At 37.5% G+C, this 111,188-nt stretch overlaps 10 protein-coding genes across 13 annotated transcripts; 6 read left to right on the forward strand and 4 right to left on the reverse strand.

Annotated features, from left to right (window-relative positions):
* The first annotated feature begins 6,882 nt into the window (after positions 1–6,882).
* On the forward strand, positions 6,883–16,922 carry tlcd1 (TLC domain containing 1). Its single transcript, XM_042487396.1, has 4 exons — positions 6,883–7,444; positions 9,324–9,406; positions 13,888–13,970; positions 15,393–16,922. Exons 1-4 carry the CDS (start codon positions 7,239–7,241, stop codon positions 15,795–15,797), a joined length of 777 nt encoding a protein of 258 aa, XP_042343330.1. The 5' UTR covers positions 6,883–7,238; the 3' UTR covers positions 15,798–16,922.
* Positions 16,923–19,144: 2,222 nt separating this feature from the next.
* Positions 19,145–25,976, forward strand: rab34a (RAB34, member RAS oncogene family a). Of its 2 annotated transcripts, none has more exons than XM_042486630.1 (11): positions 19,145–19,598; positions 21,399–21,489; positions 21,575–21,666; positions 21,759–21,830; positions 22,776–22,877; positions 22,969–23,033; positions 23,189–23,240; positions 23,332–23,413; positions 24,313–24,403; positions 25,164–25,271; positions 25,360–25,976. In XM_042486630.1, the coding sequence occupies exons 2-11, from the start codon at positions 21,415–21,417 to the stop codon at positions 25,425–25,427; spliced, it is 807 nt and encodes a 268-aa protein (XP_042342564.1). In that variant the 5' UTR covers positions 19,145–19,598; positions 21,399–21,414; the 3' UTR covers positions 25,428–25,976. The 2 variants fall into 2 exon arrangements, with proteins under 2 accessions (XP_042342564.1, XP_042342565.1); XM_042486631.1 differs by having other exon boundaries at positions 21,762–21,830.
* A 1,649-nt stretch (positions 25,977–27,625) lies between these two features.
* zgc:174895 (uncharacterized protein LOC100126024 homolog) lies at positions 27,626–47,529 on the reverse strand. 2 transcript variants are annotated; one of them, XM_042486010.1, is made up of 9 exons: positions 47,386–47,529; positions 45,879–45,948; positions 45,684–45,741; positions 43,168–43,290; positions 30,079–30,185; positions 29,812–29,905; positions 29,378–29,524; positions 28,020–28,115; positions 27,626–27,935 (listed from the first exon to the last, which is right to left on the reverse strand). In XM_042486010.1, the coding sequence occupies exons 2-9, from the start codon at positions 45,897–45,899 to the stop codon at positions 27,796–27,798; spliced, it is 786 nt and encodes a 261-aa protein (XP_042341944.1). In that variant the 5' UTR covers positions 45,900–45,948; positions 47,386–47,529; the 3' UTR covers positions 27,626–27,795. The 2 variants fall into 2 exon arrangements, with proteins under 2 accessions (XP_042341944.1, XP_042341945.1); XM_042486011.1 differs by lacking the exons at positions 45,684–45,741; positions 45,879–45,948; positions 47,386–47,529 and having other exon boundaries at positions 30,079–30,243; positions 43,168–43,220.
* proca1 (protein interacting with cyclin A1) lies at positions 35,847–40,605 on the forward strand. 2 transcript variants are annotated; one of them, XM_042486007.1, is made up of 4 exons: positions 35,847–36,597; positions 36,688–36,820; positions 38,067–38,201; positions 38,927–40,605. In XM_042486007.1, the coding sequence occupies exons 1-4, from the start codon at positions 36,069–36,071 to the stop codon at positions 40,569–40,571; spliced, it is 2,442 nt and encodes an 813-aa protein (XP_042341941.1). In that variant the 5' UTR covers positions 35,847–36,068; the 3' UTR covers positions 40,572–40,605. The 2 variants fall into 2 exon arrangements, with proteins under 2 accessions (XP_042341941.1, XP_042341942.1); XM_042486008.1 differs by having other exon boundaries at positions 36,700–36,820.
* A 2,465-nt stretch (positions 47,530–49,994) lies between the features above and the next one.
* On the reverse strand, positions 49,995–54,194 carry LOC121943315 (dehydrogenase/reductase SDR family member 11-like). The gene is made up of 7 exons (XM_042486827.1): positions 53,950–54,194; positions 51,940–52,149; positions 51,573–51,667; positions 50,773–50,902; positions 50,472–50,564; positions 50,318–50,383; positions 49,995–50,187 (listed from the first exon to the last, which is right to left on the reverse strand). The coding sequence occupies exons 1-7, from the start codon at positions 54,079–54,081 to the stop codon at positions 50,146–50,148; spliced, it is 768 nt and encodes a 255-aa protein (XP_042342761.1). The 5' UTR covers positions 54,082–54,194; the 3' UTR covers positions 49,995–50,145.
* Positions 54,195–56,271: 2,077 nt separating this feature from the next.
* On the forward strand, positions 56,272–60,011 carry ca4b (carbonic anhydrase IV b). The gene is made up of 8 exons (XM_042487373.1): positions 56,272–56,332; positions 56,571–56,615; positions 56,706–56,870; positions 57,945–58,090; positions 58,208–58,300; positions 58,907–58,973; positions 59,252–59,415; positions 59,826–60,011. Exons 1-8 carry the CDS (start codon positions 56,272–56,274, stop codon positions 60,009–60,011), a joined length of 927 nt encoding a protein of 308 aa, XP_042343307.1.
* Positions 60,012–65,841: 5,830 nt separating this feature from the next.
* Positions 65,842–67,726, reverse strand: si:ch211-105f12.2 (RIMS-binding protein 2-like). The gene is made up of 5 exons (XM_042486515.1): positions 67,430–67,726; positions 66,604–66,760; positions 66,182–66,285; positions 66,006–66,077; positions 65,842–65,907 (listed from the first exon to the last, which is right to left on the reverse strand). The coding sequence occupies exons 1-5, from the start codon at positions 67,649–67,651 to the stop codon at positions 65,842–65,844; spliced, it is 621 nt and encodes a 206-aa protein (XP_042342449.1). The 5' UTR covers positions 67,652–67,726.
* A 5,468-nt stretch (positions 67,727–73,194) lies between these two features.
* ywhag2 (3-monooxygenase/tryptophan 5-monooxygenase activation protein, gamma polypeptide 2) lies at positions 73,195–80,102 on the forward strand. The gene is made up of 2 exons (XM_042486514.1): positions 73,195–73,442; positions 76,862–80,102. Exons 1-2 carry the CDS (start codon positions 73,356–73,358, stop codon positions 77,516–77,518), a joined length of 744 nt encoding a protein of 247 aa, XP_042342448.1. The 5' UTR covers positions 73,195–73,355; the 3' UTR covers positions 77,519–80,102.
* A 12,406-nt stretch (positions 80,103–92,508) lies between these two features.
* Positions 92,509–104,021, reverse strand: camkk1b (calcium/calmodulin-dependent protein kinase kinase 1, alpha b). The gene is made up of 18 exons (XM_042486764.1): positions 103,985–104,021; positions 102,899–103,061; positions 100,856–101,163; positions 100,713–100,760; positions 100,571–100,624; positions 100,433–100,484; positions 100,240–100,349; positions 99,291–99,327; positions 99,179–99,200; positions 98,988–99,076; positions 98,349–98,548; positions 98,117–98,170; positions 97,954–98,027; positions 96,696–96,783; positions 96,458–96,586; positions 95,080–95,183; positions 92,943–92,993; positions 92,509–92,608 (listed from the first exon to the last, which is right to left on the reverse strand). The coding sequence occupies exons 3-18, from the start codon at positions 101,093–101,095 to the stop codon at positions 92,527–92,529; spliced, it is 1,434 nt and encodes a 477-aa protein (XP_042342698.1). The 5' UTR covers positions 101,096–101,163; positions 102,899–103,061; positions 103,985–104,021; the 3' UTR covers positions 92,509–92,526.
* A 1,010-nt stretch (positions 104,022–105,031) lies between these two features.
* Positions 105,032–107,478, forward strand: LOC121942769 (vacuolar protein sorting-associated protein 37D-like). The gene is made up of 4 exons (XM_042486018.1): positions 105,032–105,133; positions 105,303–105,474; positions 105,579–105,652; positions 106,831–107,478. Exons 1-4 carry the CDS (start codon positions 105,032–105,034, stop codon positions 107,266–107,268), a joined length of 786 nt encoding a protein of 261 aa, XP_042341952.1. The 3' UTR covers positions 107,269–107,478.
* The last annotated feature ends 3,710 nt before the right edge of the window (positions 107,479–111,188 follow it).

Consider the following 111,188-nt stretch of genomic DNA (forward strand, 5'->3'; position numbering starts at 1 on the left):
GGGCACAGCAGGTCAAAAGTGTCAAGGTCCTCCCTGGATTTTATCAGCAAAATGTCACTCAAATTAACACACCAACCAAGAAGAGACACAATAACACCACAAAGAGATGCAAAGTATATTTAGACAGACACAAAATAACTACAAAATGGTGAAAACAGCCATAAGGAGATACAAAATGATTACAAAGCCACAGTAAAAAAGTATTGAGACTTACTTGTGACTTGCAAAACAATGACTTGGTCTCACATACAGTCAAACAAGAGACACTATGAGTCTAAAAGACTAGACTAAATAGCTCACTATCTGACAGTAATTATTCTAACAAGTTTATTTATGTAGCACTTCTAAAAATCAGCAATTAACGGGGGCTTTGCAAAAATGACATTAATGATGAAGTCCTAAATCATTTTATTAATTACATCTGTGCTTTTCCTACTGTGAAGTTCCCGTAGACACAGCAAACACCATCATGTCCCGTGTGACAAAAGCTGTTAAAGATGTGAGAGAGGTGAAAGCATTGTTGTGATGAAACAACCTCACCCACATCTTCCTGTCATGTTGAGAAACCTCGAAAGACAGATGATTCATACCTGGGGTTTAGCATCAGTTTCACTAGCACATACATTGCATTCCTGGTCACTGACTGTCGCGTCTGGAGACAGATCTTCAGATGACAGAAGACAGGAGCACGAGGCCAAATATGTCACTAAACTGGTCTGAGTAGTGCCACATGTACTGCATGGCTCCTTTAGGTGCTCCTTTGTTGAGATTTTATATCCCCGAGAAAGAGCAAACTATTGTTTGTTAAGCCACCTACTCATCTATCTTCCTTCCACCTGACTTCATTTAAAAACTGCAAATTGTAGAGAAAAGGTTCAATTACAAGAAGATTACTGTTTGTGATGATATATCATTATTTCAGATTGATGATAATAGTGGAGGTATGTACTTCAGCACCACACAGAGCAGGCTTTGTCAAAGCACAAAGCAGTTATTATCCCCATCAGAGAGGGGAAACAGTGCTCATGCAGCCCTCTTCCTGCTTATCTCAGACAAGGGAAGGCACTTTATAATCACCAGGCGTCTGGATGTAAGACTGCAGTATCTGAAGTCCACGCTCAAGACGCTAAACTAATCACATCTGTCTCACTGTTCCTCGCACCGCCTCACTGTCTCCATTTCAGTTTTCACTTCACTTAATGTGTTTCCTGCCGCAATTGCTAGACAACACTGTCCTGAATACATTTTTGACATGTCAGTACTAATAAAGTCTCGTAAAAAGTACTGTAAGAAGAGCAGTTTGTAACTGAGTCACTTTTTGGAAAGGGAATGATATTGTTTGGTCGTGATCTTTTTTTTATTATGACAACAAAATCTGAGGCAAAGACTTCAAAATATGAAAATTATAGAGAAAATAAACAAAAGAAGCCATACTACTCATTATTATATGTTGATGTTTTTTTTTTAAGCTGCTTCAGTTTCAGGGTTCTTGTGCATGGCTCGCTGTCACACTGCCCAATGACTTACACTTGAATAAACCTGAGTCATTAGTAATGTTACTAACACCTGTTGTTTTCTAAAACAAGTCAGAATGTTGCAAACCGGGTCAAGGGTATTAAACACCTATAAAAGTACTGCCCATACTGTATATATCTGATAGTACTGACACCATATTCATATCATACCTCCAGCTGTTAATTCTGTGAATAGGCTGTTTATGAGAGGATGGGCCCCTGGGCTCAGACATGCTCACATGCATAAAGCCCCAAGTCCTAAATTTGAGTTTCGAGTCCTAAACAAGTCATGATGCATGTAATGCATGCACATGCAACAAAATTTTAACAATAATTATATGTTAAATTTACAAAAATCAATCAAAACAATTTTTCAAAATGTGTTACAAGTTTGTAAAGAATTACTAAAGTGTTAAGCTAACATTACTTTATCGTAAGCTCATCATCATAAGTGTTAATACTGGTCTTGTCTTACCTCCCTTTGGGCAACTTTTTGTGCAAAAATGCTGAACAAAGCTGAAAGTTTTGACTTTTGACAACTGTGTAGATTTGTATGCAAACAAAAGTATCTTTGGTGTCATTTTTTCATACGGCACTCAGTAAGTTAATGTTAGCTCCTTCCAGTTATCTGCTGTGAATTCTTTATTGATGCTGTCAGATTGGTTCCAGCAAAGTAAATCATCTCGGGAATTAAGTGATGCTGGGAATGAATAGCATTAATGTTAGTTTAATCAGAAAATGAAGAGAAGTGAATTTATTTGCACCACACTTTTTAAATATTATACTTTAAAATCTTTAGGCTTGAGGGAAGGCATCATGTATTTTCATATCAAAAGGCTCAAATCCAAGTGAAGTCACGAGTGTTAAAGTCCAAGTCAAGTTGCAAGTCTTTTTGATTTTGTCAAGTTGAGTCTGAAGTCAACAAATTGTGTCTCGAATCCAAGTTATGTGACTCAAGTATTGACTTCTGGGGTTATGAGCACAGTATAGAAATAATCATTTAATTCAATCAATATCAATAAAATAAAATAAAAATATATAGAGAAATTATAATTAACCCCCAATTTCCTTCAATGACCCAGTGAAAAAGGGTCATTTTACTGCCCAAGTAAGAAACAGACTGATTCTCTGACAAAGACAAACCTATTTTTGTTTGGCCATTTACGATGCATTTGCTGGAAATCAATTAACCTGTAGGTTTTCTAACTTACTGACTTGCAGAGTTTCCACAGTAGCCGTTTTCTATGTGGCTCTCTGGGAAAAGAAAAATCACCCTGAGATCAATATACTTCCATGCTGACTGAGCCAGTGAAAAAAGATTTCTGACTCAAACATGTCACTTGATTTTGGGAGACTTTCTGCACCTATCTCTGGTGTTTGCTGAGGCCTGAGTGCAACAACAGCTGCCACTACAATATGAAAGCTTTTGCATTGACAGAAATCCTGGTCTGTTTCTTCATAAACCTGACACTGAGTAATTACAGGTTTTTGTGACGAAACTATGAGAGCAAAAGGCTCTCAGTTTCTCACACTACAACTAAATACCTACAGTGAGGCAGCCAGGAAACACAAGAAACAGTATTAAGTTACACTTCTCTCTAACAGCGAGGTGTTTTGTTACAGAGAGCCCTACCCAAGTAATAGAAGTAGATTATTTAAATGGTTCATGTTTCATGCTTCACGATTCACATTAGAAACATTAATAAACCAATTGATTAGTCCATTAGTTTCCAAAGATTAGTCTCTTTTCCTCTTTTCTCTCTCAGACGCATAAATACATGTGCAGCTTGTAACTTGATTGCTTTGTATTGACTTTCTGAAAGGAAATGCAGCCTTACTGGTCATAGAGAAATGCCCACCTCATGTAAACAATTACTACCCCAGAGAGGTGTGTCTTCCTGGAGGTTTCTGGAGAGAGATGGCCCTAGTCACTGAGCTGAAAACAGGATCAATGAGTATGACATTTTTGCTCTTCACACAGGGTTCTATTGCCATCTAGTGTTGTTTTATATACTGCAGCCTGTAGGGAGGTACTTGTAATGACTGTCTTATTGAATTAACAAGTTTGAACATTGATTGACAAGAAACAATGGGAGAGAGGGGGTTTGGTGACATGTAACCAGCAATGGAAGAAGTAAAAGTAGCAATACTACAGCGTAAAAACACTCTGTTAAAAGTGAAAGTCCTGCATCCAAGTCCTTGAGTAATAGTACTAGCCTCAAATTTACTAAAAGCATCAAAAGTAAAAGTATTCAAGCACACATCGGCTAAAGCACAGGCTCAGGGGCCTAATGTATAAGGGCGCCCTTTGGCCTTCACCTGCAAAATGACCCTCACATTAACATTTACCAGTAAGAGACGCACAACAACCACAAGGAAGCACAAAATCAGTACAAAGAGACATAGCATGAACAGTGACAAAATAACCACAAAGAGACAAAAAAAAGCACAAGGACCTGCAAAAGGACCAACAAGGGACAAAGAACCAGAAAGAGACACACCAACCATGAGGAGACACAAGATGGACACAAAAAAGACACAAAATGACCTCAAAGACACAGAAAGCAAGCACAAGTAGCCACAAAATGACAAAAAGGCACAAATTACCTCATAGGCACATAAAACAACCAAAAAAAGACACAAAGGGTCTTACAAGAGACATAAAACAACCCAAAAATACACAAAATTTGCCAAAAACCACCATCACCATTGCATGCAACAAAGTTCCCAGGCCACAATCACAGGATTCTTAAATCTCAGAGATAAAAAAAAAAAACCCACACATATATTTGTGATTGGATTAATTTTTAAAAAAGAACATACATTAAATTTTTGTGTGGCAAAAATGCCTAAAAGCACAAGTGCAGCTATCATAACTGAGACACAGCGAAAACGCAAGTATAACATAAACATAATAACATAAGATTAGCAGCATGACTGAATTAATTTGACTGTTTCAGTTGTATGGACCCATAACAGACACTGTCCTTTAAAGAAAAAAATATCTGCATTATAATATGATTAGGAAATGTGCAACAGATATGAGAGAGACATTTTGTTTCAGAGGAAAGAAGACAAACATGCACATATAATGACTAAGAAGGAACAGAAAAAAAGGGACAAACATCACTTTCTATATGAGCAGAACATTTTTTAGCAGGTAAAGAAAAGTAAACTCCATGGGTGTGGGTTTGTATTTAACAGAGACAGCTGTGGTGCAGGTGGTGAAGTGTGTGTGTTTGTGTGCGTGTGTGTGTGTGTGTGTGTGTGTGTGTGTGCGTGTGTGTGTGTGGAGGGTCTTAGCTGCTCCTGATGAGTTTTACTTACTCACTCCCTTCTCTCCCTCCGGGCTGCAGGGAGGCCAGCTGAGGGGAATGAGAGCCACACTGTTTATGGAAAGAGTTAAAGCAGAGGAGGGAGAGCATTAGCTACATCGGCTGCCTGTTTTACATACCAGATTTTCTGTTATGCTTCAAACAAAGCAAGGATGTGCATGTTTATATTTTCATTCATATCTTTTTTTTAAACTTGCTGTTGATATTGCCACGAAAAGAAAACTGAATCCTGTATTTATTCAAATATATGTAATGTATTAAAACCAAAGCTATGCTAGTCACTATGAACTTCCCAAAAAAATTGGGTTATTATAAAGGTCCAAGTGAACTTTGTTGACTGTAATGGGACAAAAAAATAACAATAATATAATGTAAACCTGATTTTTACCAGTTTGATATCATATTTAGCTAAAATCCTATCAGTAGTTTTTTTGTATGAACTGGAGGAAAGCAACTGATGTCTGGTCTAAGTTAGAATAAAGACATCTGCAGTAGTTCTGAGGAGATAAAAGCATGAATGGCTTTTTTCAGGATCACACTTAAACATGATTTAATCTCTACACAGCTGTACTACCCTGATGCTTGTTCGTCAAAGGATCAAAAAGTCAGATCAACCATATCTGAGGTGAAATGCAGTTGTGTATGATCGGCATAACATGGGAATGTATGCCATGTTTTTGAAATATGTGGCACAGATGCAGCATGTCAACTGAAAATTAAGAAGGACCTAGGATTGGTCCTTGGGGTACACAACAGCTCCCAACCTAAACAGTTACAAAGAAGGAGCAAAACAACCGAGAGCCCAATTCATGATGTCTGAGTGGAGGAGAATCAGTGGGTTTATGCATGTAGATGTTTGAGGTATTGGTACTTCACTTAAAGGCCGAGTGTGCCAGATTTAGGGGGATATATGGGCAGAAATTAAATATTATAAAGTGAGTATGTTTTCTTTAGTGAATAATGACCTAAAAATAAGAACCATAATATTTTCATTGCCTTAAAATGAGCCGTTTATATCTACATAGCGAATGGGGCCTCATCCATGCAGTTTGGACTTTACTCATTGCTTTTATCAGTTTAAATCAACTGGTTTGTGTATTTATTTGTTTTGGACTGAAAGAGAAGAAAACTCTGTTTAATAATTGGGCTCCCAATAAAAACCTCCTGAACAAAAAACTCTGAGGGAATCCTAACCTGAGGTTACAGCTTAGTGCAATATGTAATCATCCCCACTAGATGCCACTAAATCCCCCTAAAGCTTAGGCTACACACTGTTCCTTTAAGGATTACCTCGTTATGCTACTTTGTATTTCTTCTCTATTACATTTCAGAGTGGAAACATTTGCTCTTTACTCAACTACATTTATTTTACTACTGAAATTCCGTTGAGCTTCATAAATATAAAATAACATGAAATTATAACACTCTGAAAGAGGCAAATCTGCAAAATCAGAAGTTTTATTTTGATATGTTAGGACATTTAGAAATAACACATTTGTAGTTTTACTTTGGTGTAATCTGAAATGCAAGGCTTTAATTGTAATACAATATTTTAACTTTGTGACACTGCTATTTTTGCTTATTTACAATATTTGTATACTCCAATCCACCAATGGCACAGTGTAAACAGATTTTTCCTGCCCCAAATACCAAAACGTTTCGGCTTATAATATATTAGTTCTCCTATAGCTTTTTAGGCTAGTAATAAAATAATCACACCCTGCGTTTTAGATACTTGCCAATATAGCCAGTATTGTTGTTGTAATGGATAAATTAGATGCGTGCGGTAGAGGAAGGAGCGCCTTTACGCACAGGGCGGAGCTGGTAGCCATAAAAGTTAAGGTGACAATGCAGCTTTTGAACACATTTATGTCGGACTTTTTAGACACGCTTACCCCCAAAATCACGTTTGGCAGCCCTGCTCTGTGATTTTTTTACTTGTGTAACGTGATCGCAGTCTCGACCCCTCCTTGTTTTTCTGGTTAAAGAGCGCAGCAGTAGTATCAGCACCACCCACCCCGCTGCCTCTCCAACACTCCCCCTGTTCACTCTGTACACACAGAGAGAGAGAGGCAACAACATTACGAGGCGCTGCGTAAAGACAAACACCGTCTCACTGGAATGAGCTGTTACACGGGAATCCCCTCCAAATCCCCCTCATCTGGTTGAAACAGCGAGAAGGAAGAGCCCATAGAATCAGATCTGCGGACTTACAAAAACTTAAGTTCAAACAGGATCCTGAAGAACACTCCCATCTCATACCGTGCATAACTGTGCATCACCAAGCTGGGAATACGTTGACAATAGCGTGAAAAAGCCAACAGCGGGAAAGCGCGAAGGGAGGAGGCAACAGAAAATAAGAGGGTGATCAGGGGGCGAGGAGGAGAGGATGGAGGCCCTTTTTCCTGTGCTGAAGCGTCACCCCGGCCCCTCATTGCTGGTGTTCTCCCTGATTTTCAGACTGACCCACCGGTTGCTCCAAAGGCTGCCTGTGCCTAAAGTGGTAAAACAGGATGACTTTCGCTCCTGGAAGTGGAGGAACCTCTCTGTGTCAATGGTGCACTCTCTGCTGACTGGGACATGGGCCTTGACCTGGTAAGTTTCCATCCAAAACATCTGTCTGTTCACCCATCTATCCACCCATCCACACTGGGGACACCATTGTCTATTCACAGTCCACATGATGTGAGTGTGTGTGTGTGTGTGTGTGTGTGTGTGTGTGTCCAGCAGTGACAGTCTGTGGCAGCCAGGAGAAGAAGGGCATGTTCAGACAGGGTGAGGGCCGGGGGAGAGAATGGCATTTTTAAGTGGGGAGGGAAATACCACTGTAAAGTATGAGCCACATAATAATGCTATGAGCTTGCACTGATTAAATTGAATTTCTCTTGTGAAGAACTAAATCTTTTTAGGCTCACATGTTGGCTGCACCTGTAGACACATCAACTGGAAAAACCTGCTGGCTCAATGATTCCTGTGCATCATGAGAAACTATTTTTTGGGGTGGGAACAGGGTTTGTGACTCAGCTTTTAACATTGCTCAGTAAAATCTGACAAGTGGATCATCCTTAAAAATGAACTCGGAAACCGATTGCCTTGAAAAAGTAAAGGAAATATAACTATAAATCTTTCCGTTAAGTTTACTTTGAATTTAACTGTATTTACTAAATATTGTGAAGTTGTTGCAAAATGAAAAGCCTTGTTCTTTTTAAGTGTTAGCAACTTCAGTAAACCGAGTTAATCTAACTTAGCCTGATCATCATGTAGAGGATTTTGCCAATGATGAAGTTAGGAGTTCTGCAAGTTCTGTTTTCTTAACATGTTTATGGGAATATTACCAGTTTGTAACCAGCAGAATACATACATATATATATATATAGAGAGAGAGAACAGTAAACTTGGTTTCCTGAATTTGCTAAAATTTAGAAATATTGATTTAATTAAACTTTTTATGTTTAAGTTGCAACAAGTTCACAAAATCAAGGACATACTAAATTTTCCAAAGAAATTGGGTTCCTAGATTTTTGAAAGTAAAATCAACTTGTCAGGCTTTACAATTTGAGAAGTAGGATGTCAGATTTCACACCGCTATCTGCAATCTCGCTTATTTGTCAATACATTTGTGTGAATTAACAGTAAAAAAAAAAAAAAAGTGAAACAGTACACTAATTTACATGTCACACTATATGACTGACTAGAGGTTATTTATTAACCCTTTGAAACCTATGCAAATTAGTTTTATTTTAAAAACTTGGGGAGAAGATTAGCAACCAATTTTTTTTTACCTGAAAATAAGCCAAAAAAAGAAAGTGCAGATTTTTTAAAGTATTTTATTATTTTGTGTATGTAACATAATTTTATATATATCGTTATTAGAATTATAAAGATACTTTTTAGACATTTTTCTCAATTTTTTTGGGATAATTTTCTAATAATCCCCTCTTCTTAAAAATAATTTTTAGTTAATATCTTGTCACCTTTTAATAATTTCATGCAATTGCACATTTCTTTGTGTTTCAAAGGGTCAAACAAGTTGTGAAAGGTGTGTGAACGAAGCAAAAGACAACTGATGTTGATTCAGTTTTCAAAAGGTTAACAATTATTCTGTCATGGTGTGTTTATACAGGGAGTGGACATAGAGAGACCTTTGCTTTTTGAGGTGTGCCCCCTTTACCAACAGCAGTAAGAAGTGTCAAAGAATAATGTAACACCAGAGAAAAATAGTTGCACAATTGTGTAAATAATAGATATATAGATACAGATAGAAGCTAGATTGTAAAAAAATATTTAAAATTAAATTGAAACAATAATATTTCTCATACTATTTAAAGCAGGGGATATCTATTGTTCAGGGAGGTTAAAAAAGCCCTAATATCTGATATTAATGTCTCTGCTTAGTCAGGCTTTTCTCCAGGAGTGAGCCAATGTATGTCTGAGTGAGGTGATCCATCTATCCATAACATGTGCCTCTCTACAGTGCGCTGGTTTGGCCAGAGACGTTGAGCAACCTTCACTCTTACCACACCCCTCTGTCCTACCTGCTTGTCTGCATCTCAACAGGTCAGTAAATGCAAAAGGAAAAGAATGACTCATCAGGATGACAGTTTAAACAGCTGCAAAGTTAGGCTGTGGTATCTAGAGGAAGTTGTAGTATTAAAATAGTGTTTTGAGATCTTTTCTATAGAAATTTTAAGTCAATAGAGAACTTTCCTTGGTTGTTGTGTTTTACCCTTTGAGACCTGAACAAATTGGCTTCATTGATTTAAAAAACATGGGAAGAAGGCATTAAGCAAATAATCCAAAAATTTCATTCGTAAAATAAATAAATATATAGACCTGTGACAAGTGCTTAAAAAATAAGACTAATTTTGTGAAATAATTTTAAATTTGTCATTATAAATATCTTTTTAAAAATTATTTTCGGAGACTAATATTTTTTTTTTGCAATTGATGGAACGTTTCTTAAGTTGCTCATAGCCTTTTCTTCCATGTTTTTGAAAGAAATCACACCAATTTGCTTAGGGTACAAATGTTTAAATATGTTAAAGTTGTCTGAAAGCAACACAAGAAAAGTGATGTTGCTCGAGGTTTGAAATAGTAAATGCAGAGCTGCAACAAAGGATTATTGTCATTATGCATTAATCTACTGAGGATTTTGTTGATTAAACTGTAAACTGATGTGCCTGTAAGACGTCAGGAAATTATCCAGGGGTGTCCTCCCCATGGAAATTTTGAGCATCAAACTTAAGGTGGGCTATATGCCTGTAAAATAATATAAGCGTATGGGGTATTTTTGCGATAACTCTTCTTGATGATATGATAGATTACTGAAAAACAGCCACCAACAACAATCAACAATCAGCAACATAGAATTGCAACAAAATAGCTGTTAAGTTTTAAATGTCAACAGTTTGCCTTTACATTTTCAGTGAGGAGCCGGTAGCAGTTTTGCTTTTAGCTGTGCTTCTCGTTGTTGTGTGTAACGGTATGATATCATTATGTCAACAAATAGGACTTTTACAGTTATCATGATATGAATGATCTTATCAAATGAAAAAATATACCTGTGTTATGATGAACAATATGATGTGCCACACCCCTACATCAAACCCTTAATTTCTGCATTCTGCATTTTTTTGTGGCAATGCATACCATTTTTTGTTTATGCTTATATATATAATATATTTCAGTTTATGGTGAAAATGTCTTTGATTTCATCAAAATAAAAGTCCCCCTGCATGTCCCCTGTGTTTACAGCATTTTCTCTGCCATCTTTTAGATTGAGGATTAAATACATCTTTGGGGTATGGAACCGCTGCCTTTTCAATTGCTTCTTTTCAGAGAAACAACAGAAACGGTCCGCCCCCTCTCACCTGATTCTCAGAACAGACAAACGGGCGTCTCCTCTAAATCACCACGGACACCAAACATAATCCACAGATGACTCGGTGGTCTGGTTGAGCTGCACTGTGTGTGGTTAAGTCTTACATGTTACCATGAAGACACAAATCTGTGGAGATCTGCCCTGACAACCACGAACAGCTCTGAGCTCCACTGAGGCCACAGCAGATACTGGAGGTCATATTCTTAAACACAGGGGCGGGTTGTGTCTCATTAGAAACAGCACGTCAGTCATACAGAGGCACAGAAGCACTGCCTGCACAGCGTAATAACTGTGGTTATGCTGTGAAATGTTTAGTTGGTATCTTCTAAAAACACGGATGAAGAGAGACATTTGACACTGCTGTCAGATCAGTTCAGTTTAATGCCTCCTGATTAATGACAAGTAACACTGGGATTCTTGTATTGTAATGCCAGATATATTTAACATAACCTTATAAGAAGCTGATCTTCCGGTATATGCTTTAAACCTTTGATACCTGAGCAAATTGGCATGATGTCTTTCAAAAACATGGGAAGAGGGTGACAAGCAACTAAACAAGAAGTTTCCCAAAAAATTGCAAAGAATTAGGTGAAAAGTTACAAGAAAATTACCTGAAAATAAGCACACAAAAAAGTAATGTAAAAACTAAACTTAAAAAAAGAAAACAACCTCAAGAGAGCACCAATAATTTTTCCTGTAACATGATTTAAAATATCTAATTAAGAGAATTATGAATATAGTTTTCTGGACATTTTTTAAGCTAATTTTCCAATATTTCTTCATAACTCTTTTACTAATTTCTTGTAGTTTGTGGGACATTTCTTGCCATGTTGCTCATTATGTATTTTTTTCATGTTTTTGAAAGAAATCAAACCAATTTGCTCAGGTTTTAAAGGTTTAAATGCTAGTGAAAGGCATCTGAGTGCAGCACAAGAAAACTGATGTTTTCTTTATCACCATGCCAAAGGGGTAATAAGTGTCAGTTTTCTGCAGTAGTAAAATGAACACTTTGTTTGAAAAGTCTCAAGGTACTAAACTAATACTCGGTAACAAAAAGTAAATGTTTGCAAACTGCTGTTTTTTGAACAAAACAGGTTCTGCATGTTGGGGGCATGTTTAACATCCTCGTATAAAAGAGAGTTTTACTGCTGCTGGAAACATATTCCCCTGGGAGGAGAGCTGGCAGCAAATATGGAGACAGTCCTTTGGTTGGTGGCTGTGGCAGCTTGAATTTGGGCAGTGCAAACCCCCCCAGAGACGGATGTCACAGCGAGCTGGTGGCCTGTGACAGTGCCAGGTCTAACCTGTGTAACAGCAGCAACAGAAAGTTTGCTGATCTGGTGGGGGGGAAGGGCTGTTCAGTCCTTTGGAGCTGGAGTTTGTGCTGGCTTTGACTGAATTTGCGTTGATGTAGCCACTGACTGGGAGTCATCCTCCAGAACTGCTGCCTGCTCTCTTCCCGAAACGGTGGTCTGTAGCAGTGGGGAGAGAGGTGGAGGACATCTTTACCCCTTTTCCACCAAGTTAGCTGTGGTTCATGAACTGGTTCCATTATGGACTCTAGGAACCTCGGTACTATCTAGTGAACCATTGTAATCAAGGATATGTCCAAAACACAACGGTAAAGTAAAGTAAAGTAAAGTAAAGTAAAGTAAAGTAAAGTAAAGTAAAGTAAAGTAAAGTAAAGTAAACAACAGGAGCATAATGGCAGATCACATTGATGACCTGCAAACTTTTTCTCTGTCATAACAGATGTTTTGTTTAATCCTAAAATGAGCATAAACCAACTATGCATGATAAGAAGACATAGAAGACTATTATGTGCAAGACTATTTTATTTTTTTAGTTCCAGCTGGGAACCAACTTTTGGGTTCAAAACAACTTTTTTTTTGGTCAGAATGCTCTGAATAGTTCAAGAGTTACTGCAGGAACCAGAACGTAACTGGTTCCATGTTAGTTAAAAAAGCATACATGTGATTCATGGCTTTACAGCCAAACATGATCACAAAACCACAGCTGTGAGCCTTATGCTCCTGTTGCTAAACTATTAGCAACATCTTCTCCACATTACTTAAGTGCTATGCATATATTGGCATGTTTAATGTCTTCTATTGTCAGACTCTTGAAGACTCTTTTGGATAAGTTCGCTTTACTTTTTTTTTAGTTGCTCTGCCTTTGAGGCAGTTGTTGCCCATGCTTGAACAGCAACTTTCTCTGCAGGATACTCTTACAATAAACCAGGCTTTCACCTGAGGGACGTGCACGCATATCATATCTACATTTGCGGAAAGGCCAATAGGAACGCCCTCTCTCCAGCCAGGAGAGCCAGGAGGAGGTGCAGAAGTGTAATGTTCTCTCAGTCCACTTGAATTTCAATATGCTCAAAGTTTAATATGGGATTTTTGCCCAGTGACAGCAAAATTGAACTGCGTACCCCAGCTTTAAAGCTGAATTTCCTAACTGTTTTTGATGAATTTCTTATTACATCAATTTTTAAGGTGAAATGAGATTAAACACTAACTGTGGTTGGAAACCTGCCTGAACTGGTAGACAACACCAGCTCTATCTAACCTTATCACCTCAGCCATGCATTTACATTTACTTTATCTGCTTGGCTGGTGACATTGCCAATTCATGTGGTGAAACAACTGTACTTAACAAACCCTCCTACAGCTTTGTCATTTCTGCTTTCTTGTTCAAGCTGTTTGAAGAGACACAAAGATGTTTAAGATATTTTGGCAAGCAAAAGACAATCACACAAAGCTTTTCACAAGTATTAACAAAAACTGTTACACACCCAAAGACGCCCAGTCTACATGGGCACTACTTACAGAACATACAAAGGTAAGAAGAAGAAAACTAAAGGAAATAAAACACATATGACTGTAACCTAGGGGGAACCACACACGTCAGATATCAACCTACCAAATTAAACATACAACACTGCAATATGCTGAATAGATTTTAACAAAAACGGAGCTACAGTAAATTAAACGTGTAACTGTACACTTATCTACGTACGTTTATGTATTGTGCCAAATAGGCTGGGATGTCCGCAAATGTTTTTAGGAAAAACTCAACTCAAAGATCAAATAAACAGTAAAATATGAAATGCATATGCAAAAACCTCATCTACTTCCTGTGTCTTCCCTTTCAGGGTACTTTGTGCAGGATGCAGCTGATATTATCCTGACAGGACATGCAATAGGAGCGTGGGAATTCTTACTCCATCATACAATAGTAAGATGACGTGTGTGAAAGACTGTAGAAGACTGTTTTTGCAGCCTGAGCTGAGCTGAATGCAGCATGTTGTCACAGAGCAGAAGATTACTGAAACTCAGCAGATTAGTTAATGGCATCTTAACTGCATGGAGAGTGTTTTTTTTGTTCAGTCTTTATCTTGAATTATTTTATTTACTATAATTTATACCATTCTTTGTAAACAATTTGGCATCACTATAGCAACATATTGTCAGGCATGTTTCGTTTACTGTCCTGTCATTCTGTCAAACTCTTTGTTTTTCCCATGATTTCCATGTCAACTCAGCAAAAGGCTGAAAACATAAATTCCAACAGAATCAAAGACACCAATCAGTGACAACATTAAAACCATCAACAGGTGTAATGAAAAGCATTGATTATCTTGATGCAATTCAATGATCTGCTGGGAAACCTTTGAAACCTTTGCGTTTAAGTAGATGGCACTTGAAGCAGACCACCCACTGAAACACTGTTGCAATTCCCAATTCAATCGAGCATCTTCGGGACAAACCAATACCCTGCATAGCAACCCACAAGACCGCCATTGCATTGGTGCCAGACCCCACAGGACACACCCCTAGAGGTCCTGTGTCCATGCCTTGACAGGTCAGAGCCAAGTCTGATTCAAGGGGGCCCCACCATGAATCAAACTTGGCTCTTGAGTACCAGCATGTCCAGTGCATGCTCAATCGGATTGGGATCTAGGGAATTTGGAGGCCAGATCAATGCCTTGAGCTCTCTGTCTCATTCCCTGGGCCATTCCTGAGCGTTTTTTTTTTTTTTGTGTGTGTGTGGCATGGTGGCAGTGCTAATATTCTGAAGGATGTACTTGGTCTTTAATAATGTTTGGTTTGGTGGGTGGTATGCGTCACATGGAAACCACATAAATGCTAGTGCCAGACATTTTCTAGCAGAACATTGCATTGTAACGAGATGATCAATGTTTTTTTCCTCACCCATCAGTTTCAATGTTATGGCCGATCGGTATATATTTTATTGTTTAACAATTTGTTCCATTGAAGCTATGTTTGAGTTAAGTTAAATGCTTAAATGCTTGAATCATGAAGACTTATGAGGCATTTTATATGATTTTTTCCTCCAAAATTCAGCCTGAAACATATGGTATCTTTGAAAACTTTTGCTTCTTCACTAAAAACATAAAGTTAACTTCTTTGGGTTTGGACTTTTTTTTTTTAAAAGTACGGCATTAGAAGCTTGAGTTTTTAGTAACAGTGGGGTTTAAGGTGTTTTTTGAGGAGTATTGCTTACAGAATGTCTTACAGGGAAAAAGGACAAAGGAAAGGATAAAAGCAACACAAATAAAGACAATGAACAAAACAAACACCAGAGATTAGCTGTCAGTTGTAAAAACACCTCTACCTGTCTCTGTCTCCCCCTCAGGTGATCTCGTGTTTCCTGTATACCCTCTATACTGAGTTGTATGTCTCCGGTGCTGTTATCGCTCTCTTTGTGGAGGTCAACAGCGTCACCCTCCACCTGAGATTGTTGCTTAAGTTGGCAAATGCTCAGTCCTCCACTATGTACTACATCAACAAATTCGCCAACATCTTCACCTACATCACGTTTCGTCTGAGCACCCAGTTCTACCTCACCTGGTACATCATTCACAACTACTCCTGGCTGGACCACGGTTTATTCTTCCTCATCCCTATAATAGTGATGAATATCATGATGCTGATTTATTTCTACCGCCTTGTACGCTCTGACTTCTTCCACCAGAGTAAGAAATCTGTGGGACAGAATGGAACGCATTACAACAACTCTAAGAAGTTTCTCTCTGATTGACTGGGGGAGGTTTACAGAACTGTGTCATGTTTATATTCAGGGCAGGAGTTTACACATTTTTGTCAAACTGACACCATTCCTTATGATGGATGTTTTTTTTTTGTTGTGTCATTGCAAAAGAAAAAAAAAAGCCCAGAACAACTTTTGGTGGAAAAAGATGCAGCCTTTTTCTGCAATGTTTGGAAGTCAGAAAGGTGGCTTTTCACAGGGTAAATACACAGTGCAGCACCACTATAACTGAAGCCAATATTCTGAGTTAAAAACTCTTTTAACATCTCTCAAACCCATGACTTGTTACTGCTTTTACTTTTTATATAAAATAGATTTTCAGTATCACGTATTGTGTAAAGGAATAGCTGAATGTTTTGGGAAATAGGCTATGCTTAAATGTTTCTTGGCAGGAGTTAGATAAGAAAGTTCATACCAGTAAGGTTGTACCCAACTCAGAATGTCAGTCGAATCACAAATGGCTGTTCAGTATAAATATTCTACTACTCTTTTTTTTTTGTCTATATACAGTTTGAGAGATTGAAACAGAGTTCAGCAGGAAGTTCAGGGTGACAATGAGATTCACCTAATATAGTGAACAAGCCAATTTTGCCCTCTGAGCTGATGCGGGCTAACGACGCTAACAAGCGATCGATATTTTGCAACATTTTGAGACAATAAAAGATGTCAAACAAAAGTCAACAACTGTCATATTAAGGTGCTGTGAGTTGTAAATTCACTACTTCTAAGCAGAAAATAACGTTATTGCGGATAACCCTGGGTCTGTGTCTGCAGCTGCATATACCAGAGAACAGCGAAAAGTTAGGCGCTTACTCTGCAGCTAAATCTGGCTGATAAAGCTTACAAAAAAAGTACTGTTTGACATGAGGGAATATCAGTCGACTGAGGGTGCTACTGTCAGCAACCCGTAAACATAGCTTAGCATAAAGACTGGAAACAGAAGGAAACAACTAGCCTAGCTCTGCAATTAAGAAAAAAAAATCCATTTAACACTAATTATGTACAGACCACACAACCAAGATATAACATATTTATTTGTGAGCCTCAGAGGTGCTGACAGATATGGGGATGTTTTTTTGTCTTTGGAAAGCTCCCAGCTAGCTTTTTTTCCCCTTTTCCAGTAAGTTTCCTGTAATAATGTACCATATAATGGAGACAGTGTTGTGGATGATTGTCTGTGAGACCATTAAATACATCACAACATGTGGACGCAGAATTGTTTTTACTGTTTATTACCAATTTTAAATGTCTTTGTCATGTCCTATGGTCATGTCTAGCTTGAACTACACTACAATGCCCCCACGATTTCCTGTGGCACTACTCGGTTTCACCCCTAACCGTAACCTTTAGAAAACATGCACAAATACAGACGGCATAAACGCAAAGTACGGATAGAAGGCTTCATTCGTGTTCATATACCTATCTAAAGGGGAGCATAAATGAGTCTTAATTTCCAAAAGTGTCAAACTATTCCTTTAGTCCATCAGAAAAATTTAGCAGCAACAGACTCACTCTCTTTCTCTGTCTCTATGACGCCATTTGTGACTGATGAGATACTGGGCTATGACTAAACTGGTACAGGACCAATTTAATTGTAACACAGGACAATTTATGGTCCTCTTACAGTTCTTTTTTTTTTATATCTGTTGGCATTTGTTAGAGGTTGGGCTGAAGCTGGATCTTCCTGCCGTTTAATAGTCTGATAATTAAGCTCATGAAGAGGTGGACACTGTGAGAAACCCTTCATGATGAGCAGGTAGCAGCACAATCAGTACTGATTGATTTTCACCTGTAGTTAGACGTGATGTGGAGCAATAGAAGAGTATCCCCATGGTGTGTTAGGTTTGTGAAATAGTTCTTTTGCCCAATAGATGCTTTTTTTTTAGATAAGATAGATAGACAGATGTTGTCTTCTTTCCGCTCTTTCCTCAAACACAGACACGCCAGCTCTACCAACTGAGCTACTGGGCGCCCCGTCTGCTTTATGTTTTATGTGCTGACAGAGTCATTAAAAAATCTAATGATCAGTACATTTCATTTTTATTTCTTTGCTGCATTGCCTTTACCACAGTGCCTTTTTAAAATGAATAAAGCACAGACAGAGATACTGTACAGAAAAGTATAGATAAAGTGCAGACTGGTATGTATGCTTTTGAGTGGATTTTTTAGATAAACTTGCAGTAAACTAATTTGACTGTGGCCACGATGTATCTTGTAATAACTGTTTCTTTTTTTTTTTTAGAAATCCATTATTTTTGGACATTTGAGTGATACTGAAAATTAAAAAAGATGTTTTCAAAATAAAAGAAGTAGTGATGTATATTTTTGCAATTTACTGATGGGAGAAGATTTGATGTTTTACATTAATGCAGTCACACCTGAGATGTCTGGTAAAGCTACAATCAGATATTGTTATACCATTCAGTAAAGTACCAATACAACAACGAATAAATACTCCATTAAGTTAAGGTCCTGCATTCAAAATCCCACTTGAGTGAAACTGTCATTTAGCATGAATGGGGTCAGCATATTTTCACATCTAACTGGGTGAATTCATATTTATTTAAACCAAACAAGAGTTGTTGATTGTTGGGACAGTTGAAAGAAGGACAAAGATGGTTTTGTGAGTTTCATTTTGTGTCTTTCAAGTTTGGATGAAGTGCATTTTATAATGATAAAATCCTGTTTTTGTTTTTTTTTTTTTCTGTAGGGATCCTTTCCATAATGTTTTGACACTTTGACACATAATAACAGTCTGAGCCTGCTAGTGGAAAAAAACTTGCACTTTAAGTGGACTTTAATTAAAGGTGCACAATTGCCTGGTAATGTTATATCACAGGCTGTTCCGCTGCTGTCGACTGTATCTTTCCATAGTGGACTGGTGTCTTTCCATTAGTCAATTAAACACAAAAACATCAGAAAATAGGTTCCAGATAACTCTTTTAATGATAGTTATTATTAAAATTATTGATGATATTTAGTTTAGTAATTAGAAAGTACTAATTTTACGTTTTTAATGAAAGTTTTATACTCTTTACATATTTTCTTAATTTTACTGAAATATTTATATTTCATTATTTTAGGGTATGCCTGCCATTCATTTTGTCCATAACACAGAGCCACATTAGTCAGAAGAAGTTTAGAGCGCCCTCTGTTGTCCAAAAATCTAACTGACGGACAGGAAACAAAAAAAGTTACAGTATCTTCTCTTTTCAGACAAACACGTATGAAAACATAATTGCCACCGACTATAAACTCTAAGAAAGCATGTAGAAACTCCGTAGAATTTATTTTCAGATGGTTTTATCCATATTTTCCAAAGCATGACCTGATTCTCGAAGCATTACTTATGCCTTTAGTCTTTTGCTTTCAAAAAACGAGCAAAAAAGGAGGTAAAAAAATGTGTACAAGAATAAATTGCTATGCATGGATACATATAAAGAATCATGGTAAAAGGAGACGGTAAGATGTGCTCAATTTGATTCGCTTTGTTAGATCGACACCCCCCAATTTCCGATTATTCCTCATTTCGTCCAGCAGGGGACCGAGCGGAGAAAATCTGGGAGGAAAGAGAAAAGAAATCCAGGGATCTGAGTCAGCAGCTGCGGCGGCCACAGTCTGCGTCTCCCCTCAACTTCCGTGGATCGATTTCAGCTCCTATCAGTATAAAATCAGCTATTCAGTGCTTATCAATGAACATGAATGAGTCTACATTAGGCCTACAATAAAAAGCATCAACGGAAGTTAAAAAACAACAACACATCGGATCACTGAGGAGTCTGTGTCGCTGAGGTAACTTCTTTAGCTGCTCAAACACGCTGTTTTTTCTGTTTTCAGTTTAAAGTTGAATGTGGTCACGTGTAACTTTTATCCTTCTTAACGTGGTCAATTTTATGGAGATAATAAGAAACTGGTGTTTGGATGTGAAATGGAGTTTTAAAGTGGCCTGGTTTCAAATTTATGTTGGATCAAACCAAACTCCTCTTCCTCTGTAACGTTACGAGAAGCTTTGATGAACAAGAGGATTAAAACAGATCTGTTCAGTAAGTGGATCAACTCTGACTACAGTTGTCTGGTCTGACTCTGCATGTGGTCAGAGTGCCACACAATGGAAAACTATGATTTTCTCCCCTTACAGTGTATTGTTTGACTTGGAGCTCTGCCTGGCTCTCTGTATAGACTGTTACTGAGGAGGAAGATATTTTCAGTCTGGGGTACAGTCTATGTTCTGGGTCTGATATACAGATGGCAGAGGAGGAGAAATCCCAAATGTACGGAAACAGAGTCATTTCCTTTTTACTGTTTGGAAATTACATTTTAAATACAAAGTAGTAATACACCCCTCTCTCCTTTTTGGGTGCATTATTTCTACAGTCATAGATATGCCAGTTGCATTCAGTCAAGTTCAGTTGAGATCTTTATTGTCCCACAAGAGGGAAATATTTTGCAGTAAGGCAACAGAAAACCAAAACAAACACAGTGAAATCAGAAAACAATTAACTAATTATTTTTTTTCATTATCAGCTAATGTGTTGGCTGTTTTATTTTTAGTTATTTATTTTTGGTTAATTCTGTCTAAAATGTTGGGATTTTTTTTCAAAACCAACAATCACAAATCCCAAAGATGTTAAATTCAATATCAAAGAGGACTCAGACAACATTCATGTTAGAGCAGTCCAATCAGGTTTTTTTTTAATTAAAAATGTGACAAAAGATCAGTTATTAAAGTATTTTTTGTTTCAATTGCCTTTTTTGTTATTTTGAATGTCTTTGCAACTCTTTGTGGTTGTGTGTCTCTTTGTAGTTCTTTGCATCTGTTTTTAGAATTTGCAGCTTTTTATAATCTTTTGTGTCTTTTTGTGGTCTGTTTTCATCTCTTTAAGGTTTTTTAAAAAGAAATGTTGTGGTCTTTTTGCATATCTTTGTGGTCTTTTGTGTCTCTTTAGTTGCTTGTTGTGTCTTTCTGTGAACTTTTTGATTTTTTTTGTAGTCTTTTTGTCTGTTTTTGCAGGTCTTGCATATCTTTGCAGTCTTTTTTGTCATCTCTTGTGGTCTCTTTTTGCATCTCTTTGCGGTCTTGCATATCTTTGCAGTCTTTTTGCGTCTGTTGTTGTTTTTAGCATCTCTGTGGTCTTTTGTATCTTTTTGTGTCTCTTTGTAGTTATTTTGCATCTCTTTGTGTTCTTTTTGTGTCTTTGTGGTAATTTTGACTCTCTTCTTGCTTGGTACATCTTAATTTAAATAAAATTTTGCAGGTGAAGGCCAGTGGGCCCCGGACAGCTTGGGCCCCTGACTGTTTCCTGTTCTCAAAATATTTTTCTGCTTTTTTTCTGTATATCTAAGTTTATTATTGGTTGACTTTCGACTGTCAGTTGGACAAAAAGTTATTTGATAATCAATTTACAAGTCTATGTAAAATAAAAGATAAAATAATTAATTTAACGTGTTTTAAGTTTTATTTTCATGCAACAGGAGAAATGCATCAGGTCTGGTGACTGGACCTAAAACCCATTCACTGAGGTCTAAATATTATGAAGAAGCTAATTTAAAATGTCAGGTTATTTATGCTGCTGTCTTTCTCTCTCTGTCCAGCTCACCACAAAGCTTCATGTCCGTCCGAGTTTCAGCCATGAGTGTCCTTCCTCCTGTCCGAAGGGACCGTATCATCGCTCAGCTCCCTCAGGTAAAATCATAAACGGTTATTAAAGCCTTTAGTTGTTCACCATCACTCTAAAACAGCCTTACAACTCTGTCTTCTTCTTTTGTAGTATTTCAGAAAAGAGGCAGCTCTGCACACTAAGGAGGATTTCAACAACAAAGTGAGGACGGCCTGTCAGGAGCAGCGTACGGGCACAGTGGGGTGAGAGCAGGAACCAGCAGCCACATGACTCTGGATGTGGTGTTTTTTGGCACTTATTCACTTGTTGCTGTCTTTTTTTTTGTTCCTCTCAGCAGATTTAAAATCTCTAAGGTCATCATTGTTGTGGGTGACCTGGCTGTGGGGAAAACCTGTCTGATTAATAGGTAAGCTCAAACATGTCACTGGTGCTGTTTAAATAACTGAAACACGAAATAAATCAGAGGACAAAGGCATGGAAGCAAGAATCCTCAAGATCGGTTATTTAGAAAGTGCAGCTAAATGTTAAATCTACATTAAAACACACAGTGTAATAGACATTGGCACAAAGTAACTAAGTACACTACTTTTACTTAAGTAAAAGATATGAGTACTTCTTCCATCATTGGCAACAGACAATCATGGGATATACAATATGTGCAAAGCTTTTTCATTCATTTAGATGGAGCAGTTTCATGAGAAAAACAGCCTTTTTTACTCTCAGAACCATTCATCCAATAGTGGTGGCATAAAAAAAATGTTTCCGGTGCTCAAAGCATTAAAATTAAGTTTAAGGCATTTAAAAAGGCAACATATTTTCCAGAAATGGTGCTGTGTTTGTTTGGGTGAATAATCCACAGAGCATGCTTTTTAAAGTTTTCATTGTAACTCTACTTTGTACCAAAGAAAAGTCCCTAAAATTCGTTATATAAGCGGACATTTGGGTAAGCCAACCCTTTAAAAAATTGGTGGTTCCACACTGTATTTTATGGCAGAATCTATTTGCACCTAGGGTACAAATAGCATCATTAGTAAATTTTTTTTCTTGTAAATTTACAAGTCAAATCTCAGAGATTATCCAAGATTGGCTAGTACTAGCCTTAACCACGACCTTGTTGCCCTAATCCTAACTGCCTCCAGCCTTAATGTGTTAATATGACAAGTACTTGACAATGGCAGCACGCAATGGGATCCCAAAAAATGCAGCGTAAGGATTGGTGTAAATAGCCAAATTATTGCGGTGTGACTATTTTTACAATTTTTTTTGTTTGATAAAAAATATCTAAAACCAAATTGTTGAAAATATATACTCTCTTTTTTAGATAAATACAGGATTTTTTTTATGTTTTCAGATTTTGTAAAGATGCTTTTGATAAAAACTACAAGGCAACGATCGGTGTTGACTTTGAGATGGAGCGCTTTGAGGTGTTGGGGGTTCCTTTCAGCCTGCAGCTGTAAGTCTAATATCTTCATTATGATACATCAAACAAAGTAAACGGAGTCTCTCTGGTTGATGCTGATCACATGTCTGTCTCTGTGTTACAGCTGGGACACTGCAGGCCAAGAGAGGTTCAAGTGCATCGCTTCTACGTATTACAGAGGAGCCCAGGGTGAGAGATTTGTGTGTTACAGGGCAGCAGACTAATAAGAAATGTATTAAAGTCTGCCCTCTTTCCATGGACAGAATGTCAGGGTAGAAAAGAAGCTGTGTTCACATCGCTGGAAATTGTGGTTCTTAAACTTGACACATTTTCTTTTCCTCCAGTTGTGATTATTGCATTCGATGTAAATGATGTTGCCTCTTTGGGTCATGTGAGGTGAGTTTACTCAGTATGAGCAGATTGTTTGGACTTTGTGCAGTTTTTCATCTCAGCTGGATGACTTAAACTTGGCTTGCTCTGTCTGCAGGCAGTGGCTGGAAGACTCCCTGAAAGAGAACGACCCCACTGCAGTTCAGCTGTTCCTCGTTGGCACAAAGAAAGACCTGAGCGTATGTTTTTTACTGTTTTAAGTGGGCATGCCTGTGAACGTTTCTGTGTCTTTTACTGGAGTCAAATGTTAAGTGTTTGGACTGATGCCAGCAGCACAAAGCATTTGTGTCCTGGATCAAACCTCAGGAATGTAGTTTGTTTCCCCGTCTCTCACGACACCAGAGCTTTTCTGATAGAGGCTGAAATGACGGACATGCAGGCATTTTAAAACATCACTAGCTGTATTTAGGCAGTGGTGGGAAGAGTTATTTAGGAATTTTTCTTGAACTTTTTGAATTGTGTCTCCTCTTTTCCACTACTGTCATTTTCCCAGAGATAGTTTGAGCACACTGAAATCTGGTATTTTGTTTTTGTCTTTTTGTATTTGCTAATGCTGCGGCTCTCTAAAAAAAAAACCCAAACAAACAACAAATTACATTACTGGATTATTTCTTGAGAGCTTCTCTTGTCCCTGAGTCTTTCCCTCGCAGTGGAATAAAATATTTCAGGACTCCTATTGACTATGAAAAACAGTGAAATGTTATTGATGTATGAGGCTTGAACTGAACATGTATTTGTTCGAAAATATGTCACTATGTCATTGTCAATTTTCAGAAAAGGTCCCTCTTTCTCACAACTTAATAACAAGCATTTGCTGTTTTCTATTTCTATATTTTGTTCATCAGCCAAAACAATCAATTTGAAAGCCTCACCATGGAGTCTACATAGGACATTACAACATTACGTTATAATGTTATAAATTATAAAATGACTATAATGGCCCCATTGTTTTACTTATTCTACCATTTTTCTCACAAAGTAATTGACCAGATAAGCATTAAAATAATCATTAGTCACAGACCTTTTGTGTTTGAGTCCATTATATCTAATGTTGCCTGCTCTGGTTCCTCTCCGACAGTCTCCTGCTCAGTATTCTCAGATCGAACAAGACGCCCTCAAACTGGCACAAGAGATCAGAGCGGAGTATTGGGCCGTGTCATCACTGACAGGTGAGTGTTTTATAATTAAATAAAATGAGTGCCAGTAACCCCACCACTGACCTAGTGACTGTTTGAGAAATATTAGGTGGGGTCAGAAAAGTTGGAGGGTTTTACTTTGTTTTGTTTTGTTTTGTTTTGTTTTTGGAGGGAAAGGGGGTTAATTTTTTTCACTTTGGTATTCTCTTGCTGATCATATTAAATTTCAAAATGTGAGGAGATTTAAGAAGTAAAAGTACCACTTGTTTGTTTTTTCATAGACCATATTACAGGACTCACAGAGCACTTTCAGAGCTCATTTATGCTCGATCATAGATCCAGACATGCAGGGACCCTACAGTCTGTTCAGTTTGTCTATATTTGCAACACGTTATCATGTATATGTGCAATTTGGGCTGTATTAAAACTATTATGAAATCATTATTATTATTACATTTTAATCTTTAAAACAAAAATAGTAGCCCTGAGGGTCAAAACAAAACATGCCGTTTTGCTTGGTGAATTGTGGTTGTGTTTTATGAAATGAAGCATTTTGTGAAATGTTGTGTCTTTTGAAATGTTGTGTTTTCTGAAATATTTCTGTATATTATATTAGGGCCTCTGTAGAAAGGGGATGGCAGTTTTTTTTAGTTTTTCTTTACATTACGGTGAAGGTGAAGCTCAGTGAATATAAATATTATTAGAGAGAGTCAAACCTAACTTTCAGCGCTCCTCCACACTCCAATAACTTGGTTACAGTCCCACACTGATCTATTTTTTCTCCATGCTGTAGGGGAAAACGTCAGAGAGTTTTTCTTTCGTGTTGCATCGTTGGCATTTGAGACCAACGTTCTCGCCGAGTTGGAGAAAAGTGGGTCGAGGCAAATTGGGGGAGTTGTCAGTGAGTATCCACTCTAATCTCTCTTTGATCATAAAAAACTGTCACATTTGTAACATAGTTTTAATACCCAGCTGTTAATTTGTTTCAGGAATTAACAGCAACACAAACAATCTGTACGCAACGTCAAAGAAGAAACAGCCAAACTGCTGCCAGTAAGGACGGGAGTTTAAAATCAAAGGTACAGACTGAAAAAGACTGGAATTATTTCTGTGGTCAGAGCAGGAGGAGGGACGCTGGAGTTTTTACTTCCTGACATGTTTGAGTTCAGTTTTTCCTGGCCTAGAAAGAGTTTTCCTCTGTGGGATGGGGATTCTTGTGGTGTTGCTCAGTTTAACTTGTCTGGAGTTACTGAGTGACACAGCAATTAGGCTACACAAAAAAATGACTGTTCTGCTCCTGCAGAGATGCCAAAGAACGACTGTGGATGTTTAACATGGTGTGTGTGTGTGTGTGTGTGTGTGTGTCAATGCTTAAATATTCAGTCTCGCTGCTGTAGTTTGTAATTTTTAACTGTTAAGTTTTTAATTCACCGTAATACTCTGGTTTACCCTTAAGTCTGTTGCTTTGAATGACTGTTTTATGGTACTTCACCCGTTTTTATAACATTGTAGATCAGAGGTTCCCAACTTTTCTGTAAAAAGTAAAAATGTGCCGTAAATCAAAAGGAAAATGCAAAAATAGAGGCAAGACTAAAAATAAAGTCCCTCTCCAGACATGTTTTTAAGGTCCAGTGTGTAGGATTTAGGGGTATCTATTGGCATAAATAATATAAAATATTCATAACTGCATTTTCAGTAGTGTGTAGTAACCTGAAAACAAAAATTGTACTTGAGTTGCCTTTAATGAGCCGTTAATATCTACATACAGAGCAAGTTCTCTTCCACAGAGTCCAGCATGTTGTTTTTACAGTAGCAAAGAAAAGCCAAATCAAACAGTGGCTCACGGTAGGGCCATTCGTGTTTTTACTTTTTTGCGTCTGCCACTGTAGTTCTCCTACACGCTTGGCCGATAGGAGAAGTTTCAGTTCACACTGGACCGTTAAATTATACTTAAACTAATACTAATATTCTGTTTGATATGGTTTTCCCACATAACAGTTTAAAGGGTCTGGAAAGAGATCTACTTTTTATCTCTCATTGAGAAATTTGCTTTCAGTATGTTTTCCCTTTGCTTTCCGCTTTTTTTTTCTGTGACATTGCTTGCGTTAGATTGACCGTTAATGAGTGGTGTGCACCAAGATGGCTAGTGCTAGCATAAGAAGAAACAGAGAGATTCAGACAAACATGTTTGCGTCTCAGTCAGACCCAGACTCAGTTGAGGAGTCTGTTGGGGACCAAAATGAGCGACGAGCATAGTATCAGAATGGTAAGTGTATAAGCATCATTTATTTATGGTGTTTGTTAGCTTGTAGGCTAACTGGCAGTCGTGCACACCACGTTAGTGTTTGGTTAAACATGTTATAAAATTTGATATGACCCGCTTTTTGCTCATTAGTGTAAGGATGCTTCAGGGTCTGATTCACAAACTGTAAACTCTAGCACGTCTGCTGTCAGGACTTTCACTATGCTAATGCAAAATCTGCTGTCTGTATTGAAAGTCCACTCTGGGCTGGAGGTTTTAAGGTTTCTTTGCTGATGCTGTGTTGAGGTCTGTTCCCCAGTTGGTTTGCGTGTCCTGCATCCGACAGCAATTGGCTTTTATATTAGGGATGTACTAATATACAGCCTTACAACCAATTTTTCGCAGTATTGCACAAATTAAAAAAAAAAATCCTCTGTAGCCCAAAAAGTATTTTCCCCTTAGGTAACAATTGGTAAAAGAGACGTCTCTAAAACTGTTAACAGGACATCTCTAACTGCCAACAAGGTCAGGTGAATCTTTCAATACTGATTTTTTTTTGTTTTTAGCCATGTTGATGTAATATTTGTAAAAGTTTCCTCAAACTGAGAAAATCAATTTTAAAACCTGTGACGTTATCACAATATAAAGTCTATGAGACAAGCGGGAACTTTGAGCGGGGCCAGCGGGAAAAAGAAATTTATTTTGACGATTTTGAGTTGGAGTGATATTTTTTTCTGATTTTCTATCCTGACAGCCCCTCGGACTCCTCGGGGGCCTCTTGTGGTGGTCCTGTACTCAAGTTTGGGATATATATTTGTTTGTTTTTTTTAAATCTACAGTGTATGCTTTATAGGTACGTTTTGCTTTTTGTTTACAATCCATGACTGAATTGGGATAATCATTTTTATAACAAAAATAGAAATAGTGTGTACGAGTATTTTAAGTCTTTATTTTCTTTAAAATGTCTCATTGTGTTTTTACATGTAATAAAAATGAATTTTTAAAAAAAGCAGTGTGTTTTAAATATAGGGCATGTATTTAAAAAAAACAACAGTTATTTAAATCACAGTTTACCTTGTACTGATCCAAAACAGAGGTTTCACTCTATTTCTTTCTCTTTTTTTTAAACACACATTCTCTCATTTCTTCTTTAGTGAAGTTGGACGAAATTATGTTTTCTTGCTCAGTTGAAGCCTTTGAAAAGATCAAGATACTTCTGGTCAATTTGGCTCTGGAGCTCTTCTGGGATGCAGTGAGAAAATTTGTAATTTTCTTTGATCCACTTTCCTCCCTCAGTGTTCTCGATGGCCACTGCGGCTACACCTGCAGAAAAGGGATTGTGTTATTTAGTAAAAAATGTTGAGGATCTTTGAATTATGGCACGATGATGTATCTATCTTGACTTACCTACAACAGTGGCTCCCAACTTCTCCACAAGCTGGATCGCAGCCTTCATAGTGCCTCCCGTCTCTATCCATTGGTCCACTAACAGTACCCTCATCCCTGCAGGATGGAGAGATGTGTCAGCCACTGACATCCCAGGAAGCTTTTTTTAAAAAACATTTTTTGCTGAAGTGTTCACATGGTAAACAAAGTAAAATATTTATTTAAAATGGAAATCCATTTTTTTATTGAATAGGACATAGCAAATAACGACTGTAAATGGAAAAACGAAATGAATAGTTCGCAATACTGTATTTAGGGCCAAATACAAAGCAAACAACACAAATAATATATTATTCTAGAAAATGCTAGGGTTAATACATGCCAGAAGAATGAACTAGATACTTAAAATTAAATCTAATAAACATCAATCTTTCTGCCCCATCTTTTATTCTCCACTGTGGGACTAACTCCAACTGTAAAACCTAACAGAATAAATATAAAAAATAAATAAATCTTTAATAATAATTTCCAAAACTGTGCATGTCTTGGCAGTAGAAAATACAGGAGGGATACAAAAAGTCTGCCTGTGGACTAAGAAGATCTTGTGTTTTAAAATGAATAAAAGTAACTCCAAAGTGATGCTCATAATATCTGTGTCAAAATTATTGGATATTTTTTTTCAGCACACTCACACTAGAGGGTGCTGTGTCACAGGGAATAATGGACATGAAGTTGAAGAAACCTGCAGTTTAAAACATTTGGGTCATGTATTCATATTAATTTTAGACAATTAATTCATTAATCAGTTAGACCAAATCAGCTGCTATTTTCATACTTTTCTTTGCCAAATATGATAATAAACTAAATATCTTTGTGTTTTAGACTGTTAAACAGCATTTTGAACACATCACCCTGGACTGTGGGATATCACAATGGACAATGTTTACTATTTTTCTTTTTTTTAATTTAAATTTTTAAGTGATTTATAGACAATCAAGTAAATGATCTACAGAATAATTCACTATGAAAGCCAGAATCAATATATTGAATTTTCAATAGATATAAATAAAAAATATAAAAGATATAAATCTTACAGCCTGGTTTAACTTATCCATACATTTTTATATGTTTAAATTCTGTTTATTATTTCAATTTTAAATATAAATACACCTGTGCAATTAATATTTAGAAAAAACACAAATAAAATAAGTCTAAACTGATTAATTTCCTTATAAGCACTACCAAATGGTGGTAGATACACTTTAAGCTGTGGCTGTCACTACCCTGAGGCATCCAAACATTGCCAGCTGGGTAAACATTGGTCTCCTCAGGAGAAAAAACTGACATTGTGAGAGGGTAAAAACCAATGGAAGACGAACCTGGTCTTAGCGCATCCAGTCTTACTTCCATAGTCTTTTCTCTGCCTGTGTAGTCTTTGTAATTTTGGTTTTGGGTTGGGACACACAAGTGTCCCGCTTTGCGGACAGCCAGAAAACCTTTTCCAAGGGTGCTGGCAATAGACGCACCTGAAAAACATTTATCAGAAACATTCATCTGCACCGACAGAATGGCTTAGAAATTATCATGTTGTGTGGCTAAACTTCCAGCGTAAATAGTTTTCACACAGTGTTGTGCCCTCCATAAGGGTTACCGTGTCTAAATTTAGTACCTTAGGTCAGGGGTTAGGTTTCTAGACCAGCGTACTAACAGAGTAACAACCTCTTAAAATAAAATTACTGCTTGACACCAAGTGTGAATGCTCTTAGCCTACCAATTTATATCCTTCTTAAAATTAATTAGTGTGTTTTCTTACCGAGAATGAACCCCATTGCATCTATCCCGGCAACCAAATCAATGGTGTCGCTGTGGAATGGGCTGAGAAGGTCTTTGACACAGTCTGCAAGAGCCTGGATTAAATGCAAAGACAGTCAGTGCACATAATGCCAAGTGTGCACATGAAATGCATGTACAGCTTGTATTTTTCAGTTAAAAATTAGTTTAATGATGTGTTCAGTGAGACAGGCGACAGTAGAAAAAGCATCAAATAACTATAAATCATCCTTTTTTTCCCCACTCATACCTGTGAGTTGCAGTAGAGTCTGGACGGGTCCAGCCAGGCAAACTTTGGTCCTTTAGTGTTGGGTGCCATCAGACAAAGGTACCATCCTTTATGTCGGTCTGCAGGAGCTGCCAACACGTCCATTTAAAAAACAAAACTTCAAGTCTGTGCTGTACGAAGGAGAAACTGGGGGGAATGAAGTGGACTGTGAATAAGTGAGTGACCCATCTCAGGTTCCAGGGGGGTGATTGGTGGGAGGGAGGGGGCTGCAGTGAGTGATTCGATGACCAGTCTCAGCCTTGTTAACCATTGCAGAAGAAAAGTCATTTTTATCTTGACATTTTGACATTCTGTATGTCACAAAGGTCTGGGTTGAGATGACCCATTACAATGACAAACCTATGTGGGTGAAACCATTTCCCTCCTGAATTTACAGGAGAACTCAACTTGACCCTTTTTATCTTTTGTCATCACAGCGTCTGCAATACTTGCTGTTAGGATGCAGAGCAGAAAATGCAGATAGCACTTGATAAGAAAAAGGAAATGCTCCACCATTTTCTTTTGTTGCTAATTTCTTTTTGTTTAACATCATTTGAGGAAGCTGTTTGTGTCTGAAAGTTTAGACTGCCGAACACCTTCTTGTTTTATGGTAGTGTGGGGAAAGTTTGTATTGCATTATTTAGCTCGTTTAATACAGCTCTTGTACACTTTACATCTCTGTAACTTAGTGTCCAGTTTTTTTTTTACTTCCTTTAATGTCCTTTTCCTACACTGCAAATCAGTACTTCATAAAAATGCATCGGAGAGGATGACCTAATTTATTAATGTTTCTAAATTATTGCTTTTTATGCTCTGGTTTCAATGAATTAAAACACTTTGTGTGCTTTTTAAAATAGCATTGTTAAGTATTTGATTAGCAAAAGAGCAATGTTTTATTTCAATATTGATTATCAGGTTAATTAGAAGACATTTTTGTGATGTTAGCAACAAAAGATAAATTGCATAATTTTCGTTATTGCTGCAACACTGAATAATAAGATATGTATTCATTCTATTTGACCAGAAGCTATAAATTATATTTAAAAGTCCAGTGTGTAGGTTTTGGGGGCATCTAATGGCAGAAATTGTATGTTATATTTAACATATTAACATATATATGTATATCTTTTCTTTTTTTTTTTTTTTTTTTCATCTTTTAATGTTGAATGAGCCATTTATATCCACATACAGAGCAGGTTCTGGTCCACAGAATCCACCATGTTGCTCTACAGTAGCCTAGAATTGACAAACTAAACAGTCTCTCTATGGGGCCATTCACGTTTTTGCATTTTCACATCAGCCACCGTGGTTGTGCACGCTTGGCACACAGGGGAAGTTGCAGTTCTGCAACCTCACCACTAGATGTCACTAAATTCTAAACACTGGACCTTTAAAATACAGCCACCTTTCACATGGGGTCAGTGTTGCAAAAGAGACATTATTAGTCCAATATTACATCTAGACATGCCTAAAGCTTTGTATTCATTTATTTTCATTTGATTGGTTATAAACATGATTTTGAATTATTTTTTTCAAAAGTCTGTCACAGAAAATGACACACTACTTTTTGGGGATTATGGTTAAATACAATAGAATTTCAAATCTGTGATTGGTATTGGCAATACCCTCCCAAATATTTGGATTTCTGTCAGTAAACCCACAAGTGTTGAAGCTTAGATTAGCAAGAATGTCTCATGTTTTAAGATTTCTGTGCATATTTGCACCAAACACAAACACTTGGTCAATAACTGACATCAACCCTGGACTGAAGAAACTGATGACTGATCCTCTAAAATCGTTAATTTTCCCCTCATGCATGCCTCAGGTTGTTTTTCAGAACTGCCTCAGATGTCACCGGAGGATCGGTGTTTGAATAAGCTCAGCTTGTGATCATGTTCACAGCTGGAGCAACAAATTCCATTTTCTTACTGTATTCCCAGTACATTCCCCAGTTCTCAGACCGGAAAGGTTATTAAATAAACTAATCTGAAATTTCATCCCAGTTTTGTACAATAGATTTCAAGCTGAGCTAAAGACTGAATGTCCACCTTTCTGCCAGAAGGGACTGTACTTTCCCACAGTTGTGTCTCATTGTGAACCAAGTGACCTCACAGTTAAGGTAAGACTGGGGTTATCACATGCTCTTTTACACTTTTGCATAAATGTATGCTCACTTCAAAGATTTCCATCATGATCAGACAATATATTTACATATTAACATGTCTGACTGATAGTGCTGTGTGAGTTCATGCTGAATAATTTATCTTATAGAGAAATGCTTAACTTGCAGAAACAATTTTTGGGACAACATAAACAAACAACAACACTGAAACAAAGGTGCAACAAAACATTGCACTTGAACTCAGTGCAAAGATCCAGCGACCAACTAGCACACACATTCTTCACCTGCATGAGAGGAGTTATCTCTCCATACCAGCAGGCAGCAGTAGTCTATATTCATCATTCACAAAGACGGGACGGATTCAAGATGCTAGTTGGCCAAATAGCTCATTGATAACACAACCAGATATTGAAAGGACAAATATTTAGCATGCCCTAGCAAACAAAAACACAAACAATTACAAACTGTTACTGCTAAAAGGGAACAACAGCTAAAAAAAAAATGATCTACCTATTATAAAAAGTCTGTTTTTTTATCTCACTTTCTATTTTCTTCTCTCCTCGGCCGGCCATAGAATCAAAACAATGAATAAATAACAGCAACAACAGAGGGATTTTATATCATGCATTAATACAGAAATATATTAATTTCTAAGTCAGTCAGTACCATGAAAACCACCCCCCACCCCATTTCCAGTAGGTAGGGCTAACTTTACTACTACTGTACAATTGTTGGGATGTAATGTTATGTTGTCTTAGACCCCAGAAAGACTAGCTTGTTGCCTAGGCCTCAGCTAATGGGGATCCTTATAATAAACAATAACCAACTATGTAACACAAATCAGTGTCTTTAAATAGCTCTCTGTAGGCCAAATCGTTTATATTGATGAGTTAAAACATTCACTCTCAACTTTGCAAGAAACATTTTTGCATCTGTAAACTCTGCACGCATATGTGGACAGTGAGTGTCTTCGACTCAGACACTGACTCTTTTAACTCATCCCGGGGCGCTGTTCTGCAGCTGTCCAGTCTGACAGCAACATTTCCCAGCGCGAATCAATATAATACATGTTTCATCAAGTGTCAGCTTTCACACCCACTGTGCGCTATGAACTCAAAATCTTTCCACTGGGATTATCAGCCTCATTTTTTTTGGGCCCCAATCCCTCCTGCAGTCACTTTAATTCATGAGAAAGCTTTTTTCTTCCCCCTCCACCCTCAAGGTTTGGTCGAATGTTGCCTCTGGTGATTTTACATCATTTCTCTCCGCCTTCCAACAATCCGATTTCAGTGCCTTGAGTAGGCTGGATCTCTGCCTCTAGGGCTCCGTGTAAGACCAGCCATGTGACAAAACACTGGGCTGATGAAAAAAGCAGCCTGACAAGAGCTATTTCTTTTCTTTTTCTCAGTCACTTGTTCACAGATGCAGAGGAATTTGCTGTGCATCATTTTATTAACTGACATTGGGTTTGTGTGAGACTTTGTCAAAAAAGAAAGAAAAAAATCACAGAGACCAAATATCTCCGATATATAGTCAGACACAGATCTGCAAAACAATTCATGCATGAAACAGTTTCCCTGATGACAATGTGCAGCATCACTGAAGCTGCTGATACACTGATGACTAAACTAATGTGTGCTTTTATTATTGTTTCATGCACACTATGTCCACTACAAGTATGGGCAAGACAAGGGTGCTGCAGGTTGCATGCTCAAATGACAACAAAAGTCCACATATAAGGGACTGTATTTTATTTATAAGGGGGAAGGGGGTGATGCAAAACAGGGAAGGCATGTTAAATATTTTTAAGCACTGTGGGACTTGTTTTTCAATTTTGGATAAGGGTAGGGACAATCAACTTTAAATAGTTGTGTAATAGTTGTATTTTGTACTTAACACTACTGTACTCTACTTTAAATACCCCCTGAACCCCAAATGGGGTCCCCCTGGTGGGTTTGAAAGGCAAAACTATAAAACCTATTTCAGCCACCTAAAAAAAATCCATATAAGTAAGTGTATGCTATATTGAGTATTTTCACTGCATTACCTTAATGTCAGACAGTGATTTCCAACTGGAAAAAAGCAGTTTTATCACTCTCTTCAAAGCCAGACTCCAGTGAGAAAAACAGTAATTAAACATAGCTAAACACAGGAGATGCTGGTCTACTGCTGCCTTGATCAGTTAGTTTGTGTTATTGTGTGACTTTGGGATTTATAAGGGTGTGTCTGGAAACTCCAATGTCACAAAAACCACAAACTTACTGCTCAAAGCAGCTACAGATCAGCAGCTCCTGTGTTCAAGCTAAAATTACTGTTTTTCTTAATGGAGTCTGGTGGCTTTGAGGAGAGCATAGACAGGAAACTGAAGCTTTTAATGGCTTTTCTGAAAGGTAAAATAGTGAAAATACTCTCAATGTTAGCGACCACTTTAAATGGTGTTCTTATTGGTTGGACTTTTTTTTAGGTGTTTAAATATGGTTAGTTGTTGACTCCTCCACAGCAGTACAACTTAGTTTCTGTATCGGCACTCCTGCCTGCTTCTCCAAACTGGGGGTTGCCAACTGACATATACTGCCTGTAACACACTGACTATGAATAAGTACCCCCCATAAAACCCCACTTCAACAGATCCTAACCATCCCTTTAAAAAATGTGCATGTTTTGGGAGATGACTCTTAATCCTGTTCTATTTGCTTGATGCTTCAGCTCCAATAAGATCTACATTTGGTGTTGAATATATGTGTTATGGTTGGAAGAAGGGTGATGCATTTTGCCCCAGTCACTCAGGAAGGCTCAAGGAAAAATATTTGTAGTTTCCAGTAGGATAAAGACAAAAACAGCAACAGAGTCACACCCCAGCTGCCCCATCCTCAGATAAATAAAGAACAGTCCCTAAAAATTTCATTATTTTTTTATAATCAAAATTTCAGATCTTCATGTCCACAACAAAATGCACAAATCACCAAAACAAATCAAGTGCTATATTAAAATGGTGAACTCGAAAAGAACACTAGTTAAATACTCCATCCTGCTTCCTTTTACAGGCTTTCCACACAGTTTGCAAACTTGCACACATCAGACTTGAACCTGTCCAATTTTCGATCTGTAGCCTGTAGTCTATTTCAGGGTTTAGTTTTTACAGAAATGTAACCCTGAAATAATTTGTAGTGTTTAGAGTATAAAACAAAGTGTGACTCACTTCACATCTTCCCAAATCACACAGCTCACCTCATCTGAGCCCTCTGAGGCCCTTCAGTCAGTGCGGTTTGCGTGTGACAGCGCCAACCTTTCCTCACATTCCACAATGAAAGAGTTTTGTCCCTACATTGTGATTTAGGTCATCACCGATTCAGTGGCTGTTTTGTGGCATTTGAAAGATGTCCAATCTCCTGGGTTGGCACAATCCCCCCATGCCTGTTACCATGGGAAGCAGGGGCAAGCTAGAACCTCCTCCATGCGTGTTCCCAAAGTAAATCTCCACTTTCTGGGGGACGTATGAGCTGGGGGGTTGGGGAGGTAACTTGCGGTCATCTCTGTGTGCAGAGAAAGGTGCTGGAGGTCCATGCACACACCCACAAATTAACCCTGTCCTCTCCCTCTGCACGCTTTAAGTCAGTGAGGTAGCAAACTGCTGCGCTCTGTGGCTGTGTATTCTAAGAAAATACTCAACCCCGGCTGGAAATCTAATGCGGTTGATTCAGCAGACTCCTCCCCGCGATGCCATTTATCCTATTAATAATCACACCACTTGAGCTTCGCCTTAAAAGTGGGAGGGCTGCTCGAGCGCGCCAGAAAACCGCGAGGAGCTGTCTCCGTTACGCGTGGTGCTGAAAGTGCCACTCGCAGCATCATGTGGTCAGTCTTCTTTGTCTTTCTGTCTTATCTGGACAGAAACTTCGTCAAGGGAGACTTTTTAAGCCGCGCTTTAGACGCAGAGAAGGAGAGCAAAGAGATGTTCTCCATGCTCAATGGCACCTTTTGCGCTAAAATGTCAACCGTGAGGGAGAATTTCCTTTACCAAGTGTCAGACGGAGCCGAGGTGGTGCGCTCCGTCGTCAGCCCAGCCGGGAAGCTCGTGAATTGCTCTGTAACAGTGAGTCAGATGCAGGTGAAAGCGTTCATGCACGAGTGCAGGTTAGGACTGAAAGAGCAGAGAGGCGGTCGGCAGCTGGAGACGCGTTTTACTCGCATGGATGTAGCCAAAGTTATGTGCCAGGAGTTTAAAGACAGGTCGGAGCGCAGCGGCAGGATAGAAAGGGGAAACAGCGAAGATTCTGCGCTGCAGGACAAGGTTTTAAAAAGATCCAAGAGAGGCTTCACTTATCCTGGGACTCTTTGGTGTGGAGCTGGAAACATGGCTGATCATTATGACCAGCTGGGTGGGTAATATGACTTCACTATCTTTAAGGACATTCGGTTAAATATGTATGTTTTTATATGCAATAATAATTCTGAGCTCCTTGTTGCAGGAGACTTTGCAGAGACCGACAGCTGCTGCCGCACGCACGACCACTGCCCTCATGTCATCCACGCCTTCTCTTCCAACTATGGCCACACTAATTTCAAGTGGCACTCCATCTGTCATTGTGACTGTGATAATGAGTGAGTAAAACCCTCTACAAATGAGATCAATGTTTTTTTGCTTGAAAAATAGCCCAGTTAATTGGACCATTATTGAGCTTTTAAGCTGTATGTAGGACAATGTTTTGAAATAAGACATAAAAAGGGAGACAGCAAGAGGAACTATCACAAAATTATGATATATATATATATATCTATATATAAACATTGCGCGTCAGCCTTTTAAAGAATCAGCCTGGGGGGGTTGAAAGCACAATCAACATAAAGAACTGCATCAGAATGAACTATAGAAAACGGAACTTTTCAAAATAAACTCAGACCTTACGTTCAATAAGCAGCTCTTTATATGTTACTATCTGAAACTCAAAAACATAACATTTTGCATTGGCCATCAACCTTAGGAGTTTTAGAAGCATAATTAAAAATGCAACACAATTCATTAAAACAAAACATAACTTGTTCAAATAAATCCTGTGACGAACTGAGAAATGTGTCGCTATTGGTTTGATCGAAAAATATAATTTTGACAGCTTTAAAATGTACTAGAAAATGCTGAAATGTAATGACAGTTTGGCAGATACAGTGTAATCATAATCATAAATACACTTCACAAATTGCAATAGTTATTACTACTGGTTCTAGTATTGGTGTATTGCAGTGCATGTGGGTAGCTAAAATCAATGGCAAACTCTATATGATCTATTTCATTGTTTTTCACTTGTTAAATGTATTGTAATATGAGTGGTGTGTAGGTTATATCACTGGTGATTGTAAAAGCTTTTGCAAAATGTTAGAATGTCATAAAAAATGTAATAAAAAGCTCATAAAATGTCATATGTGTCATAAACAAGTCATAAAAAATCTTAAGTGTGTGTATTTTTCCTGTAGGGCCCTCAATCATATGACGACCGCTTAAAAGTGTGCACAGTCATTAAAACTTTGAGAATCCCTGATCTAAGATTTTTATATCAAAATGCTTTAAGACGGCCAGTTTAACTGTTAAGTTTCTGAAAATTTCTCTAGGGGGAAATTCCCCCCTGGAGAGTTGGGTCGCAGAGAGTGTAAACTGTGGAGGGATTACAGCCCTGCAACAGCTGCAGTGCAAATCGAAAGCAGGAATCTTAAATAGGGATGGAATCATAGCATTAAGACAAACAGAAAAATGCCCAAATCAGTTACTCTGCTACTGTAAGATCAAACCGTGTTTCCATCTCTTTCTGCATTTAACTGATTTCTAAACAAGTCTATATGTTTGCTCTCTCTGCAGGTTGAAAGATTGTCTGAGGAAAGTAAACGACACATCCTCCCGTGTTGTTGGTCAGGCGTTTTTTAACGTCATCGGTGTGCCTTGCTTTGATTTTGTCTATCAAGAACAGTGTGCAGAGCGGCACTGGTATGGCCTGTAAGTATCTGGTGTTTAACTCTGATCTGCAACATAATATATTACCAGTGGTAGAAGACATGTTCAGATCCAGAAGTACTAATGCCACATTGTAAAAATACTCTATCACAAGTTAGAGTACTGCAGTGAAATTTTACTGAAGTAAAAGTAGGTATCTTCAGGAAAAAGTACTCAAAGCATTAAAAGTATAAGTACCAAATGCAGAAAAAACATCCCCAAAACTATAAGAAAAAAAAACAACTCAAAATTATTTAAAATAAAAGGAAAAAAACACCCCTCCAAAATCTAAATTATTTATACACCCTTAAACAGTTTTTCAAGAAATGTTTTATCAAAAAAGTTGGCTATAAATTTTCTGTTAATTGATTGACTAATCAGCTAATCATTGCAGCTGTACTTGTATAAACTGTTTTGTAATTACATTTTTAACAAAACATCATGTTTTCTAAACTCCTCTTATGTTTTTTTAATGCAAATATCTTAATCTGTAAAGTAACTAAAGCATTCAGATAAATGTAGTGAAGTAAAAAGTACAATATTTCCCTCCGAAATGTAACGGAGCAAAACTATAAAGTGACATGAAAAGAAATACTCAAGTACTAGTACCTCAGATTTGTACTTAAGAACTGTTCTCAAGTAAATGTTAATCTTAGTTACATTCTACCACTTCGTACTACCTCATAAAGTCACCACACACTACCTCTCCTTTGTTTGCTCTCTCATAGGTGTAAACGATATGAGAAGTTTCCCATTGCTGTGATGAGAGAGGCGGTCCCGTACGACTATGGTGGTATTGACGTCATTGATGAGCTGACGCCGGGTCCTCCCAGGGTGAAAGATTTGCAGAAAAGCCAAAAAGGAGAGAAACCAGAGAGTACAACACAGTCTACAATGTCCAGCCCTGAAGAGCCATCGCTCAGAAACGTTGTCACTGCCGCTGAGGACTTCATCAAGGTCCTCGCCACCGTCTCCACCTCTCAGAGCTCCACCACCGACTCTGACAAAAGCGAGACGCAAAGCTCAGAGAAGAAGAAGAGGAAGAACAAAGCCAAGAAGAAAACAAACAAAAAGCGAAAAGGAAAGGGGAGGAAAAGAAAGCAGAAAATTGGAGAAGTAGCTGCAGTTTCGCCGTCTGGCAGCAAAGCAGAAGAAGTCGTCACTCTAAGTAACTTCATCAGTGATTCACACAAACGCGACCAGTCAGGTAGAGACACAAACAGAGTGGATGACAGTGAGTATAAGCTCGGAGGAAAAGAGGAGCCCTTTAATGAAGTCATGAAAGATGAACCAGCGATGGATAAGGAGACCGTTTCCGTCACATCACCTGTGACAGTCCAGAGGAAACCAGCGGATGAAATCACTCTTTCTACGAGCACAACTGTTAGAGCAAATGCCACGAGGCTCAGAAAAGGGAGAAAGAAAAGCAAGAAACTCCCTCTTCCTTCTTCTGCAGACCTTGTAATGCACACAACAGACAACTTAAGAGCCTTCTCTTTCCCCACCATCATTTCCATAGCCCAAACGGCACAGCCCGAGCGACAAAGCTTTGCTGCCAGTACCCCCATTGTAATCCCCAAAGTCAAAAGGAACAGGTCAAAGGAGAGAGGGGACAGAGAGGGGAGGAAAAAAAGGAGGAAACTCAGCTCAGCTTCTCCCATTGTGGCCGCTGCCCATGAAAATTCCTCCGCGGACAATCTGAAAGTAATCCCACCCACTGGGGCTCCCACAGTACCATCGTTGCCCACCACAGAGCAGCAGGTTTCACACAGGGTGGACGTTTACGGAGGGAGGACGACTGTCCAAGTTACGGCTCTGAACTCCTCCTTTAGTGTTTTGAAAAAGCAAAAGTCGAAAGGACTAAAAAATCGAAGGAGAAAAACAGTTTTCCCTTCTTCTTCAAGTCAAAGTCCTCCGATTCTTCAAACTCCAGAGACAAGCAATGCACTGGACAGTCCTGCAACCACTGCTGCACTCAGCAGGTCTACAGAAGAAACTCACAATGAATGGAGGCTTTCTACTACCATCACGTTGGCCCCTTCTGTCATCATAAAACGACACAGAAAGACAATCAAACAGCAGAGAAAACCAAGACAGAAAGCTGAGGCTGCTGCTTTAAGTGATGTAGTTTCTGTCTCGAAACAAACTGAACAAACACTAATGACTTTTACAACCACACCACCGAAAGCTGCCACCACTGAAGAGCCACAGAGATCTGAAAAGCCTGATGTGACCACTTCAGCATCTCCCGTTATGAGTCCAATTCAGTTATCTATTGAGAGAGCAAAGGCACAATTCACCCAGAAGAAGAGGAGGAAAGCAGCACGGTCAGGGATGAACCGTGTGCTGCAACAGGAGAGCCGAACAGCCTAAAAAACACTTATCTGGTTCCTGTTGCTCAGACAAACCTACGACATTGAAATATATACAATCATTTATAATCTTTTCTGGTTCAGCACTTAAATCACAGAAATCATTTCTGATTGTAATGTGAGATTCATTTTTTGTCATACTGTTTTCTGCATGTCTACAATAAAATTTTTTGAATTATCATATGAATGTATCTGACAGTGCCTCTGTTTATATCCAGTGATAAAATAAAAGTAACATATTGGTCATTTTGAGAGTGATGCTCATTTATTTTCTAACTGAGAGTTTAATTCTCTTTTTAAAGATCATTTTTGGCTTTTTTTTTTTTAACCTTTATTAGACAAGACAGGGGACAGGAGAGAAAGAGGGGATGACATGTAGCAAAGGGCCGAGGGTGGAATCGGCCCCAGGGCCACTGCAGCAACAATAGCCTTTATACATGGGGCAGGTGAGCTAGTGGGCACCCCCAAAAGTTCGATTTTCTTACTCGCAATAAATAGACAGCAACATGTTTGAGATTTTTGGATTGATGTGTTGTTTTTGTACAAAATGATCTTTAATCACAGTGACTTTTTTCATATTAATGAGTCATGCCGTGTTACCTTGAATTCATAAAGAAAATTTTGGTTTTTTTCGCATGCCTCCACAAAAATGCAAAACATACCGATTTACTGATTGGGGGCCAAGAGCAAAACTATACAAAATCTCTGTTTACAAACCCTCACACAACTTGTGCAGTATAGTCCAAGTCTCATTTGTCCAGTCATATGTTCAGTGCTTCCCAGACACATGCATTTTAATGAAAATGATCTATTATCTAAAATCTAACCTCTTCAAAACCAGGCTCCAACACAAAGAGTTTTTTGAAACTGCATGTGTTTCAGTAAGTACTGAGCATATAAGTGGATAAATGATTATACTGCACAGTTTTTTATAAACTAATGTTTTGATATAGTTTTGTTGTAGCTTATTGTGGTATCAATATTAATCCAAAAATCCTCTGTGAAGTCATGCGAGGAAGACAGAGTTTTCTTCACTTATTGGGGTAACAAGGCATGACTTACTGATATAAAAATGATCAATTTGTGGGTGAAGTGTTTTTTTAATCAGCAAGCTTTAGAGGTGCTGGTGAGAAGATTTTGCTACCTTTTTGACAGCTAAAGCCTTTTCCACCTGTTTACAGCCAATGGCTGCATATTTGCAGTTCAGACACAAAGTGGTTGCAAGTTTTTTTGTGTAACACCGACATTGTGTGAAATACAGTTATCTATGTTCTTGCAAACAATTCCTTTAAATTTTGTAGATACCAGAAATAAATCATAATCATTTTGTGTGCACATTCCCTCAGCTGGAAATATTCATCAAGAGGAGAAAATTGGAAAACTCAGAGGCTTAAAGCTAACATGCTTAACCTGATTTGAATTTTTTGTGAACGTTTCCGTCCATGCAGCAAGCACAGAAACCGTGCCAAGAAAGTCCTGCAGGTTTATGTACTGTGCTCTTTGTTTAGAGGGGACTTTGGCCTTATAGTGTCCCCCTTTGTGTGGTATAACGCAAGGTCACATTCTCCACACAGATTAGGTGCTCACTTTGCACTTTAACCTCTCAGCTCTGAGGGTTTGTAACACCCTGTGCAGAGGCTAAAATCCTTCCAGGTCAGCTGATCATCACATGCTTGCATAAGACGAATTTAGCTGGATGAGTTTGCATGAAGTGCGATGTGCAGATTAGATCTCCATCACATCCGACACATCAAATACACAGTTGAGGGAAGATTTTCAGATATACAATACAACATCCGATTATCTTGTGTGAATCTTGCAAACAGTGGGAGCAATGAAACAATGCAGACTTTCACGCGACGGCTCAAGTTCAGATTTTTTGGAAGACACCCAAGCATTCAAAGGAGCTTGGCATTGAGGCACAATCATAAGCTGAAATGGCGGCACGACTAACACAGTTGGATCTGTGATTAGACCATTTCTCACAGTGAGGGGGAGAAAAGGCTGTGGGAATTTTCCATTTCTTTCACAAGTTTAATATGTTTGAGTTCATGTTGTGATGTTTCAAGTTTTTAAGCACATCATCTGCATATAAATATAAACACTAGGCTGGGATTTTTTAAAACTAAAATGACCATGAGTGGCTTGAGTAGTAAGTGAAAGTAATCACCGTGCAGTAAAATGGTCCCTGTCAGTGTTTCACTGTTAAATATAATGGTTTTGGATTCAGATAATAATTTTACTGCAGCATTAATGCGTATGTTGCATTTTACTGCTGTCTATGTTTAAGGTTGTGGTCATTTTAACTCCTTTATAGGTCGCTGGTAGTTTAATCTGCAGCAATGCATCACAGACTGTGATAACCTCATATCTCTGAAAAGTCCAGTTTTTATGGTGGCAAAAACAGGCCTGTTTCCAGCTTTGTAGTGGTTCATTTTCAAGCTAATCCAACAGGGATTTTTAAGGTGGGTAACTTTTTCCAGGAGTTGATTTTGGATATTAACCCCCAAGCTGAAGGAAAACTCACTTAAAAATATATATCAAAAACAGTTATTTACTGTGTGTGCAGTACAGACTATTTGGAAAAAGTAGCTTACTGTGAATGGGGTGAAGATGAAACCAGAAAGACTCCATCGGTGGGGTTTTGATGTCCTGTGGTCCATATACAGCACGGGTGGCTTGGTGTCGTATTTGGAAGAGCAAGCAGTGATGGCGGACACCTGTGCACAGAACAGGAAATAAAACATGGTTATAAAATGAAATCATAATATTCCCCTCTGTCTACTTATAACCATTCCTGCTTCTCCTAAATGCAAATTTTGGCTTAGTCCTGAATAATATAACCACTGGAAATCTTATTTCCAAAGTCTACGCAATGTTTTGGGCAGGTAATAGAGCCTGATTCTTTAATACATCGTTTAATATTCTTTAACATTTGGCATCTCAGGAGAAGAGAGTCCTCTTAAAAGGAGGTAAGTACAAGACTGCAGCTTTTATACTGTTTTAAGCATGCAGGTTAGTTCTCCTAAACTGTAAAAACCCACAACCTCCCAGTTATAATTTATGGTTAACCACCTTAAACTAGAGAAACTCAGATTTCTACTTTGTGGTTCTGCTAACAAATTTGTGAAAATGTGGCATCCCTTTAGGACTACACTTACTTTTGTGTGTGTGTGTATATGTATATACGTATGTATTGACCCTGAGTTCCAATACCAATACCACTATACTATTTAGTATGCCAGAAAAAGATTTAGTGTGAAATGTGAAATGTAGTATGCCAAAAACACCAGGATGTCCTACTACATCCGGCCGCATTTTCTGTTTTTCTGACCCACAATCCTCTGCGCAGTGGATAATTCATCACATATGTCATGGTGTGTCGTGTGAATATATATATATTATATATACAAAGCCGAGAGAGCACAAACATTTGACAGCTCACTAACAGATGACAGTTGGCATCAAATGTAAGTACCAATAATGTTTTGCGACATGTGTACAACTAATACCTAACTATTGCTGCACGAAGCTAAACGGATAAATGAGTGAAAGGATGTCAACAAATATTTGAATGAATTTTACCTTAGAATGGCTTAGTATGTCCCACTTGTATGCATACTGCATGCAACAGTGTGTATTTTGTAAGGGCAGCTACAGTACGTACTAAAAAGTAAAAAGAAAAAGTATGCGATTCAGAATGCAGCAATAGTTTACTGCAAACTGAGATGTACAGCTGATGCCTCCTCCGCACTGCATTGGTCGGATGCCCATTCGGCAGAGGTCGTGTGAGGGTTTTGACCTCAGCCTGTTACTGTGGAGAGGGCTTTCAAACATAGGAGACATGTGTTCAGAGGCACGCTCTGGTCAGGCAGAAAAAAAAACAAAACAAAGCTATGTACAATCCATAGTATGAGCGATAATGAGTACACCGCATTCTCTGCTGCATCCTTTTAGGTGAAGAATCCAATAATTGATTATATTCATCAACACAGAGGAGGATTTATTGATTGAGAGAAACCAACACGCGCTGGTTAAATTGGCTGATGTGGCAGTGATGTATGAGGGAGAGAGGGATGTTGCGCTTCTGCTTCAAGTGATCCCGAAGGGTTGCTCATCAAATACAAACGATCCTGCTTCTTCAAACTGACTATGTTGGTTGTGTAGATACAGTAAATTAAGGGTGAGAGCAGTATTTCAAGTATGTATAGAATTTTTCAAAAAAAGGGCTACAAAGTGCTTTACAGTTGCAGAAAGAAAAATAAATATTTAAATCAAAGGTAATCTATGGTTTTTAAATAAGAAGGAACATCAGTGAAATGACTGATTTAAAAATGTTTCTGAACGGCTTCCTGACCTAAATCATTTAATGATGGCGTTCCTGCTGCTTATTGATTGAATGAGGTTCTGTACATTCAAAGTTACTCATCTCATAACAGAAAAATCTTCATTATGACCCAGATCTGGAGGTTGAAATGAACCTGTAGTTCTATTCATCATTGTAGACTGTTTTTGTGTGAGTTGCTGAGTGTTCGAGATATTGGCTGTAGAGATGTCTGCCTTCTCTCCAGTATAAACGAACCAGCTGGCACTCTACTTGTTTTGCTCAAAGTGCCGTTATGTCCACCACTCTGCAACTCACACCAAAACAATCTAGATGAAAAAAATAAGAAAGAAAGGTCAGAGGAAAAATACGCAATTTTGATTTTGGGGTGATCTGTCCCTAGGAGAATTTTCTTTTGTTAAAAATTCATTGTAATTACAAAATTTCTTCCAAACTATAAAAATTCTGTTCACTGGTGTGCTGCATGTCCATTCAAAGATCTTACTCAAATCTTACAATGGGATACGGCTACGTGCCTCTTTCTGTCTCTAAACAAGCCCAGTCATCATTATTTTATTCCTGGCAAGTGATAATGGCAGAGACTCGCCCCCCATTTCTCTGACCCACATTTTCTGTTTGGGCGCGAGGAGCCTCAGCCTGGTCACAAAACAGTGAGCCAAGTGCTTTGCCACTATTTGTGTACATATACAAATGTAGGCTCTGTGTAACTGGATGTTCATTAACATCAGAAAGATGGTGGGTGGTGGTGGTTGGCAGTCGTTGGCTAACCTTGGCTTTCCTGTGGACTGGAAGTTGAGCAGGAACCTCGCTGGCAGCTCTCTACAGGCTGAAACACACAGGAATGAAAATAGGTTTCTCAGCTATACAGAATGGGACTGCAGTCTGGACCTGCCAGAGGCTGCTTACATGGCTAAAAATTCATATATTTACATTATCTGATAACAAATTCTTGCACCTTCTCACCTCATCATCATCTCCTTTCATCTGTTGATATTGTGGAAGAAGAAGAAGCAGATTGCTCCTCTGTTGTTGACTGCAGAGAAAATAAGAGACATTTAAGTAACAAGCAAAACATTGTTCCAGGTTGATGCTTTTCTGCAGCCTCCTCAATATCGGAAAATGCATTAACTATGCCTCAGTTATCACTTTTTTCTCTTCGCATTGCTTTTCCTTATTTAAAAAGGAAAGAATGTTTTTGTGTCTGATTAATGTTCCTATCATTTTGTGATCATTTGTTTTGTGTTCATTTATATTTCTCCTTTTTTCCACAATGTTGTATATTTGCTTGATGTGTGTAAAGCAGTGGTTACTTGAATTATCACCAAATCATCTATTTCAGTATGACTTTAAGAAGCCATTAGCTTTTAACCTCATTAGAAAAGTTTTGACTGCCTTTAAAATCAGGTGATAGGTTACAGTTTTAGTTTTATTGAACAGATAGGGTAGGTCCTCCCTAGTTAAGGGGAAAAAACATGTATTTGTAAAAACTATTTAGGAAAATACATGTAAATACAAAGAAAAAAAACTGGGGGGGGTAAAGGAGACACACAAAATGTATGCATGAATTTAGCACATATTATCTGACATTAACCATAAAAAATGCTGAATTTTGCCTCCTTTATAATATGTAAGACTGTTTTTACTGTCTTACTTCAGATTACATATAACGTATGTGTTCTTCTTAAATAAATACATTCATATTAGCCAAAAGCGCCCACCATGACGTCACCATATGGAGGCGTGAAATAATACTGTGCTTGTGACCTCTAGTGGGAAAAACCTGAAGGTATCCAAGTTGTCTTGCAAATCCATACTGTATGTTTGTGAAAAGTAAATTGTTTCATTTAAGTTTTTAAAATATTGTTGGATAACTTATATTATTTCATTGCAAGGCATTGTTAAAAACAACAACATCATTTAGGTTAAACCTACCATTTACATACAATCCAGGACTTGTTGATGAAACTCATATGTTCATATGGAGGAACTAGTAGATTTAAAGTAAGAACATCTGCTTTTCATTACCATAATTAAGTTCTTAGTCCTAACAAATGACTTACTGAAAAAGAACTCGAAGTGAATCCTTCAGGTATTGTACTTCAATTACTTACTGTACACAAGGAGTAGTGTAGAACACTATGATATATACTTCTGGTGGTCTTGAAGATATGACATGTTGTCTTGTGACTGAGTTGTTTGTGTAGAGCTACTGTGTGAGACTTTGAGTTTGTGTTATGTGTTACATTGGTGTTGCAATGTGCTTAGTCAAACTGTAAGTATGAATGTCATGGATGTGTTGTCATGTAATCTAATAAATGAAATATTGTTCATGAAAATAAAGGAGACTCCAGGAATAGTAGCATCTGTCTAACACAGAAGCTAAAAGGGACCTTAATAAACAAACTACTAAAACTAATAAAGTAAATCCCTATACTTATATAAAACTCTGAAAGTGCTTGTAAATGTTTACCAGCTCCCCCTCCAGCTCTTGAGCAAAGGGATCCAGTTCCAGCTCTGTGACGCTTCAACATTTACATGTTATCTTCCACTTCAAAGCATTCACAACCATCTTGTGTGCCCACTCACAGGTCTGGGGATGAACCATCCAGAGCTTCAGTGAAAGAGTCAGAGCTGTAAATTCAAACAGTGACAACACGCCACATGCTGGCCATCATGCAAATAACTTGGATTTTGTTCAGTCATACTAAAAGTGAGTTGTATGACAATTTAAATCCAAAACCAGTGATGTTTTTAATCTCACAGGGTTGCAAAATGTCAAAATGTGTTTTAGGGTCTGACCTCAGTCTTTTTTTTTTGCATGTCCCAGGACTCTTCCTCAACATCTTCAGCAAGTCTCAACCTCTTCTGTGCATCCTGGAAAGCTCTGTGAAGCAGACACTAAAATGATGACAAATTTCAAATGAACAACAGATATTTGTGACACTGGTAAAACAGACAGAAGACTCCCATGCAAGACTTAACACACAAAAAAAATATAAAATATAAATATAAAGTCAAAAAGGTTTACCTCTGTCCAAGGGCAAGCATAGATTTGCGAAAACGCTAGGCCTGAAGATAAAGTCAAAAATACAGAACAGAAACAAATACCAAAGAAGTTTAACTAGGAACATTAGACACAAAGGAAGTATGAACAGGCAAAGAGAACGGGGAACACTGAATTTGCTGGGGAGAAAGGCAAATGCAGGACAGGTGAAACTAATCAGACTTGGGTTGGTAATCACACAAACAGGAAGCACACAAGGGCAGGAAATTGAGGTGAGCATACAAAACAAAACAGGAAGTCACAACATATTACCAGAAACTTCATCCACAGACCGAATGTGACAATATTCATATTAAAACCACATGGATCACTCTAACTTGGAGGATTACATCAATGTACATGAACTTAATGAATATTCATAAATAAAGAGATAAAGACAAATAAATAAGTGAATAAATAGATGAATAAATAAAATGATAATAGCATTGATAAAATAAATAAATAGATAGATAAAAAACATGATGAAGTAAATGAAAGGATAACAGCACAAAGTAAAATAATAATTATGTAAAAAAAAAATAAAATGATGTTGAGAGTGGGAAAACTGTAAAAGAGACTAAAATATATGAATAAATGGTCAATGGAAAAATACTGTTCAATTAAAAGCCAAACTAAAAAGGTGGGTGTTGAGTTTGCTTTTAAATATATCAACCTCTTCTGCTGCCCTTAAAGTAAAAGTCGCAGAACCACTGTATAAAAATACAAAAACTCCACTACAAGTAAATTTTATTCAAAGCATTCAAGCTTTTACTCAAGTAGTTGGCTGCAAAATACACTTAAAGTATCAAAAGTAAAATTACTTCTGCTAAATAACATCCCTTAAAGTGTTTGTAATTCATGTCATGGAGTGTTATTAGTGATGCATTAACATGTAAGAAGCATTTGAATTGAGCTAATTTGAACAACCTTTTATAGTGTTAAATCGTTTTCTTTGACCAAGTATCATAATTAGTAAATTCATCTAATGTTGAATTTATTAACCAAAGCTGCCAAATAGACAGAGGAGTAAAAAAAGTAGAATATTTCTGTCGAAAGTGGAGTAGAAGTATACACAATTATAAAATCTATATAGTCAAGTAAAGTAAAAATATCTTAAATATGTATTTAAGTACAGTGGCTCGGTATTTGAAAGAATTAGTTCAGATTTTTTTTGTTTGTGCAGCTTATAATTTGATTATGTAAAGTTTCTTTTTTGTGACAATTGTAAACATGCTGTTAAAAACATTGTCAGTCAAAATGGGTTGAACTGAATGATGAAATGCCTCCTGAAAGTGAGAGCGCTGCCCTTTACACACCTCCTGTTTACAGCAGCTTATCTACATGGAGATGGATTAGGTCTTGTTTTTCATTCAATACTCCTGCAGAAATAATCAGTGCAGTATATTCATAGTAACTCCCAACCCTAGCCCTTCTGCTGAAGGGAAGTTCCTTATCTACAGAAGAAATAATCTAATAACCAAAGACCATACCTGTGTGCAAGAAGTCATATATGAATGTACTAAATGTCTGATGATGTTAATTAATAAAGAAATGGATTTGATGAGCATGACAGCATCAGAGCTGTATATTGAACTCAACTCTTAAAAGGACATTTCACAACATTTTTTAATGATTCACAATTTAAAAATTTAATTTAATTTAAAAAAAATATTTTACTAATTTCCTCCAGAAATGTCACAATTACTAATAATTTTTAGATATTTTGCAAATATTTTTGGACAATTTATTAATTTTTGTTAGATACTCTACTTACGTTTCACTGGATATTTCACAGATTTATACCCTGAACAATTCACACATAGCAGTTTGAAAGATATAAAAAATATATCATTTTATATATATAAAATCTTGCATTTTTAAGGTTTCTATTGCATGTACGCTTTTCAGCTATGAAAAAAACATTTTGATAATTTGACACTTGTTTGTTGTTTTTTGTGCATCCTTGTGATCTACTTGTTTACTGCAGAACTACACATACAATTTTCTGTATATTAATAAAGTTAAAGGGCAAAACATTTCATGTTTAGATCAGACACTTTAATCTATACATGTGCAATCTTAAGTACTTATTTTAAAAAGCAAATTCATTTCATGATCAAATTAAGTCATTGTGATAATCAGATTTGGAATGTCAGTGCACTAAATTAGCGGTCACATGGTGCAGACTTATGACACCTGCTCCACAGGTCGCATCTGAATGTCACCAATCTGAAAGAAAAGACGTATAAAGGTTATCTCAAAGGTCAGCTAAGGTCATATCAGCAATGAAAGTTCAAATGTTGAAACAGGTGATAGGTCACAATAGAAAGCACCAATACATGCACAAGACATAACATACCTGCACATGAGGAGGGGCACTCAGGACGTATGTAACAGAATTTGCAACATCGATTGCATCCAAAGGCTATAAGACAAGTGAAAGGTTATTTATTCTTGTAATTACATCAATAATTCTCTATAATACTACTACAGTGGGTAATAATGTTTTTTACCTTAAATTTAGTGTATGTAGCAGCAGCTTTGTCTGCATTGTCTCTGTACAGCCGCGGAGCAAATTCTGTCTCCACCACACCAGGAGAAATGCACTGCAAAAAGATTGGATCATATCAGAAATTAGTAAACTTCATAAAATACTGTCTATTAAATACTGTGAGCTTATAATCATGGTGTTAATGGTGCTGTTATAGATTTTAGATTTTATTTGGTTTTTAGATGTTATTTTTTTTGATTAATGCAGAGTTACAGGCTAAATGTAAAAAGAAAAAAAAAAAATCATTTTTTAGTATCTCTTACTGTGGCCCTGATGTGGGTGTTTGCCTCACGCAGCTCCTGTCTCAGACCCTCCGTCAGCGCCGTCACAGCGAACTTGGTGGAGCTGTAGAAATGAACATCAGCACTGGGAACCACACGATGTCCACTCATGCTGCAACAAAATGTATGAGTTGTAGGAAGAAATGATCAGGTCAGCACCAATTTAAAGACACCACCTTCGCTTCAAGATATTGTGACTATTGTGACTGTTTTCAATAATCAATCAAGGAAATATTGGCAGATTAATCAACAATGAAAATTGCAGTTGGTCCATAAATGGGTGATCTGTTATTTTACTAATCACGGGGCGACTGTGGCTGAGGAAATAGAGCGGGTTCAATTCCCAGCTCTTCCGGTCTGCATGTCAAGGTAACCCCAAAATGCTGCGAAGGCTTTGCCATTGGTGAGTCAGTGCATATGAATGTTGAGGCTAAGTAGCAGGTGGCACCTTGTATGGTAGCCTCGGCCGCCAGTGTATTAAAGTGTCTGAAAGGGTGAATGTGACCTGTAGTGTTAAAGCGCTTTTAGTGGTTAGAGGACTAGAAAGGCGCTATACAAGTACAGGCTCATTTACAGTTGCCAGTTACAATTATAGAGAACTGAAACTGAAAAAAATCAAAAAAAATAAATGATAAACTATGTCATAATTCAATCCTCAGCTCTAAGTAGTGTGCTATAAATAAAATTTGAATGACATTTAAAAATTTCCATCAGTCAAACCAACAGAACCGTACTTAAAAATTCTGACCATCATTGAACATCATCAGTGAATACAAATGTACCTGTTTATGTTTATGATGTGCCCATCGTCGATATTTCTCTCTTTCATCGACTGATAGGCTTCACGGGTGCAGATGCACAATGCAAGAACGTTCACCTGAAGACACCAACAAGAAAAGTAAACACATCAATGCCTTCCAGGTGATGGTCTCAAGTCTGACAGTGCAAAACAATTAGCAACAGAAATTTTGTTTCTGCACAGAAAGGTAACTTAATCTTTAATTCACATGGACAAGGAAACTGCTTCTTAGCCACTTAAAACTATAAACAAGTCAGCCCGAAGATGTAGGAGACATTTTATTTAATTACTTCTTGTTGTGTGTATATATATATAGTTATCTTCTTATATATATACATTTGCATACTTACATCCAGCATGTTCTTCCAGCCACTGGTTTTGCCATTTAACAATGACTCTGGATGAGCCAAGCCAGCGTTGTTGATGCACACATCCACCCCTTTGTGCTGCGCTTTGATGGCGGCGAACATTGACAGAATCTCTTCGTCGTTGTTCAAATCACACTTAAAAGGCACCAAAACACCACTGTGGCCTGCACTTTTACACTCAGCTGCCAATTTCTGAAATCAGGAACGTATGAAGATGTCAGACAATTGGTTATATAGTCAACTAAGTTGTTCACACAATCCACCCCACCACTCATCAGAGGTTACATTTTTATTTTATTTTATTTTATTTAGAGTCCTCAATTTTAGAGATGAAAGGATTATTTCTTCTTTTTTTTCAATAAATTTAAAAGCAAATATTTTAACACAGCTAACTTTTTCTGACTTCAAACTTGAGTTAACTCTGGGCCATTTTTTAACAGGTTATCTCCCAGGAAATTGCTGAGGTGTTTAAGTGTCTGAGTTTTGACGCATCTCATCTGGTGAATAATTTATCTTAAAGAACAGAGACTAAGCCAAAGTCACACTCATTCATTTTATGGCAATTTCTTTGTGGAATAGCTCATCTGGCTCTTTTCTTTCAAAGCTCCAGTGTGTAAGATTTTGGAAGATTTAGTGGCATCTAGCAGTGAGCTGAATTTACCCGCAGAGGTCTCTTCCTCGCCAAAAAAAACCCACCCAAAGCTGGTGATGTTAACCCAGAAAAACGCTAAATAAAGCAATTGTATTTTATTAATAAAATAAAAAGCGGCTCATTCTAAGGTAATGAAAACAATACAATTGTTAATTTCAGGTGATTATATGCTAAGGAAAACATACCTATTACGCTATATCATATATAATTTCTGCTAATATTTTCCCCTAAATGTTACACACTGGGCCTTTCATAAAAGTTACTATTTTATTTCAGAAAATATTTATAATGTAAGTTGTACACTGGAGGGAGTCTTGTTTTAACTTGTTTATCTTGATGGACCTCTTTCACAGCAGACATTTGACTTGTCATAGCAGGAAAAGTGCATAATATTAACACTGGCTCAGTGTCCCAGTATATTATTCCAGTGAGCCAGCAAGCACAACTTCCCCTAAATGGAATGCAGCCATCATAAATAGGCCTGTCTTTTTCCTGCTATGACATTGCAAAATGTCTGCAGTGAAAAAGGTCTTTTAATGGATAATGTATTAACCTATACCATCCGCAGGAAGGTTTTTTTTTTTAAAAAAATAAAATAAAAATATCTCAAAGTCATTATGACAAGTTAGCAGCAACGTCTGAGACAGAAGACAGTTTAACTAGTTTTTTATAGGAGGTTGATTTGTACAAGTAAAGAAAAAAAGGGCAGCTGGTATGGTATCTCGTGATGTGATCACGAGTTTTAAAAACATTATTTACCCACTCACCCTCTCTAGCTTGCACAAAACTGACCCATCTGAAAATTATTTCTATAACCCAGTAACTTTTGGACTTCCGGTTAAAAATCATTAAGGACGCATCTGAATAATGTAAAATAAGTTGTGCAAACATTAAGTTGCAAACAATGTTTAATAATAATAATAATAATAATAATAATAATAATAATAATAATAAACACGAACTTTGGGTCCCCATAAGCTTCTGTTTACGGGATAACGTCAAATTATTTTTCAGTTGTTTTTTTTTAACTAACTAAAAACAAAGCTTGATTACGTCTTTATTTGCTAATAGGTTACTGTAGCAAAGACATTTATATCATTAAGAGCATTTTAATTCATCTACGCCAAACAGTTATTACTTCCATAATGAAGTTTAGCTAGACAAGGTACTGCCAACGTTAGTTCGATGCTATCTTACTTAGCGTTTAAGTTTAGCTTAACAAACTAAAGCCAGAGCCTCTGATAAAGTCACATTGGTTTGTATTTTTGTCTCAGGTGGACTGTTACTCTGATAATCTTTGTCAAAGCTCAAAAAATTCATAACTAAGTTTTGAAGCACACCTGTATTTTTTCGACGTCCCTCGCGCAGCCCACCACCTTCATACCGTACCGGACCAGCTCCTTCGCTATGGTTGCCCCGATCCCGACCGAAGCTCCGGTCACTAGAGCCACTCTGCCCCTCCAGCGGTCCATCACGACTTGTCCACCGGTAAGTTACCGGCGGTAACCTGCTTACAGTGACAGAGACAGAGACAGCAGAGGTAGAGAGCTCCTGAAATGAGGAGCTCCTGAACGCAGCACAATAACTGGTTCAGCTCCGCCTACGGTCATTACGTCACGGTGCTGCATTCAAGACCACTGCTGAAATGGGCGAACTCCACTCCACTCACTATGTAAACTATATAATGCAATTTTTGTCAATATAAAAATAAATAAATAAATAAGAGCTGTAAAAGAATAAATAAATAAAAGGGGAGCAAAATTATTTACTTAAATAAATAAATAGATTAATAAATGACTAAATAAAAAAACAAACAAACAAATGAATAAATAAACGGGGCAAAAAAATAAATGTACACGCACAAAAAAATACGGACATATTTTTTATTTATTTATCTAATGGTCATGTTAATTTATTTCCTGCTCTATATTTACTTATTGATGTATTTATTTATCTATTAAAACAAATAGACAAATGATACCTACTAATGTTAATATGAAGCTTTTTCCATTCTATTATAGATGTCCTATTCCTCTTATTTACCCTCAAAAGCTGCCTTGCATCTTTCTAGAACCTCCCACAACATCCAAGAATCTCTTTGCAGCATATTATTATCTTAGTTTTCTCCGATTTCCTTTCTGTTTCAGCTGCATAATCACTAACTATTGCCTTGAGGGCAAACTGCTGTTATTCATGTGTCTCCTAAACAAGCCCCTTTGCAAAACAGTTCATTTTATGCCACTGATATTTTATATTTCCATGTTTGTAATTTGAGTATTTGTCACATGTCCTGCATTTTTTTTTTTTGGTTTTTTTTTGTTGTTGCATTGTGCCCTCCCTGTACATTAATTAATGCATTTGCTATCTTTAATAGTTTGCTCTTCTTTTTATTCCACATGACCACAATATACTTTTTTGTACTTTATTCTATGTGTGTGTATGTGTGTGTGTGTGTGTGTGTGTGTGTGTGTGTGTGTGTGTGTGTGTGTGTGTTAGTGTGTGTGAGTGTGTATTTCATTTTAGCAAGTATTAATTCTCTGTATACACACAGTTTGCAATGTATTTTTTTTCACTATGTGGTACATACAAAAATCCCTTGAGATGAATAGACTCTTTCCCTCCCAATCATTGCTTATTTTATCATTCATAGTGCACTTATTTTTCATAATGCAAACAGATATTTTTTTAGTTTGAACTTGTACATCTGTTTTGTGTTTGTACATTTATGCCACTCCTTTCTCTCTCCGTCTTGTACAGTTGTTGCACATGCACCCATCCACATCTATTCATTTCCTAAAACAGAAATGATTGAATTCGAAACCACTAAAAATTATGCACAAAGATTTTTTTCTTTACAGAACAACAAGCTAAACATTCCAATGTCCACAACTTGTGATAGATGCATATAAATGCAAATTCATACATTCATTTAAAAAATTTTATTCTTTCTTTATTTATTTTAGTCTTCTAGTCCACTGGTTTTTGGGTTTTCCAGCTGCTCTTGATTACCAACACAACATGATTTTAAATTTCCATAAATGATAGTCCTTCTTTAAGAGTTTCAAACTAGATGTTAAAAATACATCTGTATATCTCATAACATGCATTGTCTTTTTTCTAAGTTGTGTATCCTAGTTAGATATTACCAAACACACTGAAAGTTCAAAAGACTAGTTCTAATAAAAACAAATATTAAAAATGTAAAAGTAGCTATAGGCCTACCAGAAAGCGTGCATGTGGCTTAACAGTGTTACATGTAAAAGCAGCAGCAGTAACATAAAAATTTTTTATGAATCACAATCTGTCATCAAAGTGATAACACTACCTCCCACAGGTCATTAAGAATAGAAAGTTCATGTTGCACCTTAATACATTAATCATATCTGATCTGGTGGAGATTTTTCTGTCCATCATTCAAACTGTGAGATTTCAGAACAAACCCTGTAAATATGGCTTCATTCATTATCTTCAGATATCAGTGTTTGCTGTGTGTCAGTGGTCAAAGAAATCAGTAGTCATAAAACTAAAGCATGCAGTGTGGGCGGGATTGAAAGGTTAGTCTACCTGTGTTATAACAGGCTGGTTGAACTCTGTTTCTGGCATCCTCATCCAAAACCTTCATTTCAGTTCAGTTAGAAGCGGACAGATACAGGAAAGTCACAATGCTGCTCGCACCTGTTTTCATTTTGTTTGCATCTTTCATGAAGATTGTCTCAGGGGCAGGTAGGTTATCTAAGGAAAAATAACAAATGAATTGATTCGATTTTAAAAATATATTCAGTCTGCAGAGGTCTTTTTTATTTGTGGTGTTTGGTTTTTAAATAAGTTGCATGATATCAGATATTATTTAGCTAATGACAAAAGTGTTTGGGCTTGTTCATGACAAAGATGAAATTTCAGATTTCTCACAACAGAAGTTATTTTGCAGTTTCTTGACATTATTGACCTCTTTTGCAGATAGATTGGTGCTACCATTCCCAAGTTACATGCAATCATACCTGCACAGGTAAACCTCAAGAAAAGCTGCTGACATCAACACTTAAAATAAACGAAGAAAATATATAGTAGTAGAGTTACTTTTTTTCTGCCTTCACAGTTCCAGAGGTATGGGGAGCAGTTTCACAGCACTGCGGTGGCAGACGTCAGTCTCCAGTTAACATTGTTACAAGGAGATTGCTACCAGATGAGCGTCTTACTCCTTTTCACTTCATTGGCTATCAGGAGGCTTTTCACGGTCGCCTCAGAAACACCGGCCACACTGGTACGTCTTTCTGATAATTTCAGTTTTATCTGAAAGAGAAGATATGGTAAAAAAGATAAGTCAATGAGCTTGTCTAAAGTTAACGGGCTGTAAAATAGTCATAAGGCAATTACCACGATCGTAAACTACTGACTTATTGATTATATATAATGCAAGAGGTGGCAAAAAGGATAACAAAAGGAAAAAATAGTCCTGCAGCCCTGTCTTCTTGTATAATTAAACTAGAATAACCGCCTTATGGTTGTGTGCCTCTATGAACAGTCAAGTTGCTGTTAGAGCTTCCATCCATGTCTGTCCAGACTCATATGTAGCAAGGACAGAGGACGGTGCTTCAAATACAGATGAAAAATTCAGAAATAATATTTTGCAAAACATTATGATGTTTTAGTGAAGTTGACCTTTGACGTTTTGGAAATAAAATGTTATTACTTCATCATTTTATTTGATTAGACATTTGTGAGAAATTTCATCATAATTAGCATGTATTCTTGAGATATGGCAAAAACGTCTTTTGTGAAGTCACTGTGACCTTGACCTTTGAACACCAAAAATTTAGCCAGTTCATATCTGAGTCCACGTAGATGTTTGTGCCAAATGTGAAGAAAGTCCCTCAAGGCTTTCTTAAATTTTCACACTCACAAGGTTGGAATAGATGAAATATCACTGACCTTGACCTTTGTCCACCAAAAATGTAATCAGTTCATCCTGTGAGTCCAGGTGGATGATGTTATCAAATTTGAATAAGTTCCCTTGAGGCGTTCTCGAGATATTGGGTTTACGAGAATGGGACAGACACAAGGTCACAGTGACCTTGACCTTTGATTTTTTACCAAGAAAATGTTATCAGTTCATTATTAAGTCCAAATGAAAGTTTGTGCCAAATTTCAAGAGATTTGTCCAAAACATTTTTAAGATATTGCGTTCACAAGAATGGGAAAGACAGACAAAGTATTAAGTGCGCAATAATAGATATTTGAGCCTGAAGAAGCTGCAAAACACTGTCACATTATAACTTTAAACAAAATCAGTTGCCTGAATGTTGAAATGATTACTTGAATGGTTTTTTTTTTTCAGTTCAGTTAGATTTGCGCTCCAGTATGAAGATCCAAGGAGGAAACTTGGCTGGACCATACAAGGCGGTTCAGCTTCACCTGCACTGGGGTAAAGATGGAGGACCAGGGTCAGAGCACACAATTGATGGAGAACGATTTCCAATGGAGGTAAGACATATGGGGATTAAAGTGTGTTATAATAAGAACTTCATGTGATAGAACCTTACATGTACTGTACTGGAATAAAAAATAAATGAAATATTGACTTGTGTATGCCATTTACAGATGCATATTGTCCACATGAAAGAAGAATACGAATCTTTTTCCCAGGCTGTAAAAGATCCCACCGGTGTGGCCGTTCTTGCATTTTTCTTTGAGGTAATTTAATTCAATTACAACAAAAAAAAAGTGTAGATCTGCTTAAAATTGAGGTTTGATGTAATTCGATGAAACTAAGCGCAAAACTTCTTGCTCTAGATGAGCATTCCTCTTATTAAAATGTAGACAAGGTTTAAAGATCAGTCAGGGACTTGATCAACTGGAATCAGACATATGCATTTTTTAAACCTGTAGGAGGAGTAGGAGTAGATCTTTACACTTATGAAGGATTTCATCAATATTATTGATATGCCACATTGGAAACATTGTATCAAATCAACACAATATTCACAGAATGGCAAATTACAATTAAAAGAGCTCCTGACTTCTAAGATGCAACTTTGATGAATGGAGGCGATTGACAGGCTACACGCACTCACTCAGGCACGCACACAACCTGCCTGAGTAGACTTGCGCCTGGTGGAGATAACAAAGCATCATGACTTGATAAGTAACTCAACAAGGGGCCGTTTTAATGTTGTGATAGTGAAAAAAACAGAACTGTGGGCAATAAAGCATTGGCATCTTTTTTAACCAAATCATCGATGTTGTCCCCACTTTTACAAAAATGTGATTTCAGCTTTTTACTTTATTCTGTCATTTCAGGAGTCCAAGTCTGCCAATAAGAAATTTGATCCAGTTCTTAATGCTCTGAAATACATCAGGCGACCCTGTAAGTCAAAGGCTATCTCTTTACTTGGAAAAATAAGATAACTGTGCTTCATTATCTTCCAGCAGCATTGTGCCTAGGCGCCTAAATGTGCTGCTGATTGTTGCAGCATCAGGCTAAAGTGCAATTGTCATTAGATAACACAACATCATAAAACACCTCTTATACCACCTCCACAATAAATCTCTTATAACAATATAATTCTTACCTTCAACCTAATTGTGTTCTAATATTAAATTTAAAGCTAACTTTATTGTTGTGTTAATATTTTATGAAACCAGCAGACAGCACGGCACTGAAGGGTGTGTCCCTGGAAATGTTGATTCCTCCTCAGAAGAATCTGACCAAGTACTTTCGCTATGAAGGGTCCCTCACTACACCTAACTGTGCTGAAGCTGTCGTCTGGAGCCTGTTTGAAAACACCATTCTTCTTAGCCGGAAACAGGTAATTATGTTCACAGTAATATACCTAGAGTAAGAAAGGTAACTGATTACATTCTTTGAAATACTGGATGTAAAAGTATAACACTGAGGTAATGTAAGGGAAAGTATACTTTATTGCTTAAACAACCACATAAAGTTACCATGTTTCAAACAGTAAATAAATAGTCAGTTTACAGTATTCTGGTTCCTGTATGGAAATGTAAAATAACTTTTGGTCTTAATTTATGTTAACTTTATATCCACTTGTTAAGTTTACTTAAAATTTAGTTATATTTATTAAATTTTGTGAAGCTGTTGCAACTTAAAAATGGATTTAGTTAATCCTCCGCAGCTTCAAGCGACATTGTTCATGTTACATGAAGTCATTTAGTCCATTTCTACTATAAAAATATGATTTATCTTTTGTTACAGCTCGCTGTGTTCTGCCAGCTCCAGTTTTCTGATGGAAAGCAAATGGTAAACACTTACAGACCAGCGCAGCCCTTGAATGGACGGCAGGTGTATTACTCCAGAGGCCATGTTGCTCTGGTTAATTCTGTGTCAGTCATTGTGTCAGTGCTGGTATCCAGTACACTTTCCTTTTCTCTCTCTGTTTAATTTACACATCCTTAATTAGTAAATACTGCTGTATATGCCTGCTGATGATTGTCAAATACATGAAATATAATGTACTTTATATATTTAAATGTAATATATGAATCTGTTGTATGTACAATGTGCGATTCTATTGTTGTAGCCAACCTTCCTCAAAACTTGTGTCATAGGCATTGTCTCTCTTTGTTCTATGCTGTATATCAAATAATTGTATATTTAAAGGAATACTTCACCCACAAAATCACCAATTATAAATGAACTAGCCATGTTGTGTTACCCCGAATTCATGAAAAAAACTTTACATATTGAATTGATTAGGGACCATGTTTAAAAGTGGCTAAACTACTTCAAACCTCAGTTTACAAACTCTCACAACTTGTGTTTTGTAATCCAACTCTCATTTATCCAGTTGTATGGTACGTACTTCCCCAAAATATGGATTTTTCACTGAAAAATGTTAGTATTATGCAATGCTCTCTCTCTTTGAAGAGAGAGCATAGATAAGTTTCACTTGCACTTCACTTTTAAATACTTATCAAATAAATAAATATCTCTGCTGTTTTCGGAAAAGGCATGGCAGAAAAACAAAGTTCTTTTTTAAAAAAATCTAGGTCACATGGCATAAATAACAAATGATCAAATTGTGAGTGGAGTATTCCTTTAAATTGTAGAGTTAACTTCTTGACCCTTAATAATTTGTCTTTTTTGATTTCTGTAACAAACTGCATTGAACTTCACTGACAATATTCACATAATTTAGTTTTTACTTTTGATTGCACAGTTGCCGCATACTGAACTTTTTATAGACTAGTGGACTAATACTGAATATTGCTACACTGCCTCTGGTGATATGTTATCACAATAAATATGACTTTGATACTTCTATGATATTATTTCCTTCCTGTCCTGCAGTTATTTGAACTTTGAGCTCTGAACTGTCCTTTCTTGCAGTTCAGCAGTTCAGACTTTGGCACATAGTGTTCACAGTTGTTTGTGAAACATTATGCAATAAATAAATAAAGTCTGATTGCTGCTTCGCCAAAAATATTTGGGAAGAGTTTTTTTGGGAAGGCATATCATTGTCTTCAGCAAGAGAGATGTTGTGTATAATACTTTGTTACAGTACTTTTTTGTGAGTATCTGTACTTTACTTGATTTTTTATATTTCTGTCAATTTTCACTTTTATTTCATTACATTGCCTTAATAGTGTGTATACTTTTACTACATTTCTCCAAGCATTTTAGTTACTTACTACAAGAAAGGGGAGGAAGGCAAAAGGGAAGATGGGAGGAAGGTATAGCTGGGCAGTTGAAGGAATGAGAGAGAAGGGGGGAAAAAAGATTTTGTATTTTATATTCTTTAATTTGTAAAAAAAAAAAAAAATTCTTCAAGACTATTGCAGGCTCCATTTCTTAGGTGCTGTATGTTATGAGGAGGGCCCACAAGGTCATAGTTGTCAAAATTCTGACAGTTTTCTTTTTTTATTAACAGCATTTACTTGTACTTTTACTTTTAATAGTCAATTACATTTGATAAAGTACAGTTAATATCAGATACTTTAAGACTTGAAGTTATAGTCTAATTACCTTTAATTCTACTTAAGGTGTTTCCTGATAATCTGTACTTTTTTTTAATTATGGCTTTCAGGCACTTCCACCACTGCTTGTGGATTACTGTAACATACTTTATAGTATATTACTTTATATATAAGTCAGAGCGTCACCTCCACTGACATCCACTGCATGGCAGCACTGAACAAGTCAGTCAGTCAGTCATTTTCTGTAACCGCTTGAATGGCTTTTTGGCCTCTGCTTTCATTTAACTCTGAGTAGCACTTGCATGTTGCACACACATTAATAAAAAGTGCATGAATATCCTCAGACATTTTATTTCTATGTTTAGGAGTCCTGGGGAACAAACCCACAGTCATAATTTAATGAGACAGGTATAACATTTGACTGGATAGAAACAGGAATGGTGGCTTTTTTGTGGTGTGTGTGTATGCGTGTTAGTGATTATGATTATAACTGTTTGACCCTGGTTTGAAATCCCTTTTTTATACATTCAAGACTTTTCAGAAGTATTTGTTTAAAATACTAAAATACTTATATGTATGTATATATATATATATATATATATATATATATATAAAATAATATTTACATTTACAAATAACAATTCATTTTTATTTTCAAGCTCTTCTTGTCAAGTCATTTCCTTGTTTGTTTGTTTTTAACTCCCCTTGTTTGTGTGGAGTTTCAGGTAATTTTCTTGTATTATTACTAATTTATTATACATTTTTGGGTCATGTCTTCTTACGTTTCTCATTGCCTTCTTTTTATGTTTAAAAAGAAATCAGGTCATTTTTCTCAGGTCTCAAAGGGTTAATACTCTTGATGACATTTTTTAAAATTGCAAATATCAGAAAATGGCTTAAACAGCAGAAACTATTTCAAAATTAAGTTGCATTCACACAGCAGAGGAGGATTTTCTCCCTGTCTGACATCAGTGAGCATAGGTGAAACATAATTCAATCAGTCCTAAGCAGCAACCTGGAAGGATAATGTGTACTGGTGTCATTAGATGATGCACTTGTTTTTGGCACGCTGACTATCTATACCACTTTAAGTACTCGAGGAGATCACTTTGGATGTAATCCCATGTTGCACAGGAATAGTTGTCTGATGCAAGGACAGTGGCGCAACAGCACTGAGATAATCTGCAGGATGCACAGTCATGCCAGCCTGCAGGGGTTCAGTTCTTGTTTTGTTGGACAGGACATGAATAAACTCATTGTCACAAAAAATACAACATTTATGTGTCTGTATGTTTGAAAAATATCTTAATTATCTAATTTTTTGCAGCAAATTAGCCTTTTTGTCAGTTCTTCTATTTGCAACCTGTTTGTTCTTTTCATCTGCCACATTACTGTCTGCATGTCTTTTTTTTTTCTTTTTCTTTTCTCACAAGGACATCTTTTCTCAGTTTGAGTGTGCCGCCCATCCCCCACTTCCTCTTATTTCACTTGGTGTGACTCTGAGGTTTGGGTTGTCGTGACAACGGAGGACACAGGCCCATCTCTATTCTATTTGCGAAGTTTCTGTTGTTGCAAGCATATTGCACATTTGCTGCTGGGATAGGGAAGAGTCTTGCACCACCATCCCCCACCCACACCTTGTCAGAAACATGCAGGCGTGAACAAGTTCTCAGAAATATCAAAGGAGATATGAATCTCTTCCGGTAATCTATACAAAAGATTTTGGACTTGTACGCCTGTAAAAAATAGACATAAGATATTTAAGGGTAGTGCTGAGGAGCTCCCCTTGCTAACATAAATGTTTAACATCTCTAAAATAAGCTCACTCAATCAATAAATCTGCTAATAATCTTTCATTTACTTTAATCTTTTATCATTATGTTCCAGGTCAACGTCTCAAGCTGCATCAGTAAGGAGTTTTTTGTCCTGAGATAATTGACCCACATTAGTTATTAATGAGATCAATATCTATCTACTTAAGTGTTGGACTTGTATTTTAAAAGCAGGTGTCACCTTGTAACTGCATGTCCTTAAAAGGGATGAGCTAAAGCTTGGCAGCAGTAGTGCAGTCTGGGTTTCATGGGCGTAGGTTTGAATTACAAGTGTGTGTGTGTGTGTGTGTGTGTGTGTGTGTGTGTGTGTGTGTGTGTGTGTGTGTGTGTGTGTGTGAATGTGTGTGTGTGTGTGTGTGTGTGTGTGTGCGCGCGCGCACATGTGCGTGCGTGTGTGCAGATGTGAAAAGTAACTAAGTACACTTCCTAAAATGTATGTTAAATTCTTAAGTACTGTTACTTTGACTATTTTTAGGTTGTGAAACATTTTTTTCCACCTAACTACATTTATCTAAATAACTATTTATTTACACACTTTACACAAAAATATAATATATAAATATAAAGCTGCTGTAAAATATTATTATACAAAAAACATAAGAAATTTTACATAAAACCATCTATGGGAGGTACAGGGCCATACATACAGTACAGTATAATAAATTCAAACATCTCTGAAAAAACACTGAAATGCTGAAAAAAAACTGCAAACATTTTTATATATATATATATATTTTTTTTTTTACAGTTTTTAGCAGTTTTGGAACATGTTCACATACTAGGGTACTTCAGATACTGTTCTCTCTACTGCGTGTGTGTGTGTGTGTGTGTATGTGCATGTGTGTGGATGCATATGTATGTGCACATCTGCATACACTTCCCTGAATGTTTTTTGTGTGTGTGAGTGTGTGTGTGTGTGTGTGTGTGTGTGTGTGTGTGTGTGTGTGTCCGACTGTTAGGGCTTTTCCTGTGTGAACCACGTGGCCACGGGGTTAATAAAAAGATCACGTTCACTTCTCAGTTTTCTTTCTTCTGGGGAATCCAAATGCTGGTAAGACCCTGACTGACAGCAGGTGACTGTTTAAAAATCTAATGATCGCTGCTTTTAATTGTTGCATTTTTCCTATTCAAATGTATTCACAGGAGTTACTACTTTGTTTCATTATTGTTCATTATTATTTTAACACAATTTTGAGTATACTGTCAAATACTGTGAGTGCACACTGTTTTCATGTTTCTCCATTATAAAACGAAGCTAGAAATTCTTGATTCTTGTTCTTGTGTTTGATTTAATGTGTGGAAATGTGCCTTCATTCAACCCGTCATGTCTTCAGTGTTTGTGGTGGAGCGACCAGAAGCTTCTGTTGTACAGTGTTGTCACCCATAAAGTAGAAAGCACTACTAATATTCACTACACAGTGTAGTGTTTCCTACTTTATGGATGAGTATACTGTTGGCTGCAGAGAAACATGCAAGAAGAAACCAGCAACTCTGTGTGAAAGATTTTAAAACTTGTAAACTTGTAGATTTTAAAACTTGTTTTTATCTTTTATTTTTTGCATTAATGTATTACATATCAACAGGATAACAGTGAGTATGAAAACCTGTCTAAATCTAAATCTGTCTAAATCCTGTATAAAAAAAATGATAGATGTGGTAAAATCATATACCAGGACAAAGTAGCTGAGACCTGTGCAAGAAAGCGAGTGAACATTGTACAAATTTAGCACGTTTATTTTCAGTTTCTGCTTTACAGTTCTTTTTATAATTACATGAATAATTTCTTTTGTACAAAGTTTGTTATTAAATATTTTACATAAACATTGCTGAAAAATTAAAAAATGAAAAAATGCATTTTTGTCAAAAATGCATTTTTTGCCATTTTCTCTATAAGTAAAAAAACAGCATCAGCCAATTATAGAAAACTTATAAACAGGGTGTAAGGCAAATATGAATGTATTATATAAATACACTCTGGTCTGCAAAACAACTGAGACTAAAGGTGTATTATTAAGGCTAAAATAATAAATCTATTGCCGTCAGTCCTGGTTGAAATAATTACAATTTTTTCAAACTGTAATGTGAATAGGCAGGCAAATGTAAATTGCCTAAAGTCAATATTTCATGTGTTTTTTGAATATATATTATTTGTATTTTCTGTACTGTTTTTAATCAAATGATTTGCAATTTTTTTGCAATATTTCAATAAAGACATTTTCTGAAAATTGTATGATGAGACAATTTTTCATTTGCATCCTGATCAGTGCTGCTAACATTTAGGGATAATTAATTGCTTATTTGCATCGGCCCTTGTTGACTCAAAATCTATAGCAGATGCAATGTCATACTATAATATAATAAAATAATTTGACACATCTTTTGATGAAATGTCCATTTAGCTATTTTTCTCACTTTGTCTGAGACTTGGCATTTGTAGCAAACATCTTAGCATGGCCTTTTTTTCTAGTTCCAGGGCAGCAGCTCTAGGTAGTTTGATGGAACCAAACCTCGTCGTCCGTGCAGATCCGCCTGAAAAGAAATGATAGTTAAATTTATGTGCAAAAGTCAGAGCAAGCACTAATCAATCTAATCAGTCGTTGTATTGGTATTGTAGAGGTGACACTCACGTAGTAAAATCCATCCTGATCCATTTCACCTAATGCGTACATGATGTCTCCTGAACGAAAGCCAAGTTCAGCCTTTGAGAGACAAAAGAGTTTTGAAACATCACCACAAACCACGCCATTGTACTTGATTAATAGAAAATGGTTTGTGTGGTTCATGTTGTCACTACAGTGCTTACTTCACTGTCCATGTTGGGTGAACTTTCCCACGGGTCGTAGTCAAATAAGGCCACCATTCGTCGAACAACCAGATCGTCAGGGATGCTGGCTACATTGCTCAGCTCTGGCGTTAAAGACATACCTGTGGGCCCAAATACACAAATACTTACTGAAATCATGCAACTTTAAAGCTAAAATATAAAACCAATTTGCACAGAAAGAAGAAATAACTGCTGAAAAAGTTAACATACTTGGGTAAGCAACATTTTTGAGCAACAGAACTGAAAGAAATAATTTCATTTGCAGTGTTTCATTCACATTATTGTCATATAAACTCAACATTTCAGACTCTCGCCCCTGCATTACATTATATTACCCCTAAGTTACTGTTCTGGCATTGTTTTACAGCCAAGTGTCCTGCAGAAACAGAGGGTATAAATACCTGTGTGGTCCACAGGGAGAAATCCCTGCTGTATGAGTAGATGCTTCAGGTACTCATCATCCACTGGGATTTCAGCCACCATGTTACTTGGCACGTAACCGGAGAGACCACCAGACTCACCGTGATAGAAACCATCAGAGTCTTTGTCTCCAGACACCTAAAAATAAATAAATAAAAATATAGAATAAAAGAAGGATTTATTGCCAAGTAGGTTTTCACTTATGAGGAATTTGCATTGCTTTTTGGTGCATATAAACAAATAATAAACATATTAAGAGAATACACACATTAAGAGGAATAAAAATAAGAGTGCTGCTATACTCAAGAATTGAAATATAGAATAGAAACTGTACAATAAAAATGCAAAGATACTCTTAAAAAATTACTATAACATTAAAAATCTATACAGTGTAGCTGTTTCAGAATAAGCTGTACAGTTTTATGCAGGATGTGCAAAAACAAAAGCAGAGAAATTTGAGTTTATTACTTTACTTTATGGTTTTGAAAAAGCATTTCATCACTGCATGTTGCACCAGCAGGCAGTGAAAAATCACATAAATCAACTGGAAATGGTGACAGGAAATAAAGAAAAAATGCTAATGTCTTTGCACACACTCAGCTGGCCTGAATTGAGCACAAACAGGAAACACTACTACTGTTCTTTCAAAGAAGCTTTTCAACTCATGAGGTGAGGAAATGCAGCTTCAACATGTGAGTTACACATGCCATCACACTTGAAGGGCACCATGAAAGAAATGTATGCCAATAAACCTGCTCTGCTGTTAAATTAAAATGCAAAAAGTTAAAAGATATTATGTTTTCTTACCTTGATGATCTGGCCTGGTACAAAAGGCAACTCTTCTGCAGCCGTCTCATAGTTGGGAGACATTGCAGCAGGGTTATATGGGTAAAGTGCCACAAAGAGTCGTACGGTGGGTATGGACACTTGGCTCGCGGTTTCAAGCTCCCATTCTGTGAGCTCCTCTGGAGTAACAATCCTCACTTCATCTGGGAATATCAAAACATCCAGCTCCAGCCGTGTCTCCATTTACAGCAGCGTGAGCGCTCCAACGTCCACTTGGAGGACAGATGGTCTGCTGCAGACAGCAGAACTCTCCTTACCCTTATCCTAATTTGAGGTAACTAAGCCAAGCAGAAGGACCAGTAATCCTCTTTGAAGCAAGCAGATAGATTCATTAGTGCAGTGCTGCCTGTTGCACTGTTAGACTGCACTATGGAACATAAAGGGAGTAATAGTTTGCAAAAGACATCACTAACATGTTATCAGCTCAGATAATAGCATGTGCTTCTTATAGGCTGCTTCTGCATCACATGTGGCAGCTGAGAGATCTTCTATAGAGTGTATAATAAATACATTTCTGAGAAAAATAAAGAAGCATGCTTTGAAAATTAATCATACTTCTCAGTTTTGGAATTTAAAGGTAAAAAAAAGAGTTATAAGCCCTACATTTTCTTTAAACAAATAAAATAAATTGATTCTCTTAAGAAACAATCAAGTTAAAGCATAACCGAGAATAGATTTAAACTAGGCCTGTTTTTGCAAAGACTGGTCTTACAGTCCTGACTTCTAAATCCACTTGATAATCAAAAAGCTAATTTTTGTTTTTGTGAAACCACAGAATACAAAGCCATATCAACACAATATTCATATATTAAGTATAACACATCAAACCACGGTAAAGTGTGAAGCAGCAGTATTTTTTTCCTCCCCCAATTTGACCCAGTTTCCACATCACTAAAAGCCAACACCTCCTCTCTTGACTTCTGGTCAGGTCAGCAGGTGATAATCTCTTTCTGGAGAGGAAGGAAAGGTTTAGGAAATTGACAGCAAACACATCTGATAGCAGTGCATGCTGGGTTGTTATTGTTTTTGTTTTTTGTTGTTTGTTTACCTCAAAAGATCTAGGTGATGTTTTTGTTTTATTATGTTTCATTCTAAATGTATATAATCATTTAATATTTTGATTTACATAAATTCACTATTCAGTCTTTGCAATTTTAATCAAACATGTTTTTTTAACTCACGAGGAGTTTATGATTAGCTCTAAAAAACCTAAGTATTCAGTCCCTTTACAGTAATTCACTGTTAAAGGTCCAGTGTGTAGGGTCTAGGTGTATATATTGGCAGAAATGGAATATAAAATAATAAATACGTTTTCTTTGGTTTATAACCACTTACCAACCACCATTTGTGTTTTTGCATCGTCTACCATAATTAGCAGTCCCTCCACAACAAGCCAAACAGCATCAGACAAACAGTGACTTTTAAAGTGAAGCTGTTTTATTCAGTGTTTTCACTTGTTTAAATAAAAGAGACCTCTGCTGATGATTTAGATTTCAGTAAACACCTCCGGAGATTAGTTATTTAACATATTAGAGAAAAGAAGTAAGCACACATTCACAGGCACTGGGCTAGAATCCTGTCTGCAACAAACTGAATAGTGTCAAAGAAACACTGATTGTAACATGAACTAGATTCTTACCTGAGAGTTCATGCTTGGCACATGACAAAAGTTTCAGCTGGTTGCAATCTGCAATCTGCCACTAAATCTACACACTGCTCCTTTAAATTCATTTGCACTCTCCCAAATCTCCACATAAGTCTCTTGTTTTTAAAAATCTATTTACCTACACAGATACAAAATGTGAAATGAAAAATTCCTTTAAATTGGTATTGTTTTGTTTAGTTGTCCTTTTTTTAAAACCTTTTTTTCAAAGATTTAAGAAAAACATCTGATCTTGCAAGCATCTGTACACAATTCCTGGAAACTGACAACAGTTCTTGCATGGTGTGCATACTTACCACACAAGTCACCCACCGAACATGTTTGGGATGTCAGCGTGTTCCAGGTCCTGCCAATATCCAGTTACTTCATACAGCCATTGAAGAGGAGCCGGCCTCCACCCCATAACCTGATCAACTCTATGTGAAGGACATGTGTTGCACTGCACAAGGCAAATGGTGGTCATGCCAGACACTGACTAATCCTTTGATAAATAATTAATAACAAATGTTTTTTTCAAGATAAACTTGTTCGTCTTAAAATGGCCTTTCACTGACACCCAAATGCACACCTGTAGTAATCATGCTGTCTTATCAGTGTCTTGATAAGCTACACCTCTTCAGTGTATTCAGCCCCAATTTCCTAAACTGCTTACATAAAAACAGTTTTATTTTTGCAGGTTTCACAAGATAGTTCCATAGTATCAGAAGCTTTTTCACAACGAGAGGTTATAAAGTACATTTCCTTGAAATGACGCAATACCAAATATCACCCTCATCCTCAGATACTGTCGTTTGGCCAGAAGAGGGAGCTGTGGACATTTGTTTCTCCTTCTGCTTTTAGCAGCTCCTGTTTTTTGGTAAAGAGCATATAAATCAGTTCAGTCCACGTATAAATCAGGGTGAAATGATTTACAAGTAACATGTAACACACTGAAGTGTCTAAAATTTAAGATGCTGTGATATTAAACTGCTGCCTCTGATAAACATGGTCTGCTCTCTTTTGTAAAATAACTGCACAACACCGACCTGACCAGCAGAGTTTGCCCTTTTCTTCACTCTTCGCGTTTGGCCTTGAGGGCAGGAAGTGCTGTGAAATCCGATAACAGTTCAGGCACGCCTTCTGAGCAGTCCTGCCCCCCCCCCCCAAAAAAAAGAAAAAGAAAAGATGATGTTGTGATTTAAAAAATGAAAATTTAAAGTTTGACGTTACAGGACAAAGTCTGTCCAGGCTGAGATGTTAACCAGTCAGAATATATGTAGCACCAAGTTTACAGTAAACACTCATCACTCACAAAAAACAAAAGTTAGGTGCAGAACAGCTGCAAAGAGACACACTGAGACTCACAATGACAACAAAAATATCAAAACAACCACAAAGAGACACAAAAAGACCACAAAAAGACACAAAATAATGACAAAGTCTGTGTATCTTGCTCCTATACGACAGGTGGTGTGGCCCTCTGCATGTCTGCACCAAAGGGCCCATTTCATCATTATCTGTCCATGCATGCACTACCTTAAAAATGGTTTTGGGAAAAGGGGGGGGACTGAGATCGGTGTCTTATCAAACTGGGCACTCAAAATAAGATTTTTCACTACGAAGTTAACCCTCATTGGTCTAATTTGACACTCTGCTACACATAATAAATATGTCACTAAATTTGATGACCAGTATATCTTTACAGTAGAATTCAGATTGATACCCATATAGCAGAACACAAACTCTGTGCTGAGCACTGAAATAACACAAATCTAGACATGAAAAATGACATGATAAATCTCTTGTTTAAAAAACACAACGGAAAAAAGTTACTAGCTTTACAAAATAAATTAAAAAATAATAAAAATAAGTTGCTTTGGCAAAGAGAAATTTTGGCCAATGAAAGCAAATAATACAATGAACAGTACAAATTAATATCCGATTCATCTGATGTACCACCTGATAATCCAACCATTCTCAAAATCATGAATTCTGAAGTTCCCTAAATATGTCACTATTAGTGCCTCTACCCGTCACCATGGCAGTGAGTCCACAATGCAGCAACTTCTTAACATTTAGACTCTTGAGGACTCCTCATAAAACTTTATGTGAGTGCCTGTTTGCTCGAGACTAACTCTGTTTTTATGACCAGTCCAGGACTACCAGGCGTCTGACCCCGCTGGTCCGAGGGTCACTGAGGCTCCGTCTTGGACTGTGAGGAGCTCAACAGTCTGTGAAAGTCTGTGGTTGGGTTACGAGCATGTACAGTAAAAGTTTGGTCAGTGATGCCCGGTGTAGTGCAAGTCCAAAGGCACAATTTCCACTGGGAATCTTAAGAGCATGTCCTCATTTTCATACTTAAATCTCTAACTGTGCAGCCACCACAGTCCAGATGACTGAAGATCTGAGTCCATCACATAAATACACTGAAGGAAACATAATGCCATGTTTAGGACTTGAATTGAAACGGTCGGGACTTGTGTCTGGACTTCACAGACTTTAGAGTTGACTTTTTATAAATGTTTTGCTAAATTGTGGGTCATTTCTTTTTAAGCTGCTCATTGCGGTCTTCCAGTGTTTTTGAAAGAAATTTAGCCAATTTAAAAGAAAGGGTTTATCTCAGGCACAAGAGGTGAGGTTGCAAGATTAATGTGTATTATTGAGGTTTTTTTCTGTTTCACTACTCAGTAAACTGTCATTTGATTTTCCAGTTATTAGGCTGTACCTTTATATGACGCTGCTTCAGTTTTGTGGTTCTTTTCATTTGGGGTCCAGATTAAATTGTATTCAACCCAGATTTGGGAGGAGTCAATTTATTGACAGTGGTGGAATGTAACTAAGTACATTTAGTCAAGTACTGTACTTAAGTTAAAAATTTGAGGTTTGTGTTTTTTACTTAATAATAATAATATTATTATTAATAATAATAATACATTTTATTTATAGAGCGCTTTTCAGGAAAGCCAAAGACGCTTTACATAGTGAAAAGGATCAAAGAATACAAATAAAATACAAGCGTACAAATAAAAACATAATAATAAAACATAATGCAGCACAAACACTTTACTTCACTTTTTCTCGTCATTCTACTGTATACTTTTACTCCTCTACATACATACTCAGAGGCAAATATTGTACTTTTTACATCACTACATTTCATCTGAATGCGTTAGTTACTTTATAAATTAATGGTTTTGCATCAAAACATAACAAGAGTTTATAAAATATTGTGTTTTGTGATAAACTAAAATTTTATACAAGTACAGCTGAAATGATTATTGATTAATCAGTTGATTGACATAAAATTAATTACGTGTAATTTCTCAGTAATTTTAAGCTTTGCGTTGTTTTTTTCCAAAAGAAAAAAAAACAATAAATTTGAGCATTTTGGGGGTGTTTTTTTTTAGTTTCCTTTTGATAACTTTAAGGTTTTGGTGTTTTTTTTAATTTAATAATTTTGGGTTTATTGGGTGTTTTGTTTGTTTGTTTCTAAGATTTTTCTACATTAGGTACTTTTACTTTTAATACTTTTCAGTACATGTTCCTGATTATACTTTATTACTTTTACTTAAATAACATTTTCAACACTGACAGTGGTATCAGTACCTTTACTTAAGTAAAGAAACTGCATACTTTGTCCACAATGGTTTATAAAGTATGTGGGCTTTAGACTTTGTGCCACCTCACTCATCTCCTTTCCATGGGCCAAACAGCTAACAAAATATTCTGTCAGAACCTACCCTTAAACCCAATTAGCCACATGCAGGTTGAGATTAAAAAGTGACCCTAAATCCCACCAGCAGCCCCCACAGAGAGTTGCTGTGTCACACCCAGACCCCCCATAATCCATCAGTGTCAGCAGGCCTCTGGCTCCACACATGCATCCACGTAGGACTCCATTCCCCACAAGGCCTTCAGCCCAGCTGCTCCCATCCATCCATCCCTATACGCCTCTGGTTCCCCATGTATGGAGTGTTACATCATTGGCACAGGCACCCACCTTTCTGAGTGATGACGCAGCCGAGGGAGAGCGTGTGAGGAGGGAGGGAGGGAGTCAGGCAGGGAGGGAGGGAGAGAGGAGAGGGTGTCCCGTCTACACGGAGCACAGACAGACAGCAGGGAACAGCTGCAGCATTAGGTTCGCGTAGGATTTCACTGCATTGCGATTTAAAAATATCAATCATTTCATCCCCAAAAACTCAAGTAGAGCAGCTCGACTAAGCAACCAAATATCATTTTTTAAAAATGGTTGATCGCGAGCAGCTGGTGCAGAAAGCCAGGCTGGCTGAACAGGCTGAGAGATATGATGATATGGCAGCTGCTATGAAATCGGTAAGTCTATTCAAAAAAGAAAAAAATGTGATATTTATGACTTGTGTGAATGATGTTTTGCTGTCTGTGCGTAAAGGCGCGTCCTGCAATCTCGACTGTGTTGGCTGTAAATCTGGGGGTTAGACTGCTGGATTCACATGTCTACGCTATAGTTCTGTAAAAATAATAATATCTAGTGCATTTATTGTGTTGTCGTCAATTCATCGAGAGCCCAGCGCCTTTTTTTTCTGACACGAGTCCAAATCGTCTGCTCCTTGGGCGGTGCCTTTCTGTCGGCCGCGCCGTTCAATGAAGTATTACAATGAAATGCACTCAGGCCTGAGCTAGATCTCTCGCTTAATAAGAAGTTCGTATCATATAATGGCTCTGCTCTATTGCATTTGCTGTTTTTTCCCATCCTTTTTACCACCCCAACTCCCCTCCCTCCATTATGCCTAATTTATAAAAGCTTCTGCTGCTGGGAGCCATGTGAGGTTGCTCGGAAAAAGCCTATCAACTGCTGCTGCTACCCCCCCTCCTCCTCTTCCTCCTCCTTCTCCTCCTCGTCTTCCTCCTCCTCTCTTTGTCACATTAATTAAAATAATATGCATTATCAAAATCTGCTAATTTTTCATTCTAGTAACCAAGGCTTAAAGGCATTTTTGGAGTATGGTTGCATTATGAAAAAAAAGCCCCAAAAAGCTCTTTCCTCTAAACAAACGTAGGAGGCAGCAGAATCTCTCTAGAATATTCTTTGTCATATTGCAGTGAGTCAATATGCTCAGATTTGTAGGCATTTGTTTCCTCCTCTTGCTTGTCTCCTCATACGTGTGCATGTGCTGTTTCTGTGTCAGATTTCTCCTGCAGCATTTTGGAGTCATTTTGGGTTAATGGCCCCTGATGAGGTGGTGGTGTAATATTTCATGCAAAGAGGATGACCTACCTCACAAGGAGCTTTCTCAGCTCTTATTGGCCACAGTTGAGGACAGAGCCTTTTGTCTGCTTTCTTTTTTCTCTCTCTCTAAAGAAATCATGGGAACTGGATTCACCAGTGGGTTAAAAAAACTGCTGTGTCACACCAGCTCATACTGGAACCAACAGCATCCTGAGAGTCTCAGCGTGAGCTCACATATAGATTAAAAATGAGCTTTAAAGGAGGAACATTTTGTCTGATGTTCCTCAGGAGAGATGGCAGTGAGCCCCTGTGGGTCATTTGTCATGGGGGGTTTCTGGTTGCAGGAGGTGGGATGATGTGTGTGTGTGTGTGTGTGTGTGTGTGTGTGTGTGTGTGTGTGTGTGTGTGCGTGCGAGTGGGTGCAGGGAGGGATTCCTTTCCCTTTACACAATCTGCCATGTCAGTGCGGTCCAAACTAGGCCCTCTTGCAGGGGTGTGTACTCTCACTCTCTAATCAAAGGGAATCCCTTGTCATTGCAGCCAGAAATGACAAAACGACATAAAAAATACATACAGGTTATTCTCATTGTAACAGCTTTTTGTGCAGCTTTTCAGACTGAATAATTTATTGATATGCTAGGGCTGCATCTGACGACTGTTTTTTGTGTTTAATTGCTTAATCATTTGGTCTTAAGAGTCAGGAAATAGAAAAAAATGCCCATAAAATGTTTTGATTTGTCTGACCAGTAATCCAAAATCAAAAGATTTTTAATTTACTATCATTGAAGAAAAAATAAAGAAATTAATAAATATTCACATTTGTGAGGCTGAAACTGGTAAATTTTTGCCATGTGTTTGCCCCAAAACAAAATTCAAAATGAATGCGCAGTTATGAAATTATTTAGTTAGTTCCTGTTGATAAACTAATTAATGAATCAACTATTCCAGCTCCAAATGCATGTTGGGCTCTTTAGCTCCAAATGAGGATCGTGGTATTGGTCATGGATTATGATTCATGGCAGTGAAGCCCTTGAAATTACTTAAAATATTTATGTCAGTCAGATGCATTCTCAGCTAATATATTATATATATTATCATATCTGTAATCCAACTGACACACAAGCTTGCTTCTCAAACATGAGAGCATTATATTTAGAGTGATGACCTGTTTGTTTCCTGTAAAAAAAAACACAACAGATGAGTCATTTGATTAACAGAAATTTGATAGTAAATTCTGCTTGTTTGTCATTGGGTTGACAGTAGGCCCCTCTGTCTCCACAGCTTGAGCCCTGCTCTTCATCCACTCAGAGTGTGACGTCGGCGATTCTGCACCATCTTTGTGCTCCTCCGCCTGAGCAGAAAATGTCAAAACTGAGAGATGAGAACTGTTAGCAAGACAAGGAGGAGATATTCAAATAAAAAGTAGCTTTAACGTTTTGTGAGCACAAATATATACATATATATAGTCATATATCTATGAATATATATGTCAGCCATTATTGATTTGACAGAAGCCAACACAAGGTAACCTTTCAGTCAAATAACCCACAGTAATACTGTCTTTTTATAGCAACATTCTCTCTGTAAAAACTCCCCAACTATCAAACTGATCTGTCAAAATCTATATTTAACACTCAAACTCAGAGTGATGTCACGGCGTGGTGTTCTCGACAGGTAAAAAGGTCAGTTGGAGCCAGAGAGAAGGTCACTGGGACACGTGAACCGCCTGTGCAGTGATGGTTTTCACTTACAGTGCAGCTGCCCTGGAGTGCTCGTGGGAACATTTTAGCCATCTCCAGCCCTCCAATCCCCCCACCCCACCCCTCCCTCTGCCGTTGACTATCTTAAATATTGTTTCTCACTAACCAGCAGTAGCCGTCCACATGGAAACTGGAGCCACTGGTGCACTAAATGACTGGACTGGCATGGAGACTGGGAATTGGACATGAGAAGTGAAATATTGTTCACCTTCTGTGCTGTGAACTGTGCTTTTGGTCCAGAGTCTTTCACCTAACAAAAGTTTTTTTTTTTTTTTTTTAAATGATTAGAGCTGAAATTGATGGTTCTTTTCATCGTTAGTTGATCTGTCAATCATTTTTGGTTTGCAAAATGCCAAAACCTTAAGTTACTTCCTTACAGCATATTTTCTTGAGATTTTTGTAGCTTTATTACAGACAGTAGTAAAGAGATGAAAAGGGGAAAAAAAAGAGGGATAATCGCAGGTCCTAGGTGGGGCATTGCAGTACATGGTTGTCGTGTTAACCCCGAAAGCACAGTGGCTCCCCCAAATATCCCATCTCAAAATTGCTTTTTTTCCGCAGACTGATTATCAAAAAACAAAGATATGTTCAATTTACAATGATCGAAAACAGAGAAAATCCTAAACTCCTCACTTTTGAAAAGCTGCAATCATAAAATGGTCGGCATTTTCTGCCAAAACTTGGATTTTCTTGGATTATATGTTTTCATATTCATCTTTTTATATCTTATCAAAGCTTGAGCTCTAAATCTGGTGATTCAACGGTCCGTTGTCTTTGTCTTCCAGGTAACAGAGCTGAACGAGGCCCTGTCCAACGAGGAGAGGAACCTCCTTTCTGTGGCCTACAAGAACGTGGTGGGGGCCCGCCGCTCCTCCTGGAGGGTGATCTCCAGCATTGAGCAGAAGACCTCGGCCGATGGCAATGAGAAGAAGATTGAGATGGTGCGAGCCTACAGGGAGAAGATTGAGAAGGAGCTGGAGGCCGTGTGTCAAGACGTGCTCAACCTCCTGGACAACTTCCTGATCAAGAACTGCAGCGAGACGCAGCATGAGAGCAAAGTATTCTACCTGAAGATGAAGGGCGACTACTACCGGTACCTGGCCGAGGTGGCCACGGGGGAGAAGAGGGCCACGGTGGTGGAGTCGTCGGAGAAAGCCTACAACGAGGCCCATGAGATCAGCAAGGAGCACATGCAGCCCACCCACCCCATCCGCCTGGGCTTAGCTCTCAACTACTCTGTGTTTTACTACGAGATCCAGAACGCCCCGGAGCAGGCCTGTCATCTGGCCAAGACCGCCTTCGACGACGCCATCGCCGAGCTCGACACCCTCAACGAGGACTCCTACAAAGACTCCACTCTCATCATGCAGCTGCTCCGAGACAACTTGACACTGTGGACAAGTGACCAGCAGGATGACGAGGGAGGGGAGGGCAACAATTAAAGAGAAACCACACTTCGAAAAAAAAATATATGAAGGGCCGGTGGACTTTGGCAGCCGCTTTTGCCGATGATACCGCAGCAGCAGTTCTTTATTTTTCCATGTGTTACAAGAAAAGAATCAAAAGAGAGGTGAGAGTGGAGGTTAAATCTTAGTTTAAATATATATAGAAATATATATACAGTTGAAAGGGGCCTCCGTCTTCTTGATTTTCTCTTTGACATTTGCCAAAACCACTGATATGTCAGTCAATCAGCCTGAAGTGGTTGTTGTTGGATTGAAATGGCAGCCTCACACTGGCATAGGAACTGATCTTGTTCTGTCAAGATAAGCTGCTTAGTTAGGTTTTTGCGTGATAGAGATGCATTTGAGTAACTTGAGAGAGAAAATGCTTGAATGGGAATGCCTCACAAAAATAGTTTGCATTGGTTCCAGTAGTCTAGTTATGAGATAAGGGGCCCTGAAAGATGTTAAACTCACACAAACAAAGAGAAAAGAGTAAATGAGTTAACCAGTTGAACCCCACACCAAAAAAATAAATAAAAAAATTAAAGGATAAATTAGACAGTAGTGAAAATGAGGACTTGATAAGATAATAATAATAATAATAATAAAATTGACTCCCCTCGTCAAAGTACAGATTAGTCTGTCACTGGAACCATAGGTTCTTTTGGAGGTGAAGGTTATTAAAGGCAGAGACTTAACGATATTAAAACACAAAAAAAAAGTTACAAAAAAAAAATAAAAAAAATAAAAGCAGCTTCAGAGTTTGTGGTTTACTTCTGTGTTTGTTTTATTAAATGCACTTGCCTACTATACTGTTTCTTCAGTGTAAGATGATGACAACAATAATATTCAATATTGTGCATGCTGGTGATGTATTTATATACAGTAGCTTGACTTTATTAACTTATACTGTGGGTGTTAAGTATTCATCGGATTGAGAAAAACCGGCTTTGTCTGATTTTCTGATTTCTAATTTATTTTGTTATGGTTTTTTGATTTGCTATACCAAAATGGTGATCGTAAAAATTGACCTGTAATGGGCGTTGCTATAGTGACATGCAATATGTGTATTTAATTTGTTACCGAGAGAAAAAAAAGGAAGATTTAAAAAAAAAAACTCACCAGTGATCACTTAATCTTACCAGCTGGTGTTTGTCACATTAAAGTATGATTATGATATATTTTGAACAGTATTTAAGTATTTTTTTTCTGTCATGCTATCCAGTTTTAATAATGGTGAAGTTTTCAGGCTCAGTGTTCTGTTATGAATTCACAAACATGGACCATATTTTATTTCTGACCGTTTTTTTTGTTTGTTTGTTTTTATACCTTTTAGCTGTTCCTGAGTGACAAAATATCTTGAATGTGAGTCATTATGTAGCAGTTGCACAAGAACCGAAATAATAGCTATGATAATAAAAAAGAATATGACTAAATTATACATGCACCATTTCTGTGGTGGTCTAGTGTATTGTTGTATCGTCACCCATAAGAAAAGTTTGTTTTTAAGGAAAAACCATGATGTTTGGACAGTTGGTTTGAGTACAGTATGTGCTTTATTTTTGTGCCTGTATCATTATTTAATATGCCTCATGTGCAAGAAAAAAAGGATTTATCTGCCAGTATTTTTAAGTTACTGCAAGCATGTGTGCAAGATGTAATATTTTCCTCACTTTGACATGTGTCTGCTCTCTGTACAGCACATAGATATGAATATTCAACACCAATGCACAACAGGGAATGCATAGGCAATTCAACAGAATTGGTTATCGATTAGCAAATGTGATTCTTCAGAACAAACTTTAGATGGTTAGGAAGCTGCTCAAGAGCACAGAAAGCTGCTGAACAGATTTATCTCCATGATGCTGCTACTTCTATAGATTATTACATTAATATATTCATACAGATGGCAGTTTTCGGGGCTTTATTTTTCCTATTAGATGGCAGGTATTTGGGGGGGAGTTTATTTTCTAATCTCAGACATGATGGCTTAAGAGAGAAACCAAAAGCCTTAAGGTCAGTCACACAACCTTGTGCATGTATGCCAGTTAATTCATTATTTCACCATCATGAGTCAGCCTCTGTGAGCTCACACTGTATGTCACGGCTGATTTGATTTATTTTTAACGAAATATAAAGCTGATGGTCGTAAAGGCGCACCAGACAAAAAGCATGAAATCATGATGCCAATCTGCTCACACAGGTCAGAATCAAATCCTTTATTTTATTTTTTGTGTGTTTAAAAAGTTAACTGAATTATTGTTTGAATATTTTTTAAAAATGTCAGGAGACTTTCACTCATTGCCAAAAATACATGCATTGTGTTCCTTTTTATTATTTTTTCTTCTGTGTAATTTTATTTTTTTAAGTTTTTATTATTTGGGATGTTGATCCTTGTTTCTGCTGTGACATGAAAAAATACAAGAAATGGGGAGAAAAGAATTTTAATCACAAATTAGATTAAAAGAAGAGCTGACCTGCTGGGAATAAGCAAGAGGGGGCAATAGGAATACAAACTGTATGCTCTGAGGAACTTTTTGGTTGCCATCTGTTGCCCATTAAAGTTATTTGTTTATCGTTATTATTCTATATTTTTCATTTCTCTCTTGCCATTTACAGCCATGCCACAAACACCACAGCTTTATTTTCATCATTCAGCAGATTTTCAACGTTTCTGTTGAATTTTACAGCCTAAACATTGATGCAGGAAGTCAATATGACCTCATGTAACCCTTTGTGGGTTACAAAATAGATTGTGTGTGCTTGAGTGTGTGTGTGTGCATCCATATCCAAATGTGTGTACTGTATATGCCTGCATCATTGCATGTATGAGATGGAGTCTGTGTTAGCTGCAGTGCAGAGACATGGCCAGCTCATAACAACTACAGTATGTCTTAAATGAGGCTCTTTTTAAGCCCTCCTTGCTAATCATTAACTAAATTAGGGCACAGATCAAAGAACATTGCATCAAAAGACAGCAGGTTTTATGATCGCAGCAGAGGAGCGCTGCAATAAAATAAAATCCTGCATCATGATGGACAACGGAATGAGAAGCTGCTTCTCTCAGGCTTTTAGATTCACATGGAAGGCGTATTTTTGCACCTAAAGCTCGGGTTTATCTGGTATCTGTGTGTTTCAAACTGGGAGCCACACTGATTGGTAAACTGAAGTAGCAAGCTGCTGGATCACCCACCCTCAGACTGCAGCCTCTTGCTGCAGCTTGCTGCACTGAACCTTTCATGAGATGAAATTCTGTGCTTTGAAAGGTCCTCCTCGTCAGCCAATCGCTGACAGGCTCACTCTCCGCAGCCACCAATCCTCTTCCTGTTGCTAGGGCTATAATAAGTATCCCACTATTAGCCCATCTCCTTGCTGCACTGCTCAGACACCTATTGCATCCTGTACAAAAAAAAAAAAAAAAAGCTCAGAGCACACAGGAGGCATTAGGATTCAGCACCAACCTATCTTCCGGCTTGTGTTTTAATGCACTGCTACACTTTCAGGGACGTTGGTGTCATCATTATTGGTAAATCCCGGTCACATTATACATCCCAAAACACACTGGGGTCGACTAATGCATGTGTAATTCAATCTACAGCTGCTACATGTTAAATTTAGCATGTTCAATGACACATTCTGTCAAATTTAAGAAAAACTAAATAAAGATGCAGCATAAAACATTATATAATTTATGCTGTCTACATTTAACATAAATATCCATCCAAACCTGCTCATTAAATTGATGCAATCTACATCCCTCCAGAAGATTATCTTTTAAAGGTCACATCTACAGGATTCATACAAAGCAGAAAATTGCTCAGGCATGCTTCACTTTGACGTACACAATCACCGCTCTGTCTGATCACTTTCATCACATGAAGTATTATTTCCCTGAGGGGGGGTCAGGATGACAATGCACAAGAGATCACTGAGTCATTATTAGCCTATGTCACACGAACACGAATGCCCTCTAAATCACTCGATCAAATTCCTCGTTAGCATCAGTGGACATGATGCAACTTTCAGCATCAAAGAGGGCCCTGATGATGTAAAATAATCCACATCTTCGATGAGTAAAAATAGACTGTGAAAGCTGTGGCTTATCTTGAAGATGACACAGGTAAGTTATTTTTGTCCTCTCTGAATTCTATGAGCTGTTTTAGGTCTGTAGAAAGGTAGTTGTGTTCACGCCTCTTTTTGGAGAAGGTGCAGGATGTATGTACTGCATTTAAATTAATACAGTACTTCCACCTTTATTTTATGTTTTCTGGAAAAAGAAAATATGCTTTCTTGCTCGACTGTCTAACAAGAAGCTATAGCCAGCAGCCAATTAGCTTAGCTTAGCATAAAGTCTGTAGAAAACAGCTACCCTGGTTCTGTCTAAAGCTTTACCATTTAACACCATCAACATATACCAGCACTCCAAACCTCTACTAAAGTCTTAAACTTGTAAGGAACAAAACGACAAAATAATATGAAAAGTTAGTTTTTTCAGAGGTGCTCTGATGTTCATGATGCTCATGAGTTCATTACATCTGAGCCAGGGCAGCAAACTGTCAACACTTTGGAGTGGTAGCCCACGGACTGGGTTTTGAGTACCATTAACCCTTTGAAACCTGCACATATTAGCCTGATTTCTTTCAAAAACATGAGGAAAAGGCAATAAAACAATGAAAGAAGAAATGACCCAAAAATGAGCAAGACATTAGTAAAAAATACAAAAAATTACCAGAGAAATCTAAAAATAAATAAATAAATGACATTTTAACAAAATATAAAATAAATAAATAGTAAACAAGAAAATGACCTGGGGAAATGTGCTCAAAATTATCAAAAGAAATCTCTAAAACAATTTCAAATATTAAATCATTTTAATTTTAGATATTTTTCAGCCTAGCTTTTATTCCTTTTTCCACCCTAGAATTAAAAAAGTCTTTTTCTAAAACTATTAATTCTTGCAGTTCATGGATAATTTCTTTCCAAGTTGTTAGTTGCCTTTTTGCACCATGATTTAAAAGAAATTGCACCAATTTGCTCAAGGTTCAAAGGGTTGTGGCATTGACCAAAATAACCCAGTACCAAGTTGAATCGCAACTTCTCCAGACAAACAATACCTACATCCCAGATTGTCACGACTCCACATTAGATCAGTAAACTTTGTGTTGGCGCTCATCTCCCCCTGGTTCAGTGAGCACGAGCTAACATAAGTAGCAGCTCACAACCAACACAAAGCCATTACACTTTTCCAACATGCTCACACTAACACCAAAATGGTTCAGTGTGCTGAGATGGCACCAAAACACTCAAAAGGAAGGCTTTACTCCATGCCGCTACATTTATATTAGGGGTGTTGGATGAAGTACTTGATTGGTATCAGTATACTTTAAACTTATTACTGTTATTGGGATTTTTTTAAAACTCCCCAGCTCTAGTAGCTGGATCTCCTTTCATACTGAGGGAGTAGCAGAGTGCAGTGGAGGGGTGGGCTGTATGGTTGGATGTTGTAGGATGAGCTATTCACAGCACAGTAAGTAAATTCGAGTCTTGAACTTGATTTGAGCGGCTAACACGAGCCAGTGCAGGATGTGGAGTTGTGTGGGAAAACTAGGCGGGTTGAAAACCAGCTGGGTTGCTGCATTCTGGATGAGTTGCAGAGGTTGTGTTGCACATGAAAGCACAGCAGTCAGGAGGGGGTTCAGTAGGCACAAATGACAAGAGCCTGTCTGCCTCTTGGGTGAGGAATTGACATATCCTCTTGATGTTGTGGAGAATAAATCAGCTGGAGAGTCAATGTCACAAACATGTTGGCAGCAAAAGACAGTTGTCAATCCAGTGTCACAACCATTAGCTTGATGATGAGTCAAACCTTTTTCTTTTCCAGTCCTATATTTTTGTAAATGTAAAGCCTGTGTTCAGATACTCAATTCTACACCTTTCAAGTTTCAACACAGCACGTTTTTAGCATTGCTAACGATGTGGTGCTAGGAATGGCAATGTCAGTCTGTCCAACACTTTTCTGACAAATATTTGATAGATTGCCATTAATTTTTTTTAACAGATATTCATGTTCTTCAGAGGATGAAACACTCTGTATTTGTTGATCATCTGAACTTTTCTATAGTGCTAATATATATATATATATATATATATATATATATATATATATATATATATATATATATATATATATATATATATATATATATATATATATATATATATATATATATATATATATATAATATATATGCTTTTGGGGTGTTTTTTCCTCTTTTTAAAGTAATTTTGGATTTATTGAGTGTTTTTTTTTCTATTTTACCTTAATAATTTTGAGGTTAAGGGGTAGTTTTTCTGTGTTTCAATAATTTGTTGTCTTTTTTTCTTGAGAGTGTGTTTTTCATTTTGAAATAATATTAGGTTTATGAGATGTTTGTGGGTTTTTTGTTTTGTTTTTTTAAAATTTTTCTGCATTGGGTACTTTTACATTAATATTTGTAGTACATGTTCCTGTTTACTTACTTTTATTTAAGTAGCATTTTCAACACAGAACTTATAGTTGTAACAGAGTATTTCCACAGTATGGTATCAGTGCTTTTACTTAAGTAAAGACACTTACTCCTCGACTGGTGGCAACTTTGTAAGTTTAGAGGTTAAATATGGCAGTTTGTGACCAGTCAGGTGTAAGAAATAAAAACTTGGATTAACAATTAATTAAACTGCTATTCTTCAACTCTGATACCAAACACTGGGAGCAAAATATATTTGTGAGCAACAAAGCCACACAGATGCTGATAAAATAGTCAGACGCGTCAGATTTTGAAAAGTTTATGATCTGACTCAACGTGATCTGCACCTCAAAGATGCAAAGAAGATAATAGCTGCACAGCTCCAGAAATATCAACCCATTAGAGGGGGGGTGAGATGGAGGAAAAGAGGGGACCAATGTAGAAGCAGAGAACAGAGACAGATCTATAAATAGGTCTCCCTGCAGCCTGTGAGTAGACAGTGAGTAGACCAGAGACATCAATGTGACAGCCACTCCACTATAGAGAATATCTGCCTCTGTATGGATGGTGAGAGTTCATATCTTTGGTTAAGGAGCCTGATTCATCACTTTTACCTTCAGCTGAGCAAACACACGACCGTGACATGAAATTACACCACAATTAATCAGCTCCGATATCTCTGCTCTTTTATCAAAGTTCATCCCACCATGTTATTATTTTTTTTGTTAAAGTTATGATAGCACAAAGAGCGCTGCTGCTGACTCTTTCAGGCACAAAGACAGCTGTTATGCATGACTGCTGCAAAATGAATTATTCAAGCTAACATTTAGACTTTCTATTATTTATCAAAAAGTGCCACAACATTCAGCTGAAGGTTTTAAGAGACTATTTTAAGGCTGCACTTGTCCCAAAACATTGCAGGATACATTTCATGTGCTGGGCGGTGTCATCACATGATTTTTGGGAGTGTTTCATCCCCACCAAATGAACACTCTCCATCTTGCTGCAACATACAACAACGCTGCTGTCATAGAAAGTTTGTTATTTTGTGATTATCAGACCGGTTTCATACTGTAATGTAATCATACTGTAGATGATTACTCATAACTACAGAGCCTTGTGTGATGAACAGTTTGTAAAAGATGAGTCTAAAATTAAATCCAACATCCCTCTACCTGCACTGTCTCACAGTTACATCACGTTGCATGTTCGTTTAATGCCCATTGCAGGAGGATCACAGTCATAACACACCGCCCGAGAAAAAATAACAACTTCATCATTGAAATAACACAAGTATGCTCAAACCCATTATTTAAACTCTTGCTTTAAGTGTCGGAAATCATAAAGCTCATTTACTTTGTTGTAGATAATTCTCTTTTCTCAAATAATCACGTTAAAGCATTTTGTCAATTTCCTGTATTTTCAACACAGTTTCAACAGTACAGTTTCAATAGATTTTTTTTCTCCCAAAAAACTTCTTTAAAATAAAGATCTGCTTATTGATGAGCAAGCACAAAATTTCCACTGTGAAAGATAACTTCCAAACAGTAACACAGTATTATTTCTCGAAATTTCTGGTCGCAAACTTGTTAAAATCGGTCTCAGTGAGCACTTCTCTTTCCTCAAGATAATAAATCCACTTGCGGTGCGGCATATTTAGATGCTCATAAATTAAACAGCATGATTTTGACACAGCCTTGGGATGGTCGCAATAAAAGGCCATTCTAAAATAAGCAGTTTTATCTTTTTTCGGGTTTCATATAACTTGTGCTGCAGAAATGTGCGTTTTGGTCACAGACACCCCAAAGAATCAATATCTGGTGTGACCTTATGCATGTCAGGCTCACAGGTAATAGACACACATGCATGCCTGTGAGGCAATTCAGGTAAGAGATAATCAAGGGCTTTATTTATAGCAAGACCCAGTACACAAGAGGTTAGTCAACAAAGAAAACAAATCAGAAAAGAAACAGTCTGATACAAAAAGGCACGAGGAAGCTTATTGGGAAATATGGCCGAAACACTCGCTATACAGACAAAGACAAACTGGCACAGAAGGAAAGGTACACCGAGCTTATATAGCCTACACAAGGGAAGCTAACAAGACACAGGTGTGGCAATCAGACGCAGGTGAAACATGTTAGAGGCAGGGCAGGTAATCACACGGGGGAAAACTTGACAGGACATGGGGATTGAAAACAATGGGTTGTTATGTTATGTAGAGGCTATATGTTGTACATGCCAATTCATGCTCAGTGTCTGACATGCCTGGTGAGAATCAGGCAACACATGAACTGGGATGTTATTATCTTCCAAGAATTGTGTACATCTTTGCAACATGGGGCAGTGTATCATTATGCTACAACATGAAGTCACAGTCACACATCTCATCACAGTATCTCTGTGCATTCAAACTACGTCAATAAAATGCACCTGTGTTCCTTGTCTGCATACACCAACCCATACCGTAACCCCGCTGCCTATGTGGACACTCTGTTCACAATACTGGAATTAGCAAACCTCTTGCCCACATTACGCCATACAGCCGTGTGCCATCTGCCTCATACAGTGTAAAAACTGGGATTAATCTGTGAAGAGAACACTTCTCTAAAGTGCCAGACACCACTGAAGATGAGAACTTACCCACTCAAGTCAATTTCAGCAGTAAACTGCTTTCCAGTTGAGTGAAAAAACTGCAAACTTTACAGCGGCCTTTTATTGTGACCTGCTGTTTTTGCATTTCCTGTGAGGACAAGTGACTACACTAATACCTTATACTCTAAACTAAAACCTTACACTTAAAGAAATATAATGTGCCAGTATGATATTTGCAGAAGTATTTTGAGATTTAAAAAAGAGCAGATAAATAACAGATATTGCTGTTTTTAAACAGCAACATCTATGTTTTAAATTTGATTATTTATATTTATTTTTGAAATTTATTTTTATTTTCCCTTTTTTCCAGTTCTTCCTAGACGTCCATGAAGTTTGAGACACAGAGATACAAACAAAACCTTTCCTCCTGAAGAAAAACTCCAAAAAATGCCATTCACCATTCATTTAAGTGAAGCTGTCTTTGTAGTACAAAATTAGATGATTGACAACAAATGTGAATTAAATCTTTTCTTGTGTTCTAATACCAACAAGAATCACTGATGGTGGCTTCTCGGAGCCCATCCTTAAGCATCCAAAGCCTCTCTGGACAGTCGTACAGTGTCCGTGCACTCAGCTCACTATCAATCATAAGGAGCCGGCCTACAGTATGTGTGTGACCTCCTATGACAGAGCATTGACTACAAGGAGTCTGCAGCGAGGAGGCCACACACAGTGAAGCAGTTAACACCTAATGTGCTAAATTTAGCCGCATCTGAATAAAGAAAGTGTTTTTTTTTCCTCAGGGTTTTGTTTATAGTCATGAAAGTGAGAAAGAATGACAACACTCGTCTGGCAGGATGTGGTGTGAATCTGCACATTATATGAAACGTCTATTTTGGAAATCTTAACTCCCACCTCAGACCGGCTCACAATGTGATAATCGAAACTGTTAATGATTAAAATACAACATGCAAAATTTTGTCGATTCATCTGTTAATGCTGAGTTTAATAAAGGACCTGCAGTCTGATGCTTTTATTAAGCAGTTTTGAATATTTCTTGCCTCTCTGCATGTTCTTTTACCTTGACTTTTACCTTTACCTTTAGGTGCCAACGGGTTGACAAATTATACCTCCAAGTGTTTGTGGGTCTGCCTGATGTCTGAGCCGGTGACTCATTATGTATGTCAGCACAGGGGATTCCCAACAGTGTAGGGAAGGACAGAAAAAACTTCCTCAACTCTGCAGCCTGGAGGGTATGTACAGTTTAACTGACAGTGGGCCAGTGGGGTCGGTCGTAGTGAGTAACAGGCAGTGGGCCTAAGAGAGAGGAGGGTGAGTGGTGATGTGGAGCCGGCTGACGCTGAAGGGGTGAACTGTGGTGTAGTGACAGCAATACAGGGTTAACAGGGAGAGCCAAAGGTCAGTGTTTAGCTAAATATGTGAGGCTGAGCTGCAGCTGGCTCTGGATGTGGAAATAGAGGGGAGTCTGGGCGTGGAACCGGACGCTGAACCAAAGTTTCCCTTGCACATCCTCGAAACAATGACACCACAGTTACAGCCCAGAATATAAAGACCTTATTATGCATGTGAAAATACAGTAGAATAGAATAGAAAAGAGTAGAATGGAACATTGCATTACTACTCATGTGGCGAGCTCTGAAAAAGAGCAGTCATACAGTGAAGTTACTACTCTGTATGAGCGCAGGATTGTGCTGTTGCATGGCAACAGTTTCCACAGAAATCTTTGCTCAGAAACACTCCTCTTTGGTCCTCGCATAACTGCAACGGCAGAAAAATGGGCTGACTGCAGGAATACAAATGGTCTCATGAACCATTTCAGCTCACAGAGGCTAAAGAAGTCTGGAAACATATTTCCAGATCAGTCGACACATAAATGAAACTTGAGAGCTTATTTTGTATCTCATATTTGAAACCATTTTGAACTGTATTATAATGGAGGGCACCAAAGGACATATGGTGTCAATCTGTGATAGAATATGTGCTACTACAGCTTCCATATTACATGTGGCCAACTGATCAGATAATAGCAATATTTTACTGTTGATCCTCAATGATACATATCAAGCTTTCCTCTGTATTAAATGCTGCTATGACATTTTTCACACAGCTCTGATAAAAAAAAAATTCAAGCATGCCAGCTGTATTTGTTACACAATTCTCACCCAAATCAGTCAAAGGACTAATTGGGCTTTGTTCTGTCACTTGGGGCCTACATTTTGTGTTTTCCTTCACATAAGAAAGAAATTTTCACCATAAATCAAAGGTATGACACCCCATATTTGCAGGGGGGTGGGACCCCCAGACCCCTCACTTCACATCTGAAGGATAGCCTACATCACCTTCTGCTTTTCTTCCAGTAGAAATCAGTGTCAAATTGCCACTTTCTGATTGGCTGCTGTTTGTGGTCAAAATGAGATCCGATTAAATATTGGTCTCATAAAAATGAATTAAAAATGAAATTCCAGTTGACAAATCATTTGCTTTATGCCAAGAGTGAGGTGAGACAATTGATACCGCTGTCATCACACAGAGTGGTATCAATCTTTTTGTCTAATTCTTAGCAGGAAAGTGGAAAAGCCCAAAGTGTGGAACTATTCCCTCTATAGCTGCCATCATATCATTATTACATATAAATTGATGGTCAATCTTTATGGATCTGTAACCAACAATGTGATTTGATTTAATCTTGCCTGCTGTACTTTTAAAGGTCCAGTGTATATGATATAGGTGGATATGTTTAGCAGAAATGGAATTCAATATAACAAGTGTGTTTTCTTTCATGTATAATCACCTGAAAATGAGAACTGTTGTGTTTTAGTTTCCTTAAAATGAGCCATTTATACATAATGAGCAGGTCCTATGGAGTCCTTTATGTTGCACCGCCATGTTTCTACAGTAGCCTAAGACAAACAAACCAAACACTGGCCATAGATGGGTAAATTAGACTTTACCAGTGAAATCAGCGTGTCAACGTTTGTTTTGGAGCAGAAGAGACCCGTGCAGATAACTTCGCTTCTGGTAAAAACCTCCTGAAGACTGAAGAAATTCTAAGTAGGAGAAATTCTAGCTGGTTGTAATCTGCAATCCTTACCACTAGATGCCACAACATCTCGCTAATCATACACACACTGTTTCTTAAAAGGTCCAGTGTGTAGGACTAAGTGCCATCTAGCAAATGGTCCCATCTGGAGTCAGTGTTTGGTTTGTCCATTCTGGGCTACTGTAGAAATTTAGCAGTGCAACATGGTGAACTCCGGGGGCGTATCCGCTCCCTATGTAGATATAAAGGACTCATTCTAAAGTAACAAAAACCTGCTTATGATTTCAGGAGATTATACACTCATGAAAACATAGATATGAATATTATACACCATTTCTACCAGTAGATGCCCCTGAATCCTACACACTGGACTTTAGATAGACCGAACTGTGTAGTTAGTTCAGTCTACTGATTTCCAAAGAAACTGTTTAACCTCCGTCAGTTTACTTTTTATTCTGTTCAAGGTTTTCCACTAAAATGTCCTTTACATTTTGATCTGTTTTCTTCTCATCTGTAGTCACACAGCAGCCTGATCATTCATCAAAAGTTAAGCTAAAAAGTAGATTTATTTTTATACATCTATCTTTGTCTGTGCTCAGTGTTTGTTGCCATTGTCTCTGTTCCACATTGTTCTGTTTGGTCTCAGACCACAAGAGATGTTGTTCCACCTACTACACACACCTCCAGAGAAACCTTAGGGCCCACTCCACCTCACTCTACTGGTTTACCTCATTAAAACCTGCCTATCTAAACCAACCATGTATCCACAGCTCAATGTGATTAACCTGAAATTTGTGCTGATCAGACCACGTTATGGACAGTACTGCTGTGAGAGGGACTCTCAGTGGCACTCAGGGATTTTACATTTTGCAGCATCATGCCTCCTCATCCACAGAAGTCTATTTTTTGCTGCACAGTTACAGAAGAGAGAAGTGCTGGGATACAGTTTGCATTTACATAAAATATCTAAATAAATTATGATCGTTACAGATGGGGTTTACATTAGACACCCCCCCCCCCCCAAAAAAAAAAGTATATGTATAGTATATGTATATTTCTTAAACTTGTTGTTGGATTGGCTGTCTGGACTGTACCAAAATATTCTAAAGCTTAAAATGTACCAATGATATACCAATAATAATAAAAGGATGCATTATTTTTTTAAACATATTTTAACTGCAGTAAATTAACAAAGAGAAATTTGTCCGAGCAGTGTCCCTGGAGCTGGAAGTGACCCAGTGTCTTGCTCAAGGGTACTTCAGTAAAATTCCAGCCCAGTTGCCAGAATAATTGTTGGCATTGAAGGTTTCTGCAAAGATGGATGTTATATTTGTTATTCCATGTGTAGCAGATACACTGAAACTCTTCTTTATGACTCTTATTGTTACAACCTTGTGGTCACAGTTGGTTTGGATAAGGCTAAGAAAAGATAAGAAAAAGATCATTCTCCTGGCTTACAATGTCCCATTTGATCACTACAAACAATGCTTGACATTTCCCAAACTGTCATTGATAAACACCCACTTTTGTCACTACAAACACAGCTGGACGTGTCCTGGAGTGTTGTTAAAAAAAAAAAACAAAAAAAAAAACAGCTGCTTTTGGCGCTACACAAACCATTCACCAGACCCCTCCTCCACCTGATGATAAACTCAGCTCACATACATGTAGTTCAATATACATACACATGTAAGGTGAACTATACATGTAAGGTGAACTATGGTATACATGTGAACTATGTCATACATGTAATGTTTCTGTGGTTTGCAGAATTGTACAATGCCAATATTTTATTCTGGTGACCAGACTATAAATTTCACCACTGAGGGATAAAAAAGTCCTTCTTTCTGAAAACATAGACTGTATATAAAAATGTGATATTTATATTCAGTCTGTTACTGAAACTCAGGGCTTCGTGGTTTGCAGTTGATCTCTTTATTTGCAACATGATGTTGCCCTCTGCTGGTGTGGGGAATGACGAGTATTTGACACTGAAACAGGCCTTAAAAAATAACTAAATACATTACAGGCTACAGTTTGTCAGTTTGCAGTGTCTTTAGAGTTTTGAGATGAGATCCTCTGTGTCACTGCAGAGCATCCTTAAAGGTCTGGCTAAAATACAAAGTGATGCGGAGTATTTATTTATGCGTGTATATATATTAATTAAAACTTCACTTTAGGACATTTCTAAATGGCATCATGGCTTTAAAATTTTAAGGCCTCCTAGGAAAAAGCAGAAAGACTGAATGGGGAACCTACACAGAGGCAAAATGAGGACACAACAAAGAGAAAATGAATATACTTGTTTTCACAAGGCTGCCTTCTGGTGTTCAATATTCAACACAACAGCACTGCTATGGCGCTGTAATAGAAGTTGCATTTACACAAAATGGCCTTTTCTGCAATCATTTAAAGTCATTGTTTAAAATTGGAACTTTTATTATCTTTAATAATAAAATTATCTTCAACAGCTGTAGTAAAAAGGTAAAAATTTCTTCTTTACGGAGCATATTTACATTTTAAGAACATTCCAAAGTAAATACATAATTTTGATGCTCATGAACAACATCAACAATGCCATCTGTAAACAAGAACAGAATGAAATTTAATCTAACTTGTGAATGTTTTATGTATGAACTACTCATTTTTATGATATTGAATACATCACAGAATTAATTTCAGAATTATCAGTTTTATGCACTAAAGTGAGAAGCAAATTTTATGCATGTGAGCAGAGCAAGCAAAAGCAAAAATAAGGGATAAATTAGGACAGAAAAAAGGGTACAAAAGCAAATTATTTGCTGCAGCATCTTTTTGTATGTTATCTGTGTGCATATGTCAATTTAATCTGTACTCTCTATAAATGTATCGTCTTCCATCAAGTTCTCCAACTCCCCCTCTCTGCTCCCCTCATTGCTGATTTTCCTGTGGGGCAACAAACACTCGGTGAGGTTGTCGAAGGTGCAACATCAGATTGCAGGTGAGCAGGCGGAGGAGGAGGTGGGGGAAGTTAACAATAGATTAAAAAATGTCATGGACTACTTGTCCTCCACAGCTCAGCTCATCACTTCTTGTTAACATTGAGAGAGATGGGAAAGCCAACACAAAGCAGCCAACAGCAAATGTTTGTCTATTTATTTCAGGTACAGCTCGTTGTTAAGAGCCTTGTCTTCCTGAAATCCTCTTAAGGGTTGAACAAACAACTGATAAGCTGTGCTGTGTATGAGGCGTATGAGCGCAACCTTTTATAAAAATTTACCTTAAGGAAGGATGAAGCTGCGGTGAAGACCTTAATAAGCCCCAAGAGCCACTGCAAGAAGGAGATGTAATGTAAGAATTTATCCTCTAATAATTTACAAACAGAGGTTTTATTCTAGCAGTTTAAATGCAGTTAGACATTGATGAGAATAAACCTTTTCTCTTTTAAGCCATGACTTCAGTGAGAGGATTGATACCTCTCTCATGATTGTTTAGTAACTATAAAACTACAATGAGTTAACTTAGCTTAGCAAGACTGTAAATAGAGGGGAACAGGTAGCTTTACTCCATGCTCACCTACTTGCCCTTGTAAAGCTCACTGATTAACACATTATATCCATGGGCAGATTATGAGACAATGGGCCCCTGGACATAGAAATGCAAAAGGCCCCAGCACCTCACATACATAGGAAGTAAGACATACAGACTTTGTGGTGTTTTTGTGCCGTTTTTAGTCACTTTGTGTCTTTTCAAGCTAATTTTGTCTCTTTTAAGTCATTTTGTGTCATTTTTAGGTAATTTCGTGTCTCTTTTCAGTCATTTTGAGGTAATTTTGTGTCTCTTTTTAGTCATTTTAAAAGGTAATTTAGAGTCTTTCATGTCTCTTCTGGATCATTTAGTGTCTTTCTGAGGTAGTTCTATGTCTTTTTGAGGCAATCTTGTGTCTTTTAGTCATATTGTGCCTCTTTTAGGTCATTATTTGTCTTATTTAAGTAATTTTGTGTCTTTTTTGGTTTTTTTGTGGTTGTTGTATATTTGGTTGTTGTATATTTTGTCGTTATTTGGTATCTCTTTCCAGGTCCTTTGCATCCCTTTGTGGTCTTTTTGTGTCTTTTTGTCAATATTCAGAGTCACTTCCTTGTCAGTACGTGTTCATTTTGAGTGATATTTTGCAGGTGAAGGCCGGGGGGGGGGGGGGGACACTTTGGGCTCTAGGGCCTGTCCCTAATGATTATATATCTCATTTGTTTAAACTGTACATAAAAATTTAGAAACAATAATTTATGGTTTAATGGGGATTATGTAACTGACTAAAAATGTAATTTTTGTTTTTACACTTTTTTATGAAATTAATCAAATGATGTGGAAGCATTTTGTGAGCTTTGAAGGTGCTAACAGGCAGATTTTGTTAACAGTTGATGGACCAGGCTAGCTGTTTCCCCTTGTTTCCAGTCTTTATGCTAAGCTACCCTTACTGGCCACTGGCTGTAGCTTATATATGATAGTGGTATCAATCTCCTCATCTGACTCTCAGCATTAAAGTGAATGAGTGCTTCATTTATTGATTCATTTAAGTTTCACTATTTGAAATTTCATTATAGTGCTCCATATGGGTGATGATGGAGAACCAAAGTGTTCAATATAAAATATGCAAATAAGAAATTACATAAATAATTATGTAAATTAACAGATAAATCATAGAAAAGTGTGATATTACAATACATCATCCCTCCAAGAAGATCAAACCAAAACACTTGATCTTCCTCTTGAAGCCAGCTGTAGAGCCAAACTATGCCTTTTGATCTTTAATTATTGCATCCGCTTTCGTATCCAGGTGCTCAAATATAATTTTAAGTTTTACCCTTCACACTGCAGCTGTCTAAGATTTACTTAATGTATGATCTCCGCAGATTACACATGTGTGGGAGACGACGGTACTGTGGCTCTGGTGGTGGTGCCTGGGTAAGTGTGGAGGAGGACGTAGCTGCAGCTCCACATCTCTTCACATGGAGGTGTAATTAGCTGTGCCAGAGGCCCCCCCCACAGACAGGACCGGCTTGTTAATGGAAAACAAAAGCAGCACAGCCATTACTGCTGCCACAGGGGCTTCCATTTAGCTTATCAGGAGAGGACAAATGCTTTTATCTGTCTGAGTGTGCTGCTAATTTCTGGACCAAAACAAAATAAATACAATGGGAGTTAGAGCTAGTCAGTATTCAAAGATTTTTATATTAAATATGATGGTAGATCAAACATTTTTAATATGTGAGAGACACGCTGCACATATAAAGAATGTAACTGACTGATCTATTTTTATCGAAGCATCTGCTCGCTGCTTTGTTTTGTTAGAGGCCTAATCGCAGAGCTGGCAGTTTGGCAGAGCAGAGCAGGCAGGATCTGCAGAGTAGGCTACTTACGTAAGAAGACCTCCAGGGGCAGACATGGACCTCTCCGCCCGTCTGCCCTGACACTCAAAGGGATTACTGAAAGACCGCTTCCTCAGCATGGACTTCACCAGAATCTGCAGTGGACATCAGAAAGAGAAAACACTTAACATTTCCATGCTGCCAGTGAGGTAGTGAGGTATAACACCAAATTTTAACACTAATAAATGTCAAAATATATATTTTAACATGAAATCCTATCAATTTCACTTGTAAACTTGTATACAATTGTAAACTGTAAACCATTGAGGGTTTACACTTTATAGTTTTTAAAACTATATTATTATCTGATACTTTTAATAATCTCCCCTTCACCTGTACTGTCATATGAATATTGCAATTCCACAACTTCAAACATAAAGCAATCACATAAATAGCTTTTTTATGTTCTCCTGTGTCTGTTAATGTCTACATCTTGAGATTTGAGTGCTGGAATTTTGTAAAAGTACATAGATGTGATTTCATTTAGGCGAAATACATTGTCCCCTTATGATTGTTAAGGCCCAGACACTCAAAATCAGCATCAAAGAACTAGTGGCGATGAAGGCTGACAGTTGCGTTGCCTCACATCACCTCTGTCTCGGCCAAAAAGTTGCACTTTAACACACTGCAAAGACTACAGCCAACAGCCAAATAACTGGTACGTTCTGCACGCGTGAGAGGGAGTAACTCTCTCCACCAGCAGGCAGCGGCAGAATGCATCTGTCATGCAAACTGGGAAACCAGAAGACAGACAGGCCGGATTCAAGAAACTAGTCATCCAGGTAGCACTTTAACAACACAACCGAATGTTGAAAGAACAAATTATATTTACCATGGGCTAGCAAACATGACCCAAAGAACTACAAAACGTTTCTGCTATAGAGCTCAATGGCTAAAAAATATAATCTTACTGAATGTAACAAGTTTGTTTTGAGATCACACCCTCTTGACTTCAGTCGTGTTTTTTCTTTCCTCACTTCAGTTTCTCTTCTTGTGCACCGAGCTGAACTGACAGTCAGAGTGATTTCATTCACCTATGGCCTTCATCATCACTGATTCACGTTCAATATGCTGGCTTGGCCAAAAAGTAGCCAACGAGAGCTGACAAGTGCCAATGGTGTGGGACACACTGCAAAATCTAGGGTGTCACATGTTCACCGACAGCCCGAAATTGACCAATGGCCAACCGTTGGCTTGGTGCATCGATGCTGTAAGACTACAGATACAAGATTTTAAGAAAAGGCCTTCAAGCAATTAGCTGAGATAAAAGCTGATATTTCAACTGAGCTATCTCAGTTGAAATACTCAATCCAGCAGCCCATTGTGGTCATCAAAGTGTTAAATGGGGACCGGTGAGTGTGCGACTCACCACAGTGGAAAGGCTGGTGATGAGTTTGATGCTGTTCTGCACCTCCTCCTCAGTGACCTCCACCGCAGTGCAGTTCTCCTCCTCCGGTGGAAGAGGATTGGAGCCGTTCTCTGTCACCCACACGTGGAGCTGTAACAACAAAACACCATCATTCTGAAAATGTAGCATAGATTGACAGTGAACACATGATGTTTTGTTTAATATTAATCAGATGGTGTGATTTTTCATTTCCTGTCACCTTAATTTCAGGGATGGTGATTCTTGTTTCAGGGTTTTTATCCAGCATCCTTTCAATGAGCCCCCTCAATTCATTACTAATGACTGGTCTGTGAAAAAAACAAAACAAAACGACTGATGTTTTTGATATTGGTTCCTGTTACAAATCCAGCCCAGGGGGAAGAAATGTGAGGAGAAAACAAGGTTATTAAGTTTATGAAGTGAAATAAAATAAAAACTAAACAAAGTGGTGTTTAGAGACCCTGCTGGCTGTGACAGGGTAGGAGGGAGGTGGAGGATGGGTCTTTTGTAGGTGGATCAGGTGATTGGAGGGAAGGGTTTAGTTGATTGGGAGCGTTCTGAAACAGAGGTAGGAAACCAGGGACTCGTTCAAACTGAAAACAGTGTGCACTGTTTCGAGATGGTTTAGCAGTTAAACAACATATTTCCTTAAAATGGTTTGAAATGGGCTTTTGAGGTTTGTTTTCCATTGTGTGTCTGAGGTGTTACTTAATCAGCAGTGACGTGTGCATAAATCCTGTGACATAAAGAAGCACTAAGGCTATGTGCTTGTGTAGCATAGCAGGGAGTTCAACGCACCACCATTTTTGTTTAAATAAACATTGTTTTATGTTTGAACATGTCAAAATACAAACAAAAAAAAAAACATATTGTGAGGGACAACACCATTTGGGTGCTCTGTTGAAATAAATATGGCTCAGAAGGAATGGTAAGACAACGCAAAAAATTGCAAAGGACAGCACACAAAATCATCCCATGTGACCCTTGGGGAGCTCCACAGAAATATTCATATGGCTCAGAAGCAAAGGGGAGAAGAGAAGTAGTGCAAGGTTGTGCAAAAAGAACGCAAGTTTACTGCAAAAGAACACAACACATTTTGTTCTCGGAGAGATCTGTAAAAATGAACAAATGGCTCGGTAGAAATGGAGGAAGAAAAGTATTTTGAGGTAAGGCAAAATATTGTGAGAGAATGCAAAATAATGGAATGGAATCAACCAATATTTCAATTTTTAATCACTTTTTTCTCTCCAGTTAAGAGAAGATATTTTTTTAGTGAATAATACTGTAATAGGCACATCTACTGTAATGTCTTTACAAAGTGAGATTCAAACTGTTTTTTGTTTTATCACAAGCAAAGGCACTTGCTGCCAGATGACACAATTTTAACCAATACTGATATTATATTATAGCTACATCATGTATCCTGTCACAAGACAAATACATTTTCTTGTATCTAAACGTTTTGAATGTTTCCTTACGTCTCTGGAAACTCCACAGGTTTGTTCTTGATCTTGTTGTGCAGAGAGACAATGTACTCGTCGTAAAAAGGGCACTGCAACAGGACCAACAAAATGAAATGACTGACATGTTGAGTAAATGTTGGACTGGTTTAATTATTGTACATGCTGTGAGCTTTCTTACCTTCCCAAAGACAAAACAGTAGAGTGTGACTCCCATCGCCCACACGTCTAATGCCTGGTAAACAAGCACAGTCATGATCAAGGCTGTGTCATTACTGAGAAGCTCTCAGTAGGCGGTTGGACATAATTTCTTCATCATTTCTCGCAATTAAACACAGTCTGATATGATGAGTCACATCCAAAGCATGTGTCATTCAGTGATTACCACTGTCTGTTTTCCTGTTTTGCCTCACCTTTCCGCTGAAGCTCTGCTCGTGTTCGGTCATCATTTCAGGGGCCATGAAGGCTGGTGTCCCCGCCGTGCTCGACAGGAGGGCGTCCGTCCCCTCAAACTCGTTGCTCACGCCAAAGTCTGCGATCTTTATGTGACCGTCGTCCCCCAGCAGCAGGTTGGAGGGTTTGATGTCCCTGTGGATGATCTTGTGGTAGTGCACTGTGAAAGACAGTGCAGAGAAACTGCTCACAAAAAGGTCTGTGGATTATCTTCAGTAAACTGTGTCATGATTTCTGGAACGAGTCATTGCTGTTGAATTTTTCAAATGTCTGTTTCTGGCGCTTTGAGCCACACAAGTCAAGTGACATCTAGTTCCATTTTACTGGAGAGAAGATAGACATCTCTATGACGTGAGTATGATCTTGATTGATAAATAACACTACAGGTGAAAGGAAAAACCTGTTTTTTTTATTTGGGTTAAACTGTACCTTTAAGGCACCAGAGTTAGAGATCTTCTGGTTCTACACATAGTAGCTTTAATCCCAAAAAAGTCACTACTGAATGTGTAAAACACAAATGATTTAAAGCAAATGTTACCAGTACATTTGAAGCTGTAAATGTTTATCAAATATCAATATTAAATCATGTGTAAACTTACAGTACTCTATTCCCAGGACGACATCTGTGAAGTAAAAGCGAGCCTGCTCCTCAGTGAAAGGGTCGTCTGTCGGCACCTCCATCACCGGGCTGACCCACGTGAGAAGTGAAGGGAAAAAAATATGTTAATTATACTTTGAAAGACAAGCTTAAACTTTTAATACTAGAATGTGACTGCATACATAAACATACCCTTTTTTCACCAATTCGAAGGCTTGAGGACAAATAATCAGGATTTAATGACTCTCCCACTTTGTATTGATACACAGAAAAATTAAAAAAAACCAGACGAGAGCATTCCTACCCATATGAAGTCCATCTTCATCAGGATCATCAAGCACCTGCAAGACATGTTGAATTCAGCGGTCTCATATTCTTCAATGTTTCACACAAATATATATTAAGTCTAGTTAGTAAAGGTCATGATACACCCACACAGGTGATCTCAATTATTTTGGCTGAGTCCTGTGACGATATTTAATTCCCAGTGTACCTTCACCATTGGCAACCTGAGTAGAGACCAAATGAGCAACCCAGCTGTCCAGCAATGTCATTAGATGTTTGGTTGAGTTTAGGTTGTTATGTCAGGTGACCAAAATTCAATGTCAGGACAGTGTCTAATGCCAACGTCAATTCTATGTGGAATACTGACGGCAGAGGATGATGATATTTTATTTGTCTGAAGTTGTGTTGTCAAGTAACCAAAATCCAACATCTTTCAAAACTCTCATGCCACCGTAATTTTGACATAGAATCAATATTTAGTCGCAAGGTATGGAGAACAAAACCTAATGTCTGCAAAACGTTTTATTATTAATGTCCACACAGTGTGAAATTCTAACATCAACACATCAAATACTGTCAACTGGATTTTTTTTTCTGTAAAATTATAATTATAAATTTGCAGTGTTTACATATTTTTTCAACTTCCATATTTTTCTGTACATTTTTCCCATTTTTTGATAATAACTAATTATCTCCCTGCATTTTCAATTAATTTTCTTGTCTCATTTTACTATTTTTTGCAATTTGCCAGACATTTCTTGCCAACGTTCTTAGTGCCTGTTTCTTTTTTTCTTCTTCAAAAAAAATTATTATTTAGAACACTTTCCTCCAGTTCCAGAGACTTAAATGCTTGTAAAAGATTTCTGAACGCAGCACGACACTGATGTCGATCCAGATTCTAAAGGGTAAAGTTAAACATGCTGTTCGATTGTAGGATAAATATGTACAGCAAATGACTTCTGACTGACCTCCACTAGTTTAACAACATTATGGTGGTCCAGTTTCTTCAGAATGGCGATCTCTTTGTACACTTTCTCCAAAGGGAACACAGAGTTTGATCCTGGAGGAGGCACACGGCCTGAAATCACACAAAACATGTCACCACCAACACCTTGAGAAAACTTATTATTAGACATTTAAATTTTATGATTAAAGACTCACGCAAAAATCCACACTGCCTCATCAGCCTCTTCTTGGAAACAACTTTCATTGCCTGAATATAAGAGATTAAAAACATTTTGGTGATGACAAACTGGCATGTTAACGCAATAAAAGCAATATGTATAAGCTTCAACTTACGTAGTACTGCTCGGAATCTTGATTATAAGCTAATCTTACGACTCCGTATGAACCCTAGAGTGAACGAATAACAAAGGTAAACAGCTTTATGAGTAATTTGTCATCACTTTTGCTGAGTCATTGTGCAGCACTGAGTCACCACCTTTCCAATTTCATTCTTTAGCTTATACTGGTTGAGCTGGACACAATCCTGCAGGAAATGAGAACAACATGAAATCAGTAAATCATCATTAAGTCAAAACATTCCACTCTTGAGTATCATTTCTGTAGTTAAAGTGTCCTCACATCACCATCCGTGATGGACACACGTTTGGTCTCGATGGTGGGCTGGCGAGCCATGCGGCTCCCTCTCTCCTGCAGTGACAGCTTCCTGTCTGAGAGTTTCATGGCCCTCGGAGCACCCGACCTGTAGCCGTTAGGCGGGGTTATGCGGTTGGCAGCCACATTTATGGCCGAAACCAAGTCAGCCAACTCACAGTTGTGCTCCGAGTCCATCTCTGTCCTGCAAACAGTGTCGGCGCTCATGGTGGTTTGTCGTCGTTCACTTACAGCTGAACGTCCCAGAGCTTACTTGGTGAGGAGGCATCATTGCACTGAAGAGGCAGAAATGGAGAAACATGGGATCACACACACACACACATACACACACAAACATGTGCATTTCCTTTTGTCAAATGTTTGTCTTTGTCTTGTGGAAACTCTTCTGTGTTCTGGTAATGTAATGTAAAAAAGTCCTTCTGGCAGAATTCTAAATCTAAAGCCTCAGAGTTGCCAATCAAACAGCAAACTTTGTAAGAAATCAAATTCATATTTGTGTCGTGTTTGTCGTGTGTTCTTCGTCTTTGTAACACCACCGCTTGTCAATGCACTAACTTTTAGTAGCTGACTTTCATATCTTGAGATGCAATATGTCTCTCGTGCAACTCTCTGCATGGAAATCTAAAAATGGTCAAACAGTAAACGCTCAAAGGGAACCCCACCGATTTTACACATCAAACTTTTTGCAGGTCTTGGGGAGTTCTACTGCAAATCCCAACAAAACACTTTTGTGACTCCAGAGGAAGCTGTACAAAGTCTGACAAATTGACTCTAGTGAAGTCACATGAGTTTTACTCTAGCAGCTACTTCTAGTATTTTAACCGAAATGCAAGGAGAAAAGTTGGCACTGCACATCTCTGCAAACCATGTTACATTTGCACTTGATTATATAGCGGACACACAAACTTCTCCACTCAACAACACTGTGATAAATGTGTAGGTATGTTTAGGTCACAAAACCCACTTTGGTGTGGTTAGGAAAAGATTATGTTTTGGCTTCAAATATCCTTTATGGGGGGCACAATCCCTGTCAGAAAAACAGCAACAGGTTGCGACACCAAAAAGTTTGGTGCTTAAAAAGCTGATGGAGACTGAGACTCACTTAATTGCAACCGGCTGTGTTGTTTCTTGGTCTCAAGAAGTGGTCTGCAACTTTGTCTGCAACATTATATTCAGTGAGCAACAGACCTCTGCCCAAGTCTCAATGGATCTTTTTCACAGCACATATTTTGACTTGTCATAGCAGGAAAAGCACAGGTGTACCTGATAACTATAACGACGGCTTTGTTCTCATAGGTAACCCAGTAAGTCATGACATTAAGCCAGTATGCAACAATGTGAAAATGCCTTACATGGAAAACATTTGTCATTAACGTAATAAGCAACATCTGTGCTTTTCCTGCTATGACGAGTTAATGTGTTGGCTGTAAAGGTTCTGTTTGTAAGCTAAAAACGTCACTGTTTATGTGATATTCCGCTAAATATCAACTTGATTTGATTTAAAACAGAAAAACAGAAAACTTTTGACATAAGGATTAACTTGTCTGTTTGAGTCTATTGGCGTCCAATCTGCAGCTTAAAGGGTGAAAACAGTTCCTCTTGTCCAGATCTTTGTTTCACAGATGAGCCAAGATAAGAAGTTAAGGTACTTTTTGACACAAAAACACAGAAAATGAGAGATCTCACTCTCTGAGAACAGTCTAGCAACAGATAAGAGTCACCATTGCCTTAAAGGGTGCTGAAAAGCTTCTTATGTAACAAGGTAGAAAGCTTTAACGGGCAAGCACTGTCACAATATATACATTACACAAGACCGTCAAATGTGTACACATGATAAAATAAACTTGTACATCATAGCAACACCTAAATGTGAAACTTAATATAAAATGATAAACAAGACTTACTAATGTGCAGCAGAAGCCTAAAGCTCATCTGAATCCCCTTTAACTTATTACACTAATAAAATACTGTGTAAGATAAAATATAAGGTGAATTATTAATTTTACTTACGCGGTGCAGACGTCCTGTGTTGGTGGCTGTTGAGGTTAATCTGCATGTTGCTCTCAGGAGGGAAAACTCCTCTGTGGCTCAGTGTGCAGGACTTTCACTGACGAGGAGCTGCACGCGTTTGTAAGGATTAACTCAGGCCACATATAGCTGAGGCAGAGTTATTCTGAGGCACACACACACAAACGGAGAGAGAAGACAGGACTGGACATCCAGAGATACACATGTCCAGAGGGTAACCCACAGTGGTAGTGATAGGATGTTAACAACACATTAAACACACTGTCCATTGAAAAAAGCATGTTTAAAAAATTAATTAATTAATTAATATATATATATATATATATATATATATATATATATATATAAACATGCGATATTTAATTATTTTGATTGAATAATACTAATACTAATAATAATAATCAAAATAATACTAAAAATATATTTAATATATTATGTTCTAACATATTATGTCTGTTAAAAATAATAATAATAATGATAATAATAATAATGTATGTAAGCTATTGTTCTATTATATACATGCATGTGGAAAATAAAAAAAAACTTGTAAAAATAAAAATAACCCTTAGCCTATTTGCACAGTATTACATATTATTAAATATTTCAGAATGAATCATAGACATTTTTATTTACAAACTCTTAATTCCAGCGTTACATGTAATTAACCTAAAAAAAGGCTTTAATGTATTGTTTTAGTTTATGTACTGCAATCCTCACGTTGATTGAGGCTTAAAAACGTAACGTCTACATGTAAAGCTCATAGTATCATAAAAGGCGAGTGTATGTGAAAAAAACTACACGATGTAATGATTAAAAGATTTCACAGCGTTTTTTTCACATGTAGAGTGAATTAAGCCAAGTTTAGTTCAAAAACCACTTCCTGAAGTTACCAATCAAGGCGAACTTCAGCATCATCAACTGCAGACTGTCTTCATTGCTCTCTCTTTCTAAAACTCAGACCAAACTGAAACCTAACTGTAAAAACGGGGTAGCACTAATGAAATATAAAGAGTTTTGTTACTGTATTCTCCATCAGTCAATGTTTTTTTGAAATATAATTTAGCTTACCTTTTAGCTTTAACACAAGATTTTTTGTTACCACCATGGACGTGCCGGCTGCCATTTTGTGTTCAGTGCATTCTGGTAGTTGTAGGTTTTCTACCTCATGGTTTAGGCTTGACATTCAGTATTCTTGCACTTGCTGTAAATGAGAAGAAGAAACAATCTGTCATTTATTTTATAACTGTATGTAAACCAGAATGTTTTTCAATGATGTTTAACTTTGTATATGAAGGTAACTGAACTAACAATTCATTTGCAGGATCAAGACATATTTATGCAAGGTGTAGAAAGACATTATTATTATTATTATTATTATTATTATTATTAATAATAATAATAGTATTAGCACTAGTAGTAAGTAGTAGTAGTAGCAGCAGTAGCAGTATTATATTTTATTTTGGTTTATTCTATTTTATTATATTATCATTTAATTTTATTCATTTATTTATTGTGCAACTGTTTTTACTTTTGGGAAAAATCCACATCCAGAAGAAGAGATGGGCAGACTATGGCACTATAATACAGGGCCTTAAAAATGAAAAAGGCATTTAAGACAATGTTTCTGATATATTCACAGGAACTGAAGGGGTAATACTTTTGTATGTATTTAGATTTTGTATTGATTTTCATTATTTATGTCAATTTTGTTTTATTTTCTTTAATTTCCTCTTTATATATATATGTACCCCTGGTATCTTAAGTTTGTTGTATATATGTATGTTTGTTGAAAATAATAATAATAAAAAAACAGTGGTCAAGTAGCACCAATTTAAAAAAAAAAAAAAAAAAACCTGTCTCTCTACAACATAGACAGCCTAGTTTTGTGAAAAGACCATATTTCCAGCAGTCAGATGCTTAAAATCCTAGTATCATAGCCCTCAAGCCTGTGCGCTGTAGTGCCGTAGACTGTACACAGTCAAGGTGTAGAGTTTACCGTCAGTCCTTGAATGCATCATTTCCAGACCACATAGCGCCCCAGCAGGATGCAAGAGGAACAAACAGGTACCAAACTTTGAAGAGACAAAGAGCATCCAGTGTGCTGGAGGAGTCATTATGTCTCTGTCGGTGCAGTTTGGTGCTCTGAGGACCAGAGAGCTGCGAGAGCTGCTGGAGGATGAAGACAAAATCAATCACATCATCAGATGCAGTGAGAAGGTGAGGGTCTGACAGAGGGACGTTAAAAAAACATCAGCAACGGCAAAAAAAAAAAAAAAAAAAAAAAAAATCGAATTGCATAGAGAGACGATTTTATCACTTCTCAATCTTATTGCAAACCAAACTGGAATCCCCGTTTCTTAAACTATTCATCCATGATTATTTGCAGTTTCAGGGGCTAAAGAGAGCTGCGGAGAAGATGCTGGTTTCTAATGAAAGATTGGCAAAAGTCAGTCTTTCTCAAAAACCTAAATTCAGAGATGCTAAATTGATACTTGCAATGAAGTACAAGGAACTGGAGAAACTTCGAAGCTTAATCCAGGTCAAACAAGAGAAACTTGGTGAGTTTTTAATATATTGTCAAGCCTTTTTTATGTACTCTTTATTATTATTATTTTTTTTTAATATGTAAATTTTAATTCAATTTCCTACGTATGCTTTGCAGTAGAAACAAACAGTGCTCATTCTGCTCAGTGGAGCCTCCTGAAAAAGATGAATGATGCAGAGGAGGAGTGTGAGGTTAGTCCATGTAACTTTGATTTGTATTTTATTCTGTGATGTATTTTCCTTAATTTAAGGAGCAGCAACAATCTTACACACAGACAGTGCAGCACATGGGTTAAAAGTAACAAACCTGCCTAGAGCAATCAGACTGTGTACATGGTTAAATGTAAGTGTATGCTCCATGGTGTATAAATATATATATATAGATATATAGAGATCTACTTTTCTTAACCATATGAAAACTGAGCAATTGGCTTGATATCTTTCAAAAACATGTGAAGAAGGCAATGAGCAACAAAACATTACTCAATAATTGACAAGAAAAAAAAAATACCCGAAAATGAGTAAAAACCTAAATAAATAGAAAGTAAAAACAAACAAACAAAGCAAACAAGACTTGGGGAAAGTGCTTAAAAATGATATTAACCCTTTAACATCATTTTTACTATGTAATTATGACAATTATTTTTAAAAAATTGCTTTTTTTCTTTTCTCCCTAGAAATTTTCCCTGGCTTAAAACATATTTTTTTTCTCAATCTACTAATTTGTTGCAGTTTACCAAGTTGCTCATTGCCTTTTCTGTCACGTTATTGAAACATGGTTTCATGTAAAATCTGCAGCTATTTGACTATTAATGAATATATGTTAATAAACTCAAACCCAGGGAGTGTTAAAATGGAGATTATATTAAATCACTGTTAATAATTTGTCTTAACAAAGAGTAAATAATGTGATGGTGCTTAATAAATGATACAAAATACTACTTTATTGTAATATATCAAAAACATGAGCAGCAAATATCACAAGTGGCCCTGCAAGGTAACGTGTCCCTTCTGCAAATAAACTTTACACAATGAGGAGTGTGTTTGATGACTGTGAGATCATAGCCAATTCTCAGTACAAATACTACATGTAGATGCATATAGTCTTACACCCCCTGGGAAGGCAGTAACACACCACCACCTCTCTTATAGAAATGGTCTGGAGGACAAGACACCATCGAAAACAGGACAAGCAGAAATGACAGACCTGTGGGAGAACAGCTGGTTGACAGCAGACAGCATCAGACAAATAATACATGTCAGCCTTGTTTGTTCACACTCTAGAAAGCCAATATTTTAGGCTGTTGTAGGAGCAAACAAGAGGTGTAATATTTATTGTGTTTTTGAAAATGGAATATTTCTCCTCACAGATGCTGTTTCAGAGGTTTTTGGAGAGGAAAACGCCGCTGGCAGAATTCCTGGATTCCTTTATCAGCTCGCGGAAACTCCAACACATCAGGGTGGTCGTGGTGAAGAAGCTCCAGGAGATAGCGCTCACTGACATTCACCCTGACACCCAGCATTTCTCAGTGGAGGAGATCCACAACGCCTGCCCCACAGTCTGTGGGCTGACCACCGCTGTGGTCCTACCTGCCTGCTGCCACCCTCCAGTCCTGCTGCCCTGCAGTGTCCATGTAAATACTGCTCACTGTCTACAGCATTTACCGCTTTGTCTTGATTACAGTCATGATTGCAACGAGTCCCTACATCCAAGAGTGCATAGACGAGGCACCAAATGGCCAGCGAGACCTGTCCGCCTGCAGCCCCTGAGGGTGCAGCAGAGGAGGCATCAACAAGCACCACAGTAAAGTCCAGTCCAGTCTCAGATTTTGTATTTCATTGAAGTTACCAAAGTGAAAACAGTTACTGGGTAAAGCTTCCATATCATCACACCCTTATGTATTTATTTGTGTTGAAATATTTTCTGATATGAATGGTAACTTAATTATATTAATATAATAGTATTTTATTTTGGTGGGTATTGAATGTTTGTTTGTGTTAAAGGTCCAGTGTGTACGATTTAGGGCGATATACTGACAGAAATGGAAAATAATATTATAAGTATGTTTTTTTTTTTTTTAGTATATAATCACTTGAAAAGAGGAATCGTCAGGCTTTTGTTACTACGTTGCACCGGCATGTTTCTACAGTAGCCCAGAGCGGACAAAGCAAACAGAGCATCAGAAAAACACTTTTTTTTCACTTTTTTTCCCACATGAAACTGTTTTCTTTTGTGTGTGTGTGTGTGTGTGTGTGTGTGTGTGTGTTTTAAACCCTTCGTCTGTTTGTTTTGGAGAGGAGGAGACCTCTGTGGATAATTCAGCTCCAGTAAAAACCTCCTGAACACAGAACACTGAAGGAATTCTTACCAGGAGCAGTTTAAACTGGTTGCAATCTGGAATCTTCACCATTTGCAATCTCTAAATCCCCCCAAATCTTACAAAGTTCTTTTTAGACAAAATTAATAAATACTTATGGACAGAGAAGTCTGAAATACTTGGTAAACTAGAACATCCTATTTCTAAATCTAAAATGCATGTATTGTATTAGCAGTGGCATCCAAAAGTACTAGTTACAGACAATGGATAGATATGGTAAGTGTAGATTTAGATCATTTATTTTTTAACCTGGCATATTACATAATACAAAGTTAAGACAATGTTTAACAGTTAGACAGCAGCGCCTACTTTGCATTTACATCGAGGATTGCAGATTGTAAACAGCTGAAACTTCTCCCAGGTAGAATTCCTTCAGTGTTCGTTGTTCAGGAGGTTTTTTTACCTGGATCCGAGTCGTCCACAGAGGTCTCTTCCTCTCCAAAACAAACACGACTGGTGATTAAAACATGTAAAAACTTTGAATAAAGCAGTTTAATGTTAACATGATGCTGCGTGTTGCAGAGGTGCTGTTAACTATGGTGACTGATGCAAAAATGCAGATGTTCCTATTCAAAGCCAGTGTTTGGTTTGTCCGTTCTGGACTGCTGTAGAAACATGGTTAACTATGGACGAGGGCCTGCTCACTACATAAGGGCCTCATTCTAAGATGACAAAAATATGTCAATTCTTATTTTCAGGTTATTATGGATTAAAGAACACATACTTATTATATTCCATCTCTACTGATGTATCCCCCTACATCGCACACACTGGACCTTTAATATATCTCAAAATATGTGATTTGCTGTCACTTTGTGGCACTGTGCGTATCAGTGTTCATTTGGCCAGTTATCTGTAGGAAGTATGACAAAATGTAGTCAGTAGAGCATGTGCATCGTCATCGTTCCAGACACATCTGAAGGTTGAAAACCAGTTCAGCCAGTTAACCAACAGCTTGTTACACAAAAGGAAAAATGTATCATGTCCGATAACAACATATTTGTGTTGCCTCGGTTTAGACACATTGCTCACTGTTGGTTCAGTGAACTTGAACTGCTCACTGACACTCGATATCTCTGATCATCTGCGTGCAGAGACTCCTGCCAAGGTCAACACAGGAGCACTAACACCTTACTTATCACAGCTCCACCTCTTCATTCCAGCATTCACCAGCATGGCTTTTCATAAAACGCCAAAGGCAATCTTGTGAAACTCATCATTTAGTCAGTGTCTTTGTGTGTGTCCCGACCAAACTGACTCCCCTAAATGCTCATGAGGGTTAGCCAGAGTGCCATATGGCCCAGCACAGCCCACCATACCAATTCAACCATGGAGAAGCCTCACTGGTGCCACAGGAGATGATTAGCAAGGTGGAGCATGCTCAGAGGCTTTTGTTACCCCACAGACTTCAGTTACATCTTTGTCAGCAGCCTCTTTTGTCCCACAAGACTCAAATTGGGCAATTTTCTCGTCTGTCAGCTGACTGTTTTGTGCTGTTTGCCTCTGTGTGTCCGCATTGTTTGATAGGAAACCCGGTTATTGCTGCACATAAATATACAAAGCTCATATAAACAGTATTTAGATTTCAAATGATGACAATCATTAAAATGCCACAACAAACTTGCACTGTATCTGATATTTAACAAAATTACTGTACAAGTAACATTAAAACCATAGTGTCAATGTAAACACAGCCTATCTCAGTTAGGGGGTGTTTCATCTTCACATTGTTCTCCTGATTGGTCAAATGTAAAGAGGATTATACAGTAGAGTATCTATAACCGCATCCGGTTGTAGGGCAGGTGTGGAGTGACACCCCATTTGTCACAGTGGAGTGAAAGTCCCTTTTGTGGGGTAAGAAATGTGGGTCCGTGTTGGTTGACCTCTTTTGAAAACACACTTTTACACAGATTTCAATCAGATATTTGTGGTTCATTTCATTCATCCTGTATTTAAGACGTGAACGATTGTTGGTGTGGTTCTAGTTTCCTATGTTAAAGCTACAGTTGGTAATTTTTAAACAACCTACATATTATATTGACAGTGTTGTAATGTAAACTAAAATACATTTACTCAAGTACTGTACTTACGTAGGAATTTGAAGTACTTGTATTTAACTGGAGTATTTTCTTTTTATGCTACTTTGACTATTACTTCACAACATTTCAGAGGAAAATATTGTACTTTTTACTTCACTACATTTATCTGACAGAATTAATTACTTACAAATTAAGATTATTGCATAAAAAATCATAAAAGGAGTTTATAAATTATTATAATATAATAATATAATATAATAGTTTATACAAGTACAGCTTCAAAGATTAATTGATTAATTAATCTGTTGATTCACAGAGAATTATCTGCCTACTATTTTGGTGAACATTTAAGTGTTTATAAAATAATTTTGAGGCTGGGGAGTGTGTTTTTTTCCTTTTCATTATGATTTGGAGTTTTTTTCCCCCCTCTTTTTAGTAATTTTGAGTTTTGGGTTGTGTTTCTAATTTACTTTTAATAATTTTGAGTTAGTTGGGGTTTTTTTTGTATAATTTTGAGTTGTGTGTATTCATCCTTCTTTAATAATTTTGATTTTTTTGGAGTGTGGGGTTTTTTGGTTGCTGTTTTTGTTTTTTTTTGTTTTTTTTTTTTAAAGATTTTTCTGCATTGGGTACTTCATTTCATTTAAGTAAGTGTAATTAGGAAGTGTACTTATAGTACACTTCCTAATTACACTTACTTAAACTTAAGTCTGTTTTTCAAAGCAGGACTTTTACATGTAACAGAGCATTTTTACAGGGTGATATTAGCATATTTGCTGAAACTATCACTATATTCTGAAAGAAGTTCATGAGATAAATTGTCTGGCAAATAAATCATGTCCCTCCTCCTCCTTTTCATAGTGCTTCTGACGGCAGTCACTGTCTCTAATCTCTCTAATGCAGCTGTAAATAATTTCAATTATTTCTTGTGCGGTCAAACAAATTTTGCTAATGTAATGATGGGTTACTACAAATACTTTTTTTTGTAGATGAGAGTGATGGTTCTGCACAGGAGACAGTTGAGTTCAACTGATAGATACCTTAAGATCATCGAGTCAGGCGTCTCTCGGGGAAAAGTGGAAGCTGTTTTGGAGAACTGCCCACTCATACACAACATCTGTGCAACTGTAAGCCAACAGTGACCAGTAGTATGTGATCAGCTTCGTGCCTCACCACAAGCAGCAGATGATGCTGAGAGCAGCTGCAGGTGAAGGACACTTGGGAGGAGATGCGCATCAACTCCCAGGTGGAGAGAGAAGTCCTCCAAATCATTACTGAGGCTGCAATCTCAGCAAAAATTGACAAAAAATG

The sequence above is a fragment of the Plectropomus leopardus genome, chromosome 5 (genome assembly GCF_008729295.1).
Source record: "Plectropomus leopardus isolate mb chromosome 5, YSFRI_Pleo_2.0, whole genome shotgun sequence".
Taxonomy (NCBI): domain Eukaryota; kingdom Metazoa; phylum Chordata; class Actinopteri; order Perciformes; family Serranidae; genus Plectropomus; species Plectropomus leopardus.

What these genes read in the sequence shown, in the direction of transcription:
- tlcd1 (XM_042487396.1), top strand. Translation starts at nt 7,239, where the DNA reads ATGGAGGCCCTTTTTCCTGTGCTGAAGCGTCACCCCGGCCCCTCATTG. An exon ending in GGGACATGGGCCTTGACCTG is followed by an intron (nt 7,445 to 9,323) that starts GTAAGTTTCCAT and finishes GCCTCTCTACAG; the next exon opens with TGCGCTGGTTTGGCCAGAGA. An exon ending in TCTTACTCCATCATACAATA is followed by an intron (nt 13,971 to 15,392) that starts GTAAGATGACGT and finishes TCTCCCCCTCAG; the next exon opens with GTGATCTCGTGTTTCCTGTA.
- rab34a (XM_042486630.1), top strand. Translation starts at nt 21,415, where the DNA reads ATGTCCGTCCGAGTTTCAGCCATGAGTGTCCTTCCTCCTGTCCGAAGG. An exon ending in GTATTACAGAGGAGCCCAGG is followed by an intron (nt 23,034 to 23,188) that starts GTGAGAGATTTG and finishes CTTTTCCTCCAG; the next exon opens with TTGTGATTATTGCATTCGAT. An exon ending in GCACAAAGAAAGACCTGAGC is followed by an intron (nt 23,414 to 24,312) that starts GTATGTTTTTTA and finishes CCTCTCCGACAG; the next exon opens with TCTCCTGCTCAGTATTCTCA.
- proca1 (XM_042486007.1), top strand. Translation starts at nt 36,069, where the DNA reads ATGTGGTCAGTCTTCTTTGTCTTTCTGTCTTATCTGGACAGAAACTTC. An exon ending in TGATCATTATGACCAGCTGG is followed by an intron (nt 36,598 to 36,687) that starts GTGGGTAATATG and finishes TCCTTGTTGCAG; the next exon opens with GAGACTTTGCAGAGACCGAC. An exon ending in GAGCGGCACTGGTATGGCCT is followed by an intron (nt 38,202 to 38,926) that starts GTAAGTATCTGG and finishes GCTCTCTCATAG; the next exon opens with GTGTAAACGATATGAGAAGT.
- zgc:174895 (XM_042486010.1), bottom strand. Translation starts at nt 45,899, where the DNA reads ATGAAAGGAGATGATGATGAG. An exon ending in TGAAAGGAGATGATGATGAG is followed by an intron (nt 45,742 to 45,878) that starts GTGAGAAGGTGC and finishes TGTGTGTTTCAG; the next exon opens with CCTGTAGAGAGCTGCCAGCG. An exon ending in GTTGGGAGCCACTGTTGTAG is followed by an intron (nt 27,936 to 28,019) that starts GTAAGTCAAGAT and finishes CCTTTTCTGCAG; the next exon opens with GTGTAGCCGCAGTGGCCATC.
- LOC121943315 (XM_042486827.1), bottom strand. Translation starts at nt 54,081, where the DNA reads ATGGACCGCTGGAGGGGCAGAGTGGCTCTAGTGACCGGAGCTTCGGTC. An exon ending in CTACATACACTAAATTTAAG is followed by an intron (nt 50,384 to 50,471) that starts GTAAAAAACATT and finishes CTTGTCTTATAG; the next exon opens with CCTTTGGATGCAATCGATGT. An exon ending in GTGCCCCTCCTCATGTGCAG is followed by an intron (nt 50,188 to 50,317) that starts GTATGTTATGTC and finishes CTTTTCTTTCAG; the next exon opens with ATTGGTGACATTCAGATGCG.
- ca4b (XM_042487373.1), top strand. Translation starts at nt 56,272, where the DNA reads ATGCTGCTCGCACCTGTTTTCATTTTGTTTGCATCTTTCATGAAGATT. An exon ending in GAGAACGATTTCCAATGGAG is followed by an intron (nt 58,091 to 58,207) that starts GTAAGACATATG and finishes TGCCATTTACAG; the next exon opens with ATGCATATTGTCCACATGAA. An exon ending in TTCTTCTTAGCCGGAAACAG is followed by an intron (nt 59,416 to 59,825) that starts GTAATTATGTTC and finishes CTTTTGTTACAG; the next exon opens with CTCGCTGTGTTCTGCCAGCT.
- si:ch211-105f12.2 (XM_042486515.1), bottom strand. Translation starts at nt 67,651, where the DNA reads ATGGAGACACGGCTGGAGCTGGATGTTTTGATATTCCCAGATGAAGTG. An exon ending in TCTCCCTGTGGACCACACAG is followed by an intron (nt 66,286 to 66,603) that starts GTATTTATACCC and finishes CTTTAACGCCAG; the next exon opens with AGCTGAGCAATGTAGCCAGC. An exon ending in ATCAGGATGGATTTTACTAC is followed by an intron (nt 65,908 to 66,005) that starts GTGAGTGTCACC and finishes ATTTCTTTTCAG; the next exon opens with GCGGATCTGCACGGACGACG.
- ywhag2 (XM_042486514.1), top strand. Translation starts at nt 73,356, where the DNA reads ATGGTTGATCGCGAGCAGCTGGTGCAGAAAGCCAGGCTGGCTGAACAG. An exon ending in TGGCAGCTGCTATGAAATCG is followed by an intron (nt 73,443 to 76,861) that starts GTAAGTCTATTC and finishes TTTGTCTTCCAG; the next exon opens with GTAACAGAGCTGAACGAGGC.
- camkk1b (XM_042486764.1), bottom strand. Translation starts at nt 101,095, where the DNA reads ATGAGCGCCGACACTGTTTGCAGGACAGAGATGGACTCGGAGCACAAC. An exon ending in ACTGTTTTGTCTTTGGGAAG is followed by an intron (nt 98,028 to 98,116) that starts GTAAGAAAGCTC and finishes GTCCTGTTGCAG; the next exon opens with TGCCCTTTTTACGACGAGTA. An exon ending in TCACCAGCCTTTCCACTGTG is followed by an intron (nt 95,184 to 96,457) that starts GTGAGTCGCACA and finishes TGTCCACTGCAG; the next exon opens with ATTCTGGTGAAGTCCATGCT.
- LOC121942769 (XM_042486018.1), top strand. Translation starts at nt 105,032, where the DNA reads ATGTCTCTGTCGGTGCAGTTTGGTGCTCTGAGGACCAGAGAGCTGCGA. An exon ending in GGTCAAACAAGAGAAACTTG is followed by an intron (nt 105,475 to 105,578) that starts GTGAGTTTTTAA and finishes TATGCTTTGCAG; the next exon opens with TAGAAACAAACAGTGCTCAT. An exon ending in ATGCAGAGGAGGAGTGTGAG is followed by an intron (nt 105,653 to 106,830) that starts GTTAGTCCATGT and finishes TTCTCCTCACAG; the next exon opens with ATGCTGTTTCAGAGGTTTTT.